General features: G+C 38.7%; 5 protein-coding genes across 5 annotated transcripts; 4 read left to right on the top strand and 1 right to left on the bottom strand.

The window, feature by feature from the left end:
• The first annotated feature begins 3,699 nt into the window (after positions 1–3,699).
• On the top strand, positions 3,700–5,964 carry gprin3b (GPRIN family member 3b). Its single transcript, XM_062426131.1, has one exon. The coding sequence runs from the start codon at positions 3,700–3,702 to the stop codon at positions 5,962–5,964; it is 2,265 nt and encodes a 754-aa protein (XP_062282115.1).
• Positions 5,965–14,670: 8,706 nt separating this feature from the next.
• Positions 14,671–38,771, top strand: zgc:154142 (uncharacterized protein LOC555481 homolog). Its single transcript, XM_062426122.1, has 25 exons — positions 14,671–14,815; positions 18,114–18,244; positions 19,355–19,448; positions 19,942–20,082; positions 20,295–20,392; positions 22,382–22,508; positions 22,905–23,105; positions 23,903–24,118; positions 26,854–26,994; positions 27,927–28,172; positions 28,879–29,064; positions 30,899–31,008; positions 31,389–31,489; positions 32,788–33,065; positions 33,277–33,440; positions 33,569–33,752; positions 33,857–34,075; positions 35,062–35,196; positions 35,478–35,699; positions 35,806–35,988; positions 36,246–36,358; positions 36,455–36,549; positions 36,684–36,973; positions 37,867–38,027; positions 38,574–38,771. The coding sequence occupies exons 1-25, from the start codon at positions 14,671–14,673 to the stop codon at positions 38,769–38,771; spliced, it is 4,179 nt and encodes a 1,392-aa protein (XP_062282106.1).
• Positions 38,772–39,921: 1,150 nt separating this feature from the next.
• Positions 39,922–100,695, top strand: fam13a (family with sequence similarity 13 member A). Its single transcript, XM_062426111.1, has 28 exons — positions 39,922–39,948; positions 45,389–45,584; positions 48,660–48,869; positions 52,600–52,777; positions 55,275–55,419; positions 57,638–57,721; positions 58,559–58,645; positions 62,630–62,874; positions 69,656–69,697; positions 76,896–76,938; positions 77,093–77,286; positions 78,629–78,833; positions 83,147–83,220; positions 83,599–83,641; positions 83,894–83,949; positions 84,409–84,582; positions 89,268–89,488; positions 91,969–92,034; positions 93,889–94,105; positions 94,216–94,357; positions 94,579–94,660; positions 94,775–94,980; positions 95,130–95,213; positions 95,786–95,881; positions 97,068–97,151; positions 98,467–98,663; positions 99,078–99,179; positions 99,378–100,695. Exons 1-28 carry the CDS (start codon positions 39,922–39,924, stop codon positions 99,499–99,501), a joined length of 3,624 nt encoding a protein of 1,207 aa, XP_062282095.1. The 3' UTR covers positions 99,502–100,695.
• A 1,715-nt stretch (positions 100,696–102,410) lies between these two features.
• Positions 102,411–133,394, bottom strand: herc3 (HECT and RLD domain containing E3 ubiquitin protein ligase 3). The gene is made up of 25 exons (XM_062431975.1): positions 133,318–133,394; positions 131,614–131,963; positions 129,800–129,959; positions 129,458–129,534; positions 128,784–129,005; positions 127,685–127,776; positions 127,215–127,345; positions 126,650–126,801; positions 126,103–126,176; positions 125,079–125,203; positions 124,794–124,853; positions 121,895–122,006; positions 119,060–119,249; positions 118,009–118,172; positions 117,723–117,836; positions 117,370–117,393; positions 117,177–117,275; positions 116,667–116,837; positions 116,415–116,558; positions 113,878–114,044; positions 111,816–111,882; positions 111,017–111,099; positions 108,510–108,693; positions 106,484–106,586; positions 102,411–104,288 (listed from the first exon to the last, which is right to left on the bottom strand). The coding sequence occupies exons 2-25, from the start codon at positions 131,834–131,836 to the stop codon at positions 104,080–104,082; spliced, it is 3,147 nt and encodes a 1,048-aa protein (XP_062287959.1). The 5' UTR covers positions 131,837–131,963; positions 133,318–133,394; the 3' UTR covers positions 102,411–104,079.
• A 1,804-nt stretch (positions 133,395–135,198) lies between these two features.
• On the top strand, positions 135,199–142,813 carry ppm1kb (protein phosphatase, Mg2+/Mn2+ dependent 1Kb). The gene is made up of 7 exons (XM_062431934.1): positions 135,199–135,323; positions 137,344–137,880; positions 137,989–138,089; positions 140,064–140,229; positions 140,921–141,065; positions 141,498–141,632; positions 142,160–142,813. Exons 2-7 carry the CDS (start codon positions 137,411–137,413, stop codon positions 142,286–142,288), a joined length of 1,146 nt encoding a protein of 381 aa, XP_062287918.1. The 5' UTR covers positions 135,199–135,323; positions 137,344–137,410; the 3' UTR covers positions 142,289–142,813.
• Positions 142,814–143,102: the final 289 nt, after the last annotated feature.

Below are 143,102 nucleotides of genomic sequence, written 5' to 3'. Positions count from 1 at the left end.
AATAGCCTTAAAAAAGTGATATGATTTTTCAGCTTCTTTCATCATCAGATTTATCTTGCGACACCTTGGGCAGAGATGTGGAACCACTGGTCTTACGTGCCAATGTCCAGAAGTAATAGTTGTAACTAAAGAGAAAGAAAGCAAAAAACTACTGCAGTTTCTCTGCAGTAGTAAAGCAATGCTGCCTGAGGAGGACATGAGGAAAACCACCAAGCTTGAAATGCATCGCAATCCAAAATAGCTGCTGATCCAGGCCTTTTCTATGTTCTTTATACCATTTAGTGCCTGTTTTCATGCGCATATTTGAGCATAATAAATTGTCTCACTTTTTTGCATTTGACAGCTCCTTTCTTTCTCTGTGGTAAAGCAAGAAATATTGCAACCCTAGTGCAACCAAATTATAATATTAAGCAATAAAATAGTTTTATTTTATTTTATTTATTTGAACTTATATTTTGCATAAATCTAAAGGATCCTAAGACTTGTCTGTTTTCTGACACATATCTAGTTATTATTCATCATTCTGTATTTGAGAATTACAACCCTGTTTCTCCCCATAGCACCATTATATGAAGCAATATAATTCAGAGAGAAATATCCAGTGAATCTTCTCTGTATGGATCAGATATTACATTAATTTACAAAGTACAGTAATAGACTTTTTTAAGTAAGCAGAAATAGCTGCATCTTTGATACAGCATATTGCTGTATGGCACCATGCCTATTTCCAAAGGTCATTTATTCGGCACATTTTTTTCATCATATATCAAAACGCTGTTAGTAATATAAAGCATCTATTTAAAAATCACCGTCCACCCGCAGTAAGAGACACAGACTCAGAATCAATCACTGTCTGAACTGTACAAAAAATGCACAACAAAATAAATAATATATCCTCTTGTGATGATAAAGGCTGCCTTGGGAGATAAAGGCTCATTCAAGGATTTAAAAGTAATCAGTTTCAAGTGCAGGTGACCCTCCTGTGCAATGCATGCCTGCGGCTGTGTGGATTACAGTGCTGCCTTCATTCTCCTCCTCCATTCATCCATTCATCTGGTTTACTCTGTTGCACCACGTTGCCTGCGCCTCGGACCTGCTCAGTGCGGGATGGCACACACCGTGAGAGGGTGACAGATACATTTTGTGAGAGATCCACTTTTTCTTGGCACGCTGCGACGCTAATAAAGACCTCAGAGGAAGCATCCATCGGTCGGACAGCGGTGACTCATTGCGCACGGTCAGCCAGCCAGGGTGCTTTGATTTTCTTTATTTTTTTATTTTTTTGCGCTTTACTGCGGAGGATCGATACCTCTAAAAAAGACCCATATTGTGGTAGAAGGCGTGGCTTGATGTCACCGACACAGGGTTGATTTTCCATATTCATATCTAGGGTTTAGCCTCATCTCACTGGCACGGACGCGCAAACGGCACCCTATGGTACGGGACATATAGCGTCTCTCTCAAGGTAAGCCATACCCACCTTTTCATCCGACTAAAGGTTTTCCTTCGTGTCAGATGTTGAATTCGTCCGCAAGGTCAAATCATATCAGTGGCCTCTGATGTGTTAGGGTGGGACAGAACTGCAAATATAAGCAACAGTGCATGACATAGATCTTAATTGGCCCGTATGTGTGTGCTTGCCGTTTTGCATGAATTCATATACTGCATGCACTCCATCCATCCACTCTCCTGAACTGCTGCAGGCGAAGGACACAGACATGCGTTTTATTTATTGTGGAATATCTAATTGCAGTCAGGATGTGCTGTCTATAAATATTTGCTGTTTGACAACAGACAGGCAGATGAACACACACAAATGAGCAACACCTGCCCATGACCCAAAACAGTAGCCTACTATTCTGTTTTTATTCAAGTCACACTCAGAAAATGATGCTTTCAGGTTACCAAATGCATTTGAATTAGGGTTATAGGGATTTATCTTTATTTCTAGACAGAAATATGGTGATCAGTGTACTCCAAATGTGTTCACTTGTGATGATCATGCTGGCTGTTGTGATAAAGCAGAACAATTCATCTGAGAATATTGAATTTAATATTCAGAGCACAGTGTGTAGAATAGAGCTCATCATCAATAATGTCAATGAAATGGCTAAGCAGTGCTCTCTGTGGGCCGATGAATTATATGTATAGGCTGTTATGTATGATTAAAGTCTTGATCACAGTGGAAATCATTTGTCTGACTCCTAAGGAGCAGATATTTCACATGTCTGGTCTGCTGGCTGCTGGCTCATTACTTGCAGAATTGGCCCAGATGCTTTTACACTTTTAGGAGACGGACAGAGATGGAGTCATTCATCAAGCCTGAGATGAAGAAGACATTTGTGAAACTGTAGGTCACTGCTCAGAATTTATACAAGATTGATGGTGAGGCAGAAGAGGATCTAAAGACACACTCCACTCTGTTTATTTTTCACTAAATGTGTGATCATAAGAAAGAAAAGGAAGTTAAACTAAAGGATTAGCAATTGTGATTGTTTTCAGGGTACACGTTCAGTAAATGTGGTGTTTTGTAGTGCTTTCTTATTTGTTTTTTGTATTTTTAGAAATTGAAATTAAGATGTCATTGTTCTGCCTCAAATATGTGTGTGAATTTTCATAAATTGTCATTGTTCATTTATATATTAATAGTGTTGCAGGTTTCAATTCAACTGATAACATTAAAATCACAGTGGTGAGTCCTTTGTTGAGTAATGTGAGGGTTCATCAAATAACCTTTACTTGCCACTTCCTTATGTAACGTAACACTCATTCTACATATGATAACTTCAAATGAGATTAGGGTGATATACTTCCAAGTAAACACTTTAGTAAACACTTCAGGAAAAGACTTTGGACTGGTGGTGGAACCACTAAATGCGGAACAACCATTGTAAGCATATTCAGCTTACATAAATCAATGTCTTTTTTCTGTGTTTTGCTTACTTTTACTTAGTTTATTAACTTTGTTCTGCTTTACTCTGACACAACATTTTTGTGTGCCCTGTAGGGCTGGCTCCTCTTATTTTTGTGCCACTGCCACAGTTGGACCAAAGCTCTTGATATATATTTAAATTCTCTGATAGAGATGTATAAGACATTAACATCAAAAGATAGTGTGTGTCCAGAATTATCTGAATCCTGCATTAATTGAGAATTCATTAATTTCTTTTGCTAAAAGGAAACGTCAAAAGACTTTACAGAGAAATAAAAAGACACAAATTTTACTGCATGTACAGTAACTAATCAATTATCAATCACATTGCAGAAAAGCAGCATGTTGGAAATACACACAGGTCTGCACTCCACCTTACAGTGACTTGGACACAGAATATTATGGTTATTTATATGACGATTAGGCTTACATTCAAATTAATCTTGATTGAAAGCAGTGGTTAAATTAAGCAAATACAGCCCACTGATTGATCTGGTGTTTGGATTTTTTTTCTAAAAACGATTGTTTGAATGCATGTTGTTAAAATAAAACTAAGTGGAATGCAAGATGCAATGTACATAAAGAGTATCTGATGTGATTGTTTTTGTGTAAATATAGATATGAAGATCAGTCACTTTTCCAAAAAACTAAGTCTATGTCTATTTTCATCCTTTAGGCAATTGCACAAAGTGACTCAAATCACACTTTGCATCAGTTTCCATCCTTGAATTACGAAAAAATTTAAAGACTAAAACTGTGAATCCAGCATGGGAACTAACCCAAAAAGGACAGTGACGGTCCAGATGGTGCCTCAGCTGGATGTGGTGGACATGCTGGGCAATACGGAGTCTAATGCCAACTGGGCTAAAGAGCCCAACCTAAATCTCTCTCAGGTTTGTCCAAAATCCAGCCCCACATCTTCTGACCACAAACATGATAACTTATCTCCGACTGATGCTCCCGATAACCCCATCCCACAACCCCAAAAAACAGCTTCCAATGGAAGCGATCCAGTTAGCAGCGCTGTGTCGGACAAACCAATACCAACCAATGGAAACCAGATAAAATCTGAGTGTAAGACAGGAGGAGACCAACAGATGCCAGACCTGTCTCTTGCAAACCAAGGTGTGGGTGAAGCAGGAAGCGACCAGAGGGATGCTAATGCTAATATAAGAATGTTAAGCCCAGCTGATGAAAAGGATATATGTAAAGCCAGTTTGTCATCTGCTGTTACAGCATCAAAGGTTGACACACAGACCAATGACTGCAGAGTAAAAGGGCCAAGTGCACCAGGGGAGGAGTGTGCAAAGCCTGTAATGCTGAGCAGTGCAACATCCTCAGCCAAAGCAACACTGCAAGAGGACAGTACAAAACATGTCTCTGGAAATAATCAAAATCCTAACAACGCTCGTGACTTAAAACATGCAGCATCTGAAGTATTTACACCTCCACAGGATAATAAAGGAATTACCTCAGCTACTGTAGACAAGGACAATGCTTTACCACATACATCTAAAGAACCTGATAAATCTAAAGAGCCTGATCATATTCAAAGGTGCTCACAAAGCGCTGTCTCTCTGCAAGAGTCACCTAAACCTAAGAAAAGCATGGAAAAAGCAGCTCCACTTAGCTCTACTTCACCTCCAGATAAGAGCCAAGGCGCAGAGGCCGAGAATACAAATAAGAATTCAAGTTCAACACATCCAGAGAAAGATTTGCAACTAGTAAAGAAATCACAAGTCTCCATCGATACACATCAGCCAGTGTCTTCACAGAAGGATTCCTCCACTCTGCCCCAGGCTATACGTATGCCGACATCTGGGCAGGTGGCTGAGGACACCAGCCAGACCGACACAGCTGTCTTTGAGGGGCAGCAGCAGCAGCAGCAGCAGCAGCAGCAGCAGCAGCAGCAGCAGCAGCTGAAGCTTTACAAGGAAGCTTCAACCATGACCTCATCCCTGTCATCCACCCCAGTCAAGCAGCGTCATGATATGGAGGTTCAGGCAGTAGCAAACACATGCAGTAAGGCTGTGTCCACAAGTCCGAGTCTGCTGCCCATCACTGTGACTCGCAAGACAAGCACTGGTGCAGTGCCTAAGGAGGAGGCACAGAGCCTGGCTGTTGTGTACCAGGTTGACGGGGGTTTGGGCGTCCATCAGATTGGGCCATCACAGAAGAATATAACTTCTCTTAACGCCTCTCCTGATCCCAAGCCAGAGAGACTCACTGTTGAGGCAGAGATGTGCCCCAACCAGAATGCCAGGCTCGGAGCAAAGCCTAATGAACCAGGATCAGCTCTATGCAACACCCAGCCGGTTTATCAAATCAATATTGAACACAGCAATCACAAGGAGCAGGGAGAGACAAGTAACTCCCAAAATAAAGCTGCAGTTCAGACATCTGCAGCCATAACATCCACTGCTGGAGCTCCCTCTTTAAAATCCGGAACTCCCCCAGAGAAAAACGTTGCTACCAAGTCTGGATCTGCTGACAGTAACAATGCTGCGCTGTCTCATGCTACTGTAACAACCAAGCCCAAGGAGGCCCTGCCAACAGCAACTACAGCAAACACCAAATCCAAGGCAGATGCAACAAAAAAGAAAGCTGAGAGTCCTAAAAAAAAGACTAAATCTGCAAGTAAAGTTCTGACGAAGCTGCTGAATTCTGACAAAAAGAAGATGGAACCAGAGAGGAATGACAAGGAGGATGACCAGTCAGGGAAACAGAAAGGAAAGAGCGTCCATGATGTCCTCTGGGATGAACAAGGGATGACTTGGGAGGTCTACGGGGCTTCTGTGGACCCAGAATCCCTCGGTTTTGCCATTCAGAGCCACTTGCAGTGCAAAATCAAGGAACAAGAGAGGAAACTCATAGTCCGGACCTCCATCCGAAAGTCAATCTCCGGTGTGGACTCACCGCGACATGGCAGGAAGAACAAAAGGCGGCAGCAGAACATTTTCAGGTCAATGCTGCAAAATGTCAGACGACCCAACTGCTGTGTGCGTCCCCCTCCTTCCTCCGTCCTCGAGTAACACAGCACACACAGGTAGCCAATGTCAGACTCCTCCCTTTTTCCTAGCGGTCAAAACGTTTGTCCTCCCCTTGTCAAGATTGCAATGCCAAGTGAAACATTAAGGGGACGTCAATCCCTGTAAGTAAGTATACTGGAATGTTGTAGCATAAACAGTCAAACTATTTGTGATGTTTGTGATAAAAGGAGATAAAGGTAGGACATAGAAATGTAAAATGACCAACTCAAGACTTATTTTATAGAAATAGATATAAAAAAAGAGAGAAAATGTCTAAAGGTTTTTAAATAACAAAGGCAATAATAGTGAAATGCATGTATATTAGTAACGCTGGCAGTTGTATGAAAGAAAGTCCAGACCTTCACAGTGAAAGGCTTAGATCATGAGATAAATATATTACTCACTGTTTAAACATTTGTGCAAATATATTCACCCAACATTTCATTACATTTGGTGCATTTGGTATATGTTTTTGAGGTGTTTTGGGGCCCTATATTTATAAGATTGCTGTATTTTTTTCCCTCTTGCACATTTATTTTCAGTGAGTGATTAAAAAAGGGACTATATGCATACATGCGTTGTTAAATCTCTGTTCTTTGGCTTTCTATTAAAACAAGAAAAAAAAGTCAAACGTCACAGGTTCTTTATTTCTGACTTATTGGAAGCAATTTTAAGCCGGTGTAAGATCACTGTTCTTGTGATTTTTAAGAATATTTAATGTGTTATCACATTAATGATTTACTGAAAGGAAAGGCTGTAAAATCTAAGGAAAAAAGAGACCAAGGATATCAATAACATAGCAAATGTGTATGTGTTGAAGCCAAGTACACATGTCAGGGGATGCGAGAGCAGCAGGCAACATCAGATCAGTCCACAGAAAATGTGAGCGCATGACAAACCGCAGCTGAGAATAAAGAAACTGCAGGTTGGGAGACAGTGCTGAATAAATTAGTCATAAGCTTATTGAGACAGTTCCTGATCTGTAACGAGGACATGCAGTTTGTTCAGAGACACTGCTAGTTTGTTCGCAATTATTTCCTTTTGTTTGACATTGCGTGCTGTTTGCAGGTGGGCGAAGATAGAAAGATTTCATTATCAATGCATACTTTGCTTGTATTATAGATTTGTATGATTTGAAGATCTGTAAGAACAGGATTGTTCATTGTTCATATAAAAATGCAAGGCATGTCCAGTCTTTGTAGGTTAGTAAAGGACAAGCGATATTGGTCATATTTGTAAGAAGAAGCATTGTTGTGTATGATGTAAGTCTGAATCAGAGATACGATTTTGATCAAAACATTTGCGGTAAGTGCATATATGGGGAGACAGCTAAAAAGGAGTTATGTGCAGCTCGAGGCCTAAATCAGACATGTTATAGTTTTATCTGCATTGAACAGAGGTAGTTGTCTGCTGTCCATTGTTTGTTGTATTGTTAATATTACAGATTTTAACTATACACAGCAGTGAGGTATTATTGCTGCGGTTTATTGTTATGTAAAGTTATGCAGAGATTAGAAGAGTTCCAGGAATGCATCTCATTTTACCATTTTAAAAGCCAAACAGTGAACACGAAAGACACCAGACCTGAAAGTGCAGAGGAACATCAAAAGAGACTTTGCAGACATGTTAGTGGATAAAATTAAAGGATTCACAATTTTTCAAGTGTGTCTTAAAAATCAGTCAGGTGCCCAAATGAACAGTGGAGCAGGTTTTTCTTGCTGTAATTCTTCTTCATTCCTACTGTTCATACTGGACATTAAAAGACATTTTCAACATCCAAGTTGTAATTAAAACTGGGAAACTGACTTTTCTGAAAACTCCAATATATCTGTATTATTGGCAATAAATTATACAGAATGCCTGAAACAAGTAAACATGTATGGCTCACTTCAGCCAAAGACTTTTATTCAATTTAATTAAAGTTAAATTTAAAAAGGTGCAGTGTTATATTGTCATTGTTCATAATTTTCAACCATCACACAAGACTGTAAAACCATCCGAGGGCGCTCACAAGTTTCACAAAAGAAGCTGTTTCATTTGATGTAAACGTGGGAATTATTTGCTTTTACCAAGCTCTCTGAGTGATAATTACAATGAAAAACGTGTCCTACTTTAACAGGTTATATAAACAATTTACAGAGATTGAGGGAGATGACAGGTCTAATCAGGCAACATGCGTGAATGTGGGGCTGTGGTGGTTTAAAAGTTTTAAGGCTCAGAATTAAATCAAAAGAAGAACAAAAAATTCCTTGTAAAGATTATGCATTTTGAAAATGTACATTTAAAATAAAAATATCTGCCATCTATGGAATTTATTAAATTAATTTTTCTTTGGCTCAAACTATTTGTGATGTCTGTGATCAAAGGAGGTGAAGGTAGGAAATATTAAATAGACTTATTTTATATAAGCAGATTAAAGATAGAGATAAAAAGAGACAAAATACATTGAATCTGTTACATTAGTTTTCTGTGGGTGTATTTTTATTTCACGCTTCTGATTGGATTTAAGCATCTGGGAAAGGAGATTATGTCCCCAAGTTTGGTAGTTTGCATAGAGACTCAGGAGATGCATTTGCATTATTTAAAACAGAGAGGTAATATTGACTGTTAAAGGTATGGAGTTAAAAAGTGAAAAAATCCCAGTCAATTGCTTTACATGAACTAAAATCACACAGGAATACACCGTTACTTGATATTGGACACTTGCCTTCACTGTGAATTTACTGTTCTGGCGGGTGTAACACTGATTTTAGGAGACTGCTGTTATTGTCTTAACAAGCATGTCACTTCTTGTTAATGTCAGGATGTGAAAGCAAAGGGAGAAAAAAAAGTCCTCTATATCCGCAGTGTCTGTACTGTGAAATGTCACAACCTGTCAAGAGCAACCCAGGATGATGCGCTGAATCTTTATGACTTTTTTCATCCTCTGGGATCAGACGACACAGCCACTAAGTTGGATTTGTATCTGGTCCATCCTACCTGCTCGAATTTGTGCAAGAACAAGAGCGTGTGAATGTTCCTGAAGTGGGAGTGCCCTGGTGACCTCTTTACATACATACTCTGTTATTTAAGACAGTCCTCAACTAGATTAGCACACCTCTCTCTCTCTCTCTCTCTCTCTCTCTCTCTCTCTCTCTCTCTCTCTCTCTCTCTCTCTCTCTCTCTCTCTCTCTCTCTCTCTCTCTCTCTCTCTCTCTCTCTCTCTCTCTCTCTCTCTCTCTCTCTCTTCCAGTCTAGGTAAATTTCTATGTCATACATCGACTCTGTCCATTTTTGTATGCCTGGTCACCAGCCTTAACTCAGATTATTTCACCCTAGTTTTAATTAGCTGTGGTTCCATTTTTAATAACCCCCTACTTTCATGATTTGTGTTCTTATGACTGCTTTGCATTTGAACGTGCAGATTAGATAGGGTCACAGTCGGTGGTTTGCACAGAGGGAGATTTATTCCAAAGACAAAGAACATGAAGGGAGATCTCAAAGACACATGGACAAATACCACCCACTGACACAGTTACCAGAGGACAGCATTCAACTTGCTTTCAATATTCATCTCACCAGCTCTGCTCCATGCCCTGCTCAGGTATACTGAGGTTTACTGATGCCTTGGGCACATAACTGCACTCTCATATCTTGCCCAGCCATTTAATGCTCATATTGTATTTCACAGAGATGACATCAGTCCAAACCTGCCCCCGGTTTGTCATCCTGCTCTCCATCCTCATGTTTCCTGTCTCTACTTACATCAAATTAAAGGATAAAGCTGTCATTATTCAGAGTTTTTCTGGTCAACAAATCCCATGAAAAGACCAAAAACAACAATGTATCAATCTCTGATGTATCTCTACGTGTGTCATTTCCACATACCTGTCTGTGGCTTTTATCAGAACATCCATTGTTCATGTTCAGTTATTCCCTAAAGCAGTTTTAGTTTTTCATCAAATGTTACTGAAAAAGGAGTAAATATTGAATTTATGGGGGATTATTTGGGGAGCTAGTCCTTATTTACAGCAGCAAGATGGTTTATGTTGGCTTATGATGGCTTATGTAACTACAGTATGTGTGTGCATTCATGGTAATGAAGGAACATGTCACCCAGTGCAACAGTGTGGTTAATCTATCATTTTTTAAATAGTAGTTGGATAGCAATGGAGGTTTGTGGTGCAGAGGAATAAGATACAGAAGGCTACTTGTTGTTAATCAAAGAAATTATACTTTTCATGGGAAGACAAACATAAAATATATATAAGTATTTCATTTTACTTAAGTATAATGACAGCAATGTTACATTAAAGCCAAAATATCCTGAAATAACAAAAATAATACAGCTTACTTTTCTGTTTAGACTCAATTATCATATAAATAAGCAATTCTGCAGTTTTCTCCTCTAGCTCCACCTCACCATTAGCACTTGAAATATGATATTAACAAAGCTATAATGATTTGTTACATAATATATCTGTCATGATTTAACGCTGAAGTGTCGAGTCAGCTCATATTTGTACTAAAGAACAAAAGTAAGCCCCTATAACAAATACGCTGTTAAAAAAAACTGGTTATTATATTCATATCTTCAAACCATGACAGTGATAGCACAGCACTAATACCCGGTTTGAGAGCAAAATAATAATCTCTCAAGTGTTACTACTTAACAAGGAATTTCCCAGGCTGTGTAAAATTAAAGACTGAAAGTCTATGAGTGGAGGCGGGAGCCCCTCGTTACAGCCCAAGGGTCGCCTCCTACTCATGCTGAGACGGTGAGATTAATGGTGTTGCTACTATGGGCGAGCAGCTGCTGGGCCGTAGGGACACCGTGGTGTAATGTGTACATGTAAAAACAGGTATTTTTGATCACTGATAAAAAAGGGAAATCGTGTATTTTAGCTCAAGGCATCATCAGATTTTATTTAATTGATGAAAAACTACATACGCTGCAGATCTCTTCTTTTTTTCAGCACAGACGCCTTTATTTAACAGTAGGCAGACAGGAAACAGGAGATAGAGGGGGGTGTGACATGCAGCAAAGGACCTCCTGCTGGGATTCGAACAGGGGTCGGCTGCCTAGTGACATGCGCTCTAACCACTCGACCACCTGTGTGCTCTAGCAGCTGCAGATCTCTTCTGATTAGAGTTTACAGTATGAAAGGCTGTGTTCATCTTCATTTGGATGAATTTAAAATAATCTAAAAGAAAAGGAATAAAGGGTACTCTAATTAGGTATTCTTGTGTAGAAAACATTGTATACTTTTTACCCTGAGTCACTGTACTGTCCTATTTAGATGAAACAGATGTGTTTTTAACATTTCAAAGTGTAAACACCCCCCATGTGTGACTCAGTAATAGCATCTTGGGATTCTGGGGGGAATTTAGGCCAGCAGCAACATAATATAATTGAAGTCCTACAGATAAGTTGTCGTCCTGGTGTTGGGATTTGAGATCTGCTTGTAGTGACCCAGTTAGCTTCATAAACACACAAGCGTCTTCAGCTCATATAGAAACCCGCACAGAAGCATCATCACATCACAATCCATTCCCTGATGCATTATTGTGGCATATTAGACACAGTTTTATCATGGGGATGAGTGTTAATAGCTATTTAGAGATCATATCTAGAGATTGCGAAGTGGCTAATTAGGGGTGGTGCTGTCGTTTAATTCTGCATAACCCAGGCTCTAAAACCTGCTCTGGAGATTTAACTGTTGAATGGTGAGAGATTTCTCAACTATATCTGTGCCGTTTCTCATAATCATCTTTCTTCTTCATCTCTTCCCACCTCTCTCTCTCCCTTGCTTTCTCACTCTGCCTTCCCTTTCAACTTCAACTTCCCATTTTTTCTTCACGCCTCCATTTCTCTCTGTCCCAGAAGCTCCTTTTTTCTCTCTTTTTGACGATGATATCGTAATAAAGCATCCTAAGCCAGTAATAGTGAGGTGATTAAAGCTCCGGCTGGTTTCCACTCTGCAAGATATTTCCCATAAAGTGGTCTGCTTCTGCTCCTTCCCCTTATTTATCCACCTCGTATTATATTATAGCGAGATAGCTGGAAGTGAGGCTCGTCCTCCTTATGGCCGCTCTATTCCCAGTAGAATATGTGGCCTACATTTGTTTGCAGTGCAGCGTTAGGCCGTGTGAGTATCAAACAATTGCAGTTTCCTGCAGTGTGCCACCTTTTGTCCCCTCATACAGTCACTATTTAGTTGTCACACATTGTCTTTCTATCTGCTGTTTTTCTTTCCTTTTCTCACTCTGTCTTCTCTGCAACACAGACACACATACATGCACATATCCAATATTTCAAAGCTCATCATTGCTTGCTTACCATTCAGCTCACAAGCACATGCCCTCATAACCTTTATAACAGAGCATATATGTGCAAAAATGCACCACCAAAAAAAAGTATACACATACACATATATACACACAAACAGTATACACAAAGGTCACCTTACACAGCTTCATTAGAGACTGGGTTATTATGGCTGACAGATGTGCCCATAAATCATAGGTCCCCCGGTGATACGAGAAGATCCAAAACAAACTCATAAAGGTGAAACACAGCGAGCTAGAAAGAAAGGGAGAAAGACGTAGAGCTAGACAGACACATTTATCGATATATTGTATTTATTGATAGTGTCTTGAACAATAGGTCTCTGCTAACATACAAACTAAATAAAGATTTTTTTTCCTTCATCTCGGGCGTCCCTGTAGAGTGATAAGCAGCTTTTGTTACATCATCGCCTTTTGTCACACAGACAGAAAATGGAAGGAAAGTCCTTATCTTGAAAGAAAAATTAATAATTAAAGGAGAACGATGCACAGATTGCTGCTTCAGATTTTAACACACCCAAAGTGAGTCCAGGAGATGATTTTGATAGAACCCAGTCGAGTGTCTTTATATGGAGTTTCAGCCCAAGACGAAGATCCTCCTTTTCAAACTCATTACCTCTGACCTCGGAGCTTTTGTGACCATGCTGCCTGTGTTTCTCTGTGTTGTCTAAAACACTGCAAAGGAAGTCACACCTCCTCTTTTTTAACTTGACAGAAACACAAATTAACTCTTACATGTCTGTAAAAAAAGACACTGTGGATCAACTTTTTCAAAAGTGCCAAAAGGTACTGAGTCTCGATCAAGTTAAACCTTTTAACAATGTAATATTTTTCTACTTGTTCACTGTTTTTTGTGTAATTAAATTGTTTTTTCAAGATTCAGGCATCATACCCCACATAAACCATTCACCACCCTCAAAATGAAGGTGTTTTTAAAAAAAAAATTAATTTAAGTGCAGTTCAATTTCAGTTGTACTTTCCTTACATTTTATCTTTCTATCATGAAAGTCTAAACAGTGTTTAAAAAACCCTCCTCCTCAATGCCAGGAATAAAATTGTGTTTTTTATAGTTTTCTAGAAATAAAAGTACATAAACATTGGCATCAGCTCAAGTGTGAACCCCAGGATTGCTTTAACCCAAATCCACAAAAGAAAAAAAAATACTACAAAGGACATGACCTTGGTGTCTTCAATGGTATCTACAGTCCCCATAATCTGTGGTCAAGAAAATAAATATCAATAAATTTCATGCTGAGTTTTGTTTATAGCTAGCGAAGATTAACTTATCAGTTTTTGATGTAATGGATTTGCTGTTTTCAGCTTAGAAAATGCTGGTTTTGCTCAGTTGTAGTGAGAAACTAAAATAAAAGACACAGCACCTTATATCCAAACTGTCCAAAGAGAAAAACTGCCTGAGGGTTAGGGTTTAAAAAAGCTGTTTACAGCTTTAAAGGTTAATTTTAAAGGTGTAGTGTGTAGGATTTAGTGGCATCTAGTGGTGAGCTTGCAGATTGCAACCAAAGGCATACACCTCCCTTCATCCTCCCCTTCTAAGCATAGGAGGACCTATGGCAGCTGCGAAATTTGCGAAAAATGTGAAAGACCCTTTCTAGAGCCAGGTCTGTCTGTTCTGGGTTACCTTAGAAACTTAGTGGTGCAACATGTTGGGTTCCATCAAAGAGGATCTGCTGCCTATGTAGATATACAGGGCTCATTCTAAGGCAATTAACACACAATGAATATGTCAGGTGATTATACACTAATTAAAACACACTTATGAATATTATATTAGTTCAGCTAATTCCGTCGTGTAAAATACCACTAAATTCTACATACTGCATCTTTAAATTCCTTACTATACTGTATATTGTCTCAAAAGTCATTTTCCAGCCTGGGTTATAACCCAGGACCAGCTAAACCTTTTCCCTTATTTTTCCCAGCACAAATACATGCTTACGTGCTTCAAACAATTTGTTTATTGATACTGAAATGTCAGAGTCAAAGAAAGGCAAGAGTCAGTGTTAAAAATTGGATTTTAGGATGAGGGCTTCTGAATAATGATCACACTGCACATGTAAAACCAGCTATTCTGGGCCACAGCTGAGCGATTTGCACCTTCTGGCCCTTGAAAGATAATCACCTAATCACTAATCCTAATCATCCTTGGTTATGGACACCAAGCATCAATACTCATTAACTCACAGTTCTGATACTATATGATTTATGGCTCTGTAACAGGCAGGCTTGCATGCTGAAATACCACATGTGAGGGGGGCTCAAGGTTCATCTGTACTATCAAAGTCCAGATACCTTTGAGTTGGTAATAAGCCATTGATTGTTGGATGAGGCACAGTCTGGTGCATCTCCTCAGCTGTGAAGAAAATGGAGAAGAGCCATCATCGCTCCAGGGGCTTGAGCACCCTGGAGAAGTGCCTGATATTTCTCTTTGTGGCCATGACCGGCGCCTGCATCGGCCTCATAGCCATCTACTTCACGGACAAATCTGATACTTCTGCTCATACAGAAGGTGAGAATTGTACTCTGCTTCAATAGCCATGTGTATCTCCAGTACTATCCTTAAAAACACACTGCAATACTCAGCGTCACTGAAAAGCATGTTGTCAACTTGGACCTGCAGTCTAATTCTGATCAAATGTCACTGTCACTGATCATTCACTTTCAATTTAACTGCAGGAGGTGATTTAAACTTGACAAGGTGGCAAATGACATCTGAATGGAAAGTCTTTCTTTTTTTTATGACCAATTTATTATCATTTTTGGTTCATTTTACATCATGTGAATGGGAAGCATGTAGTTTTTTCAGTTGCCCTAATACTCTTCTGTATAATGCTGCCAAGAATTGTATGCATTTATAATCAATTTATAGAGAACTAATAGTCATGAAATTGTGATTTTAGTGGGACAAAAGTATTTCACTTAAAACTAAAAGTCTGTATTTTTGTAAAATATGCCCTTGAACTTGAAAAATGTCTTGACTAAAAATCAATATTAAACACACAAACTTCTCGTGATCTAAATAAGAGATATGAGTTAGGATTGTGCCTACTTACCATGTCAGTCTGAGTCATCATAGAGACTGAGGACAATATCCCAGGTTTTGTTGTTAAAACTGGGTTAAAATAGAGAGTTTAAAAAAATAAAAAAAATAAAAACCTGCACTGTAGATACAAACCAAAGTAAGATAAGATGTGTCCTTGACAACATTTAAGGGACATAGGTTGCATTTAGAAATCCCAAGACTTTGGTAGGTGGAGATCTCTGATTGTCTGGAGTCTGAGGAGAGTCTGGAGCCTGGCTCTTGGGGAAAAAAACAAACCATGCAAACACCTTGGACAAACAAATCCATTATTGGCATTTTTCTCAGATGTATCTTCACATTCTCCTTTTTGATCGTGAGAAAATTAAAATCCACAACATGTAAGGGAGGACAACCAAAAGCTAGAAGTACTTTAATACATTTACATTGTTACATTTATGCCTGGTTCCTGTTAGCAAAATGTCACTTTCATTTTATAGTAATAATGTATCATCAATCTCCCTGAGAGAAATGGCCCTACATGTACCACACCTGCACTATTTAATATAAAACACCAAGGTCCTCCTCTGCTTCTCCTTCATCTCTTGCCCATGTGCCATTTGTCATTTAGGAAGCCCATTATTTACTTTGGCCTTATGCAGGAGAAAACATGACTTCCTCAATCTTGGAAATTGATGTGGGTGAATTGTTTGGTGTTTGCATGAGAGGAGCAAAGTGGTGAAATGAATATCAGATGAGCCAATTTGCTTTTAACATTACAAGTCATCAGAGTCTTCTGAACATCTGAATAAATGTCCTTGTGACAAATGTATTGGTAGATAAGACGTGCTCTGAAGAGTAAGGACTGTTAGTGCCACTTATTACATATCACACACACTATATTACACACAGTTTCACTGTGGGATCTCCATCATGGTAACAAGTGCGAAAAAGCTATCCATCTTTATGAAATGCATTAAAAGGGTCATTGCCCACAAAATTAGAGGGTTTGTCTTACATAACATTAGAACAATGTGATTATGTTGACAGTAATGCTCAGCCTAAATGACACAATATATTCCTAGTTTTGTGCTGTTAAACACAGCTGTGCTCCAGACTCCTAACAGAAGCTCCTACAGCCACGGGGGAAAGCGTGCTGCTGCAGCAGATGATGACATACTGTATAATCAATGCTGTTACCAAGGCTTCTCAATTGATTTGAATCCAGCACTGCAGCTAGAAGGTGTTTTTTAATCATTGGAAATTCATAGTACACATTTTCCCTCTTAACCTTCAGTCTCGTTATTTGTACATAATAAGAAATTTAATAAAAACATCTCAAATTCTGTGCAGCTGATGTGTCTGTTGGAGGCAGTAAAAACAGAAATTATATGATCCTTTTGATGTGTACTGAGTAAACAACACTTAATAGCTTACAGTAAATCGGTTTTGAGTTTCCTAAAAATTATGTACAAAAACATTTAGTATATGATTAAGTTTGCCAAAAGTCAAATAATAACCTCAAAGGGCAAATTTACATTAACACTATACAAGAGTGCAATATTTGATTACAATATTTTCACTTTTCTTTCACTTTTGTGGTCACTTTTTTCAGTTCGCTGCTTAGTTTTTCAGCTCTGACACACAAAACTCTCATGTGAACAGTTGTAACAGGGCTGCGTCCCCATTGGCTAATTACCTCAGGAGGGACAGGTCAGTGATTTGGAAGTGCAACAAGTAGCAGACTTCAATTAATTTTGCTCACCAACTTGCAACTTGCAATTCTATCCCTAATCCTAATGTTTCTTTGGCAAATAGTAATTATAAATAACAGAGTAAAGGGAATCTCTTGTGTTTCAGGTGGAGGGTGGTGCTCTCAGAATAGGACAAATTAAGAGAAACAGTTCAATGGGCCACTTCTCAATGACTGCACCCAAAGAAGTTATGGAAGCACACAATTCACTTAAGCATTTTATCCAGATGAAAAATGCTGACATTTCGTTGCTCTCTGCATCTTCATCAGAGTGAAAGGGTCACATTGTCTGAAAAAGTTAAATACCCTCCTCCATACGCAGAACAGTGTCTCATTGGTTATTAAGGATGGGGGGTAATGAATGATATTGACACCACTCATTCACCTCCCTTTTTGAATGAGTTTGTCTCTGATGACACGTTTGCACCTGAAACTGAAAACACATGAGACTGCTTGAGTGAATTGTGAGCTCCAATATTTTCTTTGGGTGCAGTCTGTGAGAAGTGGTCCATTGAACTGTTTCTTATAACTATAGATAACCTTTAAATAATACAGGTTGGCTGGTGAATATACAAATTTAAAGAAAGTGTTGCAATGACATCACATTTGTACGTGATAATGTTACATTTGTTTTGGCCTTAATCAATAAAGCTAAAGATAACTGACTATTTGACAGGAAAGCATGACTATATGGGACCATGGGACCAGACACAGGATGGCCGATTAAGGTCAAAATAAACTATTCAGTGGCCACAAAGCTACATTATATTGTTATTTATAATTATTAATAATACCCTGAGAAAAAATCCACAAGATTCTTACCCTGTATGTGGATTGCCAGGAAAAATATGTTTTACAATTTGTTGCACTTCTAGATCACTGACCTGTCGCTTTGGAATTTAAAGTTAGCACCCTGTAACACCCACACGAGACCTTTGTGTCAGAACTAAAAAAAACTAAGCAAATGGGTTTTATGTGGCTATTATTTCCAAAAAGACTCAGTAACAAGTGTTTCCTTTTGTCATACATTTCCAGGGCTAGACTCAGGCTGTAATGGACCTCAGGAGCTCACCGGAGAGTCAGGCACCTTCACCAGCTTTAACTACCCTAATAGCTACGCCAACGGGAAGAGCTGCGCCTGGCACATCACCGTGAAACCTGACAAGGTGACATGGACATGGACTTTAATTTTTTAAATCTTATGTATTATGTCATGACATAAATGACACATAAATTAGCGCATGGCATCATTTAGCAAGTCTTGAAGCAGGCTTAAGCTACTTTCCACTGATTTTTTTTTTTACTGTTCTCTTTTTAAACTGCTTCTCAATCTTTGATCAAAAAGATTGATAAACTGACTTAAGGGAAACATGCTTCAAATCCTACGCAACAAAAATGTTGAAAAGCATTTAAGTACAAAATAACATATTTGAATGCTATGCCAACTAACTTATTGGAGCAAACCGATGAGTGAGTAAGTTTGTCAGTTGACTGGAACAATGTGTCATAACGACAACATTATTGTTGTTTGCTGTTAATGTTTTTCATTTCTATCTTTATCTCAGTTTATAGATCATGCAACTAGTGCAGTACAATTCTTGAGTTTTTATATGTAGTACAAACACAGTGTTGTGAAGGTCAGAAATAAATGTATTCTTAAAAAATAAAAAACTGTTTAATTGACTAACAATAGAAGAGACAGTCATTTGAAATATAGCTCCTCCAACACACCCATCCTCAACAAAGGATGCAGATTTAATCAATTTTACCCTTGTTTCTATTTCCGACAGGGTCCTTTAGAGTGTTTCTGTCCGGAGCCAAATCACTAGTAGAGTTTGTCAACTTGCTGTTGGGGAAAGTGTCTTATGTGAGGCCAAAGCAGTGTAGGACAGCTGGGAGAGATGCAGTGGCAGCCTCGCAGACAGATGGCTGCCTTGTCTCCTTCATTCTCCTCAGCTCTTCTCTCCACCCACAGGAGAGAAAAAAAACCCAAACTAAATCCTTGATTCTTCTCTCTGTTGTAGCATGCCTGTCTTACTGCCTTCCTGCCTGCAGTGGCTGCTTTTCTCCATCCCTCTGCATATCTGTCTCTTCCTGTTGCTGTCTTCAAACACACATAAACATGCATAGAAAGGGGCGTGCATGCAGAGACACATGCACATACTCACATTTCACACTGAGCACAATTGCCTCTCCCTGTCAGTGGCCCATCTCACTTATCAACTTCTTTGTTTTAAAAAAGAAAGATGAAACACCTCTGCATGTTTCTCTTGCAGGTGATCCATCTGTGGTTTGAGGAGTTTGCTTTAGAGGACAGTCACATCTGCTCTGCAGACTCCATCACACTACAAGATTCACTGGGAATCATTGGTAAAAATCTTACATTAATTCCAACATATTTGTGAAAGGGGGGAAACATTTTTTTAAAATATGGTGCTAGATTGATATTCATAATCATTCATACACACACTCACTGTATATAAATACATCAGCCTGCAGTGCTATCTGCCCGTCCAAAACTAAGGGGATTGAGCTTTGATGTCATGCCCAAATAAGCCCATCCATCCATGGGCAGACTTGTGACCGACAGAGTCCTGCTGGTCCACTGCACACTGCTTTAATCACAGTAACACAATACAACTGTAGTTTTTCAACCAGACTGCAGAGTTTACTTAATAAACATCTTTGATTTCTGTTCATTTGGAATAATTTTCTATCACGCACCCCTCCATGTTGTGTTCTATATATAAAAAATAATATATTAATGACTGCACTTAGTTATTTATAAACAAATTATCCACATTGTGTGACTCTGTATAACCTTGAGCTATATTTTTCTATATAATTCATGTGTTATTTGTAGGGAAATACTGTGGCTACGACAAACCAAAGCCGGTGGTGTCGATGACAAACCGCCTGACTGTCTTTTTTGACACCAATGACAGAAAAACAGACCAAGGATTTAAGGCTCATTACAAAGCTGTGTCTCCAGAACTCACAGCAGGTAAGAGGATGAGTAAAAATACATTTTAGCAAGAAAATTGTGGTTGACTGCCTTACAGTATTTGATTGACCTTAAAGCAGAATGTTGTAGGTATATGGGTGGTGGATGAAAAGGGGTGGGGAAATGAAAATGGGGAGGGAGAGGGGGGTTGTATTGCGGGTACCCTTGGGGTGTGTGTTTGAAGCTGAAGTGCCCTCCATCCCTGCTGCCAGAAATAGCCGGAGCTGGTGGCTTTCTCCAAGGTGACCAAGGGGATCTGTTGACCCCCGGCTTCCCTGAGCAGAATTATGTGAACGCAGCATTATATCAGGTACTGCCATGCACATGACCAACGACACACAATAAAAGCTTGAATGTGACAGCTTCATGGTAACATGCACTGCTGACCTTTATCTGAAGATGCAAGTTTGTAAAATGTACTGCACAGTGTGCATTCTACCGGAGTATTCAACTCAGCATTGTAAACTGAATATTTATCTGTCTTTTTTATCTTTAAAGCTGCTATATATGGATCATGTTGTAAATGAGAGTGACACTTGAAGTGATCCACAGAGAATTATAAACCATCTCTGTGGTTTCCCTCAGCTCTACGGAGCATTTTTTAATATCAATATTAATATCAGTATAATTAATATATTCTCACTATTCTCGTGGGAAGGCTTTGGCTCAGGATGTGAAGAGGGTCATCCTCTAATTAGAAGGTCAGTGGTTTGATCCCCGACTCCTCTTGACCATATGTCAAAGTGTCCTTGTGCAAAAAACTGAACCCCAGATTACTTACTATGGCTGAATGAGCGGCAGAAACATTGTAAGGCACTTTGGATAAAAGTACTATGTAAATGCAGCCATTTGTTCTCATTAGCGTGAGACAGACACAGTTGGCCACTGTTTTCAGTAAAAATTCTCTGATAAACCTACCGTACGCAACCTATGCAGCACCAAACAGCAAACAAAGTTAGCAACTAGCTGGTGAATGTAATCGAGCATTTAGTTGCCAATGTCATATATTTCCGTCAGACTCCAACAACAGAGCTAAAAGGACAGTGAATATTGGATTTACATATATCAGGTCACTGATATCAGAAACATCCAGCGATAATGTTGCTCCATATCGGCTGAATGTATAAAGCAGCAAATGTTTGCTAAGTGAGCAACTGATGTCAATAGTATGTTAACAGTTGTTTTTCCTTCCCCCAAGTGGCCAAAAAATCGGTTTCTGGAAAAAAATCATTTTAGGAAGTAAAAATGGCAAGATTGTCACCATTGAGCAACATCCTGAAGGTTATTAGCCTAGCTAGGCATAAATATGGTAAGCACGGGGAAACAGCTAGCTTGGCTCTCTCTAAAGATAAAACATATGCCTATCCGTATCTCTAAACCTCACTAATAAACACATTTGATCTTATTTGTATTGTAGCAAAGCCACCATTGTTGGTTGTTACAACTAAATTAAAATCTAATTTTGGCATAGATACAATTCAGCTGTACATTTCTGTTTTCAACTGAAAGAGCTAATTTAAGCCATAAATGATGTGGCTAAAAGTCTAGCAGTGTAAGCAATCATCTTAGAATAATGCAACAAGCCTTCCCATTCTGCGATATTTGTGTTAATGTAGGTTGTTAAAAGTGGATCCGTTTAGATAGTGGAATAGATAAATTAGACTGTGAGTTTAAATACAAGTTTAATTCCCAGAGAATTGAGTTGTTAATTGTACAAATTAAATGCAACTCAATACTTAAAAGGTGTCAAGAATATTGTGTGCCTTCTATGAAAACACAAAAACATATTATGTTTATACAGTGCTTTAGTATTGATTAGCATATAGTTCTCAACTAGTTTAGATCTTAGATTAGCATCTAAAAGTAAATCCATTAGCTATGGACTTCATGTTGATATAATTTATAGTCTTGATCAGTGATTTATATCTCTAATTAAATCAGAGTAAGTTTTGATGATAGAGTTTCTATGCTGTGTCTGGACGTGGAGTCATGTGGCGATGTTTCGCTGTCATCATGATTTAATCTTGCTTTAGCTTGATGGGTCAACGTCTATCCAAACAAGATCAGAGTCAGTGATAAAATGATTTATGAGTAACAGTTTGTCAAAATGCAGGCCATGTTAAAACCTTGAAACTAGAGGCAGGAAAACAAGAGGAGTGATGCAGATACATAAGTGATTCATCAATCATTGGATTGATTAAAGAATCATCTGATATAAACCCATGGTGGGTGAAGCCATTTGCGTAATTTATGTTGTTTAAAATGATTGATGTGTGTATGTTTTTGTTTGTTGGATCAGTGGAGAATCACTGTGCCTGAAGGCGAGAGGGTTCGACTGACATTCACCTTCTTTGACCTGGTGCCTGAGGTGTGTGGAGACTTTATACAGGTGTATGATGGCTACAAGGCTGGCTCTTCTCTATTGGGTGAGCATGACATGTTTCCAGTACGCAGTGAGGGATACAAGATGATGATAAAAGGGGATTTTAAAACACACCACAACATTTTCAGACATCAGTGCAGTTTATTTCAAAGCTCAATGTGCTATTACAAGGCAATAGGAAATGTTGGAATATCAGAATAGACTGTAGGCTTTGTTCAGCATTAACAATGTCAACTACACGAGCCAATGAATAAAAGTAAATGTTTGAGAAGTTGCACAATGAGCAAATGTTCTCAAGTCTGCATAAACTTCATTATATTTATTTATATTTATAGTAGTACAGGGGGACAGCTGATGCACTGCTCCCTTTCAGTTGTCTAAAAACTGAAATATGAGGATGTTGACACTTTTTTTAACACTGACATATTATCCATTAAAGGTAAATTCTGTGGTGGGACAATGCCAAAGCCAGTGGAGTCCAGCTCCAACACGATGCTGGTCCGCTTCAAAACGGACAACAGTTTGACTTCTAAAGGATTCAGAGCAACCTACACAAAGTCCAGCCTTCCACCTGTTATTGTTACCACCACCACATCCAGACCCACCACCACACAAACCCTTCCACCTACCACATCTTCTGGTAAGCAATCCTTCCAAGCCCTAAGCTCTTAATCAAAACTGTAAACTGGGATCCATATTTACAAAATACTAATAAATCCCCTGAATCCCCTGGTTCAATTGGATTTTGAGCAAAGGCACCATTCTCTGCATGTCTCCATTTTGATTTTAGTTGAAACATACAACATAAAATATATCTGATTGCCTCACCAACAGATAACAGCATCAATGTCGATGCTACTCAACCAGCTTCCCAAGAACATTGGCCATCACAATTGATTTTTTTAGCTGGCTTCAGGACAGTTTTATCAGGGTTATCCTTCCAAACTGTAATAATTTACCTCCTGAAAGTTAATAATGATGTGCAATAAACTATAATATCATGATCTTTGAGGTTCCTGGCCAGTGAGAGCTCCTTGCTGTCCTGCTTCGTCTGCAGTTTCCTTGCTTTGATCAGGTGACAGCTTCCAGATAAGGATTGATGGAAGTTGCTCTCTGCGTAGGAGTGGGGAGCTCCCCCATGAGGTTTATCTATTCATCACTGTATTAAAGCTATTGGTAGACAGAGCGGTTCTCTCCAGTGGCCAATTAAGGTACTGGAATGAACTGGTTCATTAGGCAGTTTTGTATCAAAGTAAGCTGGTTCTCATCAACTGATGAAAAAGAAAAAGAATAAACTTAATTAAATGGATCTTAGAATGCACAGAAACCCCAGTATTTGATCCAGTTTCCCTTCTTCTTAAGACAATCCCTATAATAAAGTGTAAATATGATGAAATATTGTTTTCTAACATTACTTCCTGCACTGTTATTGGGCAGGAGGTGGTGGTACAGTGATCCTCAGTGGGCGTAAAGGAGTGATCCAGTCTGAAGGTTTCCCAAATTCATATCCTTCTCATCTGAAAAGTTCCTGGAAGATATCTGTGCCCAGAGGATTCAGGGTTAAACTGCACATCACCGACTTGGCCATCACAGGAGAGACTGGACAATGCAAGGAGGACAAACTGATCATCTCAGATGATTACAGCACACTAGGTGTGTTTTTTTAATTAAAAAAAAAAATTCTACAATTTATGTTTTCCTCATTTGACATTCTGTATATTTGTGTGCCTTTTACTTACTGTTTTAAGTCCCCAAATGCATCTGAAATAATCTTAGATAATCTTTTCTGCTTTTGCTTTATCAGCCATTTCTGTCTTTGTGTAGCCAGACTAGCAGCCACTGTGGAATAAGCAACCCAGCTAAGAATTCACTGTGTCATTAAATATGAGGACTTTGGCTTGTGTTTGGTGCACTTTGCTAGGATAACAGCTCTGGTACAGTAGTATAGCTCAATATCTGTCCCCTGCTGTAAAACTGTTGATTAGGATCTTCCTTGCAAAGTGCCCATTAAACTATAAATTACGTCGGCAGTGAGGCTGATACAGCTTCATCTATTGCTGACTTCTCAAGGACTAAAGCACTGAGGTGCAAGCACACACTCTCTGTGAAACACACACACATAGGTGATGAGAGTGTTTTAGTGTTGTGTCTTGTTAGTTTGAGAGCAAGCAAAGGTCTCAAGATGTTGCAAAAAGCTTCAAAGATCCATAACGTGAGACTATGTAACTTAGAAAAGAAGATGTAATACATTCTTCCATTTATGAATTAAGGGGGGACATATTGTGCACATTTAGAGGTTTATATTTTTAATTTGAGGCTTTTATGGTAACATCTCTGCATGATTTGCCATTCAAAAAAATTTTTTCTTAACTAATACTGAGCTTTATGCAGCATGTCGGTTCAGCCTCTGAAGTAGGCTGTTCCTGTCTCTTGTATGATTGGCCAGTTCTTGGAAGTTGCCCCTCTGCAGACTTCAAGCGGCTCAGGAAGCTACATAAACAAACTTTAGTATTCAATTAAAAAAAAGAAACATCATGAATACATACAATATACATATAAAATCACATACATAGATACAGACAAACATACTGTCTATGTGGTGTGTTCATTTAAGAAAATGCTCAACTGACAGAAAAAAGTTGTTCAATCATGAGTGTTTAGGGCAGGTTGACGTCTGAGCGTTTGACTTGCAGGGAGCATTTCTACATATGTTAACCTCAAGTTTTGAAACTTGGACTTGAAACTTTGACCAGAAAATCACAAAAAGCATAATATGTCCTCTTCAAAATTCCTGAGCAATAAAATATACAGTAATTAATTCAATGCTCTAGGGGTTTGGCTGCTAGAACCTAACTTGGTATGACCAGTAGCTGTAGATATTTCTGTGTAACTGATATTAAGGAGTCAGTTTACTAACTTTTTTGTTTGTGATTTATTAATTTGAATTTCTCATACACAACATAACATTTGGCAGTGCGATAGGAAACAAAAACTGAAGCAGCTTGAAAAGCACATCATAATATAAGAATCCTAACAAATTATAAGTGTATCAGCAAATTGTTGTCATTTTACTAACTTTATGATCCTTCTCTGTGCTTGTGCTACTGTTCGACTTTGTAGTTGTTTATAAAAGTTACATCGCCTCACTTTAAGCAACAGTATATATTTTTAATCCAAATGAAACGACTTCCTATAATGGGAATGAGCTGTAATGCTGGTACTCCCGATCCCACTGAGAATCAACTCACTAGTCTGCAGGTTTCTGAATCATTTAAACTCTCAGCTTATGTTTTTGGTTTACTGGTTAATATGGTGAATGTTCAAACATAATATTCACAATATTGGACACACATTCTGGTGGTTAAAAGGTCTCTAGCATCACTCTGTGTTTACTGTATATTTAAGTTTGTTAACATTAGCATATACATTTGATAAGCCAGTATAGCAGGGCTGAGTTTTTCTTTCTGCCCTCCTGCAGATCTAAAACTATTGAAGCAAAATAGAAATCTCTATTGTGTGAGAAGTGTAGGCCTGCGCAATAATTCAATATTATCGTTTATTGGCTTTCAATGATCATGATTACATACTATCATTTTACAAAACAAAAAAGTGCTGTCCAAATTAACGGTTAGGAGTAAATAGTGATTAAAAATGAACAAAAAGAGTCATTATAGGTTTAGTTTTATACTATGTGTGAGGAGTTTTGTGTGATTTAATGCACAGGAATTAGTTTATTGCTTTTATTTTACAGGAAATTTTTTTCATCCGTTTTTGCATTGTATATATATGTATTCCTAAATGAAAACGTAGGAGAATACGCACCAATCATTAATGTCAAACTATGTGATCTATTTCTGTTTACAGTCTTAATTTACAGCCTGCTTACACCTGCAGAATCACATGATGAATGCTCCTGATTGCTAAAACGTTACCTCCGTCACCCAGAAATATTTTTTCATTAGAAGCTGATTTAGCTGCTTAACCTATTGCACTAATGAGCAGCAGCATCTGGCATCACATTATATCTGTGCTCATGTTAGTTATCATTACTAGTTAATGCAGTCTTTTGTGTTCATTTGCTCTGATTAGGTAGGTACAGATTTAATTTGGTAACTGAGTTTGTTTATTTGAATTTATAAGTAGCTGATGTACAATAGAATAAAGTCGTCCTTTTTTGGATCCACATCCATCAACCACTGACCGCGTGACACACTCAGCCTCATAATAACACACACACTTATATAGTATAGTGTATAAAGTGCTTATTTACCCTCCCCAGCTCTTAATGTTTAGTTGCATCCTTTGAAGCTTACCCTCATCACTCACTCTGCTCTCTCCATTTCCCTACATCTTTTACCTCCGCTGTCCTTCCTCTCCCTCATTTTCAGGCACACACTGTGGCTACATCCTTCCTCCAGTGGTGGTCAGTGCCGGTGACACAATGTCTGTCACCTTCCAGTCTGACAGTCGCCTCACAGACCGAGGATTCTCTGCTAAGTGGGAGGCTGTGTATCCTGAGGATGTTGCAGGTACTGAGGACTAATACACACACACACCAATACGCATTTGCACTCGCACACAACACACACACACACACACACAGACAAACACACACACACACACACACACACACAGGGACACACTCATACCTGAGGCAGTCATCGCTGCTGCAGCTCAGCACTTCATTAGGGCTAACAATAAAACATTGCACCCCTCTGTCACATATTTATAAAAACAGCAAAGTAATTGCATAAGCGGTGTGAACTCAAAGCACAGGTCAGAGTACAGTGAAGCATAAAACAAGATAAAGCCCCTTTATCTTTTTCTTTATCATGATTATTAGGCAAAAAAATCACTTGTGACCCCACGTGCAGTGGAGGAAGTACTTAAAGGTGCAATGTGTAGAATTTAGTGGCATCTAGTAGAACTGACTTATTAGAAATTGAATATAAGTATGTTTAAATTAGTGTATAATCCCATGAAAATGTATAAAAATGAGTCCTTTATATTATCTACATAGGGAGCAGGTACCGTAACCCAGAACCAAATACTGGCTCTAGAAAGGGTCTCTTGGATTTTTTTGCGAGTTTCATGCCACCATAGATTCTCCTACACACTTGGAGGTGGAATGGGAGGGGTACTCAGTTAGTTGCAATCTGCAACCTCTCCGCTAGATGCCACTAAATCCTGCACACAGAAGTACTTCATTACAACATAGTCCTGTATATTTTATGTAAATATAAATACCTAATGATTATCAGCTAAATGTATTTGTGTATTAAAGTGAAATAGATAAATAAAATTGAATTTTACTCAAATAAGGATATAAGATACAAAAGTAAGCCTACAGATCAAACTTCTTTATTATGAGTCCATGTTCATATTTTGTTATGATGATTTTATATTTACTCTGTTCTCATACAAGAATCTCATACACTGTCTTTCCCTCTTTGTGTCTCAGAAATCCAGGGCTGTGGAGGTTATTCCAAACAGGAAACAGGCGTTATCAAGTCTCAGAACTGGCCTATGAACTACAAGGCTAACGCTGAGTGCATGTGGAACATCCTGCTGCCTGTTGGGAAAAAAATCACACTGAACTTCACCCACTTTGATCTAGAAGGCAAAGATTTCTTGACGTCCAAATGCTACGATAACATAGTGGTCTACGACATCAATAGTTTGTCTAATAATCTGATTCAAAAGCATGGTAAGTTGGTTCCTAAACTGTTGGTCCTAAAACTGATGGTATATTTCATGATGGTCAATTCAATTGTAAGACTCTGCCACAAATTGACATTTTAATTTTAATTAATCATCAGACACCTGACGTTATTGTCTTTTAGAGGCTGTAACGCACTGAGTTTTAAATCTAAGGAGGGTACTGGTATGATTAAAATAGACAACCTAACCTGGTACTGAATGTGGACTTTTATGGAGAATTTAACTTTCAGTGAGGATCAATACAGTTATAGAGCAACTAAATAATATTACATTCAGTTTCAAGTTCATTGGAGTTCAGTCCCAAACTATTCAGTTTCAACTTACAGATTCAGTTATTCAAGTTAAGCGATTCAAATTCAAATATAAATGATTCAATTTCCGTTTCTAGTGACACATATTTCTGCCCATACATAACTGAACATGGGAATGCCCATCATATACTTCCATCATAATAATCTCAGTCCTTATACACCAAAACACAGTTTATTACAGATGTATGTCCAGAAAAATGTGAAACACAGTGCTGACCTGCTATTTCCCCCTAAATACCTAATGTTCTCCCATAAAAGACAAAAATGAGTCTATGGTGCATTTTAGTTAATAAAACAATGTCTCTACACTGTTAAAAGTACTGTATACCTTCTCTAACACTTAATTTATTATAAACAATTTTCTCTTTTAATTGATTTTAGGTCCATTTTGTGGGACTAAGCTGCCTAGTATCATCCAGACAAAAGGCAACAGGCTGCTGATCCGCTTCCATTCAGACTTGTTTACTGAAGCCAAAGGCTTCAGGGCCTACTGGACCACAAACCCCAGCCTGCCTTCTCCTACAGAACCGCCTACTCTGGCCAACCCTTGGGACGAAATCCCCATAGGTGGAGTATCTGTCTCAGCTAAACACATTTTGCTTACATTGGCATTACACAACATTTACATTCACTTCAAGTACATTTAAAGTTGCACTAGTCACTATTTGTCATATTAACAATGGATAAAATGATGATGGTGTAATATGAAAGGGAACTGCTCGTAGTGATGAACCCACTAATCATGCAGTTCACCTCAGCTCTCCAGAGCCTTTTAGCCTGTTTTATTGCATTGTTTTGGTCATATGGCCAAACTAGCTCTCCCTCTTTCTCATCAGCGTCATTTCTAGCAGCAGCAGGCAGCTGTTTTCAGTGCAAAAGCTCTGATAAACCCACTGTACACTACCTGCCTGACACCAAACAACAAGTTAGCATTTGGTTGTTACTAAAACAGAACTAAAGAATGAATATTGGACTTTGTCACATTGACAGGAAAATAATCCAAGCTAATGTTGGTCCATTCTAACTGGATGTGTAAATATGCAATTGCTAACATATTTGGAGTAACAACTTTGTTCATTTAATTAATGAATTCAATATAGGTTTTGGGTGAAAACACAAAACAAACTATGCTGGTTTCAGCCTCTTAAATTTGAGGATTTGCTTATTTTCTTTGTTACGTAATCACTGAAAGTAGGTAGGTTGGTTGGACAAAACAAGGAATTTGGAGACATGCTATTAGCCTCTAGGAAAGTGTAATGGGTATGTTTCACTGTTTTCTTTTTACATATTTTTGAACATTTTATTCCTTTATTACTGAGTTGTCACTACAAAAATGACAGGAAATGAGGATCCTAAGCTGGACTGAAACCTATGAATAGTTTAAAAATTATGATGATGTAGGCTTTACATTTGATATTCTAGGTTTTTTTATTTACACGTTGAAACCATGTCATATTGTACACTGTCTTCAGGTTAGTAGAGCAGTATTTTCCTATCACTGATCATACTGACCAACATTTAGTTTCAAAACTGCTCCTTGGAAGCTGTACAGAGACCTGCACTATATTCACCTGATTCCTCCCATCCTAACCCCTTCTTCACACACCCCTTGCCTATCTTCTCTTTGCTGCACCCAGATGTGCAGTAAAGCAAGGAGATTTGGTGTGCTGAGAACACAATGTGAAGTGGCCTAGTGCTTCGCTCTCCTTCCAAGCTGGCTGTCACCCAATCCCCATTCTTCACCCATCGATGAGCCCCAGGTGGCCCAGGCCCATGCCAAGCCAATTGCTGAAATAGAGTTATATAGATGGACTGTGCCGCCCCCCCCCCCCCCCACACACACACACACACACCTAGACTCAGACCAGAAGTGCCCTATGTGTTTAGACGAAGGAAGGAAAGACAGATTGAGAGGAATGAAAAGAGATGAAAGGAGAAAATATTGGATACGAGAGACAGTTTAATGCCAGCTCTTTGGATGACTGAAGGACATTAACATCTTTATATGTGCTGTTGTTGTGATGTTGAGTTTGGCCTGCAAGTTATGATTCCTCAAATCCGGTTCAGGACTTCTTTTTTGTTTTCAGCAAGAGCACGAAGATATTGAATACATGACTGCAAACTAGCAGATTAGAGAAAGCCAAAAAGAGAGAGACACAGTTCACTATAGCCAGCATTGTCAACTTGGTGAGATTGGAAAATTATTTTAAAAACATGCATCAGAGTGCCAGAGCCAGTGATCGAAAGCCACTTCCCTCCAACATGCAGGCTTATCTGTTAGCTGCAGACATGTACTGTATATTCAGGCTTTGTTTATACACACACAAACCACAAACAAGTTCACATAAGCACAGAAAACCGCACACATGATAGATTAAAGTGGTTTCCTTTGATTTTCTAGACTGGCCCAGTCCATGTGGGAAACCAGCCATTCCTCCTACTGTTGTGTCACGCATTGTGAATGGAGAGCCAGCTAAACCACACTCCTGGCCCTGGCAAGTGTCCATGCAGGTGAGATACTCCTCTAATGAACACTGGGAATTCACATGAAGATAAAACAAATTTCATGAGAACTTGCTGTGATTTCAAAAGGAAAGAAACATTTAAATAAAAGCAAATATTATAAGGAATGGGATTCAAGGGACAAATTCAGATAAAATGAAACTTGCAGAGTTATAGTTGATAATCTGGTATTAAAGGGTCATTTGTCCCATCCTCCTCCTTATTGTTTTCATCTCATATATAAAGGCATTGTCTTTAATCTAAACTTAAAAGTAAACTCACATTAGCCAATTGTGTATGAACGTATATCATCTGTAATGACCAGTACGCTGTATCTGTAATGACTTTCTTTTCTGCTTTTATTCCCTGCTTTCTTGCATTTGTTTCAGGTCTGGCCAGCCAGTCGCCCAGAACCAACATTTTTCCATACCTGCGGTGGTACACTTATTCATAAAAACTGGGTACTTACAGCTGCCCACTGCTTCATAAAGTGAGTGTTCTGTAGGGCTGTGACTAACCTAGTTTCATTATCGATTCATCCACTGGTTTTTTATCACTTTGCCTGTAAGGTCAAAAATGTTTTTTAAAAATGCCTGTTATAATTTCTTAAAGCCCAAAGAGAAAGTCTTTAAATGTCTTGTTTTGTCTAATAAATGTCTAAAATATTCCAAGATATTCAGTTTATCATGTAGGACACATAAAAGTTAAAAATCTTCATATATAAGAAGCTACTACCAACAAATGTTTGGCGTTTTTCTTTAAAAAGTGAGTCAAACGTTTATGAAACAACTCGATTAAAAAAAGGTTGTAGATTAGTTAGATCTGTCAATTGACGATTTGACTATTCCTTGCAGCTCCAGAGCTCTGTTTCATAATCTTATGTAAAATTAGTTTAGACATGATCAAAAGGAACATGCCTCATGACATCATTCATTTCCAGTCAAAACTGGAGATAGTTCAGTCCTCTGTGGTTTCATGCTCCACATATCAGGAACAAACTCCCTGAAAACTGAAGGTCTGCTGCAGCTCTCAGTTCTTTTAAAATCAAGGCTGAAAACTTTTCTGTTTGCTGCTGCCTTTGATTAAATCAAATAATTATTACATTTACACTGCACAATAACTTTTATTCTTGTATTTTTTTAACTGCTTTTATTCTATTTTAGCTTATTTTTGTTTTCTATTCTCTTAACTCTTTAATTACTGTCTTAATTGTATTTTAATGTCTTTTTCATTTCTTTTGCACTCTGTCTGGATGCTTTTAACGTTTCATGTAAAGCACTCTGAATTGCCTTGTTGCTGAAATGTCTATAAATAAACTTGCCTTGCCTTTTAATGTTACAGGAAGTTTTTATCAAACTTCCTGGAGGCCCATTTGTGTAATCTCAAAAGGCAGTTATTGGTTTCTGTGGCTTGTGCTTTTTACCTCGGGCTTATTACAGTGTCAGAGCAATGTCTTCTTAGAGACGCCTCGCCGCCTTGGCTAATGGTCGACAGTGCCTTTTGCAGAGATGCTGGTGCACTGTGGAGCCTGAATACTATATATTTTCTGCTGTGAGCCTGAGAAGGATGTATATAAGGTTATATGTCACAGAGGTGTGGTGTGCACAGTAAAAATAAATTCCCACATTGGAAACAAATTCTCCAGTATCCTGTCAGCTTATATTGAGCAGTGACAGTGACAAAGCTGTATTGTAAACTAAAGGTTTTTTTTATGTATTATTATTGCAAGACAATAAAGTCAAAGAGTCAAAGTTTTATTACTTATGAATCTGTTGATTTCCTACCCAGCTACGCTGATGAGCTGCAACGCTGGCGCATGTGCCTCGGCAAACACAACCTGACCTACACAGAGCCGAGTGAACGCTGCTTCAGTGTGTCTGGTATCTATCGCCATGAGGGTTTCAAGTATCCCACGGTGCCCACGGTGGAGTTTGACATTGCCCTAATCAGGCTGGATGGCGAGGTGACATCCAGTGATCAGATCTCTTACGCCTGCCTTCCCTCTGAGGAGGAAATGCTACCTGGGGACAAAAAGTGCTATGCTACCGGCTGGGGAGATGAAACAGGTGCTGTTTCTGAGCCTCAGTTCTTTAAAACTGATTCTTAAAGAGAGACAATCAGTCCTCATAAAATGTTTATGCTGTTAAACATTCATTGTTACATAGTTTGCATGCCCTCTGCTGGATTAAATGTGCAAATACTTCTTGTTTTTATGCCCCCACCTGTGACAAGTTGAATGTTTTTGTAACCATTTAAATTGTTTTCTGTGATTATCAGGTGATTCACTGAATGCTAAAGTCGCAGAGACTCTTAACCAGGTGGCCCTGCCTGTTGTGCCGTATGACACCTGCAAGAGGATGGATTATTGGTGGTTTCAGGTCAAGACCTCCATGATCTGCTGTGGTTATACCCTGCCTGATGAGCTCAAATCTGTCTGTCAGGTAAAACAAGACCTATGAGAGTGTCTGGCTAATAGATGTCAACAATGAGATGCACACACCGGAATACACAAACAGGTTTTTGACAACATGCTCATGGTGTTCTTAATGTTGATTCGTGACTGTGACAGGGAGATTCAGGTGGTCCTCTGGTGTGCCAGGATGCCCCCGATAGTCCATGGGAAGTTCATGGTATAACTAGCTTTGGTCCTATTGGATGTATTATGAATAAGAAGCCCTCCGTGTTCACCCGATCCTCTGCCTACCTCCCCTGGATCAAGAACGTCATCCGCAGAGACATCTACAATGAGCACAGTATGATTCCAGCTGGTCTAAACTGACCCACTTTGCTCAAAATCTAAATATGGTACAAAGTCAGAATGCAGTGTTGGTTTTCACTCTCTGTGCTCTCTGTGTAGCATCTGGCTGTGGTGGGCCAAAGGATTTGACTGACACACATGGCACTCTGTCCTCTATGGGTTACCCTGGCAGCTACAGCAACAAAGCCCGTTGCCAGTGGAACATCCGGGTGGCCGACGGCAAACTGGTCCATCTCCATTTCCACAATTTCTCCCTGGAGGAAAGTCAGATGTGCATGAATGACAAAGTCAGCCTCACTGACAATATAGGAAGTTTAGGTATGTAAATATCTGCTTTTTGCATCTTCCCAGCTGATGATGGATTTCCTGAGACATTCTGTGATGTGATTACCCCCAAAGACTTCAGCATAACTATCTATTATTATCTATTACAGTATATTATTTGAGAATGGCATCTCAACATGTCTTACATTTAGAGGTCCAATGCCATTATTTACCTCAACCTATACATATTGTGATTTCATTGAACTGTCTTCTTATTGATACAGTCCAAAAGTCACCTGCTTGGCATTTACAGTATATTAGGGCAAACAACTTGAGAGGCTGATCCAAGGAAGACCTGAAATAAAAACATGTCCACATATTAAAGAACTAACATGCACAAAGTATAAAAACGTACAGGACTTGAGTCAAATGGAAAACATATTATATTAAAATTAGGGAAGGAATTCACTAAATTAGTGTTTCAACTTTATATTATGAATATAAATTCAAATTTAAACAATTTGTATGAATATTACAGTGAAGACAGAAGCCTTTTTTAGCCTGAACACCCAGACTGTCTATCGTCTACACAGTAAGGAATTAAAGTCCCCAACACTTTTAGACAAGTCACCCACCTCAATTATCAACAGGGAGAGTCAATGATTGGCCAAAAATGTGACTAAAATATTGCATTAGTGTTATGTGTGTGTTTACCCATTAAGAAAAAAAAGACACACACACACACACACACACACACACACACACATATATATATATATATATGTTTGATATGTTTGCCTCACTAGAATAGGTGTTTGTTTCCTCTCATTTTTTTTACTATGAATTGCCATAAAACACGCTTAGAGCCTACTGCTGTGTTACTTGACATGTCTCCGCCTTAAATGTTCAGCTATGCATGCATAATGTAAAAACAGGACAGATAACTAGCTGTTAATGTATTTTTTAAATCATCATTAGGACAGTAGGTCCACAGATCTGCAGAAAAGTCAGTCTCACTCTTCATGTTCATTTCTCCTCAGGCACCTACTGCAGCCTCTTACCCCCTCAAGACCTGGTGAGTGATGGGAACACACTTCACATCAGCTTCTCCTCCAACGACAAGGTGGTGGACACAGGCTTCAAAGCCACGTGGAAAGCAGTGGACCCATCAGAGGGTAAGACAAGAGAAAAGTGTGCCTGACAAGACACCGAGGGAATAACCTACAGTCAAGACAAATGTTTCTTCTGTCATGATCTAACCTCACAGTCTGTTTTTTTCTTTTGTTTTCTCCTTTCCTTTTCTCTCATTTGTCCTCTTGTCCACACACACACACACACACACACACACACACACACACACACACACACACACACACACACACACACACACACACACACACACACACACACACACACACACACACACACACACACACACACACACACACACACACAGCTCCTTGTGGAGGACATTTCAGCAGTTCTCAGGGTGAAATCACCTCTCCTAACTGGCCCAATGACTACAACGCTGAGTCTGTGTGCACATGGCGCATCAATGTTCCTTCAGCAAAAAGTATCCATGTGGCCTTCACTCACTTTGAGCTGCAAGCTGTAAACATGTTAGGAAACTGCGTGGACTATGTGGAGATCTTCAATGGAGAAAGCATGATATCGCTAGGTTGAATATTTTACTACAAATTCTCATTTCCATTTTGAGATCAGTTGTTTTTAAAGTATTTTCTGTTTCTATCAGTATTCGTATTTTTGTTTTGTTTTTTATACAGGTCGTTTCTGTGGTTTCGCCCCTCCACCCAAAATTAACATCATAAGCAACACAGTCATCATTCGCTTCCTTAGTAATAGTGCCAATCAGCAGATGGGTTTCCGTAGTTACTGGACCGTTGATGCCGGAATTATCCCAACTTTACCTCCTCCACTTCCAAACCCATGGGACAACATCACTATCAGTAAGTGCAAGTCTAGCCCAACTCAAATAGCACCCCTATATCTCATGTGTTGTGTTGTCATGTGGAGCTTCACAGTTTCACAGTCTGGTTTCACTTCTCTCAAATGAAAATTGTTACAGGATCTGAACCTGGATCACCCGATTTTTGATTTTTAAACTTTGCCATGGCCTATATCTGTATAAATACAGGTTAAATTAATAGATAAATGACTGCACTTTAGAGCTTGTTTATTTGAATTGTACATTTTTTCATCCCAGACTGGCCAGAAAATTGTGGAAATCCAGCAGTGACACCTAGCACAGCCACAATGAGGGTGGTTAATGGAGTAGAGGCAGTCGCCCACTCCTGGCCCTGGCAAGTCTCCATGCAGGTACGGTCAACTCCAGCTTCTCTGTGTGTTGACTGACTAATAGTGATAGGGGAGAGCTTTTTTTGGTTAAAATGTGTTTTATTTTTTCTTCCCCAGGCTTCACCAATGTCTCCCATACCTTACATGCACGGTTGTGGAGGTTCTTTGATTAACGAGGAATGGATCCTAACTGCTGCTCACTGTTTCATGTTGTAAGACATGACCTGCATTACATGCATCGTTAAAAACGCACAGTTTTTTATAAGCAGCTATTAGAAACACACATTTTTCCAGCTTGCACAATAGTGAAACAAGTAAAACAAGTTCTAATTTTCTCCTTCATCAGCCCACTGAATAGACCCTCCTACTGGCGCATGTGTTTGGGGAAGCACCACATGAACTCCTCCATGGATGTTCCCTCAGCAGAGGCATGCTACAAGGTTGATGGTATCATCCGACATGAAGGGTTCGTCTACGAGCAGGATAAAAATGACATCAGCAATGACATAGCCCTGGTGCATTTGACTGAGCCCGTCAATATGACGAGAGAGATCAGCCCCATCTGTCTGCCCAAACCCGGGGCTGAGATGGCTGGTGGGACACCCTGCTTTGTTACCGGCTGGGGAGATGAGAAAGGTAGAAGTGATGACACATTTCAGTTTTTTTTTTTTTAAAGAACTGCAGTTGTAATGTAACTGGAACTAGATGTAACTGTAGTTGTAGCTGTGGTTGCTGCATCTCAAAGTGAATCTCATGTATAACCCTGTTTTGTAAAATTATGACTCCAGCTTTGTTGCCCCTTTTGTTCTGTACTTTTTATGTTTTCCTGTTTGTTTCATTTTAAAGGACTGGCTTACAATTTTTTAAGTCTGTCAGGTGCCCATATGAACACAGACAGGTTTTTCTTGTTGTAATCATTCCTCATGTTCATTCATTAACAAAATAGGGAATTAGACACTAAGAATGCAGTAACTTTTAAATATGTTGATTTGATATGACTAAATTGGACAGCTGAAGCTTCATATTAGCTTCAAATAAGCTTTTAAATAAATGTTTACACCGAAGGAGGCTTTTGGATTTTGAGTCCCATCACTTGCATTGTAAGTGCATTATGAAGGAATCTCTTAATGGTCAGTATGAACCGAAGGTATGATTACCACAAGAAGAACAAGTGTAAATGTAAATGTAAATATAAATATAAATATAAATATAAAAAATTGTGAACCTGTTCCTCAATTGAAATTTTGAACTGTTTCATATGTGTTAGGTTCAGTCTATAATAAGTATGCAACTTGAAAAACATGAACAACAGAAAATAAACTCACAGTCATGTGAATGTTTACTAGTACAACATCTTTACATGCTCCACTAAAATCTTGCTATCAGGCATGTGCATGTTTTGTTTAATCAGCTCATACTTGTGGTAGCCTCGGCTTGATTACTAAAGATAACGGGTTTATCTTAGTGTAAATGTGTGTCTATGTTACTATACCTTATAAAATATCAAGTCCTTTCTATTTCTCTCTTAGGTAACCTGTTCCCCAAAGTGTCTGAGAAGCTAAATCAGGCAGCTCTCCCTATTGTTGACTTCCAAACCTGCAGTAAGCCTGCATACTGGTGGGACGTCCTCAGGCCCTCCATGATCTGTGCTGGCTATGAGTCTCCAGATGAGCTTAAGTCAGCCTGCCAGGTAAGAGGAAGTATTTCACTTTGCAAAAACAGTTACAAAATACGTTTATTACAGAAAGAGGATGGATTTGGATGATGACAATCCCTTCAAGCTTTCTCACACATTATTAAACTACCTATTTTACACAGGATAAGTGTTTTATTATATAAGAGTGTTGGCCTCTCATGATTGGATCGTCTTTTATGTAACAGACTGCTTTGTTTGTGATCATTCAGCCTTGATTGCAAATGGCTGCTAGTTTGCATGCATAATTGGACAAAAACATAGGAGCCTTATTTGTTAGCAATAATGAGCCAATATGCAAGCAGGGACTTGGAAGATTAGAAATTTAGAAGTGGGAAAAGTACTGCAGGCTTTTAGAGTTTTATTAAATATAACACTGACATTAGCCTCAAGAAAACTCTGTCAGGTTTGTGATAAAAATTGACGTACAGTTTCTAGGGCAATGTGATGATTTTTAGTTGCTGTCAAAATCAAATGTCACCAATGCATCTTCTTACTTGTGCAATAAATCTTTAACAAGTTCTTTCTCCTGCTCTTTTGTAGGGTGACTCTGGCGGTCCTTTTGCCTGCAAGGCCGATGCAGCAAGCAAAACCTGGGAGGTGCATGGTATTGTCAGTTTCGGACCTCAGGGCTGCATCAAAGACAAGAAACCCTCAGTTTTCACCCGTGTCTCTGCCTTTAGTAACTGGATTGACCACAACATCAAGAAGTTCATGTATGAAAATGGTAAAACCAACTAAAGCTGATATCCATAAGGTTTTGATTGATCATCTCTAATTTTTCCGCTGCTACAGACTAAGTCATTGTACCTTTTTATTTAGGATTCATCATTAATTATATAAGCAATACAGCTCTCTGCCCCATTCAGTTTACAACCCTTTTAAGTTTATATGTTGACCTACAATGCATCTTCTGGTATGTAGAAGTAGAACCACTTTTATTTGATGCTATATTCAATATTTTATACATTGTATACAGTATACTTTACAAACTAAAGACATGTATGTTTTAAGGAAATAAAGAAATAAGTTCCGAACAATATTGGTGCTTTTTTCTGTGATATTTACATGATGGAAATTATGTTGTGTATTATTAATAACTTCACATCAAATATTTCTATAAAACTCTTACTGCTCTTTTGCTTTGCTATAATTCTGATATTTAGTAAAATGTATATTATTATGAGTTTACATTAGAAAGAAGTGTCTGTGTAATAACACTATATATACAGTTATTATAAATGATCATAAATTACAAATAATTATCTTTGACGTTCAAATTATAACAAATACAAAAAAATCAATCAAGTGATGAATCAATTATAAGCATTGCAGCCATGTTTCACTCACTTATAGTTGTTAATGTTGAGATATATAATTCATTTTTCTGTGAGTTATTATATTGCCACACTACAAAATGATTTTATGTCTGTTCAACCTCCCAGTTTTCAGTGGTTACAAGCACCCTCCTCCGTTATTCCCTCCCTTGCAGACAGATGAATCATTCAGGCATGGATTTAAAGTTTTGGGTTTTAACCCCTCTGTCACATGACCAGGCAACTCGGCCAATGGGATAGCTCGGCTCAGATTTCAGTCTAGGAGGAGAGAGGGGAATAAAGAGGGAAGGAAGAGAAAGGCACAAACACTAATCTGTGCTCATGAGTAGGTCTGCCTGTGTTGACAGCACTTCTATACACTCTCTCCCGGTTTGGACTATCTGCGTTGTGTTTTTAGAGTATTTGGATGGCACTTTTTAAGGCAAAAGGGATTCCCACCATTGGGAAAAGTCAAGGAGTGCACCCTGGAACAGAGTGAGCAGAAGAGGAGGAGGGAAGATAGCAGCAACTTTTCCTCTCATCTTTGCCTCTGCAGGCGTTTCTTCTTTGGAAGAATGGGGGCAGGAGCTCTGACCATCTGTGTGAGTAGAAACTACAAAGCCTGGGTTGGCTCAGAGACGTCCCATACAGTCTGTGATTAAGGGCTAAAGAATGCATAAGGGGACTGTGTGTGCTTCAGTGTCAGTCTACACACTCTTTTCTAATAGTTGGTGTGCATATGTGTGTTGGATGTTCTGGTAGCTTTTTAAAATGGCAAGAAGGGACAAATCTCTTTCCCTTCCTAAATTAAAGTAACTTTCCTCAATGATTACGTGACTGCCGGAATCATGCTGAATACTTTCTCTCTCAGTCTTCACAGAGAAACAGCTTCCTTGCCAGACAGCGCTGTCCATCCTGGTAAATCTGCACAGCAGTTTGAAAAAGAGAGAAGGAATAAACACACACAGTGAACGTCATGTTTCCTGTTCATACCTGTAATTTTTTCCCAAGAAATGATCCAAAGCCTCAATGAGGTCACCTTCCACAAACTTTCCAAGTTGAAAATAGCCTTTTATAAGAACTAAACGACTCTCACTGCCTAATTTTAACATACTTTTAAGAACTCAGGCAGTAGTTTCTTTGAGCCTTGCAGCTGTTACTTGTGGTGCCTCTGCTGCCAGTTGGCCACCCACATAGGGACAGAGGCAGAGTCAAACGGGAGGGAAAGGGTGGAGGGTTGGGAAAGGAGGGCACATGTTAGGGCTTGCTTTCCCTTCCATGAGCAACTTTTAAAGGCACAAAAAATGACCCCATCTATTAGCAGTGTACATGCGTTAAACCTCTTCAGAAACATTTCTGTATCGATTTAAGCTACACCAAATGTTTAAGAGGAGAAACCCGACCAGACTCTTTCTTTAAAATGCTTAAAGGGAATGAGGGAAGAAAACAAATTTCCACAGTCATTTAGCTTCCAGAGTCCCTCAATTGTCCCTTGACAATAGGTTTCTTTCTCACTGTCAGAAGTTGCAGTGTGAAAATATTTTAAGGATGGGGGAGGGGAGAGGGAGATGAGGATTATTAGGCTAATCACGGCTGACTGTCTTTGTAAACAATAGAGGCAATTGGGCACTACCAGTATGTGTTTCCCTTTATGCTTGGCTTTTTGGTTCACACGGCCTCTATACTGTGGGACAAAAGGGACAAAACCTTGAAAAATAGTGTTAATACGTTAAATGCTAGATATTAACTACAGGGCATAAGGGAGGGAGAGGACTGCTTTAAGTGGAAGCACAAAGTGAGGAATCTGATGATTGTATATGTTCAGTTTCTGTCACTTTCACACCAAATAAATGATAAAAGCACAAGTAGGGGACCTTGCTTACATCCAGAGTTTCGCATCGGGTTCAACACTGCAGCTCAGCTTTGATATAAAAGTGTTGACACAGATTACAAAGATATTGCCTGCATCTCTCAAGCGTAAATTCTTGTTTTCTCAATTTCAGTTCACATATGTACAGAGTTTAATTTGTTGCATCAACTTTTCATGTGGTGAGAAAATAAAGACAAATAAATCTTAAACTGCCATGTCAGACGGCCGCTGTGAAAATAACACAGAAATCAGCAAAACCTGACACCAGCCCAGAAGAACAGTTGTTGGGTCTCATGTGAGCTTTGACAGACAGGTTCAAATGAAAGGTACTATTTAAGGGAAGTATATGTCCCCTCTGGATCTCTGACACAGTGCTGAGAGAGTTAGACAGCAGGTTTTTTCAATGACTAATATATAGGTCAGTGTCACATAAGTACACCTGTGTTATTGTACACGTCAATGCGTATGAGTGTGCACATGCCTGAGATTGACAAGAAGAAGTATGTGCATGTATGTGAGTATGTGTGTCTCTCTGTGTGTGTGTGTGTGTGTGTGTGTGTGTGTGTGTGTGTGTGTGTGTGTCTGTGTGTGTGTGTGTGTGTGTGTGTGTGTGTGTGTGTGTGTGTGTGTGTGTGCGTGAACAAGTGCAAAGACAGATTTAGGGGACATCTGCTCAGTAAAGGCCTATCACAGTCAGACCTAGCTCAGACGGGCTTAACTCTTTAACACCTGCATGAGTAGTAGTACTACTGGAGTTTACTCATGACTACACAAACTGTGGTGTGACCTACTAACATTATTACCAACAACGGACTCTTATGCATATACAGCATTTAAAAAATTGTTGGATCTAGTAAATCCTCTAAAGTTATATTATGATAAACAAAGCGCAGTTAACTTTGTCCAACTCTATTTTAAGAAGTGCTCTGTATTATACTCATCTAGACAGAATCATCCTTTTTTTTTTTTTCTTTTTTTTTTTTTTTACATCTTACAGACAGATCAGACTAAAAAGTAGACAAATGCATAGATTTTAGGTTGATTTTGTCCTTTTTTCCGTCCTTCAGCCCTTAAATCGAGGTCCTCCTGACTCACTGTGGTCATTAAACATCCCAAGGCACTTACTGCAAAGAGTAGGGGGCTTCCCAGTGTTCTGGCAAAATTCCCAACCTGGCTCTCTCCATCTGGCCACCCTAATCTTTCCCTAGTGTAAATGGCTCAATGATTCCCTCCCTCTACACTTCGGGCTGATGTATGTTGAGCGCACTGTTACTAAAAGTCTGCAATGCATCACCCAGCTGGGCATTGCATATTGGTAGTGGTTGAGGTGAGTTTCCCCCCTTCACTGAGACATGCTTTGGGTATCAAGACGAAGCGCTATATAAACAAAATACATTATTAGAATTATAATTATTATTTACCTTCTACAATACCGTTAAAACATAAATAATTCAGGTTTAGTTTTGTTATGGCTCTATTACGGCTGCAACTAATGATTATTTTCATTATCAATTAAACTATTAATTGTTTGATCTATAAAATGTCCAACCAACAGTCTCCAGCCCAAAGATATTCTATCTACTGTCATGGAAGACTAAAGAAACCAGTAAATATTCACATTAGAGTAGCTGGTAGTTTTTAAATTTTTTATCAAAGTAGTTTCCGATTAATTTTCTGCTGATTGACTAATTTATTACTTATCTAATTGTTACAGCTCTATATCCCATATGTCAGACTACAATATATCAGTGCAGTTTAGCTTTAGTTTAATTAAGTTGTGACAATTCTCAAATAGCTATCCAAACATGAAGCAGTAAGGATAAAAATTCAAGTATACTTAATTATCATTTCATATTCATCACAAAGGTGCATCACTGGCATATTTCTATGCACCTGCCAGAGAAGAGTGGATGACAGAGCACCATTAACATCTGTTACTTTGCCTGTAAAAGCCTCTTCGATGCTCATTTCAGTGTGGATGCATGTCGTATTAACACTGTCGCAGCATCTGCCATGATACAGATCATGTCTCCTAAGCCATCTCAGCACCATCTGTGAGGTGGGCTTTTAATCAGCTGACCAAAGACTGGCACATGCCTATGCCCATTATGTCTAAACAATTGGCCCCATAGGGGATAAATGCCATGGTCTTCTTCTTTCCTCTCTGCACACAGTAAACCCACTGTGTCACTGTGGACTTCATTGTTGCAATCATAGCGAGGAGGGCCACTCATTTCACTGCTTGGGTCAGTTCACTTGTGTGGTGAACTCTGAAACGAAAAGATGTCACATGGTGTGGTTGTAGCTATGGCAACAAGAGTTAAACTCACTCTGAATAGTGCAGGAAGTCTTTTCCTTCTCACCCAGTGTCCAAAACCTTCTCCCGGTTTGTGTCTTAACTCTTTTTTTTTGCTTCTAGTGCTGATTTAATATAGACAGAAATGCAATATACTGTAGTTACGTGTGCAGAATGAATCAGTCATTTACCTTGCTCTGTCTAATGTCATCTCGTTGAATTGAGATGTGGCTTCTGTAGAAAGAGTGTGTGTACAATCAGTGTTTACACTCAAGACAATGAGAGAGCATGTTGTACAGTCTGTGTCTCAATATATGAAGAAATAAAGACAACATGTGGAACTGTTTGCCTGCATGAAGATCAGATAAGATGCACAGCTGGTAAATGTTTGTCCACTGAGGCAAATATGCTCAGCCTGGCAATTAGAGCACAAGCACACATTTCATGAAATGAAAATACATTTCTGTTGTAGACGCCAACTCTTGTATGCTTCACTTTTGGCACATACTGTATGTTTTATACACACAGTGATCTTAGAAAAGTTTCCAGTGAAACCTTTTAACCTTCCACTCTTCTTAATGTCCAAATGAAGGAATGCACTACTGACAGCTGTAATTTTTATGCTTAATGTCCATTCAAATTAATCCATTCTACTAAATACCAGGTTCACAATTTTTCAGCAGTCAGTTGGCCATATGAACAGACACTGCCTCCAAATGTGTAAGTTATGGGGGACAAAATCTTTGTTCTGTGTAAAAATGTTTTCCAAAGTTAATCTGATGTTAATATGACATTTTAAATAGACAAATTAAGTTTTATCTTCAAAAGTCTAAGTCTTTAGTATGAAATGAGCGGATTTGGGGGGATTTTATATTAAAAAGACATGGGCCATGTCCGCAATTACTCCCTAGTACACTATATTTACTGTCTGCCATTGTATTGAAGTGTCTGAATTCTTAAAGTGCAAATGTATCCAATATATAATGCCTTCATAAATTCCTGTCCATGACATACATCTTAATTTCTGTTAATAACAACCAAAATGTGTCACATTTTATAGGTTGAATCACAATTTATTGAATAACTTATAACTTAACTGAATTATAATAATATCTACTGTATAAACTTATGAGTGTCTATTATATAGGGAGTAGTAATTTTGGACACAGCAGATAATATTTGATGAAACTATTTTGATATGTCAAACTTAAGACTGTTGAAGTCTCATATGAACTTCAGATGAACTGAATACATTTTTGCATTGAACAAGGACTGGGAATTTTTCCTATCAATCACTTACATTAAAAACGGATTAGGGAGGGATCATTTAATTGTCTGTATGAACAAGGTGAATAAATATAACACGCAAAGCATGTTTTAACTGTTCACATGTGCACCTTACTATTGTTTTAAGACAAACTTGAAAAATTGTGAACTGATTCTTTAATGACAGCTGGTCATCACTTCACTTGAGTGCGTTTGTCTCTATATGTGCATATGTGTATTTGTACAGGTGTGCGTATCACTATCACAGCACTACCTTTAACCAAAGGTGTTGAGTGGTAACCTGACGTTTGTCGTAGCAACACATGCACAGCCAGCCCTCCTCTTTCTCTTACTTCCAGCTCTAAGCACACACTGTCTTTAAAGTGAATGACAGCATAACTGCAGGAGGGAGGTATGCATGCATGGACTCCACAGAGACAACCCAACACCACTTTCACATCACTCACCTTTTTGTCTTTGGAGCAGGGTGAGCCTGCGTCCCTCAGGAAATCTGTCTCAGTGGTGTATAACCTGATGTTGGCTCCAACGCTGCCCTCTGTGCCCATAGTGATGGAGTCTGACTGCTGCTCTCCGCTTTTTTTGTCTGCAGCATAACAAGACAGCAGTGCAGGTTAAGGAAGACATGAAGAAGATAGTCCAGATACCCATACTGAGGCCCAGAGCAGTAGCAGCCAAGCACACCAAGCTGTTTGGAGCGTCCCTGTTTGAGCTGTGTGAGAAGGGCCTCATAGAGGATGGTGTGCCTCTGGTGGTGCAGAAGATGGTGGAGTATCTCAGCAAGCATGGTGAGTGAAATCAAAATTAAAAAGACTGAATCAAAATTGTTTTTGAGGACCTGCTGGACACATTATGAAAAGTTTGGAGACGCACAATTTAAGTATCATACCAGTGGATCTGCATTTTACTTTAACTGCAAGTCAAATGCAATTACATGACAGCTAACTATTTTGCAGGCTTGTTTTCTTTAATGTCCAATGGCATAATGTATTATATTTATATTGTCCATGTACAGTATGGAAATCTATCTGTGGACAAATGAAATGTGCTTGTATTGTGTAATCCATCAAATTTGCATTTATGTTTATTTTAAAATATAATAAGAGAGTCAACATTACAAACTAGGGAAAAAAATATAACAAACTATTTCCAAGCTGACAACTTCCCAAAAACAGGAATAAGGGGGTGGGGGTTTAGTCAAAATACAAAACGACTTTATCGAGAACAAATAAAATAGAGTAAAAGGACAATTTTCTAGATTAATCCATATAGGATAGGTACACATTTTTAAGTTCAAAAATGGATTTAAAAGTATATCTGAAGCTAAAATGAAGCTTCAGCTGTCCAAGTTAGTCAAATAAAGTACATGATATGACTAACTCAGACTATCTGTCAGTCTCACATAATCATCAGATTAACTTTTAAAGACATTTTTGTACAAATGGCAGTTTGGCCTCCCATCACTCAATTACACTCGCATTAAAAGTGCATTTAAATGAGATCTTTTGAACAGGAGTAAACCTCTTTCAGTGTTCATTGAAGTACCTGGCTGTTGTTTTAAGACAAACTTGAGAAATTGTTAACCTATCCTTTACAGTGGGACAAATATACTTAAATGATTGGTACATGATTTTTGTTGATAGCAGCATCAACCTGAGCAGAGGTCAAATCAACCAGAATGACTGAAAACACCTGTGTGGTTAAACTTTAACCCCTTAAGCAGACAATGTGCACCAGGAGATACATATATACATTTTTTTTTACCGTAATAGGGGCAACGTATCCCGGTGGAAATACAACTCATAAAAATCCCAAATATCCCAAAAAAAAATTAAATTATTTGTGGAAATGTTTACTTGAGTGCAAATGAGATGCCTAGTAACTTCAAAGTAAATAAAAAGAATAATTAACATCTTATTTATCACTCCTGCCTGTTTAAGGGTTAAAACATACTGGTATAGTGCTTGACCTATTTCATTATTCTCCGTAGTTCTTCTGTTTGACCACTAGATGTCAGTATAATGTTTGTATAAAACTTAATATGAATTCATCTGGAGTGAATATGGCTTTTAATAAGGATGACTGCTGTCCATGGTACTGTCTCTATTTTTTTCGTATGTCAGCAGACAAGGTTCAATTCCAGCCAATATGCACCATCATGGCCACCATTACTGTTAGTTTACACTTTGATGATTTATTTACATTTGACAAACAACAAATTAAGAAGCTTAAACAACTTTACCTTTAAAACCTGTTTACCCTGCACCCCATAGATATATTACTCCGCCCCACTACCATGGATGGAGGTGAATATTATGTTGTTTTATGGTGCTCACAGCATTGAAATTTACGTTTAAAAATTGAACATTTCACTTCAGAAACAGTGTTGCTGTCACTCTGGATGATCTACTGAACAGGTAATCAATACTTGTCATAGGGACTATTTTCTAGATGGAAAGTAGTTCCGGTGAAAACGGCTCACGGTGAGGTCTGGGGATTTTCCCAACTGTTTGATTTTGATTTATAGTTGTAATTTTTAACCGTACAATAACCCTCGCCTCCATTGTTTTGTGGTAGAAAATTGTAAAATAAATATATAATAAATAAATGCTGCATTTGATTGGCTTTTTATATTAAGTTGATTGAGCCTTTCAAAGCTGCTCACAGTAAAATAGGTCTCTATAGTAACATCTAGTGGCTGCCATGGAAACCTACAACAACACCGTCAAACTCGTGCTCTCAGCCAGTGATGTCACGGGAATACAAATACTATGTCAATATTAGTAACATACACATTTTACGTTTACCGCCACAGTGCTGTAAAGGTAAGGCTGCATATCATAACAGTGATTTAGCTATACGTTACGTATAGGCTGGTATAGTTAGCTAATTTACCCAACGTTTCTAAAGTTAGCTTATTTAGGGACCAATTCAGCTGTGTAAAGTGAGATTCAGCTAATTAACAACGCGAGTAAATGCTTAAATTAGCGCACCGCGAAGTTTCACCTGTGTGTTTTCGGTATTAATTGACAAGCAGCTAACAAGAAAAGTCATTTACTGCATAGGTGTAGTAAATAAAATAGCTGAGCGACCACCTGCACAGCCGAGGCGAGACCTCAGTGTGACTTTTGGCTAACACTAGCTAGCTGCATCATTAATTATTTGTCCAATTAATACAATGTAAGGTCGATATCATTACTAAAAAATGTGTCTAAAGTGTCCATTGTCATTTTTTAAAGGATAACGCCGCTTTAATGCTTATACAGGTTATGGACAATCAAGAGTGATGTTTTTTAGTCTCCACAGTTCAAAAGTGTTGAAACAAAATACTGCCAATTTTCATTATATTATTAAACGTGAAGTTTGTCCTCGCGGCTGGTGTAGAAGAAAAGCCCTGGGCTAATTAAAACCAGCATGCCTTCTTCTAATTGGGGATATTTTATACTGTATGTCCTGCAAATTTCAAGATAATATGAGATTTCTTTTTTTTCTTCTTTAAAAAAAGAAGACTTGGACTTATAGCCTGATGGTATTGCTATTGGAAAGATCAAGCCATGGAAAGCAAAGAAATATTGATACCCTGTAATCAGTCAAAGTATTGGTAAAGGAGAAATTCCGATTTGACATTTTGCCACATAAAATAGATGCTGCCAAAATCATTATATATCATTAGCCTCTGAAGACAATGAATATCAGTTACAATCCTGGCCTTTGTAAAACATGATAACAAGAAAAGCTACTTTAAGGGGCCAGAGTTAATCACATTCCTCTTGAGCCCTCTTATTGAATAATTGATAGATAGGCTGGCTCTTAATCACACGATTGATCTCTAACTAAATAGTGTTTCTCTGACTTTCCTCCAGCTCTACATCAGGAGGGTTTGTTCAGAATAAATGGGAACGTTCGTGCTGTGGAGACCCTGAAACATCGTCTGGAGAGTGGCGAGGATGTGGACTTGTTCTCTGAATCTGATACGTGTACCGTGGCCAGCTTGCTCAAACAGTACCTCAGGGACCTGCCTCAGGGCCTGGTAGACTCAACAGTCCAACAGGCGCTGATACAGCACCACCAAGGTAAGAGAGAGTAGTTTCTTGAGAAAAAAAATGTGTCTGACTGTGCAATAATCTGGTTGACTATGCAATAATTTGAATGACATGTTGTATGTGAGGTATGTGCTTGTTTTTTATGTTTTTTAAATTTTTATCCTAGTATTAATGTTTTTATCTTTGCACTTTCATAATTTGCACTAATAAGGGGTTGCATCTCAATTTTGTTGTACATGAATGTACAATGACAATAAAGATCTATTATAGTCTATTTTATTCTATTCTGTTTGTTAAATCCTCAATTTCATGCCCTTATTCGTCATCTGCTTATTGGTTTTCAAGAAGTTTCCTTACAAGATTGAGCCTTAAATATTTACAACCATCATGTGATACTTCTCCCTCACAACTTCCCAAATCCACAATGTGATATTATTATCCACACCAGTGAATATCTGGGCCATGACTCTGATTGGATGATAAGCAATGCTATCTTTAGATGGTGAAATGTACTATTAGCTCTGCAGCCATCTGAACCACTGCACCAGGAGGTGCATAAAAAGGCATGGCTGAGTTAAGCGTGTATGTGTGTGTGAGGGAGGGAGAGAGACAGATTAAGTGATTTAAAGAGCGTTGGACTTCATATTTCTGGCAATAATGTTGAAGGTCATAAAAGGTAAAATGAGTCATTTGGCAGGTGAGACATCTGTGCTTACTCCCCACTGTCCTCCATCATGGGGATTAATCTCTTTGATGGGGGAAAAGTACAACATTTGGCTCAATTTTTTTTTTTAAATTTGTCCTCATAGACTGTCAAAATATCAGTCTATTTTTCAGGGCTTATGGCCAAACAGCACATTAGAAGACTACTCTCTAGCCATAACTACTGAATAAAATTATGATTTTTGGTGTACTCTGTAAAATTGGTTTGGCCAGAGTCCTTACCAGTGTTTGGCAAGTTTAAAAACATGTGAGGTGTATGACGAATAGATGGAGAGATGGATCAGCAGATTAAGTTACAGCTTAGCATTATGCTCACTCTGAATATGTAAAACATCAGGCACCAACACATGTTAACAAGGATAGTAAGGCTTATGGTAAGTGACACTGTGACCAGCTTCGGGATGTTTTTACATTTTGTTATACTTCATAGTTTATATAGCATACAGATTAATCGACTAGTTGATTGACAGATAATTATTCAGTGACTATTTTGAGTATTGAGATATTATCATTGCAATTCATTTATCCTAAAAAAAAAATACAGCTTTTTCCAGATTTTCTTGATTTTTCAGTTTAATATAATTTGAAATGGTACATTCAATATCTTATAAATTGAACGCCTGCTAGGCTTTAGTCAGACAAAGTGAGCAATTACTTTGACATTGTATTGAGCTCTGGAAGGTTGTGATGGGTGTTGTCTCTGTTTTTATTAAACATTTCTCCTAAATGAAAAAAGGATGACTCATTGGTAATGAAAATAATCATTAGTTGCAGCCCTAAACTGTTACTTTTCTAGGAACATTACTTTAATTAACAGCTTGTTTGCAGTTCTTGGAATTTTGCATTTGTGGGTACAACATGTTCATGTTTTCCAAAGTCCAGATTCTCAGTCTTATCTTAAAGCATAATCACACAGGAGGGGTTTTCTTGTCTGCACAGTTAGATATAGGAGACTGCAGTACGTTTGACTGAACAGACAAAAAGTAAACAATAGTGAGTAAAAACATTTTATTGCTTTTATTGCATTATTTAAAGTGCAAATACATTTATTTTGGCTACTTCAGTACAGTAGCTGCAAATATTAAACACATGCACACTTCTGCATCTTGCCTATGCACACACATTACAGTACAAATGGGCGACAGGGATAAAATCATCTGTCACAAAACATGTAATTTTATCAAAATATATCATATAATATAATAGGTTCTCAATTGAAAGCTGTTAATGGATAAAATGCTTGGTAAATACTGTGCAGTGCAGTGAACATCATCGCAACTATGCAAAAATGTATAATAAATGTCAATATTTCCATAAAGCAGTTCTGCTTACTGATTTCAACATTACCCGCAGTGACTTGATACACCCAGAGATGTTAAAGGATAACTACATGGTATGAACAGTATCTCTGGCCAGGGTTCAATATTAACTGTTTTTGTCCCACTGGTCAAATGGCCAGTGAATGCTTAAACTTTTACCAGCCACTCAGTAGATTTCCATTGTTTTTTTCATTGGTGAGTGAAGCAAATCTACCAGCTGCTAGTGTATTTGGCTGGTGACTGGTGCTAATTTTAAGCGCTGTCTCTGGCATAGACATACTTACATTGTCTGGCAACACACTGGTCAGCACATACAAACACCTACCACCATGTTTGTTAAGGTTATAAGTGGTGCGATTTTTTATATTGATGCTTTCTAATGTGTTTGTTTATTATTTGGAAATTATTAAGTATTACTGTAAGTTATTTCATTTTCAGTGTTTCTACAGTTGTCATGTCCTTGTATGGTGTTTAGTTCTCTGCTGTGACCTGGTCCTCATTGTCTGGCGCTCTGATGGGATCTCATCTCATGTGCATCCACTTTGCATCCGCCTTGTCATTTCAGTTTAATCTCTTGAATGTTTGTCTAATGCATTAACCTGTAAAATCCTCGTCAACAGTTAAAGCAAAAGCCCCAAAGATGAAAAAAAAAACACACACCCTTGTACTTGACCCAATGGTGCACACATACGCACACAATCTGAACTTTACTCAGCAGTCAGAGAAGCAGCTGTGAGCGCTCTAAGCCATTATTGCCACCCCCCCCCCCCCACATACCCAGACACACATACCTGCATACCCACATACACATGCACACGTAGGCGCATGCACTCACAACGTTTGCGTCACTCAGTCACTGGGGATCAGTAGCCATGTCCATTTATCCAACTCTGACCCAATTATGTATTCAGAGTAATAGCATCAACATATTTTCAGGCTCTTTTTGCTTAAATGCTCATGTATTACTCGTCACCATAAGTAATAGAGTAGAATAGAATAGAATAGAAAGTCTTTATTGTCTTTGTACAAAGCACAACGAAATTGAGATGCCGTCTTTAAAGTGCAGAAACAAAAATAAATAAATAATTGCCATTATTTAATGCAGTTTAGTGCATTTATGGCTTTAGCGTAAAAGCTGTTTTGAAATCTATTTGTGCGTACTCTCAATGTCCTGTAGCGTTTGCCTGAGGGCAGCAGCTCAAATAGCGAGTGTCCTGGGTGAGATGAGTCCCTGAGAATATGGCAAGCTTTCCTGAAACAGCGGGAACTGTACAGATCTTTCAGGGAGGGGAGAGGGCAGCCGATAATGTTCTGGGCTGTGGTGATGACCCTCTGGAGCGCTATCCTCTCTGCAGCTGTGCAGCTGGAGAACCACACACACATGCAGTAGGTCAAAATGCTCTCAATGGAGCAACAATAAAAGGACACAAGCAGTTATACGAGCAAGATTCGATATCACACAGAGCAGGTAGATGGAGCTGTCACTGCCTGCTGGAGATGAGCAGAAAAACTATTAACTAAACTGAAAGTGGATTTATGTTCCAGAGGATATCCACGTGTTCCTGTCACTCTGCTAATTTAATTTGTTGTCATCTAATTGTGATTGAAAATACTTTGAATAAAAGCTGCTTCAAGCACTGGAGCAAATTTTCCTACGTAAGCTTGTGTCAGTGTTTCTAAAAGTAAAACAACTGTGAAATCTTGTTGTGTGTCTGTAGAGTGCAGTGATGACGGCTCCTGGTCAGATATGAGAGACCTGATCCAGCAGCTACCAGACGTCCACCACAGCCTCCTCCGCTACCTTTGTCAATTCCTCACCCTCGTCGAGTGCAACCACAAGGACAACCGCATGACTGCCTTCAACCTCGCCACTGTGTTTGGACCCAGTGTCTTCCAGTGAGTCATACTTTTTTTTTTTTAAGGCAGGATGTCTTATATCAGTATGATACTCACAGTCCTGTTAACTTTTTCTTTCTCTGTGCAAGTACTGCAGCCAAAAACAACACTTAAGATCTGTGAGACTGAACCCAAACAGCCAAGCTGCAGGTCGTAATATGGAAAAAATTACCTGAAAGATGCCAGGATGCTCTGTAGACCTTTGTGGGTTTGTCAATACAAGCAACACCTTTCCATCTATTTTGGATTTAAAGTAATTGATTAGTGCAGCTTTAAGGGTCGTCTTGGGCTGTGAAGTCTAAGATCTTGATATTGATGCTTTTTATGAAGTGCCAACAATAATAATAGAAATGATAAGAAAATGGAAATCTTATTTCACGTTTTTAATATGGGGTTTAATCATTTTAAAATGGTAGCACCAGTCAAAGTGTAAGATACTTATACAGGTAACTGTATTATTGTTAATCTTATAATCCCATTTCCAATTACTTGTTTGTTACGAAACACATTTATTCATCAACACAGTCAGTCCTGTAAATAGAACATGAAGGTTTTGGCAGGTTTGGTGTTTTCATTGTGACCTTTTACATAAGATATTTTGTTGCAGCCTTTAGTAAACAACTTCTTAACAATTTAGTGTAGCCCTGAAAAAATAGGCACACAGACATTAATAATAACTGATGTTGAAGGATCTTTCCCCTACTACTGGTTGTGGGGCCAGACATTAACCATTGGTTTTATGTGTCACAGCAGTAGGATGAGTAGACATTCGTAATAACTGATGCTGAAGGATCTTTCCCCTACTTCTGGTTATTGAGTCAGATATTAACCATTGGTTTCATGTATCAGAGCAGCAGGATGAGTAGAGTGAGTCCACTTTAAAAACATGCAGTACATATTTGGTAAGATAATGAATGTCCGGTCAAGTCCACACATACATTTGAGCTGTTTCTGCAAAAATAGAAATACACTAAAAATAGAAATAATAACTTTTTGACTTGATACAGAATAAATGTAATGACTTTTGTTTTAAAAATGGAAAACGTTTTAAAGCACAGTAAATGTTTGGGGGAAATATAAGAAAGTGTATCAAGAAGGAAACGGACAATGAATCTGAAAGTATTAATATTAAGATTTAGATTTATTTAGAGCCCATAGCTGCTTTTACTGCTTTCATTCAACTCTGTTCTCATTTCTGTCTCGGTCTAAACATTTGTCCAGCAGGTGGTGCTATAGCGTACGTAGTGAGAATAAAACCACAGTGTAAAACTCACTCCTGGACTCCACAGCTTGCTCATAAATGTTCCATTAATAAACTTCTTTACATTATAACAGACCCTTTTGTTTAAACAGCTCTGTCTCTATTTAATAAAGAACTGATTGAATTCCTTTGTGGTTCAAAAGTGAGTGAAAGATGTAATTAGGCACTTGTATTACTTGTGGTGTACTTAACATTATATATAAAGGTCACTCTCTATTGGTAAAGGACACTAATTGAGTCTAGGGTACAAGTTTGACTCCAGATGATGTATAAGAAACGCTCCTGCCTTATTGATCTATTTTCAAGTGTTGGTATGATGTTCATAAATAAATGATGCAGTCAGTGGCTTCATGTCTCCTTGCGGCTGCTGAGCTCAGTACCATTTTTTCTCAGTAGTCTATTTTCACCGGGCAGTTTGTTTTAAATCGTACTCGTACATTTCTTGAAGATCTTCAGCTTTACTGTTCTCCAGCTGACTGTTCACCATCAGACTGATGGGTATCGCCATTAATAACCGGCAGTCTTTCAAACTGTACAACCTGTTCTCTCCATCAGAGGCTATACTTGTGCTTGTGTGTGCGTTCAAGTTATATAATTAGACCTACATTTAGGCTTACAGCCCTGTGTACATCTCGCACAGCTGTTCAGCATTCAGCTATCTTAATCAGGTCAACCAACTGATGACTGACTGTCCATTTCAGTAACAAAATTATAGTAGAACCACACATATCAAAATGTCATGTTGTCATCTTATTATTTTGTCATGTTTGGATTATTTTGGCTTTTTTGTGTGTGCCTTTTATGGGTAAAGTAGCGGACAGGAAATAAGGAGCGAGACAGGCGGGGGGCGGGGGGGGGGGGGGGGGGGGGTATGACATTAAATGAAGGTCACTGGCTACAATCAAAGCAGGGACGTTATGGTTATGTGGCAGCACGCAGTAACCATTCGGCTATCAGGGCGCTCCAAAAATGGTAGATTCGGCCATTGGCGGAGCTACCGCAACAGATCCGCACTTCAAATCGCGTGTGTGTGAAGCAGTGTACTGTTTTTTCCAGTCTCTGCTTATTGATGTCACACAGGTGACACTGTTTAGATCTGTAGGAAGTGAAGTCCAAAAACACACCTGCAATTACTGCTTATAGCCAAAGGTGCTGACAATGAGAACAAAACATATCATTTATATTGTTACTTTAAATTTGATCACTTTGCTTTTATTTCTTCTCTCTCCTTCCCAGTGTGGCTCCTGGTTTTGAAGCACTGAAGGACCAAAATATCTGTAACAAAATTATGGTCAAGTTCATCCAGAACTACGGCAACATCTTCGAGACCAACGTAAACAAAGAGGGCTGCACAGAAGAACCATCAACCATCATTTTCAAGGTCTGTATTTACTTACGGAAACACCAGATGCCAATGTTTAAATGAAATAGATCCAGTCTGCTGGTCAGTACAATGAAGTGCAGCTGGTAAGACAACACTCACATGTTGTGTTCATGCACTTTAAACAGTGTGCGATCCTCCTCACTGGTCTGTGACCTCACCCTCTGCCCATTCATTTGGACTGATGGTTTATAAATACAGACGTATAATGTCAAGCTTAAATTGATTCACGTATTGATCTTCTGTCACAGCCTTGCAGTAACGACTCCTCCACAGGTGGCTGTTTTGAGTCTCCGGTTGTTGATTTATATTTGCTGCTTGGATGTCTGATGTCTTTATTGATTAGCTGGTTTCTCTGGTCTGCTGGTTTTCCTGGCTGCGTCTTGTTGCTGAACCTGTAGCCTCCTCAGGAAAGTGTAGCAAACCAAGTGGAACAAATCATTTTCCATCCGTTATATAATGTCAGATTCTGTTTTATAAGACTTATAATAATAACAATAATAATAGTAAAAAAAAAAAAATTATTATATATATTATAATATATATATACATTTCATAAAATACATACATACATAAAGACTTGTGAATGAACTGAAGTAATAATACAAGGTGGAAACCAGGATTTTTTAAATGATTATAGTTTTTTTTATATATATATATATATATTTATTTATTTATTTTTTTTTTTACAAATCATGTAAAAAAAAAATCATGTGCTTCCAGAATATTAACTTTTCATGAGCTAAGAAAAACAGCACTGTTTTTCAGCTTTATGACAATGCATTTTTCAGATAATCCAAAAGCCTTTTTTTACTGTAAGAAAAAGAGAAATCTCTCATCTCTCTTAAGACCATTCCCGAAGTTTATCAAAACATTGAAAATCACCAAATTTGAAGATACTTTGTTTTTATTGGAAAGCAACTCGGCACTTCACTAAGAATCAAGTTCTGATATGGAAATAATTAATCCTTTATTTATTTATTTGTTTGTTGGTCTAAAGGCAGTACAAATTAAATATACTATAATGAGTCTAAAAATACTGGTATCAACCTATGAAATATCTCCTCACAGGTTCCTAAGTGAGGAACGAGACACAAAAGGGCCAGAGAATCAAACTGACTGCTTAATGCTAACTGAGACATGCTAATCATCTTAACTAGGAGGACATATTTGATATCTTTCAAGACGTTGGACTTATCCTTACTCAACGATTCAATAATAAAGTAAAGCATGAAATTACAACAAATTTAAATTAATTTCAGCCCACTGTAAAAAGTGAAATGAGAGGAACAGCTGCTGCTAGTGATATTTCAAAACCTTTTCCGAATTTCCTCTTTTAGAAAGACATCCATCTCCGCAGTCTACGAACAATGTCTTGATTTGTTGATTGATGACTGTGTTATTGGAGTTAAACGTGACATGGGTCATCTGATGCTCCTCTCCTCTCTCACAGTACTCCTGCTTCCATGTTCAAACATAGTGTCTGGTTCCCACGTGACACCATGCTTGCCAATGCGAAAAAATAAATAAAAAAATGCTGAAGATGTTAATAATTTCAGCAATTAAGTGATCACGTTTGACTCCAATCCAAAGGTTCAGATTTCTATTAACGGTAGAATCAGAATCTCAAAACACAGTAATGATAAAGTGTCATGTTTGTCTCCATTAACTAATGTCTGTTCTGTGCTTTGAATGCCTCTAAGGGCACTGCTACATGAGACCCCGCTGACCTAAAGGAAACCCCTCAGCGAGAATGAGATCGTCTTACAAACAAACATGCACACTTACACAAAAACACACACACATATGCACATGAAACACAGTCTGAGGAGGCCCCCTTACCCTCTTGGTGCCTTTGAAAGCAGCACATACAATCACTGGTGTAGCCTTTTCCTTCACTTGTAAAATGCTGACGAGCAGAAGGTGTTTATATGAGTGTGTGTGTTTGAGGAAGCAGGTTGTTGACCTGTTTAAATCTATCCTGGACTCTGCTGTTAAGATCCTCAGTGGAGAAAGCAAAAGTAGAGCACACATACACAAGAAGTCTTCTAAAATCACACTGTTTGTAAAAAGGGATTTCATAACTACTGACTACTTATATGAGGCTACAACAGTGAGAACAGTACAAAAAAGCCCCCAGGACTCTGTTAAGCATGATTTGTTGCTCCCTTTGTTGCCCTGCTGTCTGTGACTGTCTATGTCCTCTTTCTGGTCCCAGGAGGTCGACGTGACAGATGCAGACGTAAAGGAGTCACCAAGCCACCTCAACGCAAAGACACCGACACCAGTTCCCAGAACGAAGGTGGGTGCTCAGCTTTCTTTGCAGCATGCCTGCATGTGTGCATCTTTTGTTTACGCCTTAACGCTCCTCGGCGTACCTGTTATGGAAGCCTTTTGTCTGAGTCTGTCCGCTATGAAACGCAGTGTTGTTGTTTATGGGTGACATTCCAGGGTCAAACTTTATGACCCCTTCAAATTCCCTTGCATAGTCCTTTTAACACCAACCATGTGATCTGTGTGACGTGATTAACATAACATGGGCATGTTTTGGAAAAGCTGTTTTCTGAAACCAAAGCCATTTCTGCGTGCGTGTGTGTGGGTCTCTCAGCTTTAAGGATGTTGTCAGTGTCAGCTGACTTGTATATACTGCCTAGTATGGTATTTGAGGTCACTGAGTATGAATAGTTGATGACCTTTTTAATAGTATGCAACTGACATTACTTATAAGTAATCATTTTCCTTAAGGATAGGAGTCTTAAACAATAAAGCTGTTGAAGATGTGCATTTTCTCACACTTACTGATATTACAACAGCTGTAAGCTCACTGAGAAACATCACGTGAACTGCAGCATTATTGAAATGTACATTTCTAGCAATCATAAAGCATCTTAATTCATATTATTTGAAGAAGAACAGACTCTGTTGCACATGTTGTCATTATATTTATATAAGATGTAGAAAATTGATGAGGATTATCCTGTAGCCGGATTTTAGTTCATAATATTCCTGGCTTGTTTGAAATGTTTATGGTTGCCCGAGTAAATACATTGTTACATTTATTTGTCTAATCAGTGTTATAGAAACACTGTTCACTTACACTGTAAATCTTAATCTCTTTATCTTTTATATATTTTCCCAGGCTGGACTTATAAACCCACCAGAAAATGCAGAGGGTCTGACCAAACCCACCACTAACACTCCAAAGGCGAGGCCAAGGAAAAAGAAGGTACAGGAAGTAACAGTTTGTTACTGTCAGAGTGATTAATGGTTTTTGTTTAAGGGCTCAGCCTAATAGTTTACTACAGTCTATTTCTCACCCTTTTCAATAACTACTTGGTTGCTTTCTTATCTGCTGCATTGCCTTGGTGCTGATTAGTCTGAGGTCATCTCTCAGACAGCCTCTGATGCCTGTGGCCTTGCTGCTAAGTCACATGATGTGATTTGATAAAGGTGATGTGCTGCAGGAAACAACAACACTCTTATTTGCAGTGAGAGACAAACATGGGCTGTGGTATGCTCTCCCAGCTGTGTTTTGGTTTTATTTCAAATGAGCCCTGCCAGAAAAATATCAGCTGCTTATAAATTTGAATGAAAAGCTCTAAAATATCCTGTTTTTCTGTGTATGTAGCAGAAATTGAGCGATTAATTAATTTATAGAAATACGAGTATAATAAGAGAGTTACTTTTATTAAATTACATTTTAATTTTGTTAAGTTATAAACTCTGCTTCTTGATCTCACATAACTGCTTTGTAAGTTGTCTTATTTTCAAACAGCGTGTAGTAGGTTTTCAGATGTTGGCTTCAGTTTGCCTAGAAAGACTGAATTTATCTACATTTCAAGAAGGTGCACATATCAAGATGACTGTCACTGTAAAGATAAAAGAAATGCTGACTGACAGCAGGAAAAGCTCAAAGGAAGGCAAAACTTGTGCTGATGAAGACTGGTTGCTTCCCTCAGCAGTCAGTGAAACATTCAGCTTGTAGCAGAGCAGCTATGTGGCACATGAATGTTTGAAGTTACTTAAAGCTAAGAAGCTAGCCATCTGCTGTCAACAAATAATATCAGGAATTAAAGAGCCTCTGAAACACTAACCACATTAATTACTAATTATGAATCCCAGAGATCCTCGCTTTCTGTGAAAATGAAAATGGCTTTTACAGAAAAAGACGTGACCTACTTAATGACTCATCATGGTTATTAATCACATCTATACATATTAACTTTTATAATCTGCATTTCCTGAACATATCTCGAATACCCCTCCATAAAAATAGTTTCACTCTGAAGGCCAAACACACAATAGATTTGTCCTTGATGCCTGCTGCTACTACAGACTGTTCAAACTTAAAACATTTGGATTTGGTTGCAATACTCTGCATTGGTTGGCACTGTAAAGCAGATATGTTACAAGTTTATAGATTATACTATATATGTATATATCTGCCTCGGGTCATGCCAGGTGCTAAGACATGCACAAACAAACAAACACACCCATACATATCAATTAGAGCCCTAAACGTGTCAGTTTTATCTGCTTGATTTATGATTCACGTGCCATTAATGTGATAAAAGAGGAACTTTTTTTTTATTGAACACACACACTGATGTCCATGTCCGTACTTTAGCTTTGGACTCCAAAAGCACACCATTGTTACTGCTGGAGTTTTAATTATTCCTTGTTATTGAATGAATATCACATTGCAAAGAAACCCTCAGTTGCTAAGCTACAACCACAGTGAACATTTGAATTAACTTTTGAAATATGTAAAAGTCACGTTTGAGCTGGTGAAAGTGGCTCCACAAGCATGGATCGGATTGCAAGGTGCATCTGCAAAACTAGACATCTGAGAACCGAGCCATCAGCGGCCAGTGAATAGAGATCAGTTAACAAAGGTATAGTTTATTTCAGCCACTACTGCTTCTTTCTCTGCGGTGTGTTATTGGAAAAAAAGCAAACCAAGTTCAAAGTCCTAAATGTTTTATTTGGCTTTCTTATGTAATGTATTGGAGATTTTGGTCACAAACATTCAAATTATTAGTTAATCCATGATTTAGAAACCAGGTCATATCCTCATTCTGGTCTGGTCTGTCTGGCTTGTTTGCCATCTGGCCTCTTTAGCTCCAACATGTTGTTGCTCTGTTTGAGCTTTTTTTATGCATAGACAGAAACTGAGAACCAGGAATGGAGGCAGCATGGTGGGTCAGTGGTCAGCATTGAGTTGGATTTTTTATCTCTGTCTATAGGGAGTTACATGGCTTTAATATTCAATATATAGTCCAATATGCAATGTGTTGGTCAATTTTGCAGCGTTTTCCACATGGTGAGAATTATTATCTATCCTATACGGTATAACAAATACTGTATATACCCTATACTCTAATTATCTACTGAGTATAGGAGAGGAACACTTTAACTTAATGAACTCACCCAGAAAATGTCTAACAGGTGAAAGAAATGAAAAAGCAAAGTTATGTTTGAAATTATTTTATTTGACATTTGAACAATTTCAGTTCCTATGTTTTTAATGTTTTGATACAATGGGTGTACTGGAGACTCTGTGGCTGTGCTCAGACTGCAGGCAAAAACGGCCCAAACAGTGTGAACAACATAAATCATGTGGAAATCAGATACAGGTCTGATTTTTGTTTTGACTGCGATCTCAGTCTCAACAGTCATATTCAGCCGACTTTTACGTTTTTTTTGTGAAACTGTTAACACTTTCAGTGGCCTCTGTGACGTCGTGCTGGAGCACGCAAAAGTGGCTCAAAACTGATGTTTAGTTTTTTAGTTTTTTTGGGTTCATACCCTCAGATCTGTTTTTTTTTCGCAACAGTGTGAACAGCATATATCACGTGGAATCTGATCTCTTCAATTCTGATTTGGGCCACTTTCATATGTGGTCCTAAACCAGATATACGTCTGAACAGTCAAAACGAAATTCAGGCGACTTTTACATTGTTTCTGTGAAACTGTTAACACTTTCAGTGGCCTCCGTGACGTCGTGCTGCGTGTAACGTCTTTTTATTATTCTTTTGCATATGTTGGTCAGTTCAGGACTGTGACTGGTTTACACTGGAATCTGATATTAAAAAATAATGTGAGCAGCTGAACAAAATCTGAGCAATAAATCTGAATCGAGCACTAAGTCCTGCAGTATGTATGTAGCCTAATTTGGCACCAGGTGCCTGTATGAATCTCTCTCTTTGTTATGTATATTTAAGAAGAATATAATGACAAAAGAAAATGAACAAAGCACATAAGTAATCATATAAAATAAAACAAGAACGTTTTCCTCTCCTTTCCTGTCCTCTGTGGTTTTGTGTCAGTGACAAAATTAGCTACATCAATTTCAAAGCCCCAACGGGCAAAATCCATACCAGGTCTAGCTAAAGAAGCTTGTGGAGCTAATTATGTCCCTAAAGATTCACCCATTAAGTGCACCAGTGGCTAAATGTCTAAATGGAGGCCGCATCCATAGATTTTAGATCAACCCATTAAGTTAAACCCTAAATGGAAATGTTCCACTGATAATTGGTGTATAGAAAAAAAAAGTAAGCCTTTTAATTCAGCCAACAGACATTTATTGAGAGCCAAGCCTCTTTTAGCATTGGGGACTTTGACTATTATCAATACTTAAGCTGCTGGCATCAGACCCATATTGTACTCTGTTTGCGACAGTCAGCCAACTATTTGGCTTCATTGAACATGAGCCTGCATACAACTCCTGTCTGTATATACTAAGAGAAAAAGGCGACAACTTCTTTCACACCTCTCTCAGGTTTCCTTGGTTGAAACTCCGTAAAAATGCAAAAGGGTACCATTCACAAAGTGGCTGTAATTAGATTAAGGTTCTTCTCCTACACAACAGTCGGTGGTTCACGCTGTTTATACCCACTCAGGGTCGGCACGGTAAGACAAACATCAGTCTGAACTTACAGTTATACAAGCTAACCTTTTTTTTCCATCATCTCTTTTGTGGTTCTTTTATTGCTGTCTGCCTCAACTCAGAAGATCCTCAAATGCATATTTTATCTGAGCAAAGGTTGAAAGCTGCACTGTGTGTATCTGAATGCGTGTGTGTGCATTATGAAGTTGTTTTAGCTTGTTTGTGCAGAAATATTTGCAGACATATATCATTTACCTTACATGCTATATCTCATTTCCTGTCACGGGACTAACAAGTTGCTTGTGCCTCTCTGTAAAACAGGTGAGAAAAGGGAAGAGTGACGGGATGCCTCAAGTCGTCCCTCAACCCAGCCGTTCCACTCGGTTGCCCTATGCAAGGCCTCTCTCCATACCAATAGTTTTGCCCCTGACCTCAGGACATAGGAGCCCCAGCCCAGAGGCGATGGAGACGAGTTCGGTGCCTTTGACTCGGAAAGACACCCCAGATACTTCCTCGCACCTCAGCCTGGATGTCAGCCCCTCTGGTAGCACTGAAGGCCTCGGCAGGTCAGTGTGTCTGGTTAAATTATGTGCACCTATGTCTGAGAATAATTAAGTTTCAGCATTTACGGTAAATGTTAGATAATTTAGTTAATAATTTTACATACATTATTTTATGATCTATTTTGTTTTTAAAGATAGTTTGTTGTGCATGTTGCATTACTGAAAATGAATTAGTATGTACAGTAACAATAAGAGATGAATATATAACTCAGGAATAATGTGTGTATTATTATGTAATATAGGTGTATTCATAAATCATGCATTAGAAACATGAAATGAATAGTTCTTTTTTATATGAATAAAAGGCAAATAATAAAGCTTGCACCAAAAGAAGAATTCAGCAACAGTATCTAAGTTACTCCTGTAGTTTTATGATTTTATATGGTTCATAATCTTATCTGTGAGCTTAATGCTTTACGACCTCTTTAAAGCAAAACCTAAGGTCATACAACACAAAACAAAACTCCACTGCTGCATAAAATTTGGTGTTAAATTATTTCTATCTTCGTTTTCCGATGCCATCTTGACGTCAGTGGTTTTTATTATGTCATTTAACAACCTACACATACAGTAACACGCTTTTCTGCATATTCAGCAGGAAAACTTAACAAACAAAACCATAAGGGTTAAAACCATCAACATAAAACATGGACACGCAAAATCTCAAAATGAAAAATAACAATAACAAACAATTGTTAACAGCTCATAAAATTGAACCAAGATATTTTTTAAACACTTAAAGTTAAAATAACAATCCAATTTCAATACCAGAGGGGACTCTTTCCAGTGGTAAAGAGGTTACAAACACTATTTGTATAGGTGATGAGCCATTAGCCGAGGCCAAGGGTGAAGAATTAGGTTGAGGGTCTGACAGCGATCAGGGATCTAAAGCCCGAGCCCAGTGGCCATGTGCCTTTGGCATGCAAACAAGCCTATTATAAGACGCTGAAACTGTAACCACTTGGTGTCAAGTGTCCTCAGTCCTGGAATAGCGAGGCTACAGCTGTGTCTGTTGTTGGGTCTCTTACTGCTTGGACTGGTGGCTTAGACTAGCATTAACCTTGGATGTGATCACACCTGCACCTGCACCACACCTACCTCAAATCTAGTTCATCTGTTGTGTAAGTTTCAGGGTAAGTAAAGCTCTTTACTGATAACAGGCCTTCAGTAAAATATGTCTCTAGTTAGAAAAAAATTGAATTTACAATGTGGAGCAAAGCAATAAATGTCATACACATAATGTTAGAGCACTAACATGAGAGATGATGACGCTGATGTTTTGACTTCTACTACGGCTTGTCAAACACACCACTGACCTTTGATACAACATTAATCATGAGTTCAAAACCATGTCAGCACCAGATACATTAAGACATTACATAAATGTATAGTGTAGCACACGCACAGTGATGTTCTTTCACGCATACCTGTATACTGAATTACAAATCTTATTTTCATCATCTTACATACTTCATACTCAGATACATTTCTGTTTTCTGTGTTCAAAAAGTCAACATTATTAATTCTCAACAGAATGAAGAGTACTGCGTGTGTGCTGCCTGATTTATTAAATCAACAGAGCCGACCATCAGCTGCTTTTGGAGAATATGTTCATGTCTTACGTGAAGTGTCAGATATAATATTTCCAAGGTGGCAAGAGCTTTCCTTGTCATGTCAGGGTACCAGTAAATCCTCTGGTGGATTTCCCCCCACACCCTAACGTTCTACTTGTCAGGTCGTATTGGGTGACTGACCTACAGACAGCGTGACGGGAGACCCCACTAATGTGCGTCAGCTATCAGCGCTGGTATTTACCAATAGACACTTGTGGCTAGCAAAACGACTGCAATGATTTTACCAACTTTGATACTCAAATTAAAGATGATGAAGCTTTAAAACTTTTAAAGACAAAGAGAAAAATATGTTTATACGCGTTTGTAAAGAAAATAGTTTCAGGTCTGAGTAGCTGTGACTTTGACACATAAAATCCACAGCAAAAATATGATCATATTCTATGAGTGGACATCTGTGTGTTCATATCTGTAGCCACTCTCATGCCTACTGGTCAGCTTGCTCTCACTTTCCATAGGTACGTGTCAGACAAATCTGTATCAGCGTAGCACAACACATACAGCAGCACAGCAAACTTGGCCAGAACTGAATTATCTTGAATATACCAGATTCATTTTTTTAATTAAAAACTTTGTTGTGTATTGTACTATGTTTATTTTCAGGGTGTGAAATAATCAAAGTAAGTTTGTTTGCATCTTGTTGGCTGCAAATAAGTTTTGTTTAGTGTTATGTATGATTTATGTTTGTATTAGGTTCCACACACAGTAGAAATCAAATCATCATACTCAGCGTTTTCTGCTAGTGCCTCCACTTTTAGTTCTTCTCTTGTATCCACCAGCATCCACCATGATGTAACATCTTTAACACTTTGCCTCCTCTTTATCAAATAAATGCCACGGTGCTCTCACCTTAATCTGAAATATGACACCAGCCTCATTCACCACACGGGCTGCATGAGCCAACATAGCAGCGTCATGTGAACTTATTATGCTCTTAGCAATGCGTAGTTGCACATTGGGGATGCATACTGGCTTTTGTGTGGAGTTGCCATGGTTCACTGAATCCTGTGATGTAACCATTGAGTTTCTTAGAAGACCATTGGAAGTAGGTGGGAGTGAGGAACGTTGCGGTGTGGTGTGAGTGCAGGCAGTAACAGTATTGTTGGCCGCCTGTCAGCAAGTCTCATCCATCAGCATAGAAGCCTGACAGCACATATTTACAACACCTGCTGGCCGGATCAGACTGGTTTTACTAAAGAGTCATATCAAGATTTAAATGTCTGTGAAGACTCTGTCATCCAAGTTAGTAGAAGTACTAAGTCAAACCAGACTAGTTTTGTTGTTTTATTCTTGAAAATGTTACACCACTAATCCAAGAGGCCTCTTTAGTCTCCTCATGCTTTACCAGTAAGAAGAACTGAAGAAGCCTCATGGAAAAGCGGAAAAACATCTCAAAGAAGGAAAGCAATCGCCTAACTAGATACTACTTTGGATGTTCAGCGATAGACCTAACACCAAGTCATACTGTTCGATTCTGAAGGGAAAGAAAGACTGCAGTTCTTCTTCTGTCCTTCATCAAAAAACAATATTTCAGCTTGTTACAATAGGTCAAAAATCCATTAGTTCATAATTAGAAAACTAACAGATGACAATGCTGATAGCTGGTTAACAAAATTTCAAGCCAAAAATGCCAAATAATCAGTTTTTCAAGTCCGTCAATAGTGATTTGCTTTTCTCTGAATCCGCAATCAGAACACAGTGGGCTCATTAGGAAGGGGGGCCTTAAACAGACAAGAGCTAAAACAGCCAGTTTCAGGCAGAGGCTGAACCGAGGGGCTGCATAAAGGGCCAATATACTGTAAGATGAATAAGAGTTTTATTTTAACTGTATATCATGCAAAGATATTCCATTAGAGCACCAGAACATTAATATTGACCGTGACATGATGCATGATGGCTTTGTGTTCCTTTGATACAATTTTCTTTAAAAGAACAATATATACCAACCAAAGCTTAGGCCGACTTATCCAACAAATACTTTAGGTCTTGACCACCACAGGTTCTGCTTGAAGGTATTTTAAGAATGTTCAGCACTCATCTAAAACCTGGTGGGTTGGGGGTCCATAAAGCAGTGGAGATACAAGGGGACTCTGGCTGCAATCTCTACCCATCTTTGCCTCTTTGTTAATCAACAAATTGCAAAAATAAGTTCAATGGACGATTGATGTATTTTGGATTTGTCTTTGTTGACTATGCACACTTTGTTTTACAGTATAAGTTCAAAAAACAGTCTGACTAATGAAAACTAATGAAACACTACTGTAAAGAGCAGTGTTGAGCCAATAATGTACTGATTGCACTTCCAAATTGCTGTGGGTGAAAACGTCTGCAATAAAAAATGATTCAATAATACTTTACAGACTTCGGTCTCTCACTAATGCTAGCTAATGGGAGGATATTGCATGTTGTTGATGGATTTTTGGAGTGCCCCAATAGCTGTATGTGGCATTATGTGGCATGCCAAATGCACATGCCACATAATTGAAATGTCCATGGTTTGATTCCAGCCAGGGACCCTTCTTGCATGTCATACCCATCTCTCTCTCCCCTTGTTTCCTGTCTGCCTCTTCAGTGAACACTGTCCCATAAAGACAATATATATTTATTTATTTATTCATTTATTTATTTGTGTGTGTATAATTAGAGGGATTGAAAAAGGTGAGTCAGGGCGGAAGGGAACCTACCAAAAATGGAGCCAGTGGGAGGATTATACAAGTGACCAGCATCCGCTGGTAAGCTAGACTGCATTCTTAAAAGAGTTGAAAAAGTGGAGCGTATCCAGATTGAACCAACTAGTCATTGGTAGTTTTCCATTCAGCCTGGAGGGATCAGGCATTTTCTGTGTATCCCTACAAAGCTTCTTGTTATCCCCTCAGTAAGGTAGTGGGTAAGCAGGATTTCCGCTTTTGCAATTCACGGCGGTAGTGACGGCACACATTATTTTAATACGCTTGCCAGACTGTATAACACCAGTTGAGAACTTTGGTGTGGGGGGTGGAAATTCACCACTGAGGCGCTGAAGGAATTTAGAGGTGTTTGTGGTGAACTATACCTCCACCTAAGAGAAAGTTGGAGGAAAATGTGAACATTTCCTGTGCATTGTGTGACTTTTGAAGTTCAGTGAACTTTGGCCTATTTTGATTCCTGCCTGACTTGAAACCTAAATCCTTTGTTTTGAACTTATTGAGGTGCTGCACGAATGGCCATTGTGTTTTCTCCTCCCCTCAATATGCCTGCCCCTTACAGTAAGCCACACAAAGGTACGTCAGTCTTGTACCAAAACACATCAGTGTACCAAACATTCACTGATTGGTCCACTCAAAAACAAGTCTGTCTTAGAATATCTGGGACTCAACATGATCAGACTGATTTATTGGCACAGCAGGGCATACTTATCCAATGTTGGAAATGGTCACCGTTGGATTTTCTATTTTCTGTCCCTCTGTAAGACAAAAACAAATGTAGCAAAACAGAACATTAAGCTGCTCTATGAACAATGTTGTGTTACTGCTCTGTTTGACGTCTGCTGACCTGTATATAAAGGAGAGCAAACTTATATGAAAGCGGTTATTTAAACAAAAACACAATTCGCTTGAGATGTTTATGATTGCTAGTCATTATGTAGAAGATTGAATATAAACCACTCAGTGATTAATGAGTAGGGTGGCTGCAACTAACAATTATTTTCATGGTTTGTTTTGTCTATTAAATGTCAGAAAACTGACGTTCACAAGCTGTGTTATCAATGTCATCACATTGCATATTTTATCCCATCAACAGAGTAAACTTGAAAATATTATATTACAATAAATAGAAGATAGGGAAGCAGGAAATGCTTGAATGGATTAGATGAAACTAGAGAATGTTTGGCACTTTTGCTTGAAAAATTACAATAAAAAAAGTTGCTGATTATTATTCTGTTAATTGATTAATCGATTAATTGCCAGATCTTTTCAGCTCTATTAATTAGTGATTTAAAAAAACAAAAACAAGTCCAAACTACTTATCTTATAAGCACTGTGTGAAGCAGCTGAAATGTAAAAAAAAAATGTGTGGAATCTGCATCCGTGGTACCTGGTCAGTCAACATTTTTTGCACCCAAACATTTGTCAAAATCCTGCTGTTGCATATTTGTAAACTGAGGGTGCTGTTCATGCTAGCCTGACACGTGTTCTCTTGTCACTATCGAACATCCAAATAAAGGCCCACAAGGGGTTTAAAGTGATGATTGTACACACTTTTGTGTCTTTTTAAAGAGAAAATATCTCACAGCAGACATTTTGACTGGTCATAGTAGAAAAAGTACAGGTATTACTGATAACATAATGATGGCTCTACAATCAGAAAATCATGACAGTGTGACAGCAAGCCAACATGCTCAATATTAGGACCCTAAAACTGGAACAGCTAAATGTGATTCAGCCACCATTTATTACATTTTATTATTCACACCTGTGCTTTTCCTATTGTAACGTGAAAACATCCCATTAACACTGTTTACATTTAAACATGCATCTGATTGATTTGCAGTTTTAAAATATATTTTAAGTTGTAACATATTGTCATTGTACATATTGTCATTGTAACAAGACATCGCTGAATTTAACAATTCTCAAATTGAAGAAAACATATTAAAGGCAGCCTTGATTTCACACAATTTGTTACATCATCCAATAGTTCAGGTCTGGCTGCAGTGTTTTTCTTCCCACTTTGACTTTAGAGAAGATAATACAGTATTCAGCTCTGCTTAGGCAAACAATACTTAGTGATTATGAAATTTCACCCTGGAAGTGCCAGGAAATGAAAATGTTAAGCAATCTCAACATTTGGTGCCAACACGGAGTTCCTCTTATCGTTGCATAATTTTATCATGTGTTCCTGGCTTATATCCAGTGGCAGCAGTCAGCCTATATTGTAGAGCAGCATTTCTCTGTTGGTTCATAATAATTACCCGAGACAAGTTCCACAAAGGCACTGATCTGTAGCACTGCATGGCTATTATTCTGCAGACAAAAGCCAGCCTTATGCTCCTATTTTCAGCCCCAGTAACATGTAGTGGGGTGAAGGGAGTGGGGTAATGTTTTTATGCCATAGCTCTTCATAACCACATCCTGCAAGCTAATTAATATAGTCTGTTTGTTTTCCTATTACAGCTCCCAAGAAGAGGAGAGACCAATATCTCCTTTCTACATGAGGTAGGCTTCCTGTCTCTGTGTTAGAAAGTTGATAAAAAATTGCGTGAATGCATGTTGTTTTGGACTGGACGTGTGGGGGGAAGTGGCTCTGTGCCTTGGTGCATTATCATCGAAAACAATGGAACCACCAGTTAGAGGGAAAGCGGGCGGCGTGAACATGCAACAGTTTGCTCACCACTGTTTGGTTATTGTGTCAGAGGCAGCCACAGCACATGTTATAGACACACCCACCATATATGGACACATCACAAAAGACATGTTTGTCACACAGCATCTGTTTATCTTTATGATATTCATTATTATCAATCTCCATCAAATCAGTTACTGATTTTAATATATAGTTTGTTAAGTGCCAATGTGGGTGTGAATTGTTGACTCATCAGTAAACAAATGGTGTCTACAGCCATGCAAGTATCTTTGTGAGGCTGTACTTAGGCACAGCTGGGCTTTGAGCTAAATGTGCCCACCAGCATGCAAACATGTTCACAAAAACAATGGTTAACGAGGTGATGTTCAGTAGCTGTGTTTACTCTGTTGACCATCTTTGTTTAGCTTGGTAGTATGCTAAACTAAGCACTTAACACAAAGTATAGCTAGGCTGATGGGAATGTCTTTAGTTTTCTAGTTATTTTGTCATAAGCCAATGTGCTGGTGTGGCCGTTCGTGGTGGTACTGGAGGAAAAGTCCAGGGATCACCAAAGTCAGTGGGATTCATCCTCCAGAGACCATGAATGTCTTTATAGAATTTCATGGCAGTCCAACCAACAGTTAAGATATTTCAGTCAACCAACCAACATTGCCATCCATTGATCCACACCACTAGAATTACTAAAATGACCCATTAAAAACAAATGGAACGATACTTATTTTAATCATCAATAGCAGCACTGTCATGTTTCCCATCTATCCTTCAGTGCATGTCGACTCAAAGCCTTCAAATACAGAAGCTTGTCCATGTTACCGGCTGGATCTTCAGGTAGTCGTTTGAAGTTGGACCATTTTGTCTGCCGTGTTGTTCACTGACATGACCTTAGAGCTGACAGAGCACCAGGGCAGCTGTTTGCATAATCAAGCATTTTTATTGGTTTTCCTAAAAAGAACTGAGTCATGGACACAAGACAAAAGCTTCACAGGATTATTGTCACAGATAAAATAAGTTGGATGCAGTGCAATTCAAATATACTTTATGATGTTATGCTTCATATAAAATGTGGACAGTCAAGCTCGAACAGTAAAAAGCTCACAAGAGAGTAACAGGTAGCAATGTTCAGTAAAGAACTGATGACCAAACATGGTAAATGTGTAAGAGTTGTGTTGCTTTACAGAATTATTTTATAGCAGCAGTAACACCAGATACAATAGTAATATTTCTTATCTTTGATTGAAGCATCTTGTCTCTTGGTTGTAATGTAATAAAACAAAAGCCTTGTCTTGATGGTGGATCAAAGGTTCCAACTAGTTCACTATCATTGGTGTCAACCCAAGACATGTGGTCATAGAGTCAGCCATGTATGAGTAGTATATAATACAACTTAGATATAAGCTATAGATGTAAGCTAAAATACATAACATAATCACATTCACATGTGTATATTTATTCAGTTAATTGGAGCAAAACTCATTATGCAGTAAAAAGAAAATCACATTCATAAAATGTCCTTGGACCCTATAACTCATATTGTGTATATATATATATTGTGTGAATGTATTTGGTATATCATTATAATAATCAGTGCATTTTAACACACTTCAGGAACTGGGTTACAATTGTTTTTTCTCCAGATAGTTGATTTCTTAACTCATGTCATGTAAATGAGAAACCTGGTTTCTGTAGTCAGGGTAAGGGATTAGAGAAACCTGGTTTTTCCCCTGGTAGATTTCTCCTGGAGAACGGTGATTTCCCTGCCACGATATAGGCATAATATAGGTTTACACATGTATAGCAACAGACTGCAGACAGGGAAAGCACAGTGCGGAGTGGCTGAATGAAAGGAAAGGAGAGATCATACATGGAGCAAATAATTGTATCCAAAGTTAAACTAAAACAAAGCGGCCTGTTGAAGTCAAAATCTGGCTGCTGATCTGCTGCAAGTATTTGAAGATTTACAGTAGCCATGTTCTTACGGTGCATGTAAACATGTTCCCCGATTACCCACATAACCTGGTATCGCCTGGTTATGCATTATTATTAAGTCTTATTATGTATGTATATGTGCAGTAACCATATAAGTTTTTTTTAAAAAGCACTTATTTTAAAAGGAAGTTAATGTTGACGGGTCACATGAACATGGAGGTTACATGGAGAACATTTGTTGCACTCACTTTCATGTTCATTCATGTTTTATTAACAATGTGTCTGTCTCTCTCTGAAGTCCTTTTCACTGCTAAAACAATTAACAATGGTCAATTAATCAATTAGGCAGTCGCCAGACAATTGGCTGCCAACATTGTAGGCACAAATATGAGAATTTGTCACATTTGTCTGTGTTATATAATTATCCTAACAATATATGTGGGTTTTTCAGACAAAATAACATATTTGAAGAGTCACCTTGAGCCTTGGTAACTTTTTACACTATATTCTGACATCCCATACAATTAAAGATAAATCAATTAACTGTAGTAATCTATTGAAGTAAGTAATTAGTTGCTGCCCTCGTCTGACTCACTGTGACGTCTCTGAATGAATAATTTCTCTGTTTCCGTCTCTCTTCTGCAGCAGTCTTGCTCACGTTTATCAATGACTTACTCCATGGCCAGCTTGTACTTTGTCACATACACACACACATTCCATACAGACTTTTTCTCCCTCTGCTGAAGTCTCCTTGCATTCCTTCACATACAGAAACTCTCAGGCAGCCACATGAGAGCTTAACCTCAACCCAGTCAAAATGGATCAAAGATCAACATGATTTTCTTCTACATGTTGACCAAAAACTCTGAGGGTCCTGGCTAATGTCTGACTGTGGTGTAACACTGGATTACCTGAACGGATGCCCCTGGGTACACGGTGCTGGGGATTTAACTGTTATAAGCTCCTGCTGCAAAGGCTTTGGAGTTGTTTCCTTCCCACTTTTATGCCTCAAAGTAACACTTGACTTTGAGACACGTACACACATTCACTACAGACACATATTATTTTTGTCTAAGTATTATTTTCAAAGCAACTTTCTTAGTTAGAAGATTCTGAATGAAGCAATTATGTTGAGCTTTCGCAAAATGAATACTTCCACTGCTGGCTGCTTTAAATCACACTCAGCAAAACAAAAATAGCAAAATGGAACAATTAAATCAGAGTTATCATTACGGTCCTGACTTCAGCAAATCTTACAGACAACATCAAACTTAAAACAAAAAACAGCTGACACTGCACATTTGTAAATGGTCATTTGAGTTAATTAAAAAATATAACACACCAAATATTTCTTGAAGAAATAGTTATTAAAAAATTCAAATAGTCTCTTTGTTGCATCAGAGAAAAGCATAACGTAAATAAAAATGGGAAAACCCCCACACAAAGTCTTGCTTACTGCTGTAGTATTTCGTAGTTTATGACATTTCAAAACTGCGATCAGTTTAATGCATGTTATGATTTGTATTACATAAACCCTCTGAGCACTGTTGTCCTCGCCGCATCAGCCTCAATCTAAGTTCATGTTTGCTTTCACAAGTAACCGGAGCAGACCTTGGACCAAACACCTGTTATTTTTATACAAGTCCCTTATTATGGATCGTAGTTATCATACACAGTAAGATAGCCTTGAATCTTCACATTTGGGAAGCTGAAATTAGATCATTTCCAGCTTTTGATTTAATAAAAGGGACAATTATTCAATTATCAAAATAGCTGCTGAGTCATATTTTGTGGATTGATGAATCAATAAATTCCAGCTCAAACAGGTAGTGATACTAGAGGTATTAAGACTTTATAGCTCACATAAAACTGTTTATAACTATGAATAAAGTTACAGTCACCGATGCAAAATCACCAGCTGATGAGCTTCTGATCAAACATTTAGCTGTGGTTGGTTGGTTGGTGGTATAATTTTATATTTTTAGACTGTTTGTGTTTAAGAAAGGCTTGTTGCTACTCTGGTGGTGATATTCACTGTATGTTTCTGGTGCAGTGACTCATGATCTTTTGCTTTTATGAGTCTTTTGCCAGTAGTTAATGACTCAGACTGTCACCGTTGCACACCAGACAACAATATTGTCTCATACCAGAGTGACTGAGTGACTTTTTTTAGTCAGTGGTGCAAAGGTCTATCCGGGCCGTGGCGTTACCTCCTTCATAGATTTGCCAAAATGCCAAACATCTTCTTTGCTGTGCCAACCCAAAGACGATTTAGCACCATGATAGCAACCACAAGATATTTCATTACCAAATATCTGGCACTACTTACAGACAACCACTCTCAGCTGTTTATTACATCATCACACTAAATGTGGCACTTGAAAAAAATATTACAGGAGATTTAACTAGTGTCGATAAAATATTTGTAGTCTTTCAGGGTGTCATAAAAATGAATTGCAGTACTGTACACCGTATAAGGAGTTCTTTTAAAAAGATGTCACTCTACAAATTTAGTTTTCATATGGTGTCTTTAAAGTAAAAATATCCAAAAGCTCCACATTATTTCAGTACCTTTTATTTGAATCATATTTAACAGCCAAGTAAAGGCACATTTCTGGTAGGTCGATCTTCACTTTTGATAAGTGTTGCTTAACAGAAATTAAGCAGTCCCACAATGTTTTCAATGTATGCTTTGGTGAAGGGTTATGAGCTAGCTAAACTAATTACACTAATTAAAAAACAAGTTATCTAAAGTTACAGATCAAAATGTCAATAAGGAAGTTCATCATACCATCTTCATGGTGACATTAGTAACATTACTCATCACATTGTGCGGCAAAATATGACGGCATCCGCAACATAACGAATTTCTCCAGACGCGTCATGAAGGGAAAGTGACTGACAATTTTTTGAGAAATATGGACTCAAACAAAACAGAGCAGTATAACTGATCAGTAACACTGACCTTTGAATGAGGGGTTACAGGTTAAAGTTATAAAGGGTCACAGGGCCAAAACGTTTGTGAACCGCCTTCTGAAACCATCATAGCATGGGTGCCATTGCAACATAGAGCACTCATTTGTAGGGTCATAGAGATGTGCTATAAACTTTTCCCTAGGTATCATAATCATCCTGCCCTGGCACACACTGCAGTTACATAATTGATCTCATCTCATCACTTTTACACCAGCAGTGGCCTGAGGTGTGGGAAGACAAGCCTCAAAAATTGCAAACTGTTCTAAAAACTTGGGCCATATTTCATGCATTAATGTATCAACTGCACTTCATAAAGTTTTGACTTTGACATTTTCCGGCTTTAAAGTTTAAGGTTAAATCAACACGTAAGTAAGCCATTAAACCGTTTTTCTGTTGCTTTAACCTGTTGCGGTCTGTGCCAGGTCTATTATTAGGTAATGGGCTAATATTTTTCCTGCTGTGCCCAGAGATAATCGAGCGGTTTAGTCTGCTGCCTCTGGAGCAACTTTCACTCCTCTGTCTCACTCTTTGCTTTCCAACTGTTCAAATAATTGAAACCGTACAGAAGGTCAAGGATCTCTGTAATCTTCACATTAAAAAATTAGTTTGGGCAATTTTTGCCACAGGCACAAATGTTAAATGAAAAGCACCAGACATTTACAGGCCATGTTTATGATTTTAACTTGTTAAAATCTTAAGATTGATCATCTGGTTATCACACGATAGGGCGTGACACCTTTCCATCTGATTCACTGTCCCCCCCTTTTATTTTTTTTTTTACAACTTTGATACTGTCAGTACATGTCTGTGGTATTTCACACAGGTTCACCTTCACAGTGTACCATCTCTCCATTATTATCTCTTCCTTTATCAGTGCACATGGCCTCTGCCAAGCTGTGCTGTTACTATAAACACCACCACCACTGTTTATGGGAGATTCTTGCAGGTCACCCCTATACATGTTGACGTAGTTGTACGTACTCCAGGAAAAGCAGACATGCCATATGTCAGTTAGAGGGTCTTTATGAGGCACTAAGATAAAGATTGTAAAAGCAAGATTTCACTTTCACTTTTGACAACAACTCTGTCAATGTTCTAGCCTCTTTTTCGATAATTAGAAAGAATGAAAAAGAAGAAAAGAAAAATTAAATCAATTAACACAAAACAACATTTACCATGTTGGCAAAGATTAGCATTTTATAGTTACTTTCATGATCAATAAATCTCTATCTTTTCATTTAATCGATTCACCACTGGTCGATAAAATATCAGAAAATAATGGAAAATCTAAATCAAAACTTTCCTAAGCACAAGTTGACGTGTCTAAGTAGTGTGTGTTGTCCAGCTCACAACCCAAATGCATGTAAAGTAATAGTAAAGTAGATATAGAATAGAATAGATACCCATTTAGCCTCAATTATGGACCAATATAATGGGACTGGTGATTTTTTATAATTATTCAAATATTTTAATTTAGTTTTAACAACCCAGGCACCTAACAAACATATCAAAGTCAAACCCAGCTTACATCCTACTCTTAACTTATTTTAGAAAGAACACACTCAAAACAAACCAATAACTGAAAGCTTGTGAAATACATGTTAATCTGATGATGTTATTGTGTCTATGGCTCAAAGAGAAAAGCCCTTAATTGAAACAGGAGCACGGTTGCATCCTCCAAAAACAGACCAAACAGTTTAGTTAAGTCATAACTTGTTTGAAGCTGTTTCTAAGTGTAATGATAATCCAATATATCCAGATTTAAATATAGATTTCAACACACCCCTGCACACACAGTATCAGCACTATTCATTGCTGTTTTCCTGCAGATGTATCCTGTATTTTGACTGAAGTATAGAGGCAGTAAGACAATAACAAAGCCAGAGAGAATAAGATAAATATAGGAATTAATACCCTTGTTTTTTATTGTAGGATTTACTGGTAGCCATAGATGCCAGCCAGTTTGCTCTCAGAGGACCTACTTATGCTCTGAACACAGCTGAAGTTGACATACGTTCATGCACGCTAGCTGCCTTGAACACCTTCGACCAGAAACTGAGCTCTGAGGGGATTTTCAGAGTTGCTCATCAACCCTGACCACCTGTTTCTGCAGCATTAACTCACCTTCTTCTCTTGGGTTTCTTCCAGTAACCACCTCTTTCCTGTTCACTGCAGACCAGATGTGGTAAAGTAAGTGGACTTTTGTCACATGAAATGCAGCCTTATATTGTCCGTGTAATGAATCAATTTACAGTTTTTATTTAGGAGTATTTTCTCAAATCCTACATATGAAACTTTGAGCCATATACTTTTACATTTCTTCATTTTTCTTTCTTGCTCCCTACAGTTTCCTGGACAGGACGATACGTTCAACAGTGGAGCAGCACCTTTTTGATGTTAACCCTTTAGGGGAAGAAAGTTCAGAGGACAGTGAGTTGACTTCATCTCCTAGGGTGACGCCAACTGCGCGACAGAGACGTCGACATCAGAGAGAGCAGCATCTGCAGGAGGAGGGCTTAAGACACAGAGAAAGAAACAGGTATAGTGGGTCTGTCTGGCATCATCACAATGTTGGTGGTTGATGGTACCAGCACGAAATCCGTGTCCTCAGTAGCAACACTGAACTGCACTGAACAGACCTTGTTCTCATCATTTCATTTTGGCCTTGAAGTCTCATTTAAATGGAAGTGAAGAAATCTGCTAATACAATAAGAATAATTCATTTTGTCTAAAGCAAATCAAGGTCAAGTTGAATTTTTCCTGATTCTAGTGCAGAAAACTGCCATATTATCTCCCTTATTTTGAGAAAAAGACACTAGAAAATTATTTTTTTGTGAGGATATTTAAATTTTCCTCATTGTTTCTCTTTAAGCACCTACTTGAAACAACAGAACTATTTGACTCACCAGCCCTCCTCGTCACCTTCTGAACAATCGCATGAAACTCTGCAACTTGGTGACGCCTCACAAGATAAATAAATGCGTTAAAGAACATAGTATGCACATGTCCAGGTCTATATTTATATTCTGGTGCTCTACTGGAATATCCTTGCATGGTTCACAGTTTAAAAAAAACAAACATATTTATCTTATACAGGCCCTTTATTCATCCCCTTAGTTCAGCCTCTTTCTGAAACAGGCCATTTTAGCTGCTGTCTCTTTAAATCCCCCTTCGGCTGAACCCACTGTGCTCTGATTGGCCATCTCCTGGCAGCAGACTTCCCCAGAAAACCAAAAATAGAAGCTGGGTTTGCCGCCTTTTTTTTTTTTTTTACCATTATTGACTTTAAATATACTGTAAACTTCTCAAATAAGTTTTGGAACTCGACCATGAAACCCAACATTATATACAGTATACAAATGACAGAAAATCGCATTAAAAAAGTATGACATGCTTGCTTGTAATATGCAATACGATGCCATTTATGACTAAAACATGGCTTCAACGCTAAACTGGATTCTTACTACTTCCAGTTGCTGTTTTGGTCACTGGAAGCATTCATAATCTCGTCCGCTGAGACACGGCTCAGTCATAACAACTGAAGTCACAGCAGTAAGAAGCTAATCCTTGTTGACGGACACCTGGTGGAGTCTGAGAGATCAGTGACACGTGGATAAGGGGAGTGCATTAGTCCAAAGACAGCAGAAACCGTCAATAAGAGTGTGGACAGTAAATAGAATTACCATTAAAGCTAAACAGCACATTAGCTGCTTGAGAAGGTATAAGTAAATGAGGCATCAGAATGACCTTGGCATTTAGTTTCCCTGCAGCATTTTGCTCAATGTCAAGCTGATAAAAACAGACCAAAGTGTTGTGAGAGAGGGAGAGATGGAAGGCAGATGTGTGATTTCCTTGCCCATTTCTTTTCCATCTGAGAGCAGAGCAGCATCCGTCAGAGCAAACACCAACAAAGAGAACATCCCATCGAGCGGTGGAAGCAGCTCTGGCACCGCGGGGGAGGACACAAGCAGCAGCGCGGACTCGCAGGGAGGCCAGGGTGGTCACGCTGAGCGAACCCTGAAACCCAGAAAGTCGAAACACATCCCGTCGCTGGTGCAACTCACTGACAACCAGGACGCCCGTGCGGTGAGTCATCCTGCTTCTTCTCCTCATCTATTTTTTATCTCTGTGATGTGTCACCGTTTTGACAGCGTCTGTGCCACTACTTTCTTTTTTCCTTTTTTTTGATTTAGTTCATATTTTCACTCGCTGTTTACAGGGCTTTCGTTTAAAAACAGCCTCCCTACATTCACAGATCTTCTACTCTAATTCACCTGTGATGCGTATAAATTGTCATAAAATTCAGTTCACCCCTTGCTGTTCTTATTTCACTATAAATAGCAGTCAGTTTCCATTAAGAAGAAACAGTAGATGGATACAGCGGTGAGTTTGAGGATGACAGGAAGCAGTTCGACTCCCTAATGGTTCCACTGCCTTTCTCATCACACAGCGGCTCGTAATAAACAGTAATTGTTAACCACTTTTGTCAGAGGCAGCGCAAATGTATGGGCCAGTTGTAAGTGTGCAATTAGCAGCAGCTTTTATCCACTGAAGAAGATGATGCATCACAGAGCAAATTGTCCTCTCAGCTGTTGTCATCGGTTAGTACTCGAGGCCACAATGTTCTAGACGCAGTGTTTGTTGAGTGCTCTTCATTTGTTGCACGTAGCAGAGAAGTGATTCAGTAAAGTACTTCTTCTCTGTAGAAATGTTTAATACAGTTTATTTTACCTTTTTTTTTTTTTTTTTTTTTTTTGAGGCCTTACAGATTTTTTAATTTTTTTTAATTGTATGCGGTCAATAGAAATGTGTCAACTGTTTTTTTTCTGAGGTGTCTATCTAACGCATCTGGTTCTACTCAGTAGTTACTGATACGGTTACATATCAGTGTTTTATGACAATATTGGTTTTAAAAGATTTTTTTGCATCAATGTGATGAAACACCTTTTTTTTCATTTCAGTCATTAAATTAAGTTAAAACAGATATTCTCGGGCAATTGAATTTCCCTGAAAACTTCTATATAATGTTATTGTGATATAAGTCAGTTACAGTATGAGATACAATTACTAAAGCTGTGTATAAAACCTCTTACTTTCTTGGAACCAACCAGAGATACATCATTTTTGATATCAGATGTCGATCTGATGCTGACACTGGATCAGGTATCACTGACACACAGTGGCCCAATCTGGTATCGGATACCATTATTTTAATGAATAACAATTCAGTACATTTATATCTGTGTATTTATTTGTTACATTTTGCATTACAAAGTTATGGAAGCAATGTTTAGCCTGATTTTGCCTTACACATAAAAACACAACATAACACCAGTCTCTTCCACACAATGAGGCAAACAGCTTATTAATTAAACATTTACATCATATAGGTACTCAATATCAGCTGATACCCAAAGCCCAGGTATCGGTATCAGGACTGAAAAAGTCAAAACAGTAGTGAAAGCTACAGTAGCATGACTCTCTGGTCAGATTTGGACCCTTCTTTACTCAGTGATAAGAAAGTTTCAGATAAATATCAAGATTTTTCCAATTTTGCACTGTATTTTATTCAAGTTAAGCATCATATTGGTACTGAAACTCGCATATCAACGAGAGCTCAAATGATACACTAATTAATCAATTAGTTGATAATTCTTCAAGCAAAAATGTCAAATGTTTTATGAATTCAGCTCCTCAAACATGATGCTTTTCCCTTTTTTCATATAATTGTAAGTTGAATATCTTGATCGTTGGTCCAACAAAACTACCAATTTGACGTCTCAACTCTGGGAAGCTGAATTTGGTATTTTTCAACTATTTTCTCACGTTTTATAGTCAAACTCAACTCAGCTTCAGTTTATTTATAGTCCAACATCACTCAGTGAGTCTTTGCACACTTAACACACTACACGGTATTAAATTAAAACATCAGACACCAAGTATAGATACTCTACCCATGTACAGACACACACACACACACACACACACACACACACACACACACACACACACACACACACACACACACACACACACACACACACACACACACACACACACACACACAGACACAGAGGTAGAGACGCAGTCACACAGTTAAAAAATGTCACTACAACAATGACAAAATCAAGGATAGCAGTTTTCATGTAGAGGATCTTTCCCCAACCAATGAATCTAATACAAACTAGTGTAGGAGACTTCAATGCACAGCCCTAACATTCAGCTTATTTAACATCTAGGTTAAGTTCATCACTACAACCTAATAAAACATACTTGGTCAGCTACCTTTCACATGCCAACTAAAAAGTGAGTCATACCCAGCAGTGTTGTAATAGAGTGAGAGCAGTGAAAGTCATGACGAGGACAGCGGTAGCATGAAGCCAGTCTCGTCGGTAACGTGATCTGGTCCCTACAGACTCTCCTTACACTACAGCTGCATGTAAGCAAGTTGGATTATTATTCACACTTGGCTCATAAAGGATGTGTGCTAACGTAAAGTTCAGCTGGACGGCGTGCCACCCCACCGACTGACTGATGGAAATAGATTTGTCGAGTTACACTTTCACACCCAAGGAACTGAATCCCAGAATTTTTTTTCCCCATGCTGACCCCTTATGTAACACACAGCTGACACAGTAATTGGCCGGGGGGAGTGATGTGCCGAGTCGCCGATAAGAAGGGGTTTGATGTTCGAGGGTCCGTGTCGCTGTCAGTGTGAACAGCCGCCTCTGTGAATGTGAGCTTATTCTGTCAGGAGGCTCTGAGGGTAATGACCTTGACTGGTATTTCTGGTGGTCTTTGCATTGTCCTTTGTCATCACTGAAAAATCTCCAGTGTCGGGCCCCATTATAAATAACAAATGGGCCTTGTAGTGTGACATAATGTCAAACACACAAATTTGTCTACACTGACAAAACTGTGTCGACTTCGGTCTGAATTTGTGTCATCTGATCCCTGCTAACCCGTTTATTGTCTGACAGAAGGGCTGATTGTACCTGCTGTTGTGATTGTATCTTATCAGTCGAATTACAAGAGTCATCTTTCCAAAGGTTCGCCATTAGTACCCACTTAAAACATTATAGATGGAAAACTGTTTTACTCCTAATTTTAAGCTGCAAAGTACTTTCAATTCAAGAATCAAATCTTTTTTAAATGTCATTGAGTCATCTCACAACATCTTAAAGGTTTGGGTTTTATTCCAGTGTGTAAGGTTTTTCTTTTTCTTTTTTGTTTTGTTTTTTGGCTTTAACGAGGGAATAAGAAAGAGGGACTTTCTGAGCTGAAGTCAGATTCTTGTTGACTCAGATGAGGGTGATAAGTGAAGGATCAGGTTCTGGATTAGAGGCAACATGTTTCAGTAGGTCAACTAATAGGTCAACTTGGGCCGTGGGAAACCATGATTGGCATTTTTCACAGTTTTTTTTCACATTTTATAGAACAAAAAAAACTGATGAATATAGAAAGAACTATGTTGTTGTATTTTATATATTTATGTGTTTTATATACAGCGTGTGTTTTGTTATCAGGATCAGAATTAGTTGATTAGCAGCTTACAAATAACTTGTCCTGGCATTCGCTCCCAGAAACATAACATAGAACAATAAACATAACAGAAGTAAGATAATAATAATAATGAAAATAATCAGATAAAAAAAACACTAAATTTAAAATCTGTATATTTCTTCTGCAATTTCTTTTTGGTTTCATATTTTATATAATATGAGCCAGATTTAGAAGGGCTCTTTTCATAATTGTACACTAAACATGTTTTTGAGAAGTCCTGTACTCATTCCTCAGAAGTGTTTTTGTGATTGAAATGTCTCATTGTGATCCTGCGTGAATGTAACCTGTTCTCTGGTCTCGAAAGGAGATCTTGGTCGCAATGAGATTTCCTGAATAGACTTAACAACAATACAAATAAAGGTTATTCAAGTTCCCGCACACTGACAACACTTATGATTAACTGATTAATAGATAAGTTTCAGGGACCCGTTTCACCAACTGGCAAGCTATGACAAGCAACATGAGATAATTTCCCCCTGCGTTGATTTTAACACATTTAACTAAACAAGACACTTTGTCATGCAGGAGGACTCACACATTTGAGACTGACAATCATTTGTGAAGTGGAGCAGTGGCACCATTTAAAATCTGCGTGTAAGCGGTGCTCGCAAATCGTTTTCATTAAATGGGCCCCAATACAAACTGACGCAGTATCAACTAATAAGACTGAGTAATCAATTATCCAAACGATGATAGAAAATGATTAATCAAAAAAAAGGCCCATAAAAGCATCTGTCGTTTCTCGTTTGATGTACAGTAGCTTGTTTTTTCTGTGAAGTCAGATGTAATCTCAGCTATGCAGATAATTAACATTCAAACTCTTTGTGTTTTTCCAGTTAAACGAGGGTGTCAGTGTGTCGGGACCATATGAGAGACCTGGAACAAACCACATGGAGACATTTAAGAATGGGTAAGCTCTTCAAAAACCTTGCTTGATCCCTTTGATGTTTTTATTTAAAGGTCGTTACAGAGGCACTTTCTCACCTCTTTCACCTTTTTTCCGCATAGACACCCACTTGTGCCTCCTGTTTCCTAAATGTTTGTTTCACGTCGATAAGCTACTAGCTGCCATTATGTCAAGAGATCTGTTTGGCATTTTGTGATGCTTGTAAAGTACATGTTCTCTGATAAAGAGAGGCAGCACAGATATACAGTATGTACAGTATTTGTAAACTGATTGTAAAGATAAATCTCTCTCCCTCTGACTGTTCTGACATGTAAACAGTTGACACTTCTTTTCCTGAAGTGGTGCCACCAAAGTTTCTCAGTCTGATTTTTTTCTTTCCAGGAATGACACTTCAAGAAAAGAAGACCTTCCTTCTCCTCCACAGGTAGGATCAAGTTCACAATTACGCTGTGTGTGTGTGTCTCTCTCTCTCTCTTTCTGTCTGTTGTGTTGCCTGTTCTGTAGAAAGATTATGTTCCCTAAAGTAAAGTATTGAACATTTTTTGTTGTGGAATGTGTACTTAAACCCAGGCATCATTTTGGCATTAGTATCAAAACTATATTTAAACCCAGCCATCATGAATCAAGTGTAAGAAACACAGAGGAAGGATCCGCAAGTTTATATGTGTCAACAAAGGGTCCAACAAAGGGTCCAACAAAGGGTTTAAAGGGTCCTACAGGAGACACAAAAAGGTATTAAGACAAGGTAAAATAAAAGTAAAAATAATACATATTCATAGTTATTTTTAAAGGAATTGAATAAAGTATGAGATAAAAAATACACTCAGCAGGAATAAAAAAAAAAAAGAAGGAACAGAAGAAGAAAAAAAAGACAGTAGCCCTAAATTTAACCAGCACAAGGTCAGCCACTGATGTTTGTTTTGATCAGCGTGTTGTTGAGTGTTTTAACACTACCACAGAACTGCTTTACCGAACAGAAACTCCTCTGCAGTTTTACAGAAACATGAAATTTCACTTTTGACAGAGGGAGATTTTAGCCTTGCTAAGAAAAGGGAATTTCCTGCTGTTATTCTGTCACATACACGCAACACCTCTTCAATCAGCTGTTTAAAACACTGTGGAAAGCCGGTACTGAATTTAGTGTCACCATGGATGTGAGCTGGCATGCATGAAACTTTATATCTGGTCCAGGTGTGCTGAATACAATCATGCAGCTTACTCCTCCACCAATGTGGAGGAGTATTTTCAGAGCAGCCAGATGGATTCTAGTAGCAGCTCAGGCCGCAGCTCTCGCCACCAACACATTGTGCCACTGAGCGGCCATCTGGAGCCAACGTGGGGCAACTCTGATCGGAGTCCGGTGCAGTAGCCTTTCAGCTGGTCATTGATGCCCGGGTTACAGTGCTAGCATCACACAGACATGATTGGTATCATGAGGCCTGCTTTAGCTCTACATGAGCTGTAGTCAGTTGTTCCTGTCTTTATGCTGACATCATCAATTATCACTGAACAGGAAGTAGATACATGTTGCTTTGTGTGTAGAGTTGCTCTTAATTTGATTTGAATGTTATGGTGGTCCAGCAGAAATCACGAGGCTCGTACTGTTACTGTTTTATTTGCCCGTAGACAGAAGATGAAATCATTTATGAAGCAAAAATGCCAAAACATTTGCTGTTTTCAGATTTTTGTGTGTGAACGTTTGCTGTTTTTCTGTATGTTTTGGTTCCGGACAATCGGTCGGACAAAATAAGACATCACCTTGGACTTGGTGATGTTCATTTTTCACCATTATCTGACATTTTATAGACTAAACAAGAAATATTTTACTTGCAAAAATAATCAACTGATAATGAAAATAATAGCTGATGCAGCCTCGCTTGTGTTCTTGTCCTTCAGTGGTTTTTAACAAATGAGACAAATGTTTCTCACCTATCTTTCTTTAACACCCAAACCCTTTATCATAATGTGTCAGTATGTCGAGTGGTATGTGTCGTGTGCCATCAGAGTGCAGCGTTTGGTGTAATGCATCAGTGTGAATCCCAGTCCCTGTAAATCGATAACACAGCCGACTCCCCGTCAGAACATGCTGTACCTACTGTACAGCATGAGAAAACTGAGAAGTGAGATCCATCACCCCATTCATGCAGAGCTTTATATGCCAACACAACTAACAAACTTTAACTGACAAAACGATTAAGATATTACTCTTTTTTTCTAACATGTGACTCGGGTCTTTTTAGCAGCAGTTGCAAGTTACTCAGTGTATTACTCCATCTTCTTCATAGATGTTATTAATCTATCTATCATTCTGTCATCCCGTCTTTAACATACTGTAATTTTGCTTTAATCTGATCTGCTCTGTACACACACACACACACAGATATGACATGTCTGTCTGCTCTGGAGAAGGGATCTCTCCTCTGTTGCTTTTCCATTTTCCTTCTGAGGTTTTTGGAGATTAAGGTCTCAGGATTGAAGGATGTTGTACGCTGATGTACAATTTGTAAAAAAAAAAAAAAAACAACAACCCTGAGGCAAATTTGTGATATTAGGCTACAAAAATCGATCATAAAAATAATAATCTCAGTGTTTTGAAATCGGCTCCGTTGGTGGGTGTGTGAGAGGGAGAAAAAATAGCAAAGCTTTCAGGCTAAATCCTCCTGGTGTATGTGCGTGCGTGCGAGCGTTCGTGTATGGTATACACTCATCTGTGTGCCATCTCAGCAAAATGCTCCCTCAATTTTAAATTCCACGATGTGTTTGTTTTTACACTGTCCTTATGCCCCCCAAACACAGCTTAATCATTATATAACACATTCCCACACCACCCCTACACACACACACACACACACACACACACACACACACACACACACACACACACACACACACAAACAGACACAGTAGCTCTGTCTTGCCCCCTCTTTGCACCAGCTGGATGGCCACAATGATGTAATCATGGTTGAAGTGTGTTGGTGTGAACACAGTGGCCGATGTTCCAGGAAACTGTGTGTGTGTGTGTGTGTGTGTGTGTGTGTGTGTGTGTGTGTGTGTGTGTGTGTGTGTGTGTGTGTGTGTGTGTGTGTGTGTGTGTGTGTGTGTGTGTGTGTGTGTGTGTGTGTGTGTGTGTGTGTGTGTGTGTGTGTGTGTGTACGTACACAGCAGGACCACAGTGAACTGTAACATCTGTGCTCATGTTAATCCATCGTAAGAGCATCTTGTACTTGTATTGTCCTCGACTGATGCCTGAGAGCAGCCGTTCACCAGTGATTCTGCTGATGATTATTGTCAGTTAGCTGATTGATCAATTCACTACAACGAGCAGCAAAAATTCAGGCGAAAGTGACCAGATGTGTTGCTACTGTATTAACTATTTTATCAAATATCATTTAACGAGTCATTTAAATAGAAAATAACTTATTTGATGTGTATTTAAGAAACTCTTTTGCCCCCGCAAGAGTTAAATAACAAATATGTTTGTGTGTTGTTGTCGAGTCGATCTCCTCTCACCGCATCTCACCTCTGAGACTCATTACATTACATAACACCCACTTCAAGGACCCAGTAGACTCCTCCGTTTCAGAGCCTAATGAGTCCATAATTTCAATTGCACGATTACCTTCAACACTTAACCAGAAGGTCACACAAAGTACAGTCGTTATCGAGGAAGGAGTAAATCAGAAGCTGGCTGCTTATTAGCAAATAATTAACATGTTTTTCTTGGATCAAAGACGTTGTGGTCAAAAGAAGTTACAGAGGAACAGATGTTATTATGTTAATGAACCAATATTTACTATAATAGTCTGTGAATCTTCACTTTCTCTTTCATATGAAATGTTTGTGATCAACAAAGTAGGTGCTAATTGGCACAAAACACAATAATCAATCACATTTAATAGTGATTATCACTTCTTGAGTTTGTTTTTTATTCAGTTTTAACTCAGTATCTGTTATATAATATTTCTTTTAGGTCTAGCTTTGTTTAAATCTTGTTTTATGAAACACCTTGGACATAAAATTATTTTTATTATCATGACAAAAATATATATCTTAACTTAAGGTTAAGCTTTATTCTTTTTGGAGCTTTCATTAGTATCACAGTCACTGAGGAAGACCATGAGATGAAGTTGAAAGTTCAAAAACAAAAACTATTAAGTTGATCTTCAGCTCAGAAGCTTTTTAGTCTTTAATGTTTGGCTCTGCACCTCTACACCCGCACTATGATCTACAGGGCTTTTTATGGAAGACATTTTGAAATGTCACAGTAGGAAAAGCACAGGTGTAAATAATAAAATTAATGAGGTCTGAATGCATGCTGGCTCACCGTCAGTGTCACGACTGACTGGGAACATAACAGAGCCGTCATTAATTTTATAAGTAACACCTGTGTTTTTCCTACTATGGCAAACGAAAACGTCTGCCAGGAAAAAGACATGTTGAATGATCGATTGTGGGTTGTTGTTTTTTTTAAACCAGAAATGTTGGGAATAAAAAGTTAAAATAGTCACTGATGAGAACTGAAAAAGAAACTAATCATTACTTCCTCTAAAGTAATCATCTTACTACTAGCACTTGTTTACAGTTAGTGTCACTGTCAGTTCATGAATAAATACACAAAAAATAATCATATGCAGAGAACATTTATTAATATTCACCTCTGTGACACATCATTCACGCACACAGCCACACTAGACCTTTGTTATCCTAAAATGTTCCTTCCGTGTATTTACATAATTTTGTTTATCTGTGTTGATTTGTTTGACAGGTTTGTTTTGTTTGTTAATGCACACAGGATCTAGAAGCTAATACGACCGAACGTGTCATTCCTCTGAATGTTGTGTAGTGTGGATCTCTGATAAGGGGATTTTGAATGTAAGTTGGTGCAGTACGTCCTGGTCGAGGGTGAGGGGGGGGTTGTTTCTTGACTTGAAAACAGTGGCGGTAAGCGCTACTTAGGGGAAATTTCTGCTGTTAGTTGGTCACAGTCCACACATTCTCTGGGCATTAATACCATATTGTATCCTCCATGATTCCCATCACATCAAAGCTGTTTCCCATGCAGCAGCTGAGGGGTCTTGATAACTCTTTTTTGGCCACATGCCCCCCAATTTCCACCCACACACACACACACACACACACACACACACACACACACACACACACCTGACACTAATCATGTCGCTCCCTGTAATCAGTCACAAAGCTGCCAAAAAAAACAAAACGAGGAGTGCTGTAACTGGATTCAAGTGCACCCCCCCCACCGTCCCGTCCCCCGTCCCGTAAATCAGTCTGTGGCATTCATGGGGTCTAGTAGCAGTGTTTCTTGATCTGTTTTTTTCATAAAAATAGCTCGGTCCCACGCCCAGACAGAGGAAATGGGATCCCATGGGCTTAGCGCTAAGTGACCTATGGACACGTTCTAAATGCATGACCAGCTGAGTGTGTTGCCCCCCCCCCCCCAAATTATTTACTATTTACTTATTGTGGATAGGTGGAGCGTTTAAGAAAGGAAGGGGAGAGAGGAGAAGCTGATTGGGGGTTAAAAAAAAAACATTGAAAAAGGTAGAAGAGTAGCATGTAGTTCCTGTGCTCTGAGCTTAATGTTTAGAGGGAGGGGGGGGGAGAGAGAGAGAGAGAGAATATCATCCAGTCAGCCTACGTGTGGCTCACAATCTGTCTGCTTTTTTTGTTTGTCCTCACCTCCCTCCCTCTCTCCTTCGTTCCCTCACTTACACCCCTCCCCTCCCTCTCTCCCTTTTGCTCTCGCTGCTGTGAAACAAACAAGTCCAGGGTGGCTCTCTGGGGCTACTGTAGAGAAAGAGAGAGAGGGAGAAAAAAAATAAGGGAGGGAGGGAGTGAGGGAAGGAGGGAGGGAGGGATTCCAGAGGGTGAAAGACGAGGGAGGAGCCAATCCAATCCTGCTCTCACACACACATAGGCAAAGACGGTGGGCGGATGTTTTGGCCAGCCCAGGCAGCCAATGGGGAGCAGGGAGCAGCCCCTCTGCTAGGGCAGGGCCAGACCGAGGGAGTGTGTGCCTCAACTTAAAGAGTGTGTTCACTGGCTGGCCATCGTTCATTGAGCGCTCTTTTCCTTTCTCTCATGGTTGTGCAGACGCTAAGAATGAAGATCCAGGAGTCGCCCGTCACTTGTGACACGGGGAGGGTCGGTGGAGAGGTGCGAGGCTCCGACCCAGACTGCGAGAAGACGAGCTGTGAGGATGTCCCCCGTCTGGACCTGACAGCTCTGACTGAGGACAGCAACTGGGGAGGTGAGGGAGTAGCCGTTGTTATTGTTGCTCTTTTCATGCTTTAGATTTCTTCTCCGCACATGCATTCATTACCTTATTCTGGATTATGATTTAATAGTCTCTGGATTACGAAGCTTTCCGCACAAACACAAACATGCCCAGACAACCCGCTAGCTGCTCCTCCACCCAGCTTCTGCACATGGGTGTCTGGGTAGCAGCTGCACACCTTCTGCTGCCTCTCCTCCTCCACCTCCTCCTCCTCCTCCTCTCCTTCTTCCTGATGCAGCTCCTTCTGGCTCTCCTGCAGGATTTAATTGTAAAAGATCCTCTTAAGTTCTCTAGACACCTATATCTGGAGGAGAAACGTCCCCCCGGAGACGTGTTTGTTTGCTCGGTTTGAGAGATAAGGCAGCGCTGCAGACAGTTTGTTGTTTTGCTGCTGTTGAATTATGCCACACGGGAGCCTTGAATCACATTTCACAGAAAAAAAAGGAACATGTAGCTTCTCCTGTGCTGCTATTAAAGGAGTAAACTGTTTTTACCAGCATGCATCAGATATTTGGCATATTTATGTCAGTGAATAGTTTCCAGACATGACTGCTGCTGCAATTCCCAGTCAATATCAATCATTAAAGGGGTCAGATTGTGATAACAGTGCACGATTCGACTGGTTGTAAAAACTTGGTTTGCATTTGGAGAGTTTATTGATCCTGGTTGATATTTTAAGACTTCTTTATTTCAAAAAAGCCTGTTTTAATTTGGTGTTGCAGGCAGCTCGTTTTGGCTCTGTTAATCCAGGAATAGTGACTGTGTGATATCTGCATGTGCACTCACTGGCAGCTCTGCACAAGATCAAATTAGATACAACTAACGTCCGGCTAATTTATTGATGTCGGTTTATCAGATGTCATTTTGCAACGCAGAGTTTGCGGAAGTAGCCACAAGCATTGAGTTAGTAATATGTCTCCTCCACCTCCTCCTCCTCCTTCTTCTCTTTGCTGCTGAGTTTGTTATTAATGTGTTTGTTTGTGCAGCGCTGGCGTTTGTGCAGAAAGGAAGTCGTGCACACTCACCGTGCACTAGAGACTGTGATTGTTTTGTTAGGACATTGTGACAGAGCGGAGGTGGGCGGAGGTTCTGCAGCGTTCAGCAGTGAAAGCTGAGCATTTTGCTGAACTATACGCAGGAATGATCACTAACAGGTTTATTCATACAGCCAAGTACAGTTAAAGGGCATGTTGCCACGTGTGTTGACATCTTTCTGCTGCTAAAGTTGGTCACCACTCCCAATCCCACTGCCGACACCGCCACCACCACCGCTGCTATCGCTGTTTCCTGTTTGATGTGGAAGCAAGAGCAAAAAAAAAATGTTCCATGCAACAAATCTCTCAACTTGACTACCTCATGTTTGGGAGCTGCAGCAGCCGCATTGTGTGTTATGTGGAGCTCTCTAGTGGCCGAATCTTATACATGAAAAAACAGCTCTGGGCGCTCTGGGAGAGGTTGTTGGGGGTTTTTTTGTCGGCTGTCTCTGTGGTGTTTCTGCCAGAAGAAGAAGTCAAGAAGTGAAATATTGACCATGAGCAAACAAACTGTCAAGGCTGTTATTTGAAGGTGTGCTTAGACTCTTCGTCAGGCACACGGACGCTCTGATTGTGTTTGGGCCTGTCATTAAAATGTAACTCTTGTTGAAAGAGAATTCAAAAATCTGATGGCTGTCTTTTTTTTTTTTTCTCTTACATTGTGGAGATATTTTGTGCGTGGTGTCTCCTGTACACTCTGTCCTGAATGCATAACTGAGCTCGTGGCAGGGTGGTGGTGGTGTGGAACGCCACAGGGAGCCTGCTTGATTGGCTGTGACAGGCCCTTCATACATACACACACATACATGCAGGATCTCGTTAGGTTCCTGTGATGCTGATCAGATCAGGTCCTCTGGAGCATGAGACCATGAGGCCGGGCTCGCTGCAGTTGTGTAAATGTATTGTGAGAGATTAGAGTTTGGTTTTTTTTATACGTGTCTGGCATGTTTGTTCTTCAAGAAGGAGAGCCAAAGAAGGATTTATGCTCAGGCAGAAGGAGCCAAACTGACTCAGCGTTTTAATAAAGCGCTATACGATAGTGAGTATTGTTAAAGGATGTGTGCATACTGTACAGAGGGTGTAATACTGTACAAATGGGTATGAGGGTGGGTGATGGCATTAGGCAGTGCTGTGGGACCTTTGTCCCAGTACGCTTCTTGCCAGCGCCTGTCATGGTGACCTGATATTTGTTGCTGCTGCTGCGTCCTTGCCGGACTGCCAGCAATGTTGGAAAGACACAAGCAGGAAGACGAGGCTCTGAAGCTCAAATGTCTATTCTCATTTCCCATATTTGATGCAACAAGAAAGGGGCATGCTGCTTTCTTTTACTTCTGTTTCGTTGTTTTCATGCTTTCATCTCATTCCTCTCCCCCCTCTCTCTCTCTCTCTCCCCCCTATTTTTGTCCTTTGTTCCTCTAGATTCTTCGTTCTTTAACTCCCCTTTCCTTGATTTCAAAAGCATTTTCCATCAGAGTGTTTGTGATGGTAAGTGTTACATCACTGTCAGCGCTGCATATAACATGTCAGAGAGAAAGAAGAGGCTGTCTTGAGTGACCTTTTCCCGCTGCATGGCAACATGCTTGAATGATGTGGAACATTGTGGCCGAGCGTCTCCCACACACAAAACAACCTTTACTGAAATGGCAAACTGGCATGTCTTTTTTTTGTATTGTTTTTTTGGTTTCATTAGTCTTGTTAATCCTGAACTGAGCAGTTGATTTAAAGGATTAATTTTCAAATGCCATGGAGCCTCGCTGGCCGGCCGCAACGCCGCTGCACTCTGAGCTAGATAATAGACCTCGGAGGATACTCGGCGTGATTGAGAGTTTCACCTGCCCCGCTGTGAGCGAGCACTAACATGCTGGCGGAGTTCCTACTTGATAAACTGCACGTACCTGCAAGTGCAGGAGGGACCCCCGGGACTCCAGAGGTGGAATTTGAGCTTAAGTCGCTTCACAAACGCCCCAACTCACCCCAGCTAAGAAAAATATGCAAGTGCAGTTTTAGACTGGGCGTGCATATTTTCCCGGGCGCATACTGACACCTTGAATGTTTACACTGACGGTTGGTTTCCCTCAGAGCTTGTTTTTACTCCCTCCATCTCCTCTCCCTCTGTAAAGGACTCACTCAGTGTATTTCTAGAGCCCTCTGACACTCCTCTTTTCTGCGAAATCGGCGTTTGTATTCCTGCTGGGGTTTCATGTTTCAAAAGTTTCTACAGAGGCGTGCTCTCTCTCAGACAATCTGATGTTCCTCTGTCTGGCCCACGTGCTCGGACAGACACATGCTAATTTATCTCTCACCGCGCAGAGTGGAAACTAAAACACAAACTCATCACCGTACCTCTCAACAGGGGTCGCGCCCTGACATTATCCCACCGACAGCCAGGGCATTATTAATAGCCCCAGGGATTGTTAGGGGTATCTGCATGGCTATTTTCACCAGACGTAATGATTGCCTGAGTGGAGACTGTAACTAGGGGATGAATAGAGAGAGGAGAGAGAGAGAGAGAGAGAGAGAGAGAGAGAGAGAGAGAGAGAGAGAGAGGAGGGTGGGCGGGCGAGCGGGCGGGCAAGTTTTACCCAGTTACCCACAGTTTCAGAACAACATCTGTGACTGTCGAGTCCCAGAGGAAGTTGTTTTTTTTGTTTTTGTTTAGTTTTTTCTCCTTCTCACAATAATTTTAGAGAGTAGCTTAATCACATCCACTAACTTTCACAAAGTCAAAGGGGATCCAAGAGGATGTAACCAGGGAGAAAAATGGCCTCACAACTGTCTATACAACGAGATTTTATGCCTGTTCTTAAAAACAAGCTCACTGTCGGACTTTCCCACAAACATTTTGACCCATCTTTCATGTTGCTTACACAGCTGAGTGTAACAAATCTCTTTTTTATTAGCTAAAAGGAACGTAAATACCACTCAGTATTCATTTAAACAGTCATTTAAAAAGATAAGAAAGTAACTGTCTAAATAAGAGTTATAAGAAGGTGGAACCACAGAATATTTGTCAAGTTTTGCTCGAAAAAAGTTGTTTATCAAACTAAATGCTTGAAATTTTTGTAATCACTGCAGCTCAACTCATGAGGAAAAGTGTTTCATCATGTTGTAGCTGCGGAGCTCTCGGGAATGATGCAGTGATTCTGCTGTTTCTGTATAAAGGGCGGTGATGAGTTGTCTGTCGGTCAGAGTGCACCACGTTTCCCAGACTAACTTTTAATTTTTTTTACGTTTTATTTGCCTGCATCTTCCCAAAATTGTGTGTGTCTGTGTGTGTGTCTTCAGTTTGACAGCGATACCAAACTAACAGTAAATGTGTGTATTTGTGTTTCAATACAGAACCAGTACCGGCGTACTCGCCTCTGCAGAGAGAGAGTATGGACCGTGAGGAGGCTCGACTGTCCCCCCACGCCGGAGGACGCCTGATTCGCCAGCTGCTGGAGGAGGACAGTGACCCGATGGTGTCCCCTCGTTTTTACGCCTATGGACAGTGCCAGCAGTACCTGGACGACACTGAAGTGCCTCCGTCACCGCCAAACGCACACTCGTTTGTCAGGTAAACACAGATCAAACGCTCTTCTATCGACTTAATTACTGCAGTAAATGAGTAGAGGCGGTACGAAGAAGCTGCCGGCGGGACGTTAACAACTTTGTGTGTCTCTCCAGTCGCAGGAGGAGTTCATCTCTCGGCTCCTGTGACGACGAGAAAGAGGAGCTGACGTCCGCCCAGCTCACAAAGAGGATTCATGTGTTGAAGAAAAAGATCCACAAGTTTGAGGAGAGGTTTGAAGAGGAGCGAAAATACAGAGTAAGTACTAACGACCTGTCCATTAATCATAATGATTAATGATAATGGTGACACATTAGAAGGGATTAAAGAATAGAGACCTTCATGTAGGCTTGTTTTTTGTCTTATAAAAACGCTGATGAGCCCGCACTGACCTCTACTATAGATTCATGGTGGAAATTTAAGATAATGTTCTGAAAGGAGACTCAGTTGTTTTATCTTTGTTCTGTTTTTTTTTTCAGCCATCTCACGGCGACAAAGTTGGAAACCCAGAAGTGCTGAGATGGGTGAATGAACTGGCCAAGCTTCGCAAAGACCTTAAAGGTAAAACCAAAATCTTAAAATCATTCCTAAAACCAACTTGTAGTTTCTCTGTAATAAGATAATATATCTCATATCATGACACTTCTCTTCTGTTTGGTGTCTTTCCGCCATCAGAACACAAGCTCCTGAAATCCGAGGAAGACCTGCCGCCTCTGACCCGCCAGCGCAGCAACACACTGCCCAAAAGCTTCGGCTCTCAGCTGGAGAAGAAACCGCAGCAGGAGAAGGTGCAGAAGCCGCCGGTGGAGAGCACGCTGGAAACGATCCTGAAGAAGCTGCAGGAGAAGAGGGAGGAGGTTAACCGCCCAGAGGACATCAAGGTAAGAAGATGAAGACGCACTCACGGGAAGAAATGAATAAATCATATGGAGAAAATGGATGATACATGAAAGATCAACAGCATAAAGCAGCGGATTTGATTCATTTCAATTTGTGTGAAATGCGTGTTTGTGTTTTCTCCTCTTTGCAGGATATGACCCGGGAGCAGATCGGAGCAGAGAAGGTTGCCCTGCAGAAAGCTCTCCTCTACTACGAGAGCATACACAGCCGACCGGTGAGTTTCCCCCGTCCTCCACAACACAGATACAAGCAGCTCCTTCGAGAGGCCGCTCCATATATCTGATCTCTAGCCGCATTGGTCCAAAAGGAGAAAATCTTGTTTACTGCTTGATTTTGACCCAGATTGCAAGTCAAGGGTGAATAATGTCTCAAGCAGCAGTGTGTGTGTGTAGGGGGGGGGTAGCTTTTGTGAGTCATGACAAATGAAAAGGATGTTTTTAGTTTAGATTTTTTGAAATATTTTCCTTTATTTGGAATTTTGTTCATTTTCTGTTAGGAAACTTTGAAATCACAATAATTGTGGTGTCCAGTCACTGCTTGTATCGTCGTATATGAGGAAGTGCAGCTGACCTTGCTGCCACCTCTGTCTCTGCTCACGCTGCGTGCCCCGGTGGTTTGTGGTTAATGACCGTCACATGGCCTGAACAGTTGAAGCGAGCACTCGGGGCCAATCTGGGTTAGCCGTCATGTTGTTTTATGTCAGGCAGAGGACGACAGGAAGTACTGTACTAACAAGTTGTCTTTTTTTTGTTTTTTGTTTTTTTGTTTTTTTTGTTGCTACTTCAGGTGTCCAAGAGCGAGAGGCAGATCATGAAACCTCTGTACGACAGATACCGACTGGTCAAGCAGATCCTGTGCAGAGCCTCCACCATCCCCGTCATTGTAAGTCATCACATCTTAACCCCTACTCCTCCTCCGTTTTCTTTTCATTTTTCTTCCCCCCCTTCCGCAGCCTCCTGGTCGTCCTACTGCTCTTTGACAGGAGAGCGGCAACGATCAGCCCATTGTCAAAACGTCTGCTGACACTTAATCCCAGATCACGCCGGCTTTAGTGCCCCGATGTGGGAAGCGGTGGCAGCCGTGCCACAGGCGTGTTTTCCACCTGCGAGGCTTTAAGTCCAGCTTTAGCAGCTCATTGAATCAGCGGTCAAAAGGAGGTCGTAAGGTGGCAGATTGAGTTCACAGCACGGTGTGAGCAGCTGAGTGCATGAGAGGGTCAGGAAACGGGCAGACTGTTTGCTCCGATAAGAAACAAAAACCTACTATCAGTTTAATTAATGGTATTTTAATCTGTAATCATAATCTACTGTATTCTTGTATTCAACTATTAAATAACATTTTTTTCATTATGTAAGATATGATCTGCATTATGGACACTCTTTATCCATTATATAATGCACTAATCCAATCATGGAAATTGGGACCATTGCTGTAGATTATTTTATACAATAGCATTTATTATCGTCGTGGACAGGTAGCGGCAAATGATGCTGCATGAATCCTGAATATTTTTTCAGTCTGAGGACTTTTTTTTTACTTTTAACACCCAAACAAGCAGCACTTATTGTGCAATAGTTAAAAAATTAGACCTAGCAGTACATGTTGTTAAATCCTTTTGGTTGCAGTCATGATCCTGATCTCTAGTGGAGTTTATCTCCTCTCAAAAAGTCAGGATTAGTGTGCTGAATGAATGTATTTTAGATTTTTATCACCTATTTTCTTTATTCTATTATTTTATTTTATTTTACAATCCTGTTGTAAAATAAGCTTCTGTTGTGGTGTTCCAAAATAAGGATGACGACCTCCTTATAGGTTCAGACTCAGGCTGCTGTTTGTTTAAAGGTTAATTATAATTCATTCAGGTTGTCACAGTTTTCATTTGAACCTTTCTGTGGTGCTGAGCTGGGGGTAAAAAGGATTAAAAGAGAAAAGACTGGACATCAAAGCTTAGAAACAGTATTTATTGAAAAGAAATGTAGTTTTTTTTCTCTTGGTGGCCTTGCTATTAAACGCCAGCGTGAGCGTCTCTGCCTGGTTAACTCCTCCTCCTTCTCAACCGTCACCACAGGGCTCCCCCTCCAGCAAGCGCAGAGGTCCCCTCCTTCAGCCCATTATCGAGGGCGAAACCGCACTCTTCTTCGATGATATCAAGGTGAAGAGCTGCTGCTGCTTCAATAATCAGTCACCAGCTCCCCCGAAACTCCCAACCCGCCCTGCCATATCCAACTCCCCCCACCCACCCCTTATTTACTACCATTCACCCCCCCCCCTTCCCTAAAACACCTGATTGCTGCCTGGTGATTGGGCAGTTGCCTGTTTTCCCGCCATGAGCATCTGTAGAAAAGCATTTGTAGAGGTGTTGAATCAGTAGCTGCCTGGATCTCATGTTTGAATCGCTGTGATTTAAAAAAGAAAAAGAAAAAAAAGAAGAAAAAAAATTTAATCCAGATTTATGATCTGAACATGACGTGTTTTTGAAGTGTAATTGTGGTTTATTGCAACTGTTGGTCTTATTTTTCAAAGCTGTGGCCTTCATTTCCATCGATAAATTGATAGTTAATTACTGAATTGGGGAAGGCAGCGACATCGCTAAAAAACATAAAAGTCAAAGTGACAAACTGATGTAGAGACATGAAATGAACAGAAATAGACGGAAGAAGAAAGTTTGTCAATGAACATATAATATTTACACTCAGAAGACACGACAAAACCAAACCAAAGAGGTCTTAAACAAATGCCCAGATTATGTTGAAAAAAGATGATAACACACTGCAAGTAATACTAAACATTAAATGGTCTCACTTCTGGTTTCATCACCAGATAAAGAGGTTTAGATCTCTGATATACGTACTACAGCACAGAAGATACTTTTACAGTATCCAGCTGTATCAAAGTTAAATAACTTAAATAAAACTTAACTAACAACTTAAATAACAAACACTTAAAAATCCGTTCAGATGGTGTTGGTGGTCGTCGTGTTCCCAGATCTCAGTAACTACTCTGAGTTCAGTGTTAAAATAACTGATAGAAACGAAGGTTGCAGCTACATATAATGAGACCTGTGTTGTAATAAAGCAGAATGATCCTTTAAGTGTGTTTTAAGACAACTTAATGGATCTCTGCTGTTTCTGTGTTTGTATGCAGGCTGTTGATATCACGTTTGATAGCTGGTTCAGGTTTTAGTAGCTTCTCAGTGGACTGTGTGTCTCCTAGCGGATGGCCTCCATTAACTCTCATCTACACACACTAACGAGTGCAGAATCACAGATGAGGACCGTGGACGTGCGTTTTGATGCTGCACCGTGATGATTGTTAACCATCGATGACTAACTCTGCACGATTCTCACGCACCGTGGTGATCGAGCCCAGAGGCCAGCTGACCTCTTCGGTCTCCATCAGCGTCACTGCGAGATGTGACCTTTAACCCTCAGCCAGCCTGACCCCTCCCTCTCTCTTTATTTCTGCAGGAAGAAGAAGACGGCTCGGAGGATGAGGGAGACACAAAGACCCAGTTCACCGTGACGGTGCGGCCCGACATCAGTGTGGTCAGCTTCCTGGACCACATGGACGAGGAATCGGATGGTTTCATTTCACCAGTGGACGAACTTTCACCCTCAAAGAACACCATCGACATGAGGCTGTCCAACCTGCACTCCGCCACCACGTAAGCAAGAAAAGAGAGAACGCACAGCATTTCCTCATAATTAGTTTTTCATTCATAAATTTCTCATCAGTCATTAAATAAACAGGCGATTAATCCCTTATGAAGATAACACATTCACAATCAGCTATCATGATTTCAAGTAATTGTACTGAATGTGAGGAATGCAACATGTTTGATTATTAATTTTTAAATGAATATGGGTCAAATGTTTTAAATGTGAATCAGCTGCTCAAAAATAAGTTAAAATAATTTCCATTTTTGTTTATTCTGGGTCACACTGAGGACTTCAGGGTGTTTTTACTGCTTTTAGATGTAAAAACAGGATCAAATTTGACCTTAAAAGTGTGTAAGGGTGAAATATTTCTTTAGTGTGACGTAGATCTTTCAATGTTTCTGTGCTTCTTTTCCTCACAGGCAAGAACTTGTGGAGCAACTCCAAGAGACCAGAGAGGAGAAGAAGAGAATCCGTAAGAACCTGAAAGACTTCGAAGACCAGTTTTTGAGACAAAATGGAAGGTAAAAAAAAGAGGAATTTGTTCAGATTACATAACAACTGTGTGTGTGTGTGTGTGTGTGTGTGTGTGTGTGTGTGTGTGTGTGTGTGTGTGTGTGTGTGTGTGTGTGTGTGTGTGTGTGTGTGTGTGTGTGTGCGTGTGTGTGTGTTCCACCGCTAAACGCTTCGCATTGCTCAATGTTACCGTCCTGTTCCCATAGAAACGTGCAGAAGGAGGACCGCTCCCCGTTGGCAGTGGAATACAACGAATACAAGCACGTTAAAGCCAAGCTGCGGCTGCTGGAAGTTCTCATCAGCAAAAGAGACTCATCCAAGTTCATCTGAGAGAGAAATAAAAATAAAAAACACCTAAAAGACTCTAAAGAAGAACAGCTGCTCGGTCTCTAGAGAAACCAAATCTGTCACACGTCTCTCCCTGACAGGTGTTTTTTTTTGTTTTTGTTTTCTTTCTTTCTTGTCGCCGCTCACATTTTTTGGCTCGAGCATAGGCCTGTTAAGTTCGTCCCCATCGAGCACAGTGGGAAGGTTTCCCCTCTCCGGAGCCGCCGACCCACGGCTGATTCAAAGCGACACAAACTCACCTCTCCTTTCCTGAGAAGTTAGTTTCCAGCAGACTTTCATAATGAGGACATTTCTCTGAGACTGAGCGACAACGCACACGAATAACCCGAATACTGTTTCAGCAAAGAATCACACCTGTATCACTAATAATTTATTTTTATCCTTTTAAATGTTTGTATCAGAGCAGAAGTTGTTTTTTTTCTTTCTTTTACTGTAGAAGTCTTAAAAAAAAGAACCTTGTACATAAAAAAAAAAAAAAATAGATATAAAATTAACGCTATTTTTTAAAAGAAGGATTTTTTGTGATCAAGATTTCTGTGTATTTTTGTAAGGGAGATATTTGTAATAAGTTCAATCGGTTCGACGGCATTCTGTTACAGTTTTGACCGCCACAAGATCCTGTGTTACTTCTTTAGAAGTTGAATCGAGTATTTGCTCACTAAAAAGAAGCGCTTTTCACATTTTAATACAACCCAAAGACGGCAAACTGCACACCAAAATGACACAGACGCTCATCAAATTTGTGATCACTGGTACTTAAACATTTGACTGTATATTTGATGCATTTGATGTATTTTCCCCCCCATGTTCACTTCATGTCAAATAAGCTATTTTATCGTCTTGAAATCACTGGTATGGGTTTTGTTTTTTATGTTTTTTTTGCTCACGCTTACAAACGTCAACGAGGCCATTTGTGAGACGACGCTCCAGTTTTTCTTTCCTTTCATCTCCAGAGCTCGTCCACTCTTCTTGTAAATATGGATGTACGTTTACATTTCTGTGAGCAAAGTACATTTCTCCTTTCTTTCTCCAAAATGGATGATTTATCAGTGTGAATTTCGTTTTTACTGAATGTAAACACTGGCGAGGCTTAATGAATTTTGAGTGTGTACATTTTAGTACATAAATCGTATTTGTATTTTGTATATATTATGAATGAAATCATATTTTTACTGACGTTTTTGTGCCGTGTGGTTTTCCTTTTTTATGGGCATCTTTCAAGTTGGGATCAAAATGTTTGTTATAGAAGATTATGGAAAAATGAACATCACAGTTTCACAGAGTCCAAGGTGACATTTCAAATGTCTTTTACCCAACAACGAGACAAAAAAAATCAAACATTAAGTTTATAATGATTTAAAACTGAGAAAAGCAGGAAATTTTCACTTTGGAGGTTTTTTAGTATTTGTTTTTGGTAAATTAATTCTTTCAGTTCTATACTCTTAATAGTAATATTAACAACTTTAAGTGTATATTACTTTTTAAGCTAGGAAGACAAAGTGCTTCCAAGAAAGGAAAAAAACAACTACAATCACAAAAAAAAGCAACAACTTAAAATACAATCATCCATTAAACAAGTAACAATTGGTGGTAACTAATAAGTCTATTTGCCAATCTTTAAAAAATGTCATACAGGATGTAAGATCGAGGTTCAGCAGCAGTGAAATGATGTGTAAGTGTTCAGTGAAAATCAGGAAGCTAAAATGAGGTCAAAACAGGGTCAAACTTAAAACTGTTGCAGCAACTATTTAGCTGTTATCGGCTCACTGATACTCAAATGCTCAACACTGAGGTTGCAAAAAACGTGTTTGCACTCCTCACTTGAGCTTGAACTAGGGCTGGGCAATATGAACAAAATCAAATATCACGATATTTAAGACCAATACCTCAATATCAATATCGCAACAATATTGCAGAGATGGCTATGACATTTTTGATAAATAATCGTCAGTAATGTGGATATAATAACAAAGTGGGTAAAGGGTAAATAACAGAAGAGCTAGAACTAGTTACTGGAACTAGTCTGGTAAGTTCAGAAAATTATATATTTTACTGTAATGCAGCCTTTAAAACCAGGAAAAGACAACTCTGATGACATATCGCGGTATTACGATATCTAGCCTCATATCAATAGATATCGATTTAATATCAATATATTGCCCAGCCCTATGTTGAACTATAAATAGTTGTATAACAGGTTGAGGAACAAGTTTCAGTGACATCACGTGTGGTTAAACATGCACCTGCAGGCAGAGATCAGGGACTGTTGGTGTATGTATATTCAGAGATCAAATTCCTAGAAAGAAGAAATAATTATATTAAAATATATAAATAATATAATAATCCAGCCTGCAGAAAAACTTGTTTTTTGTTACATCCTACATCCCAAAACCAAAAAAATGTTCATATTTAAGTCTCAGACTCAAAAACAAAGTCACCACAAAGTCCACTCGCCAGCTGTCCTGGAGCTTTTGAACTTATCACATGATCTTCTTCAGCAGGGTTTCCCAGTTGTCATCTACAATCTAAATTTCCATTTGTTGTTTAACTAAACTCGGCTTGAAAAAAAGTGAAAAAAAGAATGAAATTTCAATCCCAACTACTGACAACTAGGAAGCTTCATGTGCTGAGGAAGATCATGTGAAGTGAAAGCTGGAACTTGAGACCATTATTTCTAAAGTCAATATTGAACTTATAATCACATATACTGAAGCACTTTTTACACGTAGCAAACCTCACCTTTCTACAACACCTGCTGCTGGTGGAGCATTTTGCTAAAGGATACGAGGACACATGACCGGGAGTAGCTAGGAATCGAACCATCAACTTTGTGACTGGATGAAGTCTGGAAAACATAAAAGTCATGAGACGTTTTTTTTTAACACCTTTTGTTTAATTTAAAAAGTCGGCTGCAACAGAGAACTCAACAATGTGAAGAATTCAGACAAATATGCAAAAAAGAAAAAAAAGATAATCATTGCATTTATTTTTTTATAGCACATTAAAAGGTGCAAAAAAGTCGAGGGCTGCACAAACCTTTGCATAGAACTAAAGTCTGCAGGAGAAATCAGCTTTGTTTATCAGGACAGACATGGACTGAACATGAGTGTGTGTGTGTGTGTGTGTGTGTGTGAGTGAGTGTGTGTACATGCAGTGTGGAGCCTTAGAGAAAGTCGAGTGTTTCAGACCTTCAGAGGAAAAACTCAACAAGCTCTGCGTTACGGAGCTGTTATTGCTGAACGGGCGTGTCAGTGTGAGTCAGGACACATCAAGTCATGTAAGAAATATATAAAAAATATATGTTTATATATATATGTATATATATGCAAGAGCATTTACACACACTTCACGCCAATGCACGACCCAATTAAACATCATTTCGGATTAAAGGTTTGACTGTAGGAATAAATATAAGAGCAACAGGGTAAGTTTTGGAGCATCAGGTGTAATATGTGCTCACACTGCTGAATATACACGTACTGTGTTTTATTTGGTATTAAATAATTATTTATCTGCGACTTCAATATTAAAACTAATAACAATTATTTAATTCTAATTTTTGTATATTTAAATTTAAATGACAGTCAGGGTTTTTTTGCTTTCACTCAACGACATGCACACAGACGACATCCAACTAAAACTCAGGCGGTAAAAAGTTTCTTGCGTCCGTTCAGTTTGTGGGTTTTTGATGTAGAAGGCAACACTGTTGAATGCAGGTTCAGGACAAAGTCAGCTGCTCTGTGAACCACAGCCAAACAAAATAAAACAAAAACAAAAAAAAGACGGATTGCAAAAAATATTCCTGTTTTCATCCTGCACCCGTCTGCTCGCTCTGATACTCCTTGTGTCTTTTTTAAAATGTTAGTCAGGCAGAGAGGACGTGCTGGTGTCCAGATTTAAAAGGATCGGCGCTGCAGGCACCCCTCCTCCCAACGTCAAGGGCAAAGGTTACATATATATATATATTCAAAGTGCTATTTACATAAGTATACATTTCTATTTTGTCAAAAAATAACAACTTTATTTAATAAATTAAAAATAACAAAAAGCTTATATCGTCTCAAGGTAATAACATAATTATTTAAAGGTGAAAAATAGTATTTAAGGAGTTGAATATAAAATACACAGCTTTGCAATAAAAAAAAGGGAACAAAAGGAGAAAAAAAAACTACACAAACACTAAAAGCCAGAGTTTCTCAACTTTCTCCGGCCCTTAATTTTAGGTCCCAAACTTGTCATGATCCCAGTAATTAGAAGCTCTCATGTGATTATCACCATGATCTACATTTATGTTCTTTTTAATCAATAAATCAGCTTTAAAATCATCAAACGGTCCTGAAACGTTGAGAAACGTTGCCCAAAGCAATAAAAACAATAATACTCTGCATTTACATCGATAGACCTTTTTAAGATATGAGATGCGTAACAATCCTGTGAGAGCACATAAAGAGACGTGACCTCCTCCCAGAAGTCTCTGCTGACACTGATGCGGGCGGGCGGGCGAGCGAGCGGTTGGGCGTATTGCTAAGAAAAAGTGCCTTTGAGGATATCCTCCGCTGATCAGACCAGGCTGAAGCCTTCGTACTGCTCCACGGCCTGCGTGAGGCGGCGGTGCAGGGTGTCTTTGGTCTGGTAGCGGGGCATGTCCAGCAGGTTGTAGCAGGTGTGGGCCACCGGCAGGTAGTGCTCCTCCGCCGTTGTGGACTGGATGACGATACGCAGGCTCTCCATGCCGTGGATGGGAATACGGTCGCTGCCGGTCAGGAACACTGCAGGAAGGAGACACGGAGATTAAATTAGTGAGTGAAGTGTCGGGAAAATATCCCAAATATTTAAAATCCTTGAGTCAAAAAAGTGTTTTTCTTATTGGGCCAACAAGCTTGATTTGTGACGTCACAACTAGTTTGGGGCCAATCGTAGTCCAGTGTGCAACGTACACAAATGTGAGGCGGAAACTTGAAGCCTGAACACTAAAAACCGACTTTACAGTGAAACATGAGACATCTTGTGTCCCGCAGTTCAACTTTTTAAGGAATAAATGACATTTTGAGAATTTTTAACTAATAAACTGATGTTTTTAGAGACACAAATTATTATCTAACATATTTTTATATACCCTAAAAATTGTCTGGTGGGAATCTTTAATGAATAAGGCTGTTCTTTATTTTTCTCTTTTTTGTAGATTAGTCCACCAACATCAGACCAAAAACACAAACACACACTGTCAATCTGTCTTTCAATACTCTATGACTTCATTACGCTGCATGTTTTTCAGCCCCAAACCCGCTGACAAATATAAATCGTTGAAATCAGATCACAAATGTCAGTCTCAATAATTTTTTTCTATAAAAGTTTAGTTTGTCTAGTTTTTAAAACAGCTGAGCACTGAAGCTTTTAGCAAATGTTACTCAAACAGTACAAAATGGTGAATTTTTTTGGGGACTATTTTTGGCAGCGGATTAATACACATTTGGTGCTGTAGTGAGTATTTCTGGCAGCTGGACAGTGTGTGTGAGACTGACGGTGCACTTTGTAAAATAAGAACATTAATTAATTTAACATTAATACACTGTTAGTTTTGGTCCTTAATTTGTTGACAAAAAGAACCGTAGAAAATCAGCAGACTGATACTTTAAACAACATTTCACATCTCACTGTTTTCTGTTGAACTGAAGCTGCTGACACTTCTCAAAGGGAGCATTACGTAAAATGTCAGATGGGTCAAACGGCTCATCTCAAATCCTCTGAATTTCCTGAGAGGGGTTTTTGTTTTAGCCTGGTTACGGACCTCTGGACCGCCGCCCACATCTCAGATTTTTATAGCAGTTTGAGCAGAAAGAACGAAGTGAAATGAAATGGAGATTCAGTCTGAGGCCAAAAAAAAGATGAATTACTATAATAATGAATGGTAATAAAACCTGTAGATATGCAGTCTGATCAACATTGACATGTTAACATAACACTACACAGCACTGAGGAAACAGTAAACATATACAGTACATAGTATAGTAAATATAATGTATAATGGCAGTGTTCTTATTGTATTATATTGTATGATATTGTGCTTTTATTGTACTGTTTTATCTTTTGTATTTACTCAGGGACTGCAGGTGAAATGTGGCATGTCTTCAGAAATGTAATGAATATATTTTGTCCCTGTCACATAAATGAATTAAACTAAATTAAAATAATAAACTGTTCATTTTGCAAAGTTGTAATAGGTGTACAACGTTTTACTGACTGTTAAACACAAACTCATTTAACTGATTTGGCTCCCCTGAGCTTCTTGAAAGATCAACAAAGAATTAAAGGGCGAGTTCACAATTGTTCAAGTCTGTCTTAAAACATTTTATCATTTTATCTTTGTGAGTAATGGAGGCCAAAATCCACCGTTTGTCCACTAGGGATGTAACGGTTTGTTTATTCGTCCTGATTTAGGATGTTTAGTTCCTTGACGCAAACAACACCAGCCAAAATAGTTTAATAATAATAAATAATCCACTCTCACTCTGACATGCGGTACAATAATTCTTGTGCTTTAGTTTCACCCAGAACATTTTGGTAGTGTACCACTTAGCTGTCGCTCAATGAAGTGTGCTCACTAGCTTAGCCGAGTTACCCTGGTCACCTATGCTTATGTAGCATCGCTGCTGTCTCTACTATTAAAATATGTGCTGCTATCTCTTTTTTTAAACAATATTACATCTCCTCTCTCTGTCCCCCCTCCCCTCTCCCTCTCTGGAACGGTCGCCCTTTCACTGAAGCGAAAACAACTATAAACACGTTGATTTCCGACGTGGTCAGGCGGCACGTCGTGAGTTCGGAGCAACCGTGAACCAGCAGCTGTCAGCAGCTGTCCCAACTCCCTACAGAGAAGTTGTTTTCCCTTTTCTTTTTTCTTCGGGTGATAACATGACAATTAAACCGTCGTGCGGATCTAGCACAGCAGCAATTAAACACTTACATAAGAACTGCTTCTTTTTCTCCAGAGGGAACTCGTGAAAGACCTCCCAGAACAATCGGACTGTTGGATGAGTGGCTGAATACTCCCCTTTGTAGCTGGCGTTCTGGAGGAGAGAAAGAGAGAGAAATATGAGGCGATGAAAAGTTTTCTCCCGTTTTATCCGCAGTAAAACATTTCCAGTCTGGTTGCAACATTTACACAACACTCATCAGTGAAACAAATTCCTCGGAGGCGCCCATCCAACTGTGTGTGTTTTCCTTTTTTATTTCCTTTTATAAACTTGTCTGTTTTATTCTAATTTATTATTTTTAATATTTGCTTAGATATTTTCTGCGTGTATTTGGTGCAGAACAGGACAACAACATTTCCTTGTGCAACCATTTATTCATAATGACAGTAAAGCTACACCGTTTTCAAACAAATTCCTAATTTTTGTGCTGATTTCTGAAAAGAGAGTTTACATAACTCTTTTTACTATATTTCCTCACTGATTTGTTGTAATCTGCACGACAGGAACTCTGCACACAAGAGTTAATATTACAAGTACAAAGAGAAGCAACGTTACTTGTTTATTGAAATCCCAAAATACAATATAAATACTGTCTATAAACTATTTATTTGGTGGAAATAATAGTATATATGAAAATCAACATTGTTGCTGTCTGTTTTATAATATTTTTAATCAATGACATTACTTTTACAGGATTTTTTATATACTTAAGATCAGTTTTACATTCCTTGCTTTCACTTATATTTTATTTAATTCAATCTTTTATGATTTGTCTTTTTTTTTTTTTTACATTCTCTGTGGTGTTGTTTTCTTGTTTGAGACACCACTGTTTAAAAAAAAAGACAAACTCTGAGCTAAATTGAGTAATTTGTGGACAGAACAGAAACAAACAAACTACAGTCGGACTCAGTTTCTCTGCTGAGCCACAGAAACCGAACCACAGGAACTTTATTTAAAAAAACAAAAACTGCGCCTGCTGAACAAACTCTCCCAGTGAGAGTCTTCATTATGTCACGTTAACTGTTCACCCCTGTGCTGTAATGTAACATGTTCCCTGTTTTGTGTGTTGTACTGTGAGCGATGAGACAAACAGATGTTGACGATGTAAAAAAGTGACATTTCCAGCTATGAGCGCCATCAAATCGACAACCATCAAATTGTATAGACATGTAATTCATCACATCGATTCCTACCTACAGTAACTGAGAAAAAAACATAAAAATTTAAAAATACTGCACTAAGAGAAACTGATCTAATTTTAAAAAACAGGAAGTAAAGCGTTTTCTGCTGCAGGATTGTCAACATGTCCAAGTCAGAACTGTTCGGAAACATTATTTATTTTTAAAACCAAAATAAAAATACTGACCTGGGGTAATATTGAATATTTCGAGAAAAAATTTGGTGAGATTGAAAGTGGCAAATTTGCAAGACAAAAAACTTGGGGGGGGGGGGGGGGTTTGCCAAGCAATCACAGAGTCTCACTTTGCAAAACTGGAGAGACGTTGCTTGTCGTACATTATGCCTGCCGTGGAAGAACTGATCAAATTGTACTTTTCAGTTGGGTTTAGTAATAAGGAGATTGTTATCTTAGTCCAGAATTACCATATGATCCAAAGCATCCAGACTTTCAAAAGACATTGCATTTCTCATAAATTTGTGAGTTTTCTTTCTCCCAAATTTTCCACTTTATATTGTCAGAGAATATCTAAGTTTTTTTTCTAGTACAGTTACGATTTTTTTCTAGAAATATTAACCCCCTTCCTTAGCAGAGCTAATGAGTTGGTGGATAGTGGATAGTTCCTGATGGTACCCAGTACATCTCGGCACATCCTGACTCTGCCGCCTTTGTTTCATGGTCGTATAAAATGTACATGTACATTCCTGAATCAACTATCAGTCTACACTTACACTCTGTTGTGGCTGCACTGATCCTTTGCAAAGTACTTATTGAAATAACACAAAGACAACTTTGTCATTGTGCCAACTCATTATTTTTCAGATTTCCACCACACTGACCTTCTCCATCTCCTCCCAATTGTAGTTGTTGTTGCCGACCACCATGGCCATCAGCTCAGAGGGCTGGAACAGAGACAGGATCTCCCCTCCGCACACCTTCAGGAAGCCCGATGAGAAGGCCGAGTACTGTTCGCTCGCCGAGACTGAGAACACGTAGCGCAGGTAGGCCTCCACAAACTCTTTCCTGAAACACGCACAAAAACGCACGCACACACACACGTAAACATTATTTATCACTTATTTGTTCTGTCCTCACAATCAGCTTATAAGGAAAAAATTTATTCAGACTTGAAGTCGTGACTGTAAACACTCGCTTCCTCCCTCATTGTTTGTGTGTGAGTCAAGGTGTGTGTGTGTGTGTGTGTGTGTGTGTGTGTGTGTGTGTGCGCGTGTGTGCGTGCGTGCGTGTGTGTGCATGCGTGCGTGCATGCGTGTGTGTTGGCTAGGTTGATGATGACTGTAAAAAGAACAACACTGTGGTTAGAGCCATTAATGTTTAATCGTGATCGTGTCAGGCTCACAGGAGTTCATCTATAACTTCTTCATCCAGGCTGAATGTGTTAACATCTCACTGCAGACGACACAGACAACTTACATAGATTAAATGGATAATCCTTTCAGCTGTGCCAGATACACCTGCGACTCCGTCAGTACAGACACATGTGGCCCAGTTTAACATTAATCAAACCTGTAGAAATTTTAGTGTAAAATCTAAAAGGGATCCCATAGATTCTAAATTTAGAGAATGAGAGTATTTTAAGGTGAACTACAGAAAAATTTACATAAAATAATCTAAAGTAGTACTGTTTGATATAAGGATGCAGCCAAAGAAACATTTTCATTTTCAATTTAGTGAATATAATCATCATCTAAAATTGTCATTATATGTGAAAAATGTTACTTCAAAGTGTTAAACATTAATTCTAATAGAAGGACTGCATATATATACTTCTGCACACCCATTTTTCATTAACTTGAGTTTTATTGCATAAAAATAAAGTAAAATAAAATACAGCACATTACTTTAGTGTAAAACAATTCAAATAAAGAAAATGTTTCCTGTAATTAACTCAAAATCTATTAAAGCTGGTGTGCAGGACTTTTGTCTCCCCCTTTCAGACAGTGAGAATAATTACAAAAACACTGTTGACGCTTAGGCTCTGCTCCATCGCTACTGCTGCGGCTGTAAAATGGTGGATAAACTGTTTAGAGTGTTACACAACTGCCCGCGAAATGACTCGTTTAAACATCAGAATTGGATCCATTTGGTCTGATAACATTTGGAAAGTCTAGAAGAGCTGCAGGATTAAATTATTTTCAAGTCAGCAGAGAGCTGACGAAAGGAAGAAGTTAGCCAGCAGTAGTCTCTAGTGTGCATTCATCCAGCCAGCGCGGAAATATCAAACCTAACACCATATTAAAACCTCTGGTATACTGTGAAATACTGAGAGGTTTACCTGGCGACGATAGGCTTAATCGGGATTGAGTGAACTCGTTTGGCTTGAATGTAACAGACGTTCATTTATATGTAAAAGTTCTTCACTGCACTTTAAATGTATAGTGTAATATAATGAAATGTATTTTAGCAAAGTTGTTCTGTACTACATGTATTGCTAGAGCTTTGATTGTTTTCAGACTTTCTGGAAAAACAAAATATTTTAATGGTGACTCCATCATGAACCAGAAGGAGATGATTACTTAAAATATCAAATAATATCAAACAGAACAGATTTTTTTAAACAATCCCACCTCTCCACTTCTCCCACAAGACAAAAATTGGATTTAAACACAGAAATGATGACTTGCTGTTTCTCATACAGCCGCAACATCCTATTTCAACAGGAAATGAATTGAAATAATGAAGAAAGATGCTCTAAAAAAAGAAATGAATCCATCTGACTTTGTTATATAACAAATCAGCACACGTACAACTGCTGTCTGATAAATTAACCCTCAGTCTAAATCAATTCTCCTTCATTGTGTGATGGAAAAGCTGATGTCCTTCTTGTTCTGTTTTACACTAAAACACCAGACTCCACTTTTATATCAGAGTGTTGACGCGGGTTTTGCAGTCGTGACTTGGGTCAATGCCAACTCGCCATCTGTTCAACACCAGCAGCCAGACATGTTGACACCGCCCGCCCGACAACTCTCCGAGGACTCCTTCATGCAATCAATGCCACTGGCACAAGGACGAGTTTAAGGAATGAGGTGGAGATGGTGGGAAATAAACACAGACTGACATTAAACAAATGTTTTTTGGGGTTTTTTTCACGACCTTCAACCGGAGCGATGATGTCAGCTGTCTGAGCTCATGATACTCTGAGCACTAGAGAAAAATATACTTTATAAAACCCTCACAGTCTATTACTAAAAGAGCAGAATGTGGAGCATCAAAAATATACCAAAAAAACCAAGATAATTTGAAATGAGACATCAGATGAACAAAGATCGAACATTTGACTTTAAACTATGAGCTGCACCATTCGTGCATGTATCCGTCTCACCTGTTGTTTTTGTCCACGCTGAGGCTCTCTCCTCCAGGGACGAGCTCCTTCACCTCTGTCAACCCGTAGTTCTCTCTCGTGATCTGAGGAGACGACGCAGATAACGCAGTATTTAAGTCTGAGGTTCACATCAGCAGCAGAGCAGCTTTATAATGACCTTATTTCAAATATAGTTCACATCATCTTGTTGTTTACCTGACCTTTGAGTAGAGTCTACGGCTGCAACTAACGCTTATTTTTATCATCAATTTTTACACTAATTATTTTCTTGGTTAGACCATTAATCATTTCAATTTCCCACAGCTAACAATGATGTCTTCAATTTCTTTGTTTTTGTCTGAAAACCTTCAGATACTCAATTTATATGAATCACATATAACAAAGAAAACGGCAAATCATCACATATGAGAAGCTGGAACCAGGAAATGTTTGGTAGTTTTGCTGCTTGAACAGTGACTGAAACAATTAAATTAAATTAAAAAAATAAACAAACCATTGCCAAAGTAAAACTATAAGATTTAAACGATCTTTCATTCCTGCTGCAATCACAGTGTTTGTTCTGTAGACGTTTACCAGCATTGGTTGTCTGCTTTTAAATCCCTAACAAGTCTTAATTTGGTTTATAATCACACATATAATCTTTATACAATGTATTTAATTGAGGTCATAAATGCAGTGCTTTGTGTGTAAAGTAAGTTTTGAAGTGTTAAAGTTGAGAATTTACTCATAATTTACCTTTTTTTTTCTTTTTCACATTTGTTGGCATAAATTGGGGTAAAAGTTCAGAAGTCACACTCACAGCGAAGTTGAGAACAAACGTCTCCTCCACATCACTTCCTTCATAGTCTAGAAGTTGTTGTAGACTCCTGCAGAAATAACAAATACAGACAGTGAGGAAGAAAAAAACAACAACAAAAGGCCAGAATCAACTTTTCAGATGTTCAGTTTGAAATAAGAAACTAATCAGTTGCTGTTCTGTTTGTATTCTGCAGGATATTTTTGTGCATTCATTTTCCATCTCAGGTTTTAATCTATTCCCCATTTCACTGTTAGAGCAAAGGCCAGGGATCAGCTGTTCCCAGCATGAAGCTACATGGATCAAATAAACAGGGGACCCCCAAAACTGTCTGTTAGCTTTAGAGGCTAAGTGTTAACAATAAGAGCTCATAATGGAAAGTGATTCACAGGGAGTGTTTTGTTACGTTTCCTGCAAATATCACGCTGGATATTTACCAACCAAAACAAAGCAAACGTGGAAAGAGCAACGGACAAGCGGAGCTAGTAAAGGAAGGAGATGAAATATCGTTCACACAGCCTCTCAAACTACAGACTGAAGTAACTTTCCAGTAATTAAGTAAAAAAAAACAAAGACATCAATCTTAACAATACAATTAAATTAAATTCATCTGTGTGTGAAGTGCCCACAGTGTCCAGTTGAATTTAAAGTTTAACAGCAGTGCAATTAAAACTGCAGCACATTTTTTTCTGGATCATGTCCCCTCAAGGTTTTGCTGCCTCTATTAGAAACTACAGGCTGAGCTGCCCGACTTGTTTAGAGGACTAATCTTAAAATCAATAGTGCGAATGCTCATCTGTGTTTACAGCTGGAGACAATTAGACGCTGAGGAAATGCTAACGCTTCCTGCTCCAAATTCAATGAAGAGGCGTTTCCTCGAGGGTTCACCGCTATTAAAAAAAACACACTGGTTATGTAAGCGAGTAACACACTGTTGCACCATGATGACAAACTTACAGAGCATTTTCTTAATGTGTGTTTAAGCACTAGAGCTGCCTTACAATGACGCACAATGCTCTTTTACTGTTTAAAGGTAGACATGTCATGCTTCGTGTGATTTTCTGTTATATTTATAGTGTTTATGATGTCAGATGTCTGTTAAACCTGCAGGGTTTTTTCCAGGTTGTGAAATGGAAACGCTCACTCAGCTGTTCTCAAAAAGCAGTGACATGGGTTATAGCACTGAGCTGTGAGTGCTCCGTCTGTCTCCTGGTTAAATTGGTTTATATGCAGCTACGTCAGCATGCAGAGACCTATGTCAGTTCTCGTGGGACAACGTTTTTAGAGGGGCTTGGGAAAATGACATTTTAAGGTTATAACATACGTACATTGACCGAAACTTGAATTTTCACATTTGAATACACATTCAACACCACTGGGAAACTACAGAATGATATAAAACCCTCAAACACGGTCTAAACATGGTCAAAGTTCCTAAACTTGAGGTGAACTAATGTAAAAATACTCCCAGTAAGCCAAAAGCCAGGGCTTCCTTTGCAACGTCACCACTACTTCCTTCCAGCGATGACATCAGATTGTTCGCACATGCCCACAAACGGCCGTCCGTTCAATTGACTTTGGTGCTAAGATTATTCCACAGGTGGTTTTGAGACATCTACTTGCACTTGCATATTTCAGATCAGATTCAATCTAAAACACTGAAGGAAAAATACTACTTCTCCTTTTCTACTATAATGATTAACAAATATAACCCTTATGTGATGATGACGTGATGTTGTTGTACAAATAAACTGCTTCCTTCCAAGAGGCAAAGCCGACCAATCAGAACAGAGCAGGCTCATTAGAGAGGGGCCTTAAAGAAATAGGAGCTTTTTTTTGCACCCTAAATCATGCAAATACAATTCTAGTAGAGCCCCGAAATATAATTATAGAGCTGGTAATGTGCACGATACGTCGCCTTTAAAAGTACCAAACAAATCCCATTACATATGTTCCTATTTTAAACCATGAGGGCCGCCAAAAACATGAACACAGTCAAGACTGAAATGCTTGAAAAAAAAAAAAAGCACATTATATGTTTCTGTCACAGTGACATCACGGTTACCTGGCCTCGGTGGGCGAGAGCTCCATGAAGTCCTCCAGCGTCGTCGCCACGTCCAGCAGCTTCTTATAGAGAGCCAGCGGGAAATGGAGGTCCACCACTGTGGAGTTATAGATGGCCAGACCGCAGATGATCCCGATCAGGTGAAACCAGTTGTGCTCCACAAAACACTGAAGACACACAAGAAAATGGTTATCTTTCTTATCGTCACTCCATTGTACCTTTCTGACATTAAGATTCTACTTCGATTCATTTTATTACAACTTGTGTTCATATGGGTTAGAATTAGTATAGTGGTAATTATCAGTGAGAGGCATCATGCCTGTGCAGTGATTAGCACCGTCACCTCATTGCAAGAGGGTCTTCAGCTTAATCCTGCAGATCAAAAACGTGGTGACTCTAAATTGCCCGCAGGTGTGAATGTGAGTGTGAATGGTTGTCTGTTTTTATATAAATTCGCTCTGTGATTGACTGCCACCTCGCGTCCTGTCAGCTGAGATTGGCTCCAGCTTTCCCCGCAACCCTCTAGATAATAAGTGGAAAAGAAATTGAATTCATTAATTGGTAATGAGGAAAAAAGTGTGATTCAACCCTTTTCTGATTAAAAAAAGGGTAATTGGAAAAAAGGATCTGAAAATCATGTCATTGCTGGATCTTGACGTATCAGACATTGACTTATGTAACTGTAATGATTTTCAAAGGCCCGTCTGCAGATAGAGGCAGCTGTTTTGTAAACTTGAATGTTCCCACTGACACATCACTGTACGCAATTCCAGAAACCGCAACTCTTCGTGGAAAAGCAGCAGCAGTAGGTCAAATAAAAGCCAAAGTAACCACTCTGCAGATCCATTATAGGCTTACTGCTATCAAGTATTTTTTTGTTTAAAAAAAAGCATGTTAAATAGCTTCCAAATAAAATGTCATCTGAGTTACTGAAATAACTCTGAACTGCCTTTTAAGTAACAGATGGTAAATGCATTTTGAGCTTCATAAAAAAACCTTCTAGGTACATTTTCTCTAATGTCAAAAACAAACTGACGTCCTGTCACTGCCTCACATTCACAGAGAGTGTGGGAGGACTTCAGGAGACAAATTTAGCTTTGAATTTAAAAGAGTGTAACAAAGGCGATGTAGAAAACTTCAGAGTTTCATTGTCTGCAGCTGTGAGGAGTTTGTCACATGTCCGATTGACTATACTTTGTTTCAAGTTAAGCTTAAAATGCTAAAACCCCAATTTTATTTTATAAAACTGCTACAGTTGCTTTGAGATACCAAGACTCAATTACAATACTTATTTTATTTTCACATTTTCTTAAAGGACTGATTTATAAAATATTTACTAACTCATGAAGTCATGATATGTTATCAGAGGTAAAGGAAACACGCTAAGCTTAAATACATACAGTCAGTATGTTTCGCCTTTTAAATTTCTCTTTGGGTGCTGTACACTGTTTTTGTTTTGGTCTGTGTGGGTCAGCCCATTCAAACTGATCGTGGTGCTCGCACGTAATTTCACGCATTTCTGTGAGATCAGGTTGACGCCCCCCTTCCACACCCCAGGTTGCCTGATATGAAACAATGGCACACAAACACAGTGTGCTGCAGCCATGGAAGCAAGAAAACAAACTGGATCAACTGATATAGATTCAACCTGACCTGAAAACCCACATGAGCTTTGAGTCTGGGGCAGAGGGGACGGGTTGGTGGGGGTGACAACTCTCCAATATTTTGACTTTGGGCAACAGAACTCATTTTAAGCGCTTGCTGTCAGTCTTACATATTTCTACGTATTAAATGGCAGTAATTAACTTTGTGTGTTGGCATATCAAGGTTTAATAATTAAGAGACACTTTTGTACAATCACTCTATATTACGACAAAGTTAACACATGACTGAAGTTTCATATTTAAGTCATGTGACACCGGCTGAGCAGACGTCGTCTGATAATACAAAGTGAGATGGGACTGAAAGGTCAAGAGTAAAATGCAGTAAAGGGACTTTGAGATTTAGCCAAACTCCTGTTTTCATGGTCAAAAATGACTTACTTACATGACTGCACTTCCTGTTATAAACAGACCTCACAAAGCTCATCCGTTTCAAGTTTTTCATCTTTTACTAAAAATTAACAAGCAGTCTGTTAGCGGCAGAGTATTTTCATACCGAGCTCCTCAACTGTGGAATAATTAGCCACATTCAGAGATGCAAACACAACTGAGACCTTTAATCCAAGACTAGAAATTTCTATTTTCACTCACCTACAGTTAAATAGTTAATCCTTGTTTGCTAAGCTGTACTTCACTTAGTAGTGGTTTCTGTTCTGTCTTGAATTTATATTTTTATTTCATTATATGTGATTTCATGTGTTACAACCTATCTATCTGTAATGTGTACTATCTTCTTATAAAGTGAGACTGAGACTTCTGTGATTTTACATTTCATAAACGTATCTATTGTTAGTTTTTAGGTAAGTCAATTTAATAAGATAAGCAAATGGATAAAATGTATTTTGAATCTTTTTGCTTCCTCAGTATGTTTCTTACTTTATCTGAGAACCACAGCAGGTTGGACTCTTTATAATGAGTGAACATCCCATATACAGGATCCATCAGCTCCTTTAACAGCAGCAGGAAGAACTCCTTCGTTACTCCGCCTGCGTCTACAGCCTCCTCTCCATCAAAGATCACCTGGAGGTGGGGAAGAGACGATGAAGAGTGAAATGACGAGAAACTACAAATGTGTGTAAAAAAAAGTTAACTTTTCTGTGGGAGACGAAGTCTACACCCGACTCTCACCTTGAGCGGCTTCTTGAGGTCCACATCAGAGTACATGGTGAGCTCTCGTAACGTGTCGCTGACTAAATGGTTCCTGCGCACGTGGAGCACCAGGTAAGGATTCCTAGCGAGGTGGGGCTCCAGTGTGAGTAGCATTAAGACATTGTGTAGGTTTGCACCGCTTACTGCCATCTAGGCAACGGTCGCATGTGGGAGAAAAGAGACACTTAGTCAAAGTCAAGTAAGATGACGTTCACTGAGAAGAATGAAATTATCTGTTGTTAACAGATTAGATAAAACTCACTTTTTTTTAAAGATAATAGTAATAATAAAAATACAACAAATGGTTAAAAAGAGAAAGAAATACCAAAGAAAAACATTTTAAATTAATAAAATTGATAGTAAATAAAAGACAATTAATACTACATGAGGTCAAAATATTGTCTGAGTTTCATAGTAAAAGCAAGTTTGAAAAGCAGAGTTTAAAGTTTTGTTTTAAAAATTTGAAGTCAAGTTAAACCCACGTCGCACCTGCATTTGCAGTTCAGCGTCTGTTTGCAGCATGGTTGTCTTGGCTTGAGCGTTCAGTATGAACGGGTAGGCACATAGGTTCACTGGAGGGAAGTCACTCTGCAGGGCAAAACAGAGTAATATTATTTAAAAAGTTGAAATGAATCAAATACTTTACTTTGACATGTTTGAAATAAATTGTTAATTCAAGTACCTGCGTAGGAGATGATCCCATTTTCTAGAAAACAAAGTGAGAGAGAAGGAAAAACAGATTAACTTGTTTGTTTGACATAATTCAAAGTGTGAAGTTGAGAGCAGCGCTGTAATAAAATTAAGATTTCTCTTTCCCTCCATGTCAAGTGAGTCATAAAGGCAAGTCTGTGAACTTAGACACAGCGACACACCCTCCCAGCAGGAGTAGTCATGAATACAATTCCTCATCATTTCTGCAGAATGACATAAGGTCAGATAAGTGCAGCTAAATACTGAATGAGCTGCTCTAAGCGTGTGTGTGTGTGTGTGTGAGAGAGTAAAATCAGCATTAGAAAAGAGAGCTTCAGTACTCACAATTTCAGCTTTACTCAGAAACCACTTGAGGTAGTCTTCCTGGATGTCCACCAGGCTGCTGATGTCAGGGATATAAAAGCGGTTGTACTCCACATGGTGGGCCTTTAAGTTGACCTGACAATGAGGAACAAACAGCTTCAGGAACTGGCCAAGTACAGATCACCTTAACAGCTACTAAGAACAATCTGACCAGGAACACCATGACATTTCCTCCTCGTATTGTACTGAAGAACAATGCAGCATTGAGGGTTTGTTTACAGGAGCTGCAGGTGACCTTTGTAAATACCTTGTGGAGTTTCTCCAGCAGCCTTAGCGTGGCGAGAAAATAGTTCTCGTAGAACACAGGTACCAGCAGGGTCTTGCCAGCCATTAGCATGAACACAACGATGCTCTTGTACATGTCGACCATTCTGATAAACACACTGCCGTCCACTAAGCTCCACCAGTTATCTGCAGGGACAAAGAATAACTTAAAATTAAATGATAATGATAATGATAATATTTTACTACAGTTAGTTTTGTGAGAAGTTGTTCTATCTGCCTCGAGTTGTAAATATGTTTGTTTGTGTGTATGGTAGCGTCTACATCTAGTATTCATTAGCAGGTGTTTCTGCACATGGGCGATAAAAGTGTAAAACATCGACCGCTGTGGGTGTGCCAATGTGTCTTTAACCCCCGCCGGAAAAATCTTTCAGATGCGGAAATTGAGGAGGACAAAGTTGAACCATTTTTGTAACTTTCCGAAATGAACAATTTACGCCTACATCAAGCAACGGTGGAGATGCTTTTGTCCCTTTTTTGTATTTAAAGCAAAAGTGGCAAAATATTTAAGGAAAATGCGACCTTAGATCAGTCAAAGTAGAGCCCAGCTGCTTAATCACCTGTCCAATATTATCAACCAGTATTAGCTTATCAGAGATATGTAGATATATCAGCATATATGTTAACTTATAAGTAACAAGAAATTGCAGCACAGAAAGATACATTTGAGGGCATTTAGAAACAATGTTTTTACATGGTGTTTCCAGACCAATAAATAGTTTTTTTTCTCAATGGTAATATGTTGTTTTACTCTTTATTAACCAAAATGTGTTGAAAAATTCAACTTTAATGACCAATCATTTTTAAATTGATCCAGAGTTTCTGGGACCATTTTCTTGTGTGTTGGTGCGTTTTTATCTGGAGGTAGTTGACATAGATGTGGATGAAGACACTGATATTCTGTAGATGTCGTCTTTAAGACTGATGTGATGTGTCAAAGGTGATTAAAATGACTTGATTGTTATCATTTAAAATAAAAAAATAAAAAATCAAGTGTGCACATGCACATATGATACCCAATACTTTGCTGGGGTTGGCGTCTAGCCGGAGGATGGCCATTGCCAGAGGAATGGTGAGGCGAATGTAGTTCTTGGAGTCCTGCAGAGCTGGGTACTCAGACAAGATGAGGTAGATCCTCATGGCCTCGACATCAGGAGGAGATCGGGGCAGCTGGGGGATCAACAGACTCTCAAAACTCTTGCTGGCCTATACAGATGTTTGGACATAGAAAAAGCGAGGGCTGAATAACAGAACAGCAAATGAACAGTATCACAATCAAAATATCAAATGTCATTATAGAGTAAGTTAATTCAAAATGTACTGCGCTATGATGTGTAATGGTGCAGACACATTGGACCCATTGATGGATGTCAAGTCAACGGATCCCATTCGGAGCAGTGCCTGATGGATATGCCAAGTTAACAGACAAACCGCTGCATCTGAATTTACATAATTGCAACTCAACTTCAACTTTATGCAAATTAGGTTCGTCCAGTTCAACACGGCCAGCTCACGAAACTCAAATCAAACTAGGTGCTGATCAAATATGAATCCATATTCTGTTACTGCTTTGCCAAGTTTACACCTCAAATGTTTTCAGAAACATACTTTAGTATTCTGTTTATCTGTAAAAGTGTGTGATGCAGCAGCCATGTTGAAAGCAGAACAAAAAACAAGCGCCACCCAACTCACAGTACGTCACCTACTGTCTAGATGCATACTCGTCGGAGTCTGTGTGTCTGCACTGTAAGTATACATTCATGAGATGTTTTCTAATTCTAAAACAACTCAGATCAACTAGAAAGCCAGAGAAAAATATCAGTCTAAAATATCAGTCACTAAATTTTGAGAGAAGCTTTTTAGTGGTTTGGAATGAGGCCTCGGTCTACACACACATTATAAATCATGTCAGACTGAGCCACACGAATCCCAAACCTAACATTACTGAGCTAATGTTAGAGGTTGTGACTCAGTCCTGCAGCTTGTGCCATGCAGCTGTGGCAGAACTTGATGTGCTTTCAAAACATGCTGAATATTCACTTATGACATGGACGTGTTTTTAACCACAAGCTACATATCGAATCCCACACGCTTCTCCTTTAACTGCTTCCTTCCTTTCTTTCACTCTTCACTTAATATTAGATCTGACTCATAGGTGTTTTTGGGGGAAAGTTTTGTTTTCTAAAATTAAATTCTATGGTTTTGATTGATACAAATGACTCTCAAAAAAACTTTGTGTTAAGAGACTTTAAGATAAAAAAAACAGATTTAAGATAAATACGTTTTTCCAATACAACTTGTAATTCATAATTCCTCAAAGCGAGATTATGACATCTTTGCAGCAATGGACTTCCAAGTAAAAGTCCTGAATTGAAAATGTTACTTAATTAAAAGTACATAAGTATTATCAGAGAAATGTACTTAAAGTATCAAAAGTAAAAGTACTCATAATGCAGACTGTGTTATATTATTTTAGGTAATTATATTGTTTGTTTGTAATCACTAACAAACACATATATTTTAATGTTGTTTAATGATGGGTGGATTAATAGTATTCATTATATTATATATATATGTGTACACTTTATGTAGCACCTTTCATACAAAGTGCATAACCCTTTTTTATATAAAAGTGACAATTCAAACAACAGTAAATATTAACTATATATTATTTTATGTAAAATGTTGTGGAGTAGTACATATAATATTTACCTCTAAAGTGGAGTGGCGTGCAAGCATAAAGTAGCATCAAATGGAAATACTCAAGTAAAGTACCTCAAAGTTGTACTTACTTACTTTCCACCACTGCGTTTTTTAAAAGATTATCATAAATTAGCTGCTTAAATCCTACTTTCAGTTTAGATGACATTATCAAAAAGGTGATAATTCAGCAAAATATTAGGTCCACTTTTCAATATAATGCACTCCAGTATACCACCACCACCATCCACTATGACCTCAATAATAAATATCAAGTGGAGTTATAACCTTTCTGACAATGTCAGCAAGAACTGAAAACATATAAGCTTCATAAAAGTGAAATTTAAAGCAGAGCTGTTGCATTGGATTGCATCAGATTGCCCAGGCGTTCCTAATAAAGAGCTTGGTGAGTGTTTAATAGTATTATCACATTATTAAATTGTTAGGGTGAACGTGTTAGTAAAAATTGCTTATTTATCCGTCCAAACTAACACAGAAACACAGAGCAAGAAGAGCAACACTCATCTGGAGTTTTGTTTCAGTCCACTTGGCAAATGTAAGCCAAATATCTGCCTCTTCAGCAACCAAATGCTCAAATATGTTCACCAGCTGGTCGCTAACTTTGTCTGTCTACCATTTGGTGTTGGGTAAGTAGAGTACAGTGGATTTACATTTTTTTTGCTGAAAAGTTTTTTTTTGCTGAAAAGAGCTATCTGCTATCGCGTGGGGGGGGGGGGGGGGGGGGGGGGGGGGGGGGGGGGGGGGGGGGGGGGCATGTTTGGGGGGTCTGATGAGAGTGGTGATAGTGAAGAAAAACGGTGAAGCTGCAGGCTGAGAGTTGCTAAAGTACTTCGTAGAACTGTGGAGTCAGGGGATAATTCCATGGGGTTGTCACCTCAGACCACCAGCTTTAAAAATATTATCATTACGTTTCCGGACTGAGTGGGAGAGTACGTGTTGGGAACATCGAGGATTCGCAAATTTTATCTTTCTCTATTATCACTTGAGATCAGGAAAACACTATTAACGTCCAAAATAAACTGCACGTCGGTGTCATTGGTATGCAGGAAGTTAGGTTTGGATGATAACAGAGATAATAAAGTTTTACTTCCGTGTACACATTACTTTACAAATTCACTATGAGCCAATACCTGCTCCAGAAGTCCAGAGAAGGCTGGTTCGTTGAGTGTATCAAAAAGCGTTCTGACATAGTTGAGATTGATTCCTGGGATCTTTGGGTTGGTTTTGAAGTGGGCGTCATCACTGAGAAAGCAAACAAATATATGATTGTCTAGACCACCTCTAATGTTTCCAGTGATTACTGACAGGATGAAAATAGACCAGCGCTCAGATTCAGGAGCTTTTGTGGTAAGGCCTTGATGTAAAAGGCAGACGTGGCTTTGGATTAAACACAAGTCTATTCCAACCTGTCATTTGGCAGGTCAGCTGTGAGCAAGGTTGGATGTGCTAATTCCCATCCCCCCCCCCCACACACACACACACACACACACACACACACACACACACACACACACACACACACACACACACACACACACACACACACACACACACACACACACACACACACACACACACACAATGAGCAATGCTTGTTAGGTGAATACACAGTCTGAAGGTATTTAAGCCAATCCTTAAGCAGATCACCTCTTCAGCCTCACAGCAGGGGATAGTGAGTATTGGCTGATGAACGTATCGCCTCCAAAAGAGTCAACAAAATCCTACATGTGACTGACTGCAACTATTTGCAGTGTTAGCTTTCACATTCTCATAGCAAAGGTTTTTTTTAGTCATAAAAACAAACAGACCTGATCCTGTGGAGACTGCCAAACAAGTAACACTGATGTCAATAGTGTTGTGGTTGTGCTACATCCCAGTGAACTGTTAGTATGAGTCACGAGTGCCCACTTTAATTTAAATTAAGATCAATATGAGCTGCTCTGGATCCCAAATGTGATACTGAAAAGGACACTTACAACAACTACAGCACACCACAATGCTCACAGGCAGATCCAATGAACAAATCCAGTGTGCATGAAATTAAGTTTATCTTACAGTAAAGGAAATGCATCTACAGGATTGGCATGATGAGATGCAGAGTGATCCTACGTGCTGTTCAATAGTGATTAAGTCTTTGAAAAGCGGCCCTGTGGAAAGAGCAGCCCAGTCTACAGGTAGGTATAATACTCATAATTTGACCATTATACACTGGTTTGTCAGAAGTTTTAGGAAGACAGAAGTAGGCTACTAAAAGAAGTTAAGATACTATGGAATTAAACCTAGCACAGTCAAATTTGAAAAACTTTTCAAAGATCACAATTCATTAAAATAAAGAACCAATCTTGATTTTTTTTTTTTAATTAAAAAATTTAAAAAATAATGGCGAGATTCAAGATTCTAATTTTTATTGTATTGTGTTTGTCTATTATTTAATATCAGCTTCTATTTATGTCTTTAAATATTTCTTCACAGCACATGTTTTTAACTTGTCATAGTAGGAAAGGCACAGGTGTTGGTAATAATATTAATGATGGGTCATGACAGTGTGACAGCGAGCCGGCATGCACAACACCAGGACCCTGAAACTGAAGCAGCCTAATGGAATTCAGCCATCATTAATTATTATTGACACTGGCTTTTCCTACTATGAAATGTCCAAATATCTTCAGCAAAAAAACTGATTTGCTTAATGTTTCCTTTTCTTTTTCCCCATATATGTAATAGTACACATATAGCTACTCATATAACTTATATTTATGCGATCTCGGTCACATTTAGCGTTGGCTTTTAGGAGAAACTTTGCCAAGAGTGTCGATAAGTCCTCCTGAGTTTCAAGTGTTTCCACAACTCATTTCCAGAACACGATAACTATCTGCTGATGAATCTGTCCTCAAAAGCCACATACACAGGCTGGTGGTCAAAGTAATCTGGAGTCTCACAGGTCTCAGTGACTGAAAAATAAGATAGCATCTTTCCCAGCCCTGATGATCAGCATGTTCGTTGGATAAGATGACATAGCACGACTGAGAGTATGTGAAAGTACACCAAACAGATCCTGTGAGGTTACTCGTGAACCAGTTCCCAAGAATTTTGCTTACAAATGAGATTACATGGTCTTTTGTTTCATAATACTGTATAATACCTCCTGATTTCATTTAGGTTTACATGTCTGGATAGCAGGCCAATACCTGTATGTTGAAAATAAAATGTAAATGACACTGCAACGGTTAGTCGGTTGATCAATTAGTCGATCAACAGAAAACCGAATGATCGTTTTAGTCATTTTTAAAGCAAAAAATGCTGAAAATTTGCTGGTTATAGCTTTTCAAATGTTAGGATTTTAAGCTTTTCTATGTCATACAAGATCATAAACTGAATATCTTTAAATTTTGTAGACAAAACAGTGAATCAACAATGAAAAAAAACATTATATTCCTACTGATCCTCACCAAGGTCGGATGAATCGCCTGAAATGCAAAGCAGGGACGATAGTGACACTGCTGCATATTCAGTGCAGGTTTTTCTTTTTTTTTGTGGTACTTTCATTAGTGGAGGACACTAACATAGACCACCTCTAAAAATAGACTAACCTTTTTATGTATGCTGTGCTCGTTTTTGTTCATTTTGCTAACAGCCTTCAACAAGTAAACACAGAAAGGCAGTTTTAATCTGGCAATGGAAATAAGGCAGAGTAAAAAGTAATATCTGATTCTATCAAGCATTTGTCATCACAGCAGATACGCGTTACATCTGCACTCCTGAACGTATGTGCCATGCATTAAATCTTGTATGAGTTGAAGTGTTGAGCATAATATCACCGTTTCAATCCATTATGGTGCTATATTCTACGACTGTTTGATGCCGTAAAGACCAATTTCATCATAGTCTTTTATTATTTCATTCTTATTGTGGCCTTTCTCATTAAAGCACGTTAACCTGCTGTAATGCGATTAAAGGTCAACACAACACTTCCTGTGTCATTTACAAAAAGCGTTCAGATACAGACGAAACATATAAGGATTCGAGTACCTTTGGTCCAAGAAGCTAGCGTTCCAGCAAGCCGTAGAGGAGAGTTGGATTATGATCTCACTGTGCACAAAAAACAGAAAACAGAGCAATTACAATGAAAAGATTTAGCTAAAAAACAAGTAGAGAGACCATTAAATCTTTAAATGAGTTTAAATAAAATATTTATATATAGACAAGTAAGAAAATTCAAATACGGCCATTAAAAGTAAGTATATACAACAAGAAAATAAATACTTTGAAATATACAATCAAATCAGTTTCAAATATTTGTCGTTGATTACTTACTTTTTGACACTAGAATCTGTGGTATACATCAGCTTTAACCTCCACGAATTTAATCTTTCATAATTAATTGGGGAAAGAGTTTTACTGATATTAATCACTCTGAAGTCTTCTGGGGGGGCTGAACTCTGCAGAGAGGAAGACGACAGACAAGCAATGTTACAAACATTATCAAGATTGTTTGTGCTGGCACTTCCACCGTATTTGGCACAGCTTGTGCATCTCTTTCCTCTATGAAGATAAAATAAACAAGCCACGCCTGAGCTCTAAATATTTCTGTTGTAGAGGATGAATGTGTGTTATGTCTTTATCAGTCGACATTCCTGGCAATTTGTTGCATATTTATACCAGACAATTGCTCCATATATCTTACAAGGTCAATACAAGAACTGGTGACAGGTGAGGTGTTAATGCCACCCTGTGGTGAAACACTGGAAGTGATGAACTGGAAAGCAGTAACACCTACAAAAAGAAAAACACCTACTGTATGTACTTCTATTTAAGCTGATTTATTTAGGTGCCCTTTTTAAAGCATACATCTTATTTTGCTTTAAAAGTGTTGAAATTAGGATTATATTATGGTTAGTGTTGATGGTTTACAATAGGAAACTAGTGTTGATGGTAAAGTTAGAGGACAGGAAATTAATAGATTAAACAGAGGATCCCGATAATCCCCCAGAAGATCAGCAGCACAAGGAAGTGTGTGTGGAGTAGTTTTTTTTATATCCTTTTCAGTCATGGTATAGGTGTCATTGCTGGATTTGTCTGTCTTATAATACAGTATATGTTATATAACTGCCTGTTTGTGCTTTTGATTTTCTGTCTGCATGAAACACTTATCCATGTTTTAGGTGATACAGTATGTATGAGGTAAAATTAAAAATAAAAGTAAAATTGCCTTAAAAAAATGTATTATGTGCCCGAACAACTGCAAAAACTGAGGGGAGAGATAAAAAATAAATGTGGAAAATGTGGAAAATATCATAAATATGGTAATAAGCTTCAAGTCACATACATACATACATACCTGCTCATTAGAGTACAATAAGAAACTATGATCTCCTCCACAGATGATTTTGGTCACTGTACATTGTTTAAATTCTGATAAAAAAGACAAATACAACACGTTAGCTTTTATAACAGTGAATCAAATGCTCACTTTAAGCACTTGATGCATCTGCCGTTCATCTGCTTTTGAATGCAGATGATGATCATGAACATGAGTATGTAATGATAGATGTTTACAGAGATTAAAGGCTGATCAATAAAAGATGCATCAAGTGACTGAGGACAATCTTAAAATATTAATTTAGTGAAATATTTTTATATATTGATACATATGATAGTCTGACTTGTACTTGTCTTATTTCCAATGTCATAAATAATGAATCTCTTAAATTATAAATTTCCCAAAACTGTTACTTCTACTTGTTGGAAAAAAAAGAATAAAAGGAAAACACATGAGAACTAATAAATGGAAAATGTTATTACTACTGGATTTCAAGCCACACATATCTGGTAACTGTAATAAAAATACTATTTATCACAGAGTGAGCAAAGAGTCTTCTGCTTACCTGTTTTATTTGAATTTCCAGTCAGGAAACTGGTCTTGGCAGGAGACGGGCTTCTGGCATCTCCCAGTACTCCTGTACCCAGCTGGCCATGGCTGTTACAACCAAATGCATACACCATACCAGAGGAAGGCACAAACGCCAACGTGTGCTGCCTGACAAAAAGGGAAAAAAAGAGTTAGGATGCAGAAGGACACAGTGAGTTACGCCTGTATAGTCTTAATTTAAGCCAATTAAATGATCCTGCAATTCATCGGTGACCTTTTAATGCTCAGCTTTTTTTGACTGTTTCAGAAATGTGTTCTCTACAGTAACACTGCTGCTGAGGCTGCAGTTAGTGGCAGTATTTCTTATATTCTCTCCCAATTATGTATATAAATGGAGGTGAATAAAACACTGAAAATACTATTCAAGTTAAACACAACCGCTAACTACAGCCTCAAAGCCTACTATTGAACTTAATCGACAACTTTTTGACACTCTAAATAAAGTTTAAGCTTCATAAACACATAATTTACTACATGATTATTGTATTCAGGTGCATCAGATTATACAGGTGTAGATTTACCTGCCACAGGTGATCTGGGACACCTCAGTGCCCATGAGCTCCAGCACTCGTCTGGGTAAAAGTTCATTATTGGTGGAGGCGTGCCCCAACTGACCCCACGAACCATCACCAAATGTGAACAAACCACCATCCTGCCAAAGAGACAATAAATATTATTGTTGCTATCTGAAACTGAAACTCTTAACATGAATTTGTAATTAAGAAATAGTTAAACTAAAGTGTAATTAAGGTTATTAATGCCCATGTATCAGGTCTTGGGTCAGGGTTATTTAGGCTTAAATAGACCAGCTGGGATATGTTTTACATGACATGCTCAATGCAACAAGAAGCAGGTCACTACAGTATATAAAAGAAATACTTAAATTATCCAACAGCTAACCGAAATTAATTATTTTAGCTTTGGTGGCATGCCATCAGAGCATGTGGATCTTTTAATGTATGCACTGGTGAGGGTTCAGCTATATCAATACCTTTGTGAGTGCTGCTGTATGTTCTTCTCCGCAGCTGATGTAAACAACTTTTTGAGATCTCAAAAATTTAATGTGGCAAGGGACAGCGCGATCTGTGAAAGGGAAACATAAACAAGGTCACACTGTTGTACACGGCTGCTAGTTTGATGCATCTACAAATGAAAGAGGAGACTTATGGGAACACTGGATTACACAGCGAGCAGTAGTCCAGTAACATGCCAAGTTTTTTTTTTAAAGAAGAAAAAAAAGGTTTTGCATGAAATGTTTTATACTATTCTCTGCCTCAACAAGGCCAACTATAACCATTTTCAAAACAATATACCAACTTCCTGTACTGCGGGTAAAACATTGGGCAAGTATGGTTTCATTGTTCCATCAGAGGCTTGTTTACTGTTTCCAGTTGTCAAACACCAATGTATTACTTAATTTCCTCTGCATGAACACGTAGTACGATAAGAAATATAAACACTTTATTTTCCAAGCAGTACTATGTGCAATGTTAATACTACATTATAATTAGCAACAAACACTATACTACACTGTACAGAGTTGGGAAGGTTATAAAGCAAGATTAGTCACTCATTTAAAAATGTATTCATTAGTTCATGTAGATTTTGGGAATATAAAATAAAGATATTTTATGAAAAAAGTAAAAAAAGTCTGGCATGGGCTTAATTGGTACTGTGATACCATTTAAGCTCATGTGTGCTCCAAATAAGTCCACGTCACGATTTATTTACAAAATATAAAAATATATTGATTTCAAAGAATTAAAAACAGCAATATGTATTCAGTAACATGTTAAATACTAAAAAATGAGGAAAAACCCTCCTGAGCAAAATCTTAAAGGTCTGACTTCAGATGTAACCCTCTTTGTAATCATCAACATTTTCAGAAGTAACTGTAATTTAGTTACACATTTTTCTCAGTAACTGTAACGGATTATAGTTACATTTATTTTGTAATTAAATTATTAAACGCTGTTACATGTAACTAGTTACTCCCCAACACTGACACTGTAATACATAATAACAAAATAACACACCACACTTCAAAAAAGTGTCCAGCATCTTTCTATCCAGCTGATTTTTTTTTTTACCTTGTTTATCATTGAGACCCAGCTGTCCCGCTCTGTTCTTTCCCCAACCGAACACAGCTCCCGACAAAGAAAGTGCAAAGCTGTGATCTCCTCCAGCTGTGATCTGTGCCAAAGGAATTCCCGCCAGAGACTTCAGTGGATGAGGGAACAGCTTGCTGGGCTCTCCTTTCCCCAGACCGAGCTGACCGCTAGTGTTCTGGCCCCACGTGAACAGCTGGCCATCTATGAGAGAGGAAAGCACAGAGGACACGGTTACCTCTAAGTCTCATATATAATTTCTGAAACACCTTTATCTACAGCCAACCCTCACCTAACTGTAAAACACCTAAACCTTCTCCTATCGCAATTAATCTTGAGTGGCACAATTTGTCCCTCTGGATTAATTTAAGATGTATTCTGACAGCAGATGTGAAATGTAATCAGTTTCGAATGGATGGAGGCACAATGGAGAGAGAGAGAGAGAGAGAGAGAGAGAGAGAGAGAGAGAGAGAGAGAGAGAGAGAGAGAGAGAGAGAGAGAGAGAGAGAGAGAGAGAGAGAGAGAGAGAGAAGAGAAGAGAGAGAGATGGGTATGACATGCAACCAAAGACGTTGCAGGTTTTGGCATGCACTGTAACCACTCAGCTACAGGGCACTCCATAGTAGTGTATTTTGAAGAGATTGTTCCTTTCACACCTCTAGAAAGTGCGATGCAGTGTTGATTCCCACACATGACTTGAGAGATGCGGTGGTCGCACAGCCTTTTGACCAACCTGGAGAAAAAACACAAGAAGTATTTAGTCATCGGGTCCAAAATCCTGTAAAGGTTTAAAGTAGCTCTTTGCATCTAAAAAGTCATTATGATAATTCTCTACATTTCACAGATATTTCTATGGAAACTTAACCAGTCATATTGTTATTATGGATCCCTAGTCTTCTCTTTTCTGTCTCTAATGCAACTATCTAACCTCCAACATTTTTAAAGTTATTTTCTTGTTGTGTTTCTCTCCTGTCAGACTCAATGCTTCAGTTCCTCACCTTGGGATTCGAACGGCCGCCTCTGCAGTCCCCAGACCGAGCTGGCCCCCTTCACCAGCTCCCCAGGCGAACACCTGGCCCTGCTCATTCACCGCCATAGAGTGGGCCCGACCACACGACACCATTGTTATCTTCTGAGTGTCCAGAGCTCCTACTAACTCTGCAGGGAGGAGAAAGAGCGTGTCAGACTATTGCAGAAGCAGCTGCATGAAACATAAATGATCAAAGTATGTAATGCTTTGGTTTTGGTGCTGTAAATGTGGCTAGATATCCATTTTCTGCTAGCGCTTAATCTTATTTTAGGATCTGACAACACAGTGAGCATTCATAATACCCTCATAAACCCAACCCATGTAAGGCATTTAACATCTGCAGTCTATCTCATCAACAATCTTTTCCGCAGCACAAAGGTAGATACATTCCCTTCAAATTACTAAGCAAGAAAACATGAAGGTATTGCATGTGATCACATAGTCACACCCAAGACTCAGACGTTAGGAATGAATAACACCATTAATATGCAGAAAAAGATCTGAGTCAACTTTGTTTTGAACTACACAGTAAAAGTGGGCTTGTCTCCACAGTCCACACAATACTCGATGTCACATATTAGGAAATGGAGAAATACAGTAGGAAGACGACATGTGCAGCGAACAATCAGACACTGTGCAGTTGGTGTTTAGTTAGTTTCCTGAGTGATTTCCTGCTATCAAACAGGTTCAAAATAAAGAGAGCACTGGGTCACACCACATGCTACAATAACAGCATTTAGAAAAATGAAATATGCACGATAAAGATGATGCTGTGCTTTATACTATGATTTCAAACCATTAACACTATTAGAAGTAAGCATACTTGATGAAAGTGTAACAGCCAAAACATTAAATAAACATGTGATGTGTAGTTTTCTGTCACCAAAGTTTTCTAACTATGCAAGAACTTTCTATTGAATAAGTTCATTTATTTGTTTGCCAGTTATTCTTGCATTTATTTGTTCTTGTTTCAGGTTCACACACAAATGCCTATATAGCACACACATCTGCTCACATGACACCAACACAGAGGCACCGCTGCCTGGAATCACTTTACAAGCTTTAACAGTGTTTCAAATCTAGAAATGGGTATGACGCTAGTTGTGCAATTTCATGCTCCCAATAAAAAACACCTAGAAATGGAGGCACATTGACCTGAATGTGTATTTATTTTGATAATAGTGACATTTTCTGTCTGTTCAGCCAAAATGATTTTGTGTTGCACATAAAACAAGTGAATAAAATACATGAAGTGTTGAATAAAGCTTGTGTTACCACCATGTTTTGGCTTTATCAACAAAGGTTACCAGTCATGTAAGTCAGGTCTAATCGAGCAACTATGAAAACAGACTAACTGGATTTGTTAAGACCTGCAGAAGACGTTTTACTGCACATAACATAAACTACTTTAGTTCTTCATAACCCTGGAAATGTTGGAGCCTCATGAGATATTCACACATGCGGGTGAGGCCTATCTCTTTTAGTTTTATGTCAGTTCTAATCATTTGGGAAGTTTAAGATATGAATAAAAAGGTTGAGAAATGAAGTCAATATAAATTATTTAACATAACACAAATGAGAGAGGGAATACATTCTCCACTTGTATTAGGTCAATGGTTCAAGCAATACTGATACAGCCTTTGTAAACACTTCATGTCATGTTCACCCTCATTCTCACACATGCTTTGTGAGAATGCAGTGTTTCAGGTTGGTGCAACAACCTACAATTTGTACTGATTAACCAAATAAGAGTGAGTCTGACATTCACAGTTGAGAGCTTACCTGGGGAAGTCCCTGGTTTGTCGTGGCCCAGCTGCCCACAGCTGTTAGAGCCACATGTGTACACACTGCCGTCATGCAGCAGGAACATTGAGTGTTGTCCTCCACACGCTACCTCTATTAGTCCCCTGCCACTGAACACCTGACAGCTCCTGGGCTCAAACATGGGGTTCCTCTCCACACCGATACCCAATTGTCCTTCTTTTGCATTACCCCAACACAGCATGTTGGCGAGGGATAGGGGATGAGCGGCGATCTGAAGAGGCAGAGACAGCGATGTCCAGGTGGGGGAAGACGGAAGTGTTCAGGCTTGAGAGCAGCCCCGCTTTCTCCTCTTCATGTAAATTCCCACCCTGAAAGACACAAGCAACAGACTGATTATGTCATCTTTCCTCATCGGGAATGCATAATGATGACCGAGCTCCATGTGTGAACTCTGACAACGTTTTAAGAAGATGAAAGACGGACGGGAACACGGGTGTGAGAATGATGTAAGCGCCATGACAGAGGAACAGGCAGTGTGTTTAAATAAACCCTGTTGGTGTAATCCCAGCTTAAGCAGCTCCAAGCGGACCGTCAATCCACTCGCAACGTGCATGAGTTAGCCACAGGTAATAAACAAATGGGGATAAAACAGAATTTAAAAAATAAATAAAAAACACCAACATGATATAAATCAGGAAACAGAGAGAGAAAAAGAGGTGCAAGCAGCATGGAGTCAACCACACAGGACCATCCCACACAGGAGTCACCTCAAAGTCATAAGAGGCTTTCAGACCAGGAGTTACAAAATGACTTTATGTCAAGCACTTCAGATATCTGGCCCTGATTTGACCTCTTTTCTGTCACGCTAATGTGGTCAACAGATGTAAGAAGTTTAAAGGGGAAAAAAATCACTATTTGGGTGAAGCTTTTAACAACTCATAGACATCTGAAATGTGACTTCGATGGCACACTGTTTCTTATTATGTTGTATTTTAAAAGCTTGTTAGATTATCTATTGTGTCAAATCTTCATCTGAAAAGTAGCTAAAGCTTTCAAGTAAATATGGTGGTGTAAAATGTACAATATTCCTCTCAGAAGTATGAAGCAGCATGAAATGGAAATACTCAAGTAAAGCACAAGTACCTTAAAATTAGGTGCAGTACATGAGGATATTAACTTATAACATATCAATAATATAGGTCGTAGCTTGCTATAACATCCACATCCTGGTTTAGAGATGTTAGGAACGTGTTTGAATGCAAGTTTATTATCTGTGGCAATTAATATTAGTAAACACTGCAGCAATAAAGAGTTTAATATGATACCCTGTCCCTGTGTTTATATGTGAAGTGTAAATGGTCCAGCCCTCCCTCACAGCTGAAAGGGCATTTAACGCTAGCTTGCTGCTGGGGGAGAAAGTGAAGGAGGATGAACATGATAAAACACAGTCTGCAGCCGTATAACTAAATATCTCCACTGACATTATAAACTTGTAAAACAGTTTAGTGTCAGAAACATTAAACGTCTTGTCGACCCACATAAGCAACCATAGTTAATAGTTAAGCTACCTAACGCTAACCTTTAGCGAGCTACAACAACGCTGACTGTCAGTCTTATGGAGGAGAAAAACATATTAAATGCACTGGTTAACCGACACCTTAAATGTGAGTGAAACATAAATGTAATATATGTAGCTTGTCCAAAAATAAGACGGGGTGTTACCTGAATGGATGCATCATGATATTTGGGCGTTTGGTTCCAGTTAAGCTCGGAAAACAAACCAGGAAGTGTCACTGCTGGCTACGTCACTCAACGTCACACAAAGAAACGCTACGATTGGCCCGCAGAACTGGAAGTGCAGGTGTTACGGCAAATTCTGTGACCCGTCAGATTGTGAGTCATTTTGTTTTGGAATCATAACTTGCTCTTATTTACGTATCTGTTTTATATGTATATGACCTGTTATGAAAAAAATGGGGCCTCCATATTGTAAAAAAAGGAAAAAAATTAGGATTTCTCATTTTGAAAGCTGCAAAGAAAAAGAAAAAGACTGATGCTGACGTTACTATGTTAATCCCAGGAACATTGAACATGTGTAGGCTATATAATCTCAGGAATTTCTACATTTTGCATATTTATATAGATTTATTGACACAGAAATTGTTAACTGTATACAGTATTTTATTTTATTTATTTGATCACTTTCACCCTTACACTGCTACTTTATTTTCCACTATATACTGCTGTGTCAATTTGAATTTCTCCCATGGGGGATCAATAAAGATACATTTTGTCTCTTATCTTATCTTATCTTATCTTTTGATAATTGTGACCTGTCTGAAGAGCGTGTTAACACATCCTTCTTGAAATATGCAGATTAGATGCTACAATGGCGTATTGCTGACCTATACTGTTTCTTATTGATGCTCCTTCTGAATGAATTATTTATATTTTGTTATATACTCCAATAATGTGCAAATTTTCCAGCCGTTTCTCCAGCTGCTCCCAGGTCTTTAAAATATTCCCTTATTATTTTATTAGTCTCACAGTGGATACATTTACATTATTGCAGCAACAAAGTGGATAGAAAGAAAAACAGAAAGAGCAGCAATAGAAAGAATAAAGAAGAATAAATAAGTGCACAAGCGATAAAAAGATAGTAGTAAAAAATATAGTAAAAAAACATTGTAACATTATGTACAAGAGTAATATTGGTGGTGAGTGATAAGATACCTGAGTTTTTTTATTGTTATTGCACAGATTTTAAAGTGAAAAAAAAAATATTGCACGGTTGAACTGAGTAATAGTGTACAAAAAATACTGGTATTGCATAGTCATGTACATTAGAAAGTTCAGGTGTGAAATTGTCCAGGTCAGGGTTGTGTGAGGTTTATTGGGAGCAGTGCTGGTTTTACAGTCAGACAGCTGCAGGGATGAAGGACCTTCGATATCGCTCCTTTACACACTGTCGCTGAAGGAGCTGAATGACTTAAAAGAAACATATTAAAAACATATTAGGGTTCGTTTTCACCATGCTTGTACAACATTAGCCATTGTTGAACCTAATTGCTGATCCCAGGTGTAAGGTCAATTGGCACACACCGATTTTAGTGTTCTGTATGCAGGTTAATACAGTGATAAAAGTGGATTCTTTAATTTAATATCTTCACAAATATAATAAGGGGGCAAGATTTTACATTGTTTTTTAAATCATTTGTAAGTATCAATGTCAGTCAGGACACAGGACAGCTGTAGTTATTCTGTACTCTGCAAGCAAAGGATTAGGCCTAAAAGATGATCGGGTTAAATATTCCTGCCTCCCATGAGTTATGTAATACAAATCTAAACATTATATTATATCATATCACGTGTCGTAGAGGAAGTAGGAGGTGTATGAGCCCCAGGAGGAGTAGAGGAGTGTTCATGGAGGGCAGTGCATCGAGGAAATTCACTGAAATGGTAATACAGGCTGCTAATCAATGATGGGTGCGCACAGCTGTCATTCATCATTCAGTCGACCAATCATGTATGTGGGGCGTCAAACGGAGGCGTAGACGTTCCTAGCACGCTAATTGGCTGATTGGTTCAGTGACGACACGGGGGCCCTGTTTGATAACATTGGAGACACGGAGCAGAGACGAGGGCGGTTTAATTCAGTCATTAGCTGCTTGTTCTCAAGTAGCCCGAAGAGGATTACATCACACATCAGTAAATCTAAAACATCAACGGTATGGGGTTTTATCAATACACTCAACTGAAGGGTGAAGGGGTTTTCTCCTTGGTGTCGGACAAACTGCGAAATCGTAGCTAAGTCTAGCCACCTAGCTAGCTAAAGATCGCTAGCGTTATGTAGCTAGTAAGGTAATGCTAACACCTTCGAGACCAAAACTAACGCGAGTCTGCTGTTTGTCTTAATCTCTACAATGACTGCATGTTACGTACCGCTTTTAAAGTGTTCTGACTGAAATGGGTTCACCTCGTGTGATATTTTTGGTGTTTATACCCACTGCATACCTGTCATATTATTAGCACAAGCAGCTAGTTTTACGACTGTCAAGAGTTGCATCATTCATGTAAGGTTGTTTTTTTTGTTAATATTTCCCGATGCTGGTAAAATGTATATTAATTTGTAATAATTGCAATTACAACAGTTCTAAAATTTCAGTCAACACTTTAAAAAAAATCCTTATTACAAACCTAACGTATATACTGTTGGAGACTCTTGAATGCATAATATTGCACATATTAACTACCTATTAATTATTTCTATTGCTATTTACTATTTTGGCTTTTTATTGCACTTTATTTCAGTGTAGCACTGTTTGTTTCTAACTGCTGCTGCCTTATTGTCTTTTAAGGGTTCATATGTGTTTCTTAGGTATGATTAATTATTCAACACTTAATTTTCCATTGTTACTAACTTAATATATGAAATAAGATCAAGTTTACACGGTAAAGTTAAGGATTGTCACATTAATCGTAATTGGTTACATTTGATTAAATGTTGGTCAGTTTTTGAATATGTAATCATCGTGTTCGGTATTGATTGATATGCTGATTATTTTCTCCATTAATAGTTTTTTTAAATGTCAGTTTTGCACGGCCAAAACCCAAAGATAACCCTTTTGATATTATATATGTAAAAGAAAAGCCTCATATTTGATAAGTTGGATCTAACAAATATTTAGCATGTTGATAAATTAAGTAATCAAGTATAAAAGTTGCCAATTAATCCTCTACTAATTGTTTCTACTTAAGATTTAACATGAGGTATTGTACAACAGTTTCTTGGCACCTTTCAAACCATTCACTTAATTTCAACACTGTTTTAAGCGCCTTAAGTTAACCTTGGGTTAAGTATTTGCAGTTATTATAAACCTGTTTGACTACTGGGATAAAAGGAATCCAAAACATTCAGTAATCATTACCTTTTGACCTTTAACCTGAATAACACGGGTCGACGGCAACTAGGGATGGGGTTATATAGCATTTTACTCTTTTTTCAGATTCCTTATTGAATTTTGTTAAGTTTACCGTTCAACATGTGGAAGGTAAAGTATGAAAGCTCAAAGATGTTTAATCACCTTTTGTTTGCTGAAAAGGCAGAGACACTACAGATTTTAGCAGCTGCCAAATTTATGTTCTGATAAATATTGGTACCAACAACGTGCAAATTAGATGAGCAGCATAATATATGAAATTTTGATTAAATGTATGTGAACAGCTGTGGTTACTGTACTTCTAGAGCTAATTTCTCCAAATACTGAAGGTCCTGATTAAGAACTATTAAATTGATCATATTAAAATCTTGAAATAAATCAAAGTTTAAGATTTTATTTGTCATTCAGATTATACACTATACATACATATATATATATATATCTTAAAATGATGTGATAAACTAGTTGGATCAGTTGTTTTGAGATGAGTCGCCACTGTCTTTTCACTCACAGTCAAGCTTTGGGCTCACTCGCTTTGACACCAGCTACAAAGCGCACATTACCCAGAGAACAGCCAGATCTTCATCCATTACGCAGTTAATGTTAATTATAGCTGATCTAATCTGCTCTGCGATATGATGTGTTTCATATTAACCGGAGACAGCAACAGTCAGCTGGAAATGAGAAGCCTGCAGCCTAAATATTCGTAATCTCTTTGAGATTAAAGTCTTGATAAGAGGTAAGTAGCATCTGAGCTCATGTTTTGTAAAGTCTGTATCTAACTGAGTTGTTGTTGTTTTTTCTCCAGTTTTTGGACAGCACATCCCCTCCGCGTCTGCATCCAGTGCTTCTTCAGTGTTCGTGCTGTCGGGGTGATGTCAGCAGCCTGTCTTGCGCGTCTGGGAAGGTGCGGTGTGCCCCATGCAGGTCGCAGTGGGCTCTTACAAATGGCCCTAGTCGCACTCCCATTCCAGCAAGACAGCCACCTCCAGTTCACAATCTCCCGGAGACATCTTTACTGCCCTTCAGGAAAAAAACACAGCAACACACGCTTCGATCCCGACAGCAGTGGCCGCCCCACTACTTGGGATTCATTTGGTATTTGGGACAATCGTATCGATGAGCCCATCCTGCTGCCTTCTAGTATCCGCTACGGTAAACCCATTCCCAAGGTTAGCCTATCTAGGGTTGGCTGTGCCTCGCTCATTGGTCAACGCAAGGAGAACGAAGACCGCTTCCAGGTCTCCCAAATGACTGATAACATCCTCTACTTTGCTGTGTTTGATGGGCATGGTGGGCCAGACGCTGCCGACTTCTGTGACAAATACATGGAAAAATTCATCAAGTAAGGGAATTGTTACAATCATTACAAAATAGGAGATGATATCAAGAAGGAAAATGTGACTTTTATAGTTGATATTCTGATGATTGTAGTTCTTGGTTGTTGTTTCAGGGACCTTGTGACAAAGGAGGACAATCTGGAAGTAGTTTTAACAAAAGCCTTCCTTGAAGTAGACAAAGCTCTTGTCAGGCACTTACACTTCTCTCCAAATGGTACGTTCTTACATGTTACATGTATGTAAATATTCTGTGTATATTTACACATATATGTATGTAATGCCACTTTTTTTTTACTCTCCTTTTGAATCTTAACTGACTTATCTTACCTAGACTTTGAAGCCTTGGATTTCCCAACTGACATGACCCGAGCACATTTGGTCAGAGGTCTGTCATTTAATCCAAAGTTATTAAATGATTGATTAACAATAAAACAGCCACAAGTCACAGGACAGACACTAGTGCCTCACTGCCTCTAAACATACAGACGGGCAACAAATTAAGGGAAAAACCTGGATACATGTATGAATAAACATAACAAAATTAGGCTGCTTTAAAGGTTTCATGTGTATAAAAATGATGTAGCTCACGTGCTGTGTAGTCAGCAGGTCTGAACCCAGTTGAACACCTATAGGAGATGTTGGACTGGTGCATTAGACATCGATCTTCACCACCATTATCAAAATACCAAATGAGAGAATATCTCAGAAGTATGGTGTTCATTTCTCTAGTAGAGCTCCAGAGATGTGTTGAGTCTGTGTTAATATTGAAGTTCTGGAGACTTATGGTAGCCCAACACCTTCATAAGACACTTTATGTTGGTTTTTCCTTTTATTTGTCACCCAATGCTTGATATTTTCTCATACAGCAGAGTGTACTACTTACCACAAGCATATAAATTAATGTTAGGGTTAATCTGAGCATCACTCAAAGAATACATGAAAAATTGTTTACTCAACAAATCATGTGATCTGCAGGTTTTCCCTAGTCATATAGCAACCTTTCAAATGATTAGACTTTCCTCAGCTGACATTAAGTCTGATTAAAGTATCTGTTCATATGAAAGTTAGTATACCTGTTATGTGGCCCTTCATCGGCCACGCTGTGTGAAATGTCCCAATATGCCTGTGTGTGTGTGTGTGCATGTTATCTACGGCAGCTGCTGACCCAGCTAAGAGCTGGAGGCCCTTGGCACCAATGTGGATGACGAGAGGCTAGATATTGAAGGAGAGTCCAGCGGGTCCTAAAACCTGGACTACTGGAAGGTTCCCTATCTTTCTCTCATTCTGCACTCTCTCTCATTCTCTTTCTCTTCTTTCTACTCTCACCAAGTGTATGCAAAGCTTCCTGTGAGACAGTGCTTCAGTTTGAGAAGTTGTATAAGTGTGTGTTGTCAGTGACAGAGTGAGTCCATGTGATGCAGCATGTTTAAAATGTAGAGTAGACTTTTTTTAAAATTTTAAAATCTCCAGTTATATCTTCAGAGTGAGAAATGTTGAATGCAGGCTTATGAATTTCAGAAGATAAATCAACATGGTGATATTTAATGCTAGTTTATTAAAAACCATTGCAGTTAGATATCCACTCATAAAGTTGGCTGGAAAAATGTTTTACAGTATGTGAAAGTAACACCTTACTGTTGCCGACATTAATGAGAATTGTTTTTGAATATCTTTATTAAATACAAAGTAATTCAGTTTGATATAACTTTCCCAATTTCAGATATGTTTTAGTTTTTTTTACATTTGTAACTTCAGAGAAATGAATGCAAAACATAAATAAAGCAAATAACCCTCCTCAGGGAGTGTTAAGGAAGTTTTCTTTTTTAGATGAGTTTATGTGTTACTAACATCAAGGTCAATACTGGACACTGATAAGTTTTGTGTCAGTTACCATTTATCATTTTTAGTTTGAGCCATACACTGAACGCTGCTGTAGCATTTGCTCTGGACCTCAACTCTGCTGAAACAGTTCGACCTGCATGTGTGACTGCCTCCTCTGTCGTTTACTGTGTATTCTCTAGTCACTATAAATCGGCTATATGACTTCCCACCCATGTGTTCATGTTTTATTGTGTGATGGATGTGAGAATGTGAGATACACACCATGTGATTGTTGTGAACAGTGACTTCTTTGTGTGGACCATAACGGTGTGTTCCTCCTCTAATGTTTCTTTTTATGTCTCTGTAGCACCCGGGATGAACGCAGGAAGCACCGCCACTGTGGCGCTTTTGAGGGACGGCATTGAGCTGGTGGTGGGCAGTGTGGGCGACAGCCGCGCCATGCTGTGTCGCAAGGGCAAGGCCTATAAACTCACTGTCGACCACACTCCTGAGAGGAAAGACGAGAAAGAGAGGTACATGAAATATGAAACATAACGGGTATTTATCAGTGAAACATGTCACACTTATTTGTTACTCATCATACACAATATCAGTCAAAAGTTTGCACACACCTTCCCATTCGCTTTAATGAGAAAGTGTTGCACCTATTAGAGCAACTTAGACCCTTATCATTTCCATTAGCTCATGGATTTTGTTGACCTCATGAGGTCAGGCATCAGGCAGAAAAAATGAAAACATGAGCATGGAAGTGATTTTTTCCAAATGAAACTTCCAGAGTTCAATTAACCTCATATCATATTAGAACATTAACATGTAGGGATTAAAAGGACCATTTGGGAAGTAGTATTTAGTCTTTAAATCTTAAGTATTGCTCAAGATAGCTTTTATGTAAATTTACGTTTATTAACATCTAGTGACTTTACCTGGCACCAAACTAGGTCAAGCCTTTTGTACTGAACCCATACAGATAACACCTGGGTCTGACTGTGTCTTTGAAAGATGACCAGAGTAGGATAAAGGAGAATAACCCAGCAAATCAGGATTTTTCTTTAGCTTCAGAATCTCATTACAGCTTCAAAACACATTTAAGTTATTATAGGCACTGATGGTAGTTGCAATAATTAGCTTTAGAGGGATATTATTACTATAATTGTAAAAAGAACGTTTTGTTTACGTCTCTGCCCCTTTCACATTTGCAACAAGGATAAAGAAAAGTGGGGGTTTCATTACCTGGAATAGTCTGGGACAACCAAATGTCAATGGCAGGTTAGCCATGACGCGCAGCATCGGAGACTTTGACTTGAAGAACATGGGCGTCATTGCCGAGCCTGAGACCAAGAGAATAACGGTAGGTTCATAAAAATCTATATTATAAGTCAACTGGGCTGATTCATAATTCAAATTTCTAGCCTAAATAATGTATTAAATGTGTGCACAGTAGCATTTTGTATTTAACAAACATATAATCTCTTTTTCTTTTCTTTTTTTTAATGAACCAGTCCATATTTATTTTTACCCATATCTGTATGTATGTGATGATTTGAATATTTTACGGTAAATATTTAGTTGATCTCTAGATGAACACATTTTCACATATGCTTCAAATTCTTAACATCTCTATAAAGACACTATATAATAAAGTATGACCTCTTTCAAAGTTTGGTTGAAATTCTTATCATACATCTTACAAATATCAGTAACAATCCAGTGCTACTTGGTGTAAAATGGCTTTTTAAAAAGTTTATAAATGTTGTTCAATATTGTTTTTCCTTTTCTTTAGTTGAGCCACGTCCATGATTCCTTCCTGGCACTGACTACAGACGGCATCAACTTCATTATGAACAGCCAGGAGATCTGCGATGTCATCAACCAGTGTCACGATCCCAAAGAGGCAGCACAGAGGATATCGGACCAGGTGGGGATTTAACACTTCGGATACACCCATAATGAAACTCCACAATGTATATAAATGTGTCTTCTATATGATGAACTTTGAGTATATTTTAATATTTCAGAGAATTCCTAATGGTTGTCTTGTGTTTGGAAATTAAACTAACTGTGCACACATTGAGAAAGCATTGAAAATTAGCATCAGCTTCATTTGATGTTTAAAGTTCTAGTATCAATGTCATTTTTTGATTGCCTCTGCCCTGTAGCATTCAGTATGTGCCGATTATTCCTCTTATATTACCTCTAATTTGTTGCTCTACATCGGATTTTGAGAGGAAAGTTATTGTCAGGAAAAAATCAATTGTATTACATTACAGTGCCTCAGAGGGTTCATGTGTTGTGTTGCCATTTTTTTTTTTTAAGCGTAAACATTCAAATGTAGATCGATGAATGTTGATCCACAAATTCAGCTCACAAATTTGACTCCGCGTAAGCTAAAAGCGCACCTTTACACACTTGTTCATGTTTTTTTGGATCTCTTCTCTCTCTCAGGCTCTTCAGTACGGCGCAGAAGACAATAGCACAATCATCGTGATACCCTTCGGTGCGTGGGGAAAGCATAAAAGTTCAGTTCAGTTCTCCTTCAGCCGAAGTGTCGTGTCCAGCGGGCGCTGGGCGTAGACGGCAGGATGTTGTATGAAAAGGTGTGGTCTGTGGACCTTATCAATGTGTGCAATACAATCGAACAATGGTGTCCTTGTGAAAACATTATAAAGGGTGGGGTTTGCCCAAACAATAATACCAGAGGGTTACAAGACGTTACTTAGAGTAGCATGATATTTATTTGCATCTGAAATAAGTAGCGGTAAATTCATGATGTGCACTAAAAGCCTTGTAAGCCTCGTAGGTGCTAAAAGCTGAGAAGTTTCTGAATGTCAGGCAGAAATTCATAACGCGAGCCGTCACTTAGCAAACATGTAGCATGCTCTATATGGGCTAAGATTTTAAGACTACTGCTCTCAACTGTCTGCCATTCAGATGTTTTCTTTGATCTATTTAATAGTTCATAACACCCAAATTTGCACTTGTTTTAATTTCAAGGTGAAATTTACTTTTTCAAAAACATTTTACCAATTCTTAAATAATCCAATATAGCAGTCTTAAATTTTGGACAGTTTTTCAGTGTTAACATTTGGACTAAAGATTAAACTGCACTAATTGAACTCTTGAGAATACAAAATTTACTTTAATATACTTTGAACCTCATGACTTTTTAACTATTTGGAAAACAAGTGTCATGAGCAAAAATAAGTCATTAATGTTTCCTTTTTTATCTTGAAGATCAAATGATCTAAATTAGAATTTTTTTGGCCCATACTTAGCTCATGAAACTATAGCTCTTCTAAACGTATCTCCATTTATAAGGCTTTCCCAATTAATTTCCCAACACTTATTTTCTTTGTACTTATAAATGTACTAAAGGGCCACTGAAAAG

The sequence above is a fragment of the Scomber scombrus genome, chromosome 2 (genome assembly GCF_963691925.1).
Source record: "Scomber scombrus chromosome 2, fScoSco1.1, whole genome shotgun sequence".
In the NCBI taxonomy this organism is placed as follows: Eukaryota; Metazoa; Chordata; class Actinopteri; order Scombriformes; family Scombridae; genus Scomber; species Scomber scombrus.
Note: the sequence above shows the minus strand (reverse complement) of the source record. Positions and strands in the feature narration are given on the sequence as shown.

What these genes read in the sequence shown, in the direction of transcription:
- gprin3b (XM_062426131.1), top strand. Translation starts at nt 3,700, where the DNA reads ATGGGAACTAACCCAAAAAGGACAGTGACGGTCCAGATGGTGCCTCAG.
- zgc:154142 (XM_062426122.1), top strand. Translation starts at nt 14,671, where the DNA reads ATGGAGAAGAGCCATCATCGCTCCAGGGGCTTGAGCACCCTGGAGAAG. An exon ending in TTGGGACGAAATCCCCATAG is followed by an intron (nt 29,065 to 30,898) that starts GTGGAGTATCTG and finishes TTGATTTTCTAG; the next exon opens with ACTGGCCCAGTCCATGTGGG. An exon ending in CCTGGCAAGTGTCCATGCAG is followed by an intron (nt 31,009 to 31,388) that starts GTGAGATACTCC and finishes CATTTGTTTCAG; the next exon opens with GTCTGGCCAGCCAGTCGCCC.
- fam13a (XM_062426111.1), top strand. Translation starts at nt 39,922, where the DNA reads ATGGGGGCAGGAGCTCTGACCATCTGT. An exon ending in AGACACAGAGAAAGAAACAG is followed by an intron (nt 77,287 to 78,628) that starts GTATAGTGGGTC and finishes ATCTGAGAGCAG; the next exon opens with AGCAGCATCCGTCAGAGCAA. An exon ending in ACAACCAGGACGCCCGTGCG is followed by an intron (nt 78,834 to 83,146) that starts GTGAGTCATCCT and finishes GTGTTTTTCCAG; the next exon opens with TTAAACGAGGGTGTCAGTGT.
- herc3 (XM_062431975.1), bottom strand. Translation starts at nt 131,836, where the DNA reads ATGCTGTGTTGGGGTAATGCAAAAGAAGGACAATTGGGTATCGGTGTG. An exon ending in CAAACCAGGGACTTCCCCAG is followed by an intron (nt 129,960 to 131,613) that starts GTAAGCTCTCAA and finishes TCCTCCCTGCAG; the next exon opens with AGTTAGTAGGAGCTCTGGAC. An exon ending in CAACCCCAGCAAAGTATTGG is followed by an intron (nt 118,173 to 119,059) that starts GTATCATATGTG and finishes TTGTCCCTGCAG; the next exon opens with ATAACTGGTGGAGCTTAGTG.
- ppm1kb (XM_062431934.1), top strand. Translation starts at nt 137,411, where the DNA reads ATGTCAGCAGCCTGTCTTGCGCGTCTGGGAAGGTGCGGTGTGCCCCAT. An exon ending in TACATGGAAAAATTCATCAA is followed by an intron (nt 137,881 to 137,988) that starts GTAAGGGAATTG and finishes TTGTTGTTTCAG; the next exon opens with GGACCTTGTGACAAAGGAGG. An exon ending in CTGAGACCAAGAGAATAACG is followed by an intron (nt 141,066 to 141,497) that starts GTAGGTTCATAA and finishes CCTTTTCTTTAG; the next exon opens with TTGAGCCACGTCCATGATTC.